Here is a 144,179-nt window from a genome sequence, read left to right as displayed (position 1 = left end):
GCTTAAATGTTTTCATAACCACAGATTTCAGAGCAAGCAGACTGTAATAATTTAAACCCGTAATAGAGGATTTCGTAGGCATCAGAAAGATTGTAGAACACTTAAAACAAACTACACATAATTACAAAGATCTATTAAAGATGAGGGCCAACTGTTCAACACAGATCTTCAGGCTAGATGACAACACACCATCCGGACCAGGTGCTTTCCTGGACCTCAGCCCTCTGAACAGTTCGGCTATCTCCTTCTCCCCTACCTTTAATGCAGGTAAAATTCCCTTAAAACCTGGTGGGGAGGTAACAGGAGGTCCCGTTAATTGAACAGTGTGATTAAAAGTAGTGTTATATGGGCTCTGACTTTTTAAACCTACTATAAAAAACATTCAGCTTGTCAGCCAATTTCTGGCTCAAGCCAGAGTGGGTAGATGTCTTCCTATAGTTGGTAATTACCTGCAGACCTCTCCACACCGACACAAGATTGTTAGCTGAAAACTTATTTATCAGCTTATCAGCAAAGCACCTCTTTGCCACCCTAATCTCATTGGTCAGTGTGTTCATAGTCTGATTATCCAGGATTCTATCCCCACGTCCGTCTCGCCCATGGTTTGCATACTGACAAGGCAGATTTTTTAATGTTTAATATTTTGTTTACTATTCACAGCACAACCACCAGTGACTCATAGATGGCCCAGAAGCCTGCTCCAGGATGAAGATGTGGCAGGTAAAGTCTTTTGAGAAATGTCTTTGGCCTTCATAATATAATCCAAATCTTGATTGTGATTGCTGTAATGTTAATTGTGTAGGTACATCATCTGCTCCACATCCAAAGGTCTATGGGCCTGATTCAGAGCCGCTCGTAAGCGGCCGCTCGTTCGTTCCGAGCGATGTTTGCCCAACTGCGCATGCGTACGGATCATTATATGCATGCGCGAACCAGTCAGTGCGGCCGAAATTCATGTGCTCGCAAAATAGCGAATGCCTGATAATTTGAGTGACAGGAGGAGGCGTATGTGGGTGGTAACGGGGGAAGTTGCTTGAAAACGGGGAGTGGAGATCCGAACGCAGGCGTGCTTAAAGGTCAAAAGGGGCATTTTATGGGTGTGCATAATTAAAACAGCAGCATCATTGACCACGTCACTGGGTTATTTTATAGCCAGAACTGCTCGCAAAATTGTGGAAGCAAAAACCAAGCCCAAGAATAGCGAGCAGTTCATACGCTGTTCAATGTACTCGATTAATCTAATAAATAGCGGACATGACGTAGGATGCGAGCGGCCAGGGGGCGTATTTTTTAAAAAAACGACCGCAAGTTTTGTTCGCTCGTTCAGACCTAGAGGCGTGAACAGACCGCAAAGAGCGAACGTTTGATTTGAATAGCCACCCCTATTTTCAGGACGAGCGAGCGCTAATTGCGTCCGGCTCTGAATCAGGCCCTATCTACCATAGCCAGCTGATGATCCAACAAGGTTGTACCTGTTGGTCTCATCAGGAGAGACTTCTGGACCGAGGGCCTGATTCACTATGGACTGCTATTGCGATCTTGGCTGCAATTACGCATGCAGGTCTGCTGCGAAAATATGCTAATTAATGCAATCGCAATGCCATCACACAGCCAGCATAGAGACGCCCACTACCGCTATCTCACATATGTAATACCTTGCAGTCCTGTGTATACATCGGGAACATTGAGTAATATCGGCCCCTCATGCACAATTACAGCAGATCTGATCTTACTCAGAAATTGCTAACCTCGTCACACGTAGTAAGTACTCAAGCTGTGTATGCTGTCGCAGTGGATAATTTATGCACACCCATGTAACAGCGTTCAAACGGATAGGCACGCCTGAGATTCTCTGTCCACCCCCCCGTTACCACACCCAAACGCTGAATACCTGTCACTCACTTTTCATAGTCTGCGTGATTGCAATGCTGCAGTTGCGCACTGCGGTACATACGCATACACAACAATCGTCCATCTGCGTACGCTGTTGCAGTTGTGATCCGTGCTGAATGAGACCCTGAATTTGACACATGCTGATGGTGAGTCTGTGAGCATAAAAATATACACTACACACTACAATATTAGGTCAAACACTACCACACTTGCAAGTTTTCTGCTGGATAAAGCTGCAGCTTTGTTGGTGTTAAGTTAATTCTGGCCAATGTTTTTATTAAAACAAGCTAACTACCAAGTATGACATTAATGTGCATTGCCACTGTATATACAGGACATTATAGTTAGTAAAATGTAGTGTGTAATGTAGGCTTTGTTGGCCTACTCCAGAACCACAAGTAAGCCCTAGTCCTCCTCCTACTGCATAGCCAGAAACTAGTTTTTGGCAAACTATTATGTCTGAGTTTCAAAGTCAATGGCTGGCTCTCCTCACAACCCATGTGCGTCAACTGTCAAATGACTTCTCCATTGTAGTGAATTGAGGTTACTGCGAATAACCTTTAGTCACTGCCCGCTTTATGTCTGTGGGGTCTTGAACATTTTTTTATTTTAACAAGACCTAGGACTTTTGCTTGGAGAAAAGGACCGATCTCCTTCAGAGAGTAGGTAGTGTGAGTGTGGGTGAGTGAATGTGTAGTAAAGAGTTACAATATTTGGTGTGTGTACTGCGGCTTGTTTAATATTTTATTCACAGTGGTAGATCATAGTGATCTGTACATGCTTCTCCCAAACTTGCCTGTCTCAGGCAGGTGTATTTTTTAGGTGCTTTAAAAGTCAGATTTAAAGTCGATTTCCATTCTGTTAGTTTATGAGGGAATCCTGTAGTGGTCTGTTGTAAAGTATCAATGTTTGGTCAATTTGTGTCAGGATTCGGGTTTATAGTCAATTTTGCCTTCAGTAAATTCCTGATTTGCAAAATCATGTGTTAAAACATGGTTTCACTAAAAAGGTGGTTGTCTGTGTAAATGTTAAATGATTTAAGGGTGAATTATTTTCACATTTGAGTTACTTTATCAATGTGTATCAACAGTGGTTAGCTATAGAACTGAATAAATTGCACGTACCAAACAATTTGCATTTATTTCTAAATAATGTAATATCTATGTTTTCTCCAAGTAGATTGTATGAAATGGGTAAGTTTGCCACTGATCCAATTTTCCACTCTTTGCATTAATGTGAAACTGATTACTGTTTGACTGACCTGCCTCCCACTTTCTGTACTCACAAGATGGTACAAATTCCTTTGCCTGTTCACTGTGTATTGCATAATCTGAGGGTATAGGTTGCCCCAATGCCAGATTATGCAATACACAATTGTTGATCATAATGTCGGAAACTTTAAAAAGCGATTGTCCAGGCACCGGAACCTATATTTAATAGCCCAAGGTGCGTTCTATCATGGAACATAGTAAATTTGTGTGCATCGTTATACTTATGAACTGAAAAAAATGGTGTGTACAGGTAGCGCACCTGGAACGGGGTGCTGCTAAAAACCCAAAGTGGAAAACACCAACCACTACTGTGCAACAAGTTATATAGTGTCGAAGCTGGATAATTGGCTGAGACAAGATAAGTTTAAAATTGGATCGCAGTGACGCCATCTTGCGACTGGCCGCAAGACGCCATCTTGGAAATGAGATCGCAAGATGCCATTTTGCGAATGGCCGCCTAAGCGCCATTTTTAGATAAACTCACACTTTTGTACATGTGGTGATATTACTATTATCATGCAATTGCATCTTTCACCATTTCTCATACACACATTAATACGCACAATTGCGCTGTTATCTAGTCGCATATTAGCGTATGCATAAGATCCTGTATGAAAACGCTGAATATTAGCTTCAGGCACACGCATCTTCCCCAAGTAAACTAGCGTCTTTACATCAAACCCCACATACTCACACATTACATATTCACATACAAGGTTCCATAAGCTTTAAGGTATGAGATTCAAGTATGCACATTTATTATAATTGTTAGGAAATAAAGATTATTTCGTAACTAAGGTTTTATACGTGATAAGTAAGCCATGTTTGGTATTGTACTGATGCGTACTCTGTCAACAGTATTCCGGTAATATCGATGGAGAGATCGCAACATGCATTCTCAACTTATGGACTGCAGAGACTTCAAGCAACAAAATGTACATTATATGAACAACTGTTAGGATTTGCATGAGGCGGGAAACCAGAGACCACCAGTTGTTAGAGGCTGGACTGTGTCTATTTGAACCAACCTGTTAAATGCCTTGTAACATATGCCCTCTCCTTTAGGACCAATGGTATTAGCAACAAACTTCTCTATTGTGTTATTTCTGGGGGGTATAAATATGTGTGCTCTGACCCTCTTCGTGCTGAATGCTGATTGACGAGGGGTTTCTTGCTGATGCCTACATCTGGACCAGAGAGCGCTGCGTATGTATAACTGTACTTGGGTCTGTATAATTTCTTTGCGCTAAGATTATATGAGGATCATAGCGTGTAACTGCTTTACTTTTACTTGAATAATACTTTGTGCTTTGGAACCACAGGTTCTAGGTCTGGAGTCTTTATTTACTGTATAGGCAGGGGTATTTATAAGGTTCAAAGGCAGTATTGTTAGTTGGGGGCTCGTAGTTAAGTCACTTACCCACTCACACGGCACTTACGGTTATCGATATCTCACCAAAGGGTGGAGTGGCCACATGCAGGGTTTACCTGCAACCGCTCGATGCTGAGACATCGCTACCCGTTTTTTGTGTGAGCCAGGGACGCTGACTAGAATCCAGGGACAAGAGAGGAAAAAGTTTGTTTTCCTTTGTTGATAGAACCTAACATTTAAAGGGGTGCCGCAGTCTTGAACATGCGGCTGAGTCGCAGTTTAGCGCACAGTAAAGATGCACTTTTGTGTATGCAGCTAAAGGTTGTCATACGGTTGTGTGGGAGTCGCATTATTGTGTATGCGACTGGTCGCACAATAGCGTATACGTACTTCCGGTTGTGCTGCCACATGTTTAAACAAAACTGTTGAGGTTTACATTCTTTTCAATTGTTGTCAATATCTGGGTTAACGTGTATTTTTCTGCGCAGGAAAAAAGTGTGTAACAGTGAGTATTTGTTGGTAGGGGTAACTTGTTCCCTAAAGTTAGAGGTACCGTATGACCTTTAAGGGCTAAGTTGCCTTCTTAAATCTTATCTGGGTGTGTGGAGTAGCCTTCTTCAAATCTTCACAGGTGTGTGGGCGCTGCCGTTTAAATCGTCCACAGGTAAGTGAAAGTATCTTGACTGTCTTTCACCAGTTTAAATCTTTATTGAAAAACGTAGGAGTTGTCTCAGAATGGGAGCCATGCAAACAATAGAGATGTTAGACAATGATGTGCTGCTAATGGAAGCGCCGTTTGGATCGGCCCGTCGTATTATGCATACTAAGTACGGTACTTACGCAATAAGCTATTGTGATGTATGGTTTAAAATGACGATGAAGAGCGTTAGACCGTTTCCCAGAATTGGTAATTTTGATAAAGATGTATTAGATAATGTCCGGGATCACATCAGTTTGATGCGCTCCCGATAGAAAAAGGTCAAACATTATGAATGTTTAAAGTTGTGGCAGCATGAAGGGGATGCGTGGCTTAAAAATGCGCAAGCGACGCAAACTAGCGTTGCGAGCGCATTGCCAGATAATACATCCGCGACGCAGAATTGCAATGCGGGCGAGCCGCAAAATGGTGTTTGTGCAGCAAGGTAGCGTTGCAGAAGGTATTGCCAGCAGTTCACGCACACCACCCCCACCTTATGTGGATGGAGGTGCAAGTACAGTTATCAAAAATACCCATAAAAATGTAACAAGCAATTTGTACCCTCTCTTAAGCAACTATAAAGAAAATGTTCATGATGTGGATGATGAGCCTATTGTAATGTCTGCCATTTCCCATGATGTACAAATGGTAGATGCTATGCCACGACAATCACGAGTGGTGCCGCCATCTCCATCGGTAACAGCAAGGGAAGTGCTAACACCCTCTACACCCGTAGAGGAAGTTGTTAATACCATACGTAGCAGCAACAGATTAAACCAGGTAACAAGGTCAAAGTTAGCAGCACTACCGGTCTGCATCCCATTCGGACAATAACTGTTCCGAATGGAAATGCAGATGCGAACGGTGTAGTGCCCACGAGAGAAGTGGTAATGCATTGTCCTTGGACAAGAGCAGAACTAAATTCCATCATAAATGATTTCCCCGATCCCAAAAAGGAACTAGCCAAATGTCAGATTTTTGAGGAATTTGGGTAGTTCTCATGAGCCGACTAATAAAAATTGGCGTGTGGTGTTAAGGGCCTGTCTACCACGCAATACCAATGTGACAAAATTTATCATGGATTGTGTATTGGATGGTGACGTTCCCTTAACGGACCAAGTAAACCAAGGTAACATTTCCCGCATTGTAACTCAATTGGGTATATATTTTCCGGTAGTAGTTAACTGGAACAAAATTTTCAACATAAAGCAAAAGGAGAGTGAATCTGCAGAAGAGTATTGCGACGGGGGTCTGCAGGCTATCACCCAGAACACTGGGATAGAAGATATTAAAGATAGCACTCACCACAGGGAAATGATAGTCACGGTACTCATGGACGGTCTTAAAGAAAACTTAAAGACTCGGGTTTAGACCTCACAACCTGGCTGGAGGGGAGTCACAATAGATACACTCATAGAATCTGCCATAGAACATAATAAGAACATCTCAAAGAAGAGAGAGACCAGAACGAAAAACTAATGGCTGTCAGTATTCAAGCTCTGGAAGGAATGACGGTAACATCACAGCCAACAGATACACTTGCATCTACACACACACCTACACCTGAACAGTTATATGTCCTCACTAATCCCACGCAACAGCAAACACAGCTCTATTCTACTAACCCTACTCAACCACAGGTCCCACACTACTCACAAACTTCATATCCCCACAATACCCTTATCCTCCATATCCACCACCTTTTCCCCCTGCTCAAACCTCACAACAACCCGTGTCTTCATCCGATCCACGAATGTTTTAATTGTAACCAGCCAGGACATTTAAGTAGAACCTGCAGAGTAAAAAGGGTAGGACCCCCAAACCAGAGAGTACCTGGATATCCCCATAAGGGATATGCACAGACCAGCAAATATCCAGCAAGCACCAGCTCCAATTATGGCCGTTAATGCTTTATCGGAGAATGGTAACCAACGCTAGGGGTCAGGTCATACCTGTAGTCTACAGATAGTCAGGTTAACGGGAAGTACTAGGGAAGAACCGGTCATGATGGTTGATGTAGCTGGTACTGAATATCCTTTTCTTGTAGACACAGGGGCGACCAGGTCAGTGATAAAATCTCCCGTTAATTTCCAGGTGACTAACGAGACAGTACCAACAATGGGTGTTACAGATAAAGTGCAACATTATCCTTTAACAAAGTCCACAGAGGTTACTATTGGGCCGTTGCATACCAGGCATTCTTTCCTTCTGGCTGCTGCGGCTCCTACTAACCTGCTGGGTAGAGATTTGTCATGTAAGATGGGATGTGTCATATATTGCACCCCTGATGGTGTATTTCTTGATATCCCAGAGAGAGTTGCGCACGAGGTGCGGGATATGTTGGACACTCCCCAAAGGATAATGTATCACTCTACCAGTTTAAATGAAAATCCATCTCAGGTAGATCAAATGTTATCCCAAATTCCAGATTCCCTTTGGACTAAGGATGGACAGGACACTGGATTAATGGCAAACGTAAGCCCCGTAATGGTAAATTTAAAAGGCGGTAGGCAAGCTCTAAAAATTCCCCAGTACCCACTAAAACAGGAGGTAGAATTAGGGGTTTTTCCAATAATTGAGCGATTATTGCAACAGGAAATTTTAGTTCGTACAGCTAGTGTGGCCAACAGTCCCATCTTTCCGGTGAAGAAGAGTGGTGGGAGGGGTTACAGGCTGGTACAAGACCTTAGAGGTGTTAATAAGGTAGTAGAGAGACAATTCCCCGTAGTGCCAAATCCAGCTGTCATTCTTATGCAGATCCTCCAAACGCAACCCATTTCACTGTCATTGACCTCTGTTCTGCTTTCTTATCTGTGCCTCTCCACCCTGTCAGTATCTATTCGCATTTACATACAGAGGTGTGCAATATACATGGACACGGTTGCCCCAAGGTTTCATAGACAGCCCCAGTATCTTTTCCCAGGCATTGCATGACTGTTTACAATCGTTTCAACCTGCAAATGGGTCTGTTCTAATTCAATATGTGGACGATTTATTGCTGTGTTCTGATTCGTTTATGTCATGTTTGAATGATACTAAACTTTTGTTGCTTCATCTCTCGCATACAGGACACAAGGTGGCTAAGGACAAACTACAGCCATGCCAATCCAGAGTAAAATATTTGGGACACTGCCTAACCCAGGGGTTACGACATCTCACAAATGATAGAATCCAGGCCATACAGAACATGACACTGCCGCAGAATCAACAGCAAATTCATACCTTCTTGGGAATGTGTGGATACTGTAGAATGTGGATCCCAGGTTTTCCTATTTTGGCCTTGCCTTTACAGGACTTAATCTCTTCCTCAAGCCCGATCGTGTCATACACACAGAGGAATCAGAGCAGGCTTTCCTTAATCTTAAGGATAGTCTGACCAAAGCACCTGCATTGGGAATACCTGATTATGAGAAACCTTTTGATTTGTATTGTACGGAAGCCAATGGTTGTGCTGCAGGTGTCCTTACACAAAAACATGGTGATGCCAGTAGGCCCGTAGCATACTACAGTGCCTAATTGGACACTGTGGCAAGATCACTCCCCACCTGTTTGAGAAGTGTAGCAACTACCGCTTTATTGGTGAGTAAAAGTGAGGATGTAGTATTGGGTCATGATATGATTGTATACACTCCCCATGCTGTATCTGCTCTGCTGAACTCTGCTCAAACCAGACACGTCTCTTCGGCTAGGTTTACCAAATGGGAACTAGCTCTAATCGCACCTGCAAACATCACTGTTAAACGTTGCAGCACGCTGAACCCAGCAACGTATTTACCATATGTACAACATGATGTACAAAGGGTGGAAGGAGGTGAGTTGCTGGCGGAGGGTGAGTTCAGCGGACATTATGATACACACGATTGTATGGAATATCTGAATCAGACCTTTACTGCTAGACCTGACATACACGACACACCTTTAGAGAATGTAGATGTGACTTTTTACACGGATGGGAGTTGTCATAGACAAACAGACACAGGTGAATTATGTACAGGTTATGCTGTTGTAAATGACACAGACATCATAGAAGCCAAACCTCTTGGTCCTCCTCACTCAGCCCAGGTGGCAGAGTTAGTAGCACTAACTAGAGCGTGTGAACTGGCAGCAGGCAAATCTGCTAACATTTACACTGACTCGACGTACATGTTCGGGGTGGTGCACGATTTCAGGGCTCTATGGTGTCTGAGAAATTTTATGACAGCAGCAGGCACACCAGTTGCACATTCTCGACACATAAAACATCTTTTAGAAGCAATCCAACTGCCTAAAGCGGTGGCAGTAATCAAGTGTAAAGCCCATACATGTGAGGATGACCCGGTGTCACTGGGCAACAACAGAGCTGATGAAGCTGCAAAATGGGCAGCAGGGTTAAAAATATTTTCTCCCACTGAAAAAATTATGTCTTTCCAAACAACTGATGTGCTGAAATTAATTGAGATGCAAAATTTGTGTTCAATTCAGGAAAAGTCCATTTGGAAGTCCAAGGGATGTGGGCAAGAGTCCTCCAGCCTCTGGAGGGATGGACAAGTAATCCAGTAGCCCCCAAGGCATATTACCCCAGCCTGGCTGAGGCAGCACATGGTCTGACTCATCTGGGAAAGCAAGGTATGTGCAAGTTGGTGAGAGCATACTGGTGCGCACCAGGTTTTTCTTCACAAGCAGAAAAGATAGCAATGTCCTGTCTGACCTGCTTGAGCAAGAACATAGGGAAAGCGATCCCTACCGAACCGTCCCACATTCCACCAACTGATGGACCTTTCCAGGTGATACAAATTGATTTCATCCAATTACCACCCTGCAGGAATCTTAAGTATGTATTAGTGTGCACTGATGTCTTTTCTAATTGGGTTGAGGCCTACCCAGCGGCCACTAATACTGTTGCGTTTACTGCCAAGAAAATAGTTCAGGAATTTGTATGCAGATACGGTATCCCTAAAATCATCGAGAGTGACAGGGGTACTCATTTCACAGGTGATGTTTTTCAAAATATGTGTAAGCTGATGGGTATTAATAGTCGACTTCACACCCCCTACCGACCACAAGCCATTGCCAAGGTAGAGAGGATGAACGGGACTATTAAAAATAAGTAAAATCATGGCAGAGACTGGACTAGGTTGGCCAGAAGTATTACCGTTGGTCCTGCATAGTATAAGGACCACTCCCAGACCCCCTCTAAATCTGTCTCCCTTTGAAATACTGTTCGGTAGACAACCTCATTTGATTATAAGTCCACAGGAAGACTTGAAAGGTAACCACGACGTAACTGTAAAGTACAGTCAGGTGCATAAATATTGGGACATTAACAGAATTTTCATATGTTGGCCTCTATACACCACCACAATGGCTTTGAAATGAAACAAACAAGATGTGCTTTAACTACAGACTTTCAGATTTAATTTGAGGGTAATTACATCCAAATCAGGTGAACGGTGTAGGAATTACAACGGTTTCTATATGTGCCTCCCACTTTTTAAGGGGCCAAGAGTAATGGGACAAACTAAACAATCCTAAATCTAACTTTCACTTTTTAATACTTTGTTGCAAATCCTTTGCAGGCAATTACAGCCTGAAGTCTGGAACGCATAGACATCACCAGACGCTGTGCTTCATCCATGGTGATGCTCTGCCAGGCCTCTACTGAAAATGTCTTCAGTTCCTGCTTGTTCTTGGAGCATTTTCCCTTCAGTTTTGTCTTCATCAACTGAAATGCATGCTCAATCGGATTCAGGTCAGGGGATTGACTTGGCCATTGCATAACATTCCACTTTTTATCCTTAAAAAACTCTTTGGTTGCTTTTGCAGTATGCTTCGGGTCATTGTCCATCTGCACTGTGAAGCGCCATCCAATGAGTTCTGAAGCATTTGACTGAATATGAGCATATAATATTGCTCGAAACACATCAGAATTCATTCTGCTGCTTTTGTCAGCAGTCACATCATCAATAAATACAAGGGAACCAGTTCCATTGGCAGCCATACATGCCCACGCCATGACACTACCACCACCATGCTACACTGATGAGGTGGTATGTTTTGGATCATGAGCAATTCCTTTCCTTCTCCATACTCTTCTCTTCCCATCACTCTGGTACAAGTTGATCTTTGTCTCATCTGTCCATAGGATGTTGTTCCAGAACTAGTTTTTGTAGATGTTGTTTGGCAAACTCTAATCTGGTCTTCCTGTTTTTGTGGCTCAACAATGGTTTACATCTTGTGGTGAACCCTCTATATTCACTCTTGTGAAGTCTTATCTTGATTGTTGACTTTGACACATATACACCTACTTCCTGGAGAGTGTTCTTGATTTGGCCAACTGTTTTGAAGGGATATTTCTTCAATAGGGAAATAATTCTTCTGTCATCCACCACAGTTGTTTTCCGTGGTCTTCCGGGTTATTTGGTGTTGCTAAGCTCTCCGGTGCGTTCTTTTTTTTTAAGAATGTTCCAAACAGTTGATTTGGCCACACCTAATGTTTTTGCTATCTCTCTGATGGGTTTGTTTTAATTTTTCAGCCTAATGATGGCTTGCTTCACTGATAGTGACAGCTCTTTGGATCTCATATTGAGAGTCGACAGCAACTGATTCCAAATGTAAATGTCACACCTAGAATCAACTCCAGACCTTTTACCTGCTTAATTGATAATGAAATAACGAGGGAATAGCCCACACCTGTCCATGAAATAGCTTTTGAGTTGATAGTCCCATTACTTTTGGCCCCATAAAAAGTGGGAGGCACATATAGAAACCGTTGTAATTCCTACACCGTTCATCTGATTTGGATGTAATTACCCTCAAATTAAATCTGAAAGTCTGCAGTTAAAGCACATCTTGTTTTTTTCATTTCAAAGCCATTGTGGTGGTGAATAGAGGCCACAATATGAAAATTCTGTCAATGTCCCAATATTTATGCACCTGACTGTATCTTATATCAATGAGTAAGCAGTTAAAACAACAGCAGCAGAAACTGAAATTGTTGTCCAATGATATGCCTGAAACTAACTGTCATGATGTTGAACCAGGAGAATATGTTATGATCAGAAATTTCTTGCGTTCAGGTTGTTTGACTGATCGGTGGGAAGGTCCGTAACAGGTGTTGCTGACAAGTACTACATCTTTAAAGTTGGCTGAGAGAGATACCTGGGTCCATTCCACGAGTCGGAGACAAGGCTGATAGCGTGAACCTGTCGATCAGGGGAGTGTCTGACCAATCTTAGTTCTGTTATTGTTAAGAGAGCTGTTATTCCGGATACTCGGGGACGGTGTGGAGGTTTATCGTCTGAAGATTGCTGTATTTGTGAGCTTTGTGGGTCCCTAGTTGATGAGAATTGTATCCAACGGTGCCAGCCTAAATATAACCCGTACTGGGGTGGGTATCCTTTAGAGGATTATCATAGCATGGTAGGCAAAGTGTTAAATCAAACTGATTGCTGGGTGTGTTCACATGTACCACACGGACAGCATAATGTAGGGTTCGTGCCATTTCCGCTGAATATCACGGAAATTTTAGAATTACAGAAAGGGAAAACATTGGATGGAAAATTCCTCTCATCCAAACCACCTCATTTCAAACTCTTTCAATTCCAAGTAGATAGATCACTTTTGTGTTTAAATATAACCAACCCCAATAAACCCGGGAGTTGGGAAGTGACAGCGAATAATCAGACCATGACCTTCTCACAAAGAGCTGAGTAAACCATGATCTGTTACGCTCAATTAAATCTAGTGGGAGACATTTTAGGTACCGGTATGCATTGAGATCCACCAAAGAAATTATTGGTAAGGTGCCAGATGGTTATTGTGCTAAAATAATACAGCCAGAAACTTGCATGTACCAGATGGAAGACCCAGAAATAGGATTGTTTGCAAGGGAAATGTGCTTAATGATAATGATGCATACCATTCCTTATGTTCTCCCTGATAATGTATATTATATATGTGGAAGAAAAGCGTATAAGTTGCTCTCCCCGAGTTCCGAAGGTTTGTGTTACCTGGGAAGAGTAGTCCCAGAAGTTATGACCCTCACACATGTTGAAATGCTTGGTATACATAAAAACACACCGTCACCATATCTTCACACACAATATGAACACAGAGGCAAACTAAATATGATACCTGGTGACGTGCACAAAGCCACTGAGTTAATTAGTGAGACAACTGGCTTTCAAGTTTTAGTCGCATTGGATCCCACCAGGATCACTCGGGGTACATTAAACTTTCAATATATTCAGGAACTTGCTAAATTGATAGATAATATCACTGAGATGTACGATGACACATTCAGGTATACAGGGAGAGAATTGCAAGCGTACAAGAAAGAACTGGTGCAACACAGGCTAGTGTTAAATTATTTAACTGCTGTTACTGGAGTGTATTGCGTAACGTTGGCCACCCAATTTGGAGTAAAATGTTGCACCTATGTCACCAATGATACCAGCGACCCCAAGGAGGTGATAGACCGAAAGATGGATGAAATTCTGCAGCTAAAATGGGAATTTCGTAAGAACCATAATGCTTCAGTGGCTGAAGTAGGGGAGAAGATAGAAGGATGGGTTTCATGGATGAACCCAGTGAAATGGTTCTCAGGTCTAGCGGTAGGGGTCCAGGAAGTGATCACCAGCATAGGCAAATTCTTAATCCTTATACTGATTGTCATCTTAATAATTGGTATATGTGTCCAGTGTGTTCCTATTGTGTTGAAGTGTGGAAAATTTAAAAATAGAGTAAAACGAAAGAACGAAATTATGATGGTGGTGATCATTTAATGTATTATATTTAGACCTGCATAGAATGTATTATTGAAATGTTATTTTAAAACACCTCAGATAATGTAAAGTCTCAAATTTCCCCTTCAAGACTGCCTTTATAGGACTGGTGTATCCCCACACCTTTCACATTATCTTCCAAGATCCGCAGTGTGCGTATAATAGTAGTTTTATGTCCCCACTCAGAGACACATTATTGATGGATTAAGAACCACCTTGTGCCATCCCATAATAACACTAAATAGTATATAAATGTAAGCCTAAATTATATTTTAAAATCAGATTGTGATAGCATGTTGTTCGCTATCAAAGGGTGGACTGTCGAAGCTGGATAATTAGCTGAGACAAGATCAGTTTAAAATTGGATCGCAGCGACGCCATCTTGCGACTGGCCACAAGACGCCATCTTGGAAATTAGATCGCAAGATGCCATTTTGCGAATGGCCGCCTAAGCGCCATTTATAGATAAACTCACACTTTAGTACATGTGGCGATATTACTATTAGCATCATGCAATTGCATCTTTCACCATTTCTCATATACACATTAATACGCACAATTGCGCTGTTATCTAGTCGCATATTAGCGTATGCATAAGATCCTGTATGAAAACTCTGATTAGCTTCATGCACACGCATCTGCCCCAAGTTAACTAGCATCTTTACATCAAACCCCACATACTCACACATTACATATTCACATACAAGGTTCCATAAGCTTTAAGGTATAAGGTATGCACATTTATTATAATTGTTATGAAATAAAGATTATTTCGTAACTAAGGTTTTATACGTGATAAGTAAGCCATGTTTGGTATTGTACTGATGCGTACTCTGTCAACAGTATTCCGGTAATATCGATGGAGAGATCGCAACATGCATTCTCAACTTATGGACTGCAGAGACTTCAAGCAACAAAATGTACATTATATGAACAACTGTTAGGATTTGCATGAGGCGGGAAACCAGAGACCACCAGTTGTTAGAGGCTGGACTGTGTCTATTTGAACCAACCTGTTAAATGCCTTGTAACATATGCCCTCTCCTTTAGGACCAATGGTATTAGCAACAAACTTCTCTATTGTGTTATTTCTGGGGGGTATAAATATGTGTGCTCTGACCCTCTTCGTGCTGAATGCTGATTGACGAGGGGTTTCTTGCTGATGCCTACATCTGGACCAGAGAGCGCTGCGTATGTATAACTGTACTTGGGTCTGTATAATTTCTTTGCGCTAAGATTATATGAGGATCATAGCGTGTAACTGCTGTACTTTTACTTGAATACTTTGTGCTTTGGAACCACAGGTTCTAGGTCTAGAGTCTTTATTTACAGTATGACTGCGTACGCAAAATAGCGTCATCCTTAGAGGTTTATAGGAAGGATATTAGAAGGTGTAGGCAGGGGTATTTATAAGGTTCAAAGGCAGTATCATTAATAGAGAAGGGCTCCTGAGCTCGTTGGGGTGTGATCTCAAAACTCAGTGGTGAAGACAGTACTTGTATCAGTGGTACCAAGGATTCATATGATGGAACTTCTTAAAAAGGATGCTTTAGCTTATTTCTCCAATGCACACTTCCTTTTCTTTATAACACTTCGAGCACTATCTCATCTTTTTGAGGTACTACATCCAGTATTATGAAGCGTCCAATTGAAGTGGTATACAGAAAAGGAAGTGTGCATTGGAGAAATGAGGTAAAGCAGCCTTTATAAGAAGTTCCATCATGTGAATCCTTGGTACCACTGATACAAGTACTGACTTCACCGCCGAGTTTTGAGATCACACCCCAACTATGGTAGCGCAGGAACCCTTCTCTATATAAATTGTTATACTTATGCCCAGCAGGATAATTAGAAAGCGACAATAGAGTAAAAAGCTAGGAGAAACAGCCATACCCATAATCACTTGTAAGGACAGTCAGGTAAGAATGTGGCTTGCCATTAAAGGGTCAGTGTAATGACCTTACCATCAGACACTGCATTCAGGTTTAAGTGGCCACGGAAAACCTAGGTCTACAGTACATGCGTGGTAACTGAATATGCTGCACATCTTGCTCTGTTTGCTGCTCCTGGGTCCTTTCAATAAGGTGGGTCCAAGGTAATGCACATAACTGCACGACATAGCCACAAACAAAAATGTTGCCATGTTTCAGTCAGCAAGATTCCGCAGCTGATTGAGGCCTCTTTTATTTCCATCATCATTAAGTGCTGACAAATGAGAAACTTCACAAACACACAAACACGCTGCTGAATAGGTCATCTATCTGATTCTTCAATTGTGCTCCAAGCTTGCTCTGTGTAGCTCATTCAGACCTGCTCGCTAGATGTGTTCACTCGCACCCAGTGTATGCAAATCCGGCACACAACCAGCAAGGCAGGCGATCGCACGGCAAAGCATAAGCATGCCCACTATGTCTTGGCGTGCAAATGCATTGTATAGGCAGCGCCCACCAGCCTGTCTTAAGATGCCCACTTGCGCACGTCATCTCCAAGAAGTGTATGCAACCGTTGGTACATCGGGTACCATCGGATGCGATCGCAGCGCTTGAGTTTGACTATACCCTTCCACAAGCATTGCCATCACTTCAGTGTGAAATACAACCAGGTGATGTGTACAATGATACTGCCTGTTAATTATGTACGCCTCTGAAACGGCGTTAAGACGCTCAGGCACGCCTGCGTTCGCACCTCCACTTCCCCATTGTTAATAGCCAGCCCGTTACCACCCACAAACGGCTTCTCCTGTCACTCACTCTGTTGGGCTGCCTATGCGCAGCGAGCGAGCGAACGCTTCCCGATCTCTCATACTGGTTCGTGCACGCGCTTTGCGATGTGTACTCATGCGCAGAATGTGAATATCGGCCAGCTACGTGCGAACGCATCCTAGCGAGCGGGTCTGAATCAGGTCCTGTGTTCTAAAACATGATTTTTAGTAAATCTGTGAGTTGTTGGTTCAGTTGTCTTCTATTTGCCTGTTTTGCCATATATATCAGTGCGGAATCGTGTTTTTGCATCATGTTTGCCTTAGTAGATCTCAAAGTAAAAAAAAAAAACAGTGAAAATTTGCATGGGAATGCAATATCGACAAGGCATGTTTCTTAGTAAGTATACCCTCTTATGTCATACAGCACGAGATGCCCAGGGCAACTGAGCCACTCTGTGGGGTTTAGAGTGCTGTCTTTTTCTTTACATTTTGCATCTTATATGCATTGCAGATGCAGCACAAAATCACTCATGGTGCCTGACTCAGAGGTGGATGCAGTGGCGATGTCACACACAAATGGCTAATGTTGTGCGCCATGATTATCACAGCTTAGAGACCCAGGAGCTGATTCAGACCCACTCGCTAGGATGTGATCGCTCTTAGCTGGCCAATATTTGCAATCTGTGCAAGACATAGTGGACGTGCTAATGCCCTGCCTTGCTGGGCATGCGTTGGATTTGCATACGCAGGGTGCGAGCAAACGCATCTAGCGAGCGGGTCTCAATGAGCTCCCCAGTTCAGATTCAGATGCAGGGTCTGTGGAATTTAGTGGGTGTACCTGGGAGGTAACGGGGGTGGCTAAGCAGATACGGGTGTGTCGCTGAAAGTGGCTGCGTCCAAAAGATGCTGAGCCACTCGCACATGAGGCCACTCAGACTGAGAAACTGCAAATGCCATAAGGCTAGTGCAAGTATCGGTGGTGTGTCCGATGGTGCTACGATGCTCTGAGGTGGAAATGCATCATATGAAGATGCTGCAAGTGGACATCTCAGTTTGTAGAAAACTGGGAATGACATTAGCATAAGTGTCCGACTCAGAATCGCACATCAAATGGGTCAGTGTAATCTAGGAAAGTAGTTTTGTCACTTCTACTCATTTTATTTATGAGGTTTAAATGCACATTTTGAGTGAGAAAGATGCTCTGTACGGCAGAGTTGCACAGGACCTGGCTTGCTGAGAGGGGCTGTTTGGAGAGACTGGAGACACAGTGTATTAGGTCACATCTGTATCTCCTGGTTTAGGAGGATAGTGGTTCTTAAGATGAATTTCCTGCACTGATTACTCTACCATTTTCAAACCTTCCATGTTCATAGATCTACCTTTACTCATATAGATTAAGGGGTATTCCAGATGTCTATTTATTATCTGGCTGCACACTTAAGCTAGACATTAGCTTGGATAGCGAGATTGCAAGCCCTGCGATGGATAGCTCTGGAGGCCAGGGGCGTATCTACACATTGGCCAGGATGGCAGTCTCAAGGGGCGCCGGCCAAGGGGGCAACACCCAGCGGTGCCATCCACGGCCTGGTGGTAGATACGCACCTGCTCATGTACACATCCACCGGCAGTGGCGGATTCGGGGGCCGGAAGGCGCGCACTTCGGAAAGCTGTGCGGCCCGGGGAGGACTGGCAGCAGCAGCCTCATCCTCGTTGCGACCGTGCAGCTAGGCCATGCAGCTTCCCGAAGAGCGCGTCTGCTGGCGCTGTGAGATTAAGTTTTCTTTTTTGTGGAGAGAAGACCCGGCGTCACGCTGCACTGCTGAAGAGAGGACAGAGGAGTCGCGGCCCACGAGAGCACTGCAGCAACAAGGTAAGAAGCGGGGATTGGGGCACAGAAGGGGACCTGCCGGGGCCGCCTGGGGAGTGGGTACTTAGAAGGGGGACTGGCTTGGGCGTGGGTAACATAACAGGCTGGGGCTGGCTGTTGAGTGGGGGGACAGATGGGGGCCTGCTGGGGCTGTCTGGGGAGTGTGGACTTAGAGTGGGGGACATAAAAGACTGGGGACTGAGGGGACATAAAAGACTGGGGCTGGCTGGGGAGTGGGGGACATAAAAGGCTGGGTAGTGGGGGCTTAGAAGACCTTTTATGTCCCCCGCTCCCCAGCAGCCTGCTGGAGAGTGGGGGCCATAAAAGGCTGGCTGGGGATGAGGACATAAAAGGCTAGGGAGTGTGGATGCAGAAGGGGGGCAGCTGGGGAGTGGGGACATAAAAGGCTGGGGCTGGCTAGGGAGTGAGGACATAAAAGGCTGGGGAGTGGGGATGTAGAAGGGAGCTGCTGGTGCTGGCTGGGGAGTGGAAACATAGAAGGGGGGCTTCTGGGGCTGGCTGGGAAGTGGGGACATACTTGGGGTCTGCTAGGGCTGGCTGAGGAGTGGGAACATAAAAGGCTGGGGCTGGCTGGGAAGTGGGGGCACAGAAGTGGACCTACTGGGGCTGGCTGGGGAGTGGGGGACATAAAAGGCTTGGGCTGGCTGGAAAGTGGGGGCACAGAAGGGGACCTGCTAGGGCTGGCTAGTGAGTGGGGTCTTAGAAGAGGGACTGGCTGTTTTTTTTCCCCTGTGGAAGCCAATGTGTGTTTTTTAATATTAAAATAGTAAAAGCTGTGTGAGGGGATGGGGCTGTGAGGGGGGAGGGGGGGCACCAGTCCCTTATTTTGCCAGGGGCGCTCTGACCCTTAGATACACCCCTGCTAGAGGCCACCTACTGAAATGTTTCCTTGATGTGCTCATTGATGTGCCTGCTCCCATCAGGCCCAACACAGTATGGCCACCCTGTCATTACCTTTTCATGCTCCATATGGGACTACTATAAAAGCCATCACTGGACTTCTACCTATCCCTCCCCTATTACTCTAGCATAACCCAGAGTTCCCTCTGGGTCACTGTTTGACCTACTGTCACCTGTGGATTGATAAAGGTGTCCCTCATCCTATTTGCACATATTCAGATGTGACATATTAACATCATATTCTGTTGCACTTTACAATTGGGAATAAACAGAAATAAAACAAGACAGGGTAATAACAGATAGACAGAGGTAAGAGGGCCCTGCTCATTATGTTGGTGGTTCTGTAATTTGATTAGCTGGTCTGAAGAGATGAGTTTTCAGGGAATGCTTGAATGTTTGGAGACTAGAGGAAAGTCTTACTGTGCGTGGGAGAGCATTCCACAAAGTGGGTGCAACCAGAAAAAACTGCAAATTGGAGCACGTAATGCGTGTGGATGAGAGATGCAGATCTTTTGCTGAGCGGAGGTTGGGTTGGGAGATATTTTGAGATAAGTGAAGAGATGTATGTTGGTATAGTTTGGTTAATATATGTAAGTGCAAGTATTTTATATTGAATATGGTAGAAAAGTTAACCAATGGAAGTACTGACAGAGTGGAGCCGCAGATGATGAACGTTTAGAAAGGAAGATCAGCCTCACAGCTGCATCCAAAATGGACTGTAGTGGTGAGAGTCTGTTTTGGGGAAGACCAGTAAGGAGACTATTGTAATAATCAAAGCAGCAAATAATGAGTGCATGAACGAGAGTTTTTGCAGTGTTGTGTAAAATTTGGTCATTTTCTGGATGTTTTTAGAAGTACTAGAGAGGTTGTGGCCATGCCATCTCCTAACTCCATGTGTGGTGGTCTTGACCAAAAACTGTGCCAAGTTGGGAAGAGGTTGCTTACCCTCTTTGCGGTCCTTAATGTGACAATTCTCATATCCCCTTGGTCTTCTCTCCTTAGTTAACCCCAACAAATGGTTGGAAAAACATGCTGATAAGCTCTTTATACAACTCATTAATGCTGCTTGCTACGGTTAGAGACTACTGCTGTGTACCACTGCAACCATTGTGTATATTACCGCTGGTACTAGTAAACCTGCAAGCCTGGTTAAGAACTCTCTGTGTGGACTAACTTCCATTTCACTGGTACCTATTGAAACCTTCCAGGTTCCACATCAATAGGTCATATCAAAGAAAATTGTGGGGGTTAGCTTTAAATAAATGAGTACACTGCTGCAGACATTGCACAAGTTCTGCATGGGCAATTCAAGAAGATAAAGGTAACAAAAGGTTCTGCTGTTCAAATTCTGCAAGGATTATTGACTCGAACAACAAACTCTCCCAGTGACTTAAATATAATTTTGCCATTAAAATTATCTGGGATAGGTGGTCTGGATCTATTAGCCTTGTACTTCTTTGCTGACTGTTTATGAGGCCAGATCATTATGTAAGATCTGGCATGACAAAAAACATGAAACGTTGACAATATTTTCAATACACTTGGATGTTTTTGCCACGAACAGTTGCTAAACTACCTCTGGATTCCAGACAGAGATGTCCGGAGCTCCTGAGGAATCCTGGATGGATCAAAGGCCAGACTCTAGCCAGGGTGGTTTGCGTTTGGCCTGCGGTTTAAGTTTGGCTGCCCCTAAGTTAGGTGCTTCAATGGAGTGAGGGCATTGATTGCCACTAACAAAAAGTTTCTGTCACAAGCCGCTGTTGTGGCATGTTACTTTTGCATGTTCCGGTGATCGCTGGGCATCCAGGACACTGCGTCTTCCAGCCGCAGGGTCCGACAGTCTCCCTGGTCACCAGGCAACATAGACCCCAAACTGGGATGGCGCCTGCGGTTGCTGGGAGGCAAAGATGCCAAGTGGCCGCGAATACTGCTGAGTCTGCCAGATAGATGTGCAGCACTGCAGCTGCTGACCATTTGGTAATTTCCTTGTCTGCAAATTGATTGGTGGAGTTCCTTGTTATAAAACAGACAGACCTGCAACTCCTTGATGGTTATAGTTTATGCCACGCGTGTAGACCTTGGTTCCTGTCTGTGTTCCTGTAAGAATCTCTGCTGCCGGAATTCTGCCAGTCCTGCCTTGTGTTAACGGTGACTCCAGCTAACAGTCTAGCTGTAAATACCAACATAGAACAGCAGCTTCTGCCCGCGGCCTTGCCGCCCCAGCAACAACCTCCGCAGAGTGGCGACTTCTGCTCATGACCTAGCCACACATACCACCATAGAGCAGAGGCTTCTGCCCGAGGCCTTGCCGTTCCAGCGACAACCACCTCAGAGCGGCGACTTCTGATCACAGCTCAGCCATTTCTACCACCACAAAGCGGCAACTCCTGCCAACGGTCGAGCCGCTCATTACCATCCCTGAGCTGTGACTCCTGTCCATGTCTTTGTCGCACCTTTGCCAACTTTGTACTGCAACCTCAGTCGCAGCCTTGCCGCTCAATCCAGTCTCAATACTGTGTCCCGACCTCTTGCCTCAGTCTCAGATCCTCACCCAGTCTAATCCTAGTCTGCTGTCATACACACTCCTGATCTCAGTTGTCATCAGTGCCCGCCATCTGCCACCAGCCGCATAGCATCTAGCAATCACCTGAATTACCGTGTAAGCCTCTACTGTTCTGAGCATAAGTCCAGGCGGCAACCTAAATACCGGTCAGCGTAAAAAGCTCTAAGAGGACAACGGGGGGCTGTTACTGGCTAGAAGACCTCACTAGAGAGACTCTAGAGGTCTTACATGGGATCATCCAGGTAATCATTACAGTTTCCAACATCATTGTTGACCTTGGCAGAAGTAAGCCTCTTTGAAAACAAATTGGAGGGGTGAAGAACGTGTTTGTTGGTCTGGAAGAGCGGAGCTCATGCTCCACTCCCAGATATGGGTGCAAGGGTAAAAACAGTTTGCTGCATGCCAGGTAAACATTATACCTACACTAATGCTGGGTACACACTGACAGATATATTGGCCGTTCAATTGATCGGCCAATATATCTGCTGCACGTCGGCCAGTGAGTACCAGCGATATGTCTGTGAACGGCGTCGTACACAGACATATCGCATTGGCTGCGCTGCATATCTGTCCATCGGCAGATGTCTACGGGCGGTCTACACACACAGCGGCAGCCGCGGGGAGGGGGACGGGACACGCACCCGCCCCTCGGGACCCGCTGCAGCATGCAGATGATGGTTGTTCAGTGTGTATGAACAACCATCGTCTGCAGATATATCTGCAGATCACTCGATCTGCAGATATATCGCTTAGGTGTGTACCCACCATGTCACCTATGCGATTCAATGTACAGTATGATCGCGGATTTCATAGTCACATTAACGCACTTTCACTATTTCTTCAGTCCCAGTTGGGTTTATTTTCTTATCCTACACCTACATTTTTCTCTTACACCTTTTAGTCTACACACAAAGGTTTGCTTATTTACTCAACAAAACACCCCATTTCAATACTAGGTTTACACCACATACCATTAACCTTTTGTCCCTTTCCCTTTATTATGAATTGTGTAACCATCACTTATGTTCCCCTAGATCTAGCAATTAACTTGTGAGCCTATACTGTATATTCTGAATCTGTTTCCTCTTCTTCAATCACTCATCACTTATACCCCTTTCAGATATACAACCCGGGAAATTTCCTGCTCAGACCCGGGAATTTCTCCTGTGCAAATTCCCGGGTATTTGGTCGAGACCCCCCTTTCACACTGCAGTGTCTACCCGGGAAATTCCCAGGTAGACCCCTTTCAGACATAAGCCAGGTTTTTAGTAGTAGTCCCCTCCACCCTATGCAGTGCCCCTAGTAATAGTCTCCCCCCTTGTAGTGCCCCCAGTAGTAGTAGTCCCCCCCTTGTAGTGCCCCCAGTAGTAGTAGTCCCCCCTTGTAGTGCCCCCAGTAGTAATCCCCCCCCTGGTAGTGCACCCATAGTAATCCCCCCCCTGGTAGTGCCCCCATAGTAATCCCCCCCTGGTAGTGCCCCCAGTAGTAATCCCCCCCCTGGTAGTGCCCCCAGTTGTCCCCCCCCCAGTAGAGAGAGACTTAATATAAAAAAAAAAATCACTTACCTGAAACTCCCGCTCCTGGTCCCGCCGCTATCCGCTCCTCCGGCCGCTTTGCATGGGAGAGACGTCGTTATGACGACGTGTCTCCCATTACCCACTGTGGGTGCCGGAAGATGGCTCCCGCAGTGGGAGCAGCAGCAGCCGCTGAGAGTCTGACAGACTCTCAGCGGCTGCTGATTACAGCAAACACACAGCTGCCGGCTCCGGCGGCTGTGTGTTTGTGCTGTGTAGCGCTGACCGAACTCCGTCCGGTCAGCGCTACACACACAGGCAGTCTGTGTCACAGTGACACAGACTGCCAGCGGCAGTCAATGTAAAAGCTGCTTGGTGCTGCCCGGGAGTAGTAAATTCCTTGGTAGCACCATTCAGACAGAAGCAGGGTAATTTCCTGGAAAAACCCTGGTCGATTACAGGGGTGGCTACCCGGGAACATGTTCCCGGGTAGGCACCTTTCAGACAGACTCGGGTACCCAGGAATTTGGCCGAGGCAGGCCAAATTCCCGGGATTCTTGAGATGTCTGAAAGGGGTATGACTGAGAAAGCGTCCAGATGCCATAAATTGCGTCCAGTTTTGTGTGAGAATTTTATGGTTTTATTGTATGCATTGTTTTTATGGTTCTGCATTTATTTTCCAATAATTTATCTTGTGATACTGTCTTTTGATAAAACCAATTTTTACAATTCATTGTACTAGTGATAATGTTTTGAGGCCTTTAAATTTGTTCATTTGTTCAAGTTTTGCATCAGAAATGGAATTTAAAGGCGTTGTCTACTTTTGAGGGTCTGTCTCCATTACCTGAGAACAACTGATGGTACCATGGAGGAGGGGCAGAGTGATTATTTTACAAATCAAGTCTATGGGACTGATTCAGCAGCGGACGCAATGCCGATATTTACGCAGATCGAACAATTATTTGCCATTGCACATGGTTATAAGTCGCACTGTGCACGCATCACAATCGCTTTGCGATTACGTACGCACATAGGCCGTTTGACAGCCGTTGTGTGGGCATGCATAAATTAGCCATTGCGATTGCATTCGCAGCATGAGAGCTCTCTACGTGCGAGGAGAGCTGCAGTGTTCGTGGCTGGTCACTTGCTGCACATCCTGCATGACGTGCATCAATGGTACCGATATTATTTACGCAGCAGTGTGACATTGGACAAATATAAGGCAGCAGCAGTGGGCGTCTTTATGCCGGCTGTGCTTTGGCAGGCATCAGCATATTTTTGCAGCTGTGTTCTGTGCGAAATCGCAGCTGCGATCACATTAGTATCTGCTGCTTAATCAGGCCCTATGTCTGTAATTCAAATCTCCTGTACTTGATGCGTTTAATATATGTGGCATATTTTTGTAATTGGCTGCAATCTGGTAAAATGGGAATAATGGAAAGTGTTTTGATTCCAAAATTTAAATTATGATTCTCGTTCTAAGTAGACAGTTTAGATTGTTTATGAGGTAAGGACAGTTTGACTGAGCCGTATGTAACGTTGCCTCTCAAATCCCATCTCCAATGGACTTCATAGTAAGGTCAAGTAAAGTAGGTAATTACCCCCTCCATAGCAATTATGAGGAGGTTGGCCCCACCGTGTGTGGTATAAGAGATAAGCTGCATATACACACAACGATTTTTTTAATGATTATCATTAAACGATATCGTTTAACGATAATTGATGGCAAAAATCGTTCACTTTCTGAGTCAAACGATGAACGATTATCGTTCATGCACGTTCACGTTTGTAGTTTGTCGTTCAGTCAGACTTGTCAACTCAATGATTTACATTAAGGGAATATGCAAAAATCGTTTGTAGTTCATAAAAGTCGTTCATGACATTTAGTAAATGAACAACTTTAGTAAACGATTTTAGTAAATTTTTTCAAGGGAAAAAATCGTTTACTCAAATCGTTCATTAAAAAAATCGTTGTGTGTGTATGCAGCTATTGACAGTAATTAGTTAGACAATGTCTAGATAGACCAGATTTTAGACAGTCAATAGTTAGACAGGGACAAAAGTTAGACACAAACAAAAGTCAGCCACATTAAAGTTAGACATGTAAAAAGTTCGACAGATACAAAAGGTCGACAGGTTCAAAAGTTCGACATGGAAATGTTCAACAATTTTTATTTTTTACCCTAATCTTCACCCTAACGCTAACCCTCCTTCCTGGTGCCTAACCCTAACCCTCCAGTAAGTGCCTAACCCTAAACCTAAAAAAAAAATGTGTTGACCATTTTTGTGTTGATCTTTTTCATGTCGGACTTTTGACCGTCGATCTTTTGTACCTGTCGAACTTTTTACATGTCTAACTTTAGTGTGTCTGACTTTTGTCTGTGTCGACCGTTTATCCTTGTCTAACTATTAACTGTCTAACATCTGGTGTCTAACTAATTACTGTCTGTCTATAGTCCGGAACCCGGCTCCACCAATACTTTATGCCAAATAGTACAAAATACCATCATGTTAGAAAAGGCAGCTTTCGGGGCAAGAAGACTGGACCATCCTTGCAATACAATCGGGAGATATTCAGTAAATGTAACACCTGATTTGCCATGGTTCCTTTGCTGCAGTCACTTCTTCATTTGTGTTGGATTGATTCTAGTGCATGGGCTGCATTCTCTCAAAACTGCATAACCACCAGAGTGGCAGTACATATAAATCTGACCCCCTAAAATGAATGAAGGGTCGGTGTGTGAAAGCGAGCCCTGGTTAATATTGCACTTGGCAGGATGATTTTTCACCCTACCTCGGAGCGCACCTTTAAACAACATGGCCCTACTGCTGGAATCAGGTGACAAATTATGATCTAATTTGCATATCTGGGAACATCTGATCCTTAACTTTGTGCTGTGTGTTATGCCGGGCGTTCCATTATAAAATCATAGTGTATGTCCACAACCGATAAGCGATGATCGAATGGTTGAGCATGAAAAATCCTCCAACATGCCTGCCAATCGGTCGGCTGCATCTGGCAGTGTATGTACTGCCATGACCAACATTTCCCCTGTTCATTTGCAGGGCAGGAATGGTGAAATGTCTCATCCACAATATCTGCTGGGTTTCAGGCTGTCGGTCTGACACACATTTTATATGAAGACAGTGTATGCCTAGCATTAGACTTGCAAAAGGAAGGAAGGCATTGATGTCATCAAAGTAATTATCTGCCCAAGGTGGGGGCAGAGAGTATCAAGACTAGTACTGAATAATTAAATACCTGTCACAATAAGCCAGTCCCCACACAATAGGTGCTAGAGGGCAAATGTGATACACTAACTATAACTTAAGTCACCAAGCAGACATCACTGCAGTTAGGAAATATAATGATACTTAGAAACATTCGAAACACCGACTATTGTGAATAATGTTACTGCAGAAAAATCTAGGTTTGCTGTGCTTAGGTCAGATGCCTCATTCTTACATACATCAGTATATAAAGCTCCCATCCCATTGCAGGATGACTTGGGACGGCCATATTAAAAACTCAGACAAAAGTTGCATGAGAGGAGGGAAATGAATATGCAACTGGATGCTCTAGTGACAGACTCTGTACCGTCATCATCATCATCGGCAGCTATTCGTGTCCCCGCACACCGAACACATCTGTGTGACTGACAGCTCAGACATCTGCACGCGCCTAGCCACGCCCTCCGGAGACGCGCGCGAACCATAGGGGCAGGCGGCGCTCGTTGCCATCGAAACGGAGGGGAGGGGGGGGAGAGTACGTGCTGACGCTGCCTGTTCTATATGAGCGCGAGCGGCGGGATCACTGCTCCTCTTATTATTTTGCCGCCATCCAAGAGGGGCGCTCCCTCCTCCCTGCTCCCGTCTCCTGACAGCACTGCGCGGCGTCAGCGGCGGATCCTTCTCTCTGTCACCCTGGTAAGAGAATTTTCCCGAGCTGGCGGAGTCTGCCGTCATCCGGTCCCCACGCTATATGATTGGCAGGCCACGGTGTTGTGGATGGGGGCCTCGGCATCCAGGGAGCTTTGTCATGTGTCACCCGGGAGCTGCTGGTAAAACCCCGACCCTAGGCCGGTGCTCACACCATAGTACCTATGGCCTGGGTGCCCGCTAACATGACGGACAGACATGGGAGGGGAGGCTATGCTGGTGGTGGCCACACTGCAGTCACCTGGTGGGAGCTTGGGATACGCCCGGGGCAGCAGCCTGGTACTGCGGGGCCTGTGCTGGGTGGCTGCGTGGTGCCTGGCGGCCGCAGGGCGCTGCACGTGTCGCTGTAGTGATCGTACCCGTGACTAGCGGATGCAGTGCGGGCCCTCAGCCCTGGGCCGCTCTCGCTTCCTGCCCTGACCCCCACGTGCTGTGTGCGGCCCACAGCTTCCCGGATGGGCTGATGCTGAGCCCGCTATGTGCTGCCAGACTCGCAGCCAGTTATGGCAGGGCAGGTCTAGCACATAGCCGACCTCTCTCTTTGCCATTGATGTATCATCACAAGCAAGGTTGCAATAAGTAACTTTGTGCTCCCGTTCTTTAGTATCCATATCAGTCGTAAACCGTTAGTGTTATATTGCTACTTGCAGTAAATTACCCCTCATACTGTAGCATTTGTAACGTCCTTTTTGTTTCACATCGCACCTAATTTTCAGCAGCTATTTTGTTACCACTCAGTGCTGTGAGTGAAGAGCACAGTTGTCTATAAGGGCAGTGACTGATTAGTGGAAAAAAAAGTTGCCTTTTTGGTGTAACTGTACATGCTTATGGGAATGCATGCTCTCTGAAGTGCCACCCTTCTACCCCACAGAATAAATGGGTATTGTGATGAACCTTTTGGTTCCTATGATATATTTGTTTGTGTTCTCCATTTATGCAGGTGAATGCAGAGTACTCTGCTGATTCCTGCCTGATCTGAAAGACAGGCTTTGGTTGACATGTTTGCATTTCACGTTGTGTTTTTCTGCCTGTTGTGATCAGCCTTATATTGGGTTATGAGTTTTTTTTTTTTTTTTTTTTTTCACTTCTGAGTAGGTTGTTACTTAGAGGCATATTAGTTATGACCAGCCCCCAATAATTTCTGATCACTGCAATAAGAGTCCTTCACCAAAATGTATTTACTTTCTATTTTGGTCAGCTGCGCATGCTCTGACATCAGTCAGCGCATGTATGAGTGAGGAGGGGCCCTGGAGTGTAGCTTATAGGCTACAACAGGAGGGGCCTAGCAACTTTGTAAATCTGACAGCTTTGCAGCCTCTATATGGGGGCTGCAGTAGCTGTTGGAAATGGAGGGAGCGTGGCAGATATGGAGTTTTCTGGTGCGGCTCCATGGTGCATTTGGGGGAATTCAATGCAATGTTGAATAGCTGCGTTAAGGAGCTCCCAAAGCTATTCAATGCGGTGTTTGTGCTGGCTAAGGATTTCTCCTTGCACCCTCCCCCCCCCCCCCCCCGGGGATGCGATGAGAAATCCGACGAAAGTGCCGGGCACGCACCTTGCGTCCTTAGCGCGGCGTGAACAGCCCTGTGTCTGGCACTTAAGACGTCAGAACCTGCATTCTCTGACTAAACACCCATGCTAAGTCGCGTGAACCGGCTTTCTCCAACGTAACAGCGCACTGAATTGAATAGCTCCGGGAGCTTGCTCCCTGGTGCTATTCAATTCGCATTGAATTGAATTCTGCCCAATGTGTTACTTAATATTTGCAAGTGCCCCATAATAAGTGTTTTCAGGGGATGTCTCACAACTTGATAGATAAGGCCATTAAAGTCTTTATTCAAAACGAGTTAAGATCTGTTGGCAGGGGGTGGGTTTCAATTCATTTAGGATCATTGGATGTGATTTAATTCAGCAGAAGTTTAATAGCGCTGGGAAGTTGGTCCCAGAGTTATTCAATTTAGTGCGCTGTCTAGTCTGACACAAGTTAAGTCAGAGAATGCCGGTTCTCGTGGTTAAACACCCAGGTTAAGTTATGAGAACCGGCATTCTCCAACTTAAGTTGTCCGACTAAAAGTCGGAGAATGCCGGTTGTCATAACTTAACCTGGGTGTTTAACCTCGAGAACCGGCATTCTCCAACTAAAGTGTGGACTGTGAGGCTGTTAGCATCGCGCTAAGCTGGAAAACAGCCTCGCGGCTGGCACTTTAGTTGGAGATCTCCTTAGAGATCACTCCGTTGACCTAACGGAACACTGTTTTGCACACACCCTCCCAAACACCCCGCCCCCCCCCCTCTCTCTCCTACCCTTTAAAAAATAAATTCCCACCACCCATTGGCATTAGATCCCTCAGTGGTCACAAATCTTAGTAACCTTATCCTCCCCCACACCCCCTTAAGAGTAACCCCCCCGTCTGTTGTATAAATAAACCACTTTGTAAAAATCCCATTTCTTTTTTTTGTTTTTTATTTTCCTTTGCACCACCTTCTCCCACCCTGTGACAAGTTTATTTATTTTTTTAAATTTTGCCCCCCTTCCAGCCTCATAATACTTTTTTATCCTAACCCCACTTATATTAGATCCACCCTGTGGGTTACCCCATCCATGGGCATATACCCCTATCCCACACATGCAGAATGAGACAGTGTTATGGGGACTGATGGTCAGGCACCCCTACTGCAGCTGATCTGTGCACTTGCAGAGATAAGCCAAATAGTGTTTGGAGGGGAGTTAAGTTATTGCAACACTTCTAGCTATTGGGGGGGGAGTCTATATATGTAGAATTTTGTATACTTAACTCAAGTCCTCACAGGTGGATTATACAAAATAATAAAGATCAATATATATTCGTTATAGCTTTCTTATGTTTGGGTCATACATCAATATTTGCATTGAGATTCATAGGGGGGAATTCAATTATATTCAAAGCAATGTTGAATAGCTGCGGGAGGGAGCTACTGAAGCTATTCAATTCAGTGCTGTGTTTGGGTGGGCTAAGAATTTCCTCTTGCACCCCCCTGGAGAAGCGAGGAGAAATCCAACAAAAGTGCTGGGTGCGCAGCAGTTTTACTGCTTAGTGTGGCACTAACAGCTGCACGCCTGGTACTTAAGGCGCGAGTACCAGCATTCTCTGACTAAACACCAAGGTTAAGTCGCAAGAACTGGCATTCTGACACAATAGCACGCTGACTTGAATAGCTCCAGGAGCTCCCGCCCGGCGCTATTCAATTCGCTTTGAATTCTGCCTATAGCTATTGATATAAGCCATAATGAAAGTGTTCAGTGGATATTTTATCAACCAGGCCATTGTTGCTGTTGGAATTTCTTGATTGGCCTGTTTCAAATGCATTAATAGAACCAATTGATCATGGAAGTGATCCTTCTAATCTGGTTGAAAGGGATGCCTGTCTTTAACTCTGCCACCTGCTTGACCAAACTTGATGCTGGTCAGGCTGTAAAGTCTGCTATAGTGCTGAACTCAATCCTATCAATGCACAGGTCTTGTTTAGTGTCGCAGGGCAACAAAGTAGCTCCAGCTGATGGTACACCCTGGGTGATATATCTGCTGTTCAATTGAACGGCTGATATATTGAGTTGGTCGACTGTTGTGTACCCCTGATGTGTCTTTAAACAATGTCGTTCAGACTTTTCACGTCTGCTCTGCAGCACAGCAGGTGGCTGATATATCTGCAGATATATTGGTGCTTTTTGCTATGTGTATGGGCGGTTAGCTATCTGCAGGGACCGCCAGTGATTGACAACTGAGCTGGGTGGGCAAACTCAAATGCCCACCCAGTTGTGATGTCAGCATTGAGTGGCCGATTGGTAAGTCTGTATAGCTTACTTTATTGGCCGCTCTGTTGGCGTGACAGCGGGTCAGCAGTGATCTGCTTGGTGTATACCCACCTAAAGGCTTAAAATTGCAGAAGGAATTTAGTCATGATAGTGGATAGCCCCATTTTATCTTGTGTATACATCATAAATCACTGGCAGGCTATATAAAAAAAAATTGTTTAATTTTGCTATGTTCATACTATTTAACTACTTTATATGGTGTCTCTACAGTGGCAACCAGTCACATGTAAAGAACAGAGAAGCTTTGACATGCTCTCTCGTATGTTGTCATTGACAGTCTTCTACTCTGCAGTCACATGACATGCTGACAGCTTGCTTCCATAGTGATGTTTGACCAGTAGATACGTAATTACATTTAGGTTAAAAATTGGTAATGCGTGCATTAATGGGGTGCTTAACTTGCTAAAGAGGAACATGTTCTGATTTTAATTGGTTCTTTTGTTCCTGCTTGCCCGAGACTGTACATAAGTGCCCTTTCTGACAATAGCTCAACTTGGTTTCTGAGTTTTTCAGATTAAAATGGTTTTCTTCTCTTGGGGCACTTCAACTTGGCGATGTGCTTTGCTGCAATGCTTTGTTGCATACATCTGCCATATACGATACCTGCAAACTTATTGAGGTTGCTGGCTGTGATGTACATACTGTTTTGGAACAGCGCATCACATTTAAAAATAAAGGTCAATAATGGAATCTCCCCCAACATGTTACAGGACTAGGCTGTGATCTGGAAAATGCCAAGAAGAACATTTTTGATTCACCAAATAAGTTCTTATAGAAAACACTGTTTGAAATGCATTTATTTTATGTTCTATTTCAGAGTATGACTATCTTACATCTATAGACTTGACTGCATACTAGCGCAAACAAAATTTATGGGTATTCAGTTTTGTAAAACATGTAGCTGGTGGTAGAAATATAACTTTTAGACCCATTTGAGAAGTGGGTGTGTAAAACTGATATTTGATTTGCATGCAGAGCTTTTTTATTTAGGATAAGGCCATAAACTTCTAATGTGCTTTTTTGTCCACTTAGGTGTTAAAACCCATCAAGAATGGCTAACATAGACAAGTAAGTTATTTATTTAAGTTTGTCATTTTACTAGATTGAGCCTGGATGTATACTTTATTGTGTTTTTTTTTTTTTTTTTTTCTCCTTCAAAAGGTAAGGTTAAAAATTTACATTTCGCATACAACCCCTTGAGTTTAATAATGCCGTAGAAGGAAGCTTGTCATTTCAGTAGAAAATAGTGACTTAATTGAGGTGGTACATAACAGTTCTATTACATACAATACATGCAGTGTACTCATTGATCCAGGAGAACCCAATGCAAATAGTATGCAGATAGTTGGTCCCATGCAGTTGATTGAGCTACACACTTGTCCTCATACACCAAGCAGCCACACGGCTTGAGGCACCCTGTGCGACTGAGTGGCTCCTAGAGGTGTAGTGTATAGTCTTTTTCTAATTATGCATCTTCACTTTGCAGATGCAATAAACGCCGCTCAAAGGGGGGTATTCAATTAGCCAATGTGTATACATTTGCTGACGATATCACTGTGTAAACACCGTATAGTGTGTTATCGATGTTACAGTATTTGTATAAATAAGACACATTTTGAGCAAATAAGATGTTCATCTGAGTCGCCCGGGAACTGATGCACAAAATTGCCCCCCTTTAGTGTAACCAAAACCAGAGTATGAGGCCACATCTGTATGTGCAGTGCTTAGTCATCACTTCACTTGAATCCTAGGTTGGTATAAAATGTAAGCGAATGTGGGTCACAAATTGGCCTGGAATGTTTATTCAGGGTTAAACACCTTTAGGCCTAGGACAAAGGCAAATTCACTTTCTTGTAGTATTAGTGCCTGCAAAACAATGTTTGTACTTCAAGTTGTTACATAATTTTTTAGCTTGCAGAATCTGTGGCAACCTCAAGTGAAACAAAGCGGAATCGTTTTTCTAGTTGTAATTTTTTTTTTTTTTAGTTGGGTATCCAGACTATAAATAGACCATTAAAAGGTTGACCATGTCCATATAGACACCAGATAGATGAATGTTGACAGGTACAAATGGTCAGCATGGTCAAAGGTCTACACACATTGTCTACAGGGGTTTTTTTTTTTAGGGTAATGGTGCGTATACACGGTATGATAAAAATGCAAGATATGAACGATATTTTTCGGTGCCTCCAACCCACCAACAACCTGCAGTACGCGGGCACGTATGGACTAAAGATATCGTCCATCGACTGTGCATGCAGGCCTACCTGGTCGATATCGACCAGGTTACTATAGGGACCCGCAATGGTTGATCGCCGTCGTTTGTGTGCTGGATGATTGATATCGATCATCCAGCACTTTGGGGAGGTGCAGGTTGATCAGTCAGCGATATCACTGACTGATCATACCGTGTGTACGCACCATTATGCACTTACTGGATGGGCACTAGAAGGGACTGTTGGGGTCAGGCTTCTACCCCATCTGCTAGGGTTAGGCAACAGGAGGGAAGGCTATGGTTAGGCTTCAAACGTGGTACCCAGGGCCCCAAACAGTGCATGCTTTTCAGATCTCCTCACAGAATCAAGTGAGATAATGAGCTCCACTTGTGGATCTTTTAAAATGTCAGAGTATTGAGTGCACCTGCTAGATGACCTGGAAAACATGACCTCTGTGGGGTCCTGAGGTTGGGGTTAGAAAACTGTCGACCATTTGTACCTGTCGATTATTGCCTGTCTGACATCTGATGTCTATCTAGACATTGTCTACCTTTAACTGTCTTTTATACCATAACCCTTTAGTTGATGGAACAATTGTTTAACCAGTTTTTTATTTTTTTGATTATTGCAGTTACTCAATACACATGAATTTTTCTTCATGCAAAGTGAGCAAACAATGGGCCCAATTCAGAGATGTACACAAGCCCAATGGTTTATGTACGTCTCCAATGTTTTAAGATCTGCACATGCACAGTAGCCACACTACACATGTGCATATCGGGACTGCGATGATGCAGCGGCTGTTGCGCATCAAACTCTGAATCAGGCCCAATGACCTGTTGCTGGCATGTATGCTGTAACCAACAATTGCTGCATTTGCCTACTTAGGAAACTGTATGAAGTTACACTTCACAAGTTTATCAAGGATCTGCTTAATTGGCAAGCATTATGTAGAATAGCAAAGGAATGCACTTGCCTTTAACAGTTGCTTGGGAGAATAATGTATTTGTCTGCAGCAAACTTTGTAGCCATTGTTGGCTTCCCATATATAAATGCCTTCTATTTCAATGTCTTGTAGTATTTATCTATAACACTGGCACTAGCCATGTGTACACTCTTAATAAAGTTGGGTGTTGGCAAATATCTGAGCAGCTGCAGTATTTGGAGCTGTACACTAGCAGTGCCAGTCACATGAGGCCTCTTTCCAGTGGTAGTGGCTGCCTGAACATTATTTCCATGTCTGCGCATCTCAATTTCAAACTCTGCTAAAGCCAAGCACAATCAGTCAATGGCTTTAGCATAGTTTCTAGTTGCCCAGGAAAACACAAGATATAGCATGCCATTATATTTCCTTGCCTAATTGCATTACATTCTTTTGAGTTCTTTGTGTATGGGAATCTTACACCACTTGGGACATGCTTTGTTACTGTTCACTCAAGTGAACATTACTACACTTGTATTTATGGAGGACTTGAGTTACCTGCCTGATCTAAAGCTGTAGCATTTTTTTTTTTTTTTTTTTCCCCAGTTCTGAAATTAAAGGAAGATGGGTGTTATCAAGTAACTTGGAGGGATTTGCGCTAAAGGGACACATCCACTACCAGACTGAAGACACCGCAAGATTACAACATTGTAATCGTGCAGTCGTTTCAGTCTGTGTCTACACTGACAGATCAGTTGTTCAGTGTAGGCACCCTCCCTCATCCCCGAACATGGCCAGATTGACCAGCATGTTCATGCGATAATAGATGTCAAAAATGACCAGCGGGAGCAGGCATCGCTGGTCGTTTTTGACATTAATACCCCTTTTACACCAAAATCCCGGGTCCGACCCTGGAATTTGAACACTGGTCAATCCCGGGTCGAACTCTGCTTCAGACCCCGTTTACACTGCAACTTGACCTGGGTTATTCCCGGGTTTGCCCCGTTCACACTGAACCCGGTAATACCTGCTTTTCTCTATAGAAGTCATTAAAAATGGTCTGTTTTAAGGTCTGTCAAAGATGGTCACAAAAGGCAACAAAAGAGAGGGATGGGGACTGATTACAGCGTTGCTGTTCTGGCTGTGGCAGGCTGTGTATCAGCCTGCGTTTGTGGCTGCTGGTCAGGCTGTGGTGCAGGCTGCAGTTCTGGCTGTGGCAGGCTGTGTGCCTGCCTGCTTTTGTGGCTGCTGGTCAGGCTGCTGTGGTGCAGGAGGTTAGGCAGGCAAGCGATGGCTTCATGTGCATCTCTGCAGGGCTCAATACACATTACATCTGCCAGTGCCCCAGAAGCTCCAATCAGCATCTTTCAGAGCTAGCCGGTTCAAATAAGCAGGGTAGCACCCGTTCACACTGCCGCATTACACGGGAACAACCCGTGTTCAGCCCTGCTCTCAACCCGAGTAAGATTCCCGGGTAAATCAATCCGGGAAATTTTACTGGGAGCCGTTCACACAGAGCGTCGACCCGGCAATAACCCAGGTTATTCGGTTGGTGTAAAAGGGGCTGCCCGATTTGTGCCGATAGCGATTTCTTTATCGGTCAATCGCTCTGTTTAATCTGGTAGTGGATGCCCGCATTAAAACGCAACTGTTGTATATTGCAGGTGATCTAGGACTGACTTTATTTGAAAAATGTAGTGCTTTTGATAAACTGATCTTTATCTATTAGACTTGTGTAGTTGATGGAGTGTTAACCTTAATATGTAAACATGCCCTTTGTTTTGCAGCCTCTATTTTTTTTTTTTTTTCATTGTTGCCAGCTTTTACATGTCCTGTTTTTAAATGTATATTTGGTGTCTAAATGTCACAAATGTGACAGATGAAAGATTAAACTTGCTAAAGTAGAGTTGGACTTTAATGGCATGATTCTCTCTACAGCAAAGAGACAGAACTTGATCAACAGGATATGGAAGATGTAGAAGAAGTTGAAGAGGAGGAGACTGGGGAGGATGCTAACAGTAAAGGTATCAATATAGAGTGCATAGTAAAAAGCAGAAACCGGTCTGCTTCTTGGCGACTGCATGCTTTAAGTGTTGCGTAAAGTTTCCTATTGAAAAGTTACACGTGCCCTGCTTCCAACACATTGCTGTCACACTGACGAGCAGTCAGTACAAAAAATGCCACCATTTGTATCTATTCAGTTTAAGTAGTTATCTGTCTGGATAATTGGTACTACAGGTTGAGTCTCCAATATCCAAAATGTTTGGGACCAGGGGTATTTTGAATATCGGAATATTCCGTATTTTGGAATATATGCATACCTTAATGAAATATCTTGGGAATGGGACCCACCTATAAACACAGAATGCATGTGTTATATACACACAGCCTGCAGGTAATTTTATACAATATTTTAAAAAAATGTGGTTGATTAAACAGTTTGTGTACATACATGAAATTTGTTTCATATATACCCACACAGCCTGAAGGTAATTTTATACAATATTTTTAATTTTGTGCCTTTTAATGTTTGTACATTGAACTATTAAAAATCAAAGGTTATCGGTCATGCTAAAAATTCTTTATTTCGAAGTATTCTGTATTTCAGAGTATTTGGATATGGGAGACTCAACCTGTATTAGAACTTTGCTACTTAACCTGTAGCTAAAAGTGGTTCCTTAGAACCCAAGGTAAATCAATGTCTGGGAAGCACGAGATCCAAATAAGTTTCTAAGAACAGCACACCTTTTACTTGAGTTCTTCCTTTAAATTGTTTAGGCTATATAAATGTTACCTTCCAAGCTGTTAATCCGTGACTAGAGGTTTTCTGCTTGCGCCCTCCTAAAAGGGCGGCTATTCTGGATTTGTGTTCAGCATGTTACGCTTGCAACACAGTGGCTGGCACTTAAATCTGAGAATGCAGGATACTGCAATTAAACACCAGCTTTAGCTGCTGTAATCTGCATCACCCGGCTTTAGTGCGCATCGATGGAGATTGTTGAATAGCAACGGTAAGTCATTCCCATCTCTAACCAACATCGCACTAAATTGAATCCCCCCCCCCCCCCATTGTATAGAATTGGTGTACTGCATTTTGTTTTACTATACCAAGATCTGGGATTGTGACACTTACCATATAAAAGGTAAAAAATAGCCTATCGAAGTATACCCTATTGGCTGTACTGGCTGATTCATTGTTACCTGCTCCCAACAGCTGACCTAAAAGTCACTGTTCGAGTAGTATTGCTCTGGTATATGGTGCTGACAGACTAGAGCAATCTGATATTGCTCTTAATGAAGTACCCTGGGCTTTCCTTCACTGATAGAATTCTGTAATATTACAGGGTTTCCCTTGATTAGTGCAGAGGCATTTTCACATTGGTCTGTACTTGATACTCTGTTCAAAGTAACCACCAGGTGGCCTAGAACGAACTGCAGGAACCAGGCTGGCATACTTTCACACTTATTTGGGCTGATGCATGTTTATGCCTCAAAGAATGCTGCCTTGTAGTTGCCGAGGAGGGAAGTTAGGAAGTGGTTTGCCACATTCTTGCAGGTGAACTTTTATTGTCCTTGAGCTATTGAGTATTGAGCCTTTTGCAGCAGCCCACCATGATTTACACAACCAGCTGACTTCTTCAGCTGCATACACACAACGATTTAGTAAATGAACGATTTTAGTAAACTATTTTCGTTCGGTTTTTTTCTAAGGGAAAAATGAACTAAAATCGTTCAAAAAAAATTGTTAATTACATTTAGTAAATGAACTACAATTTTTGCATATTCCCTTACTGAAAATTGTTGAGTTGGTCAGTCTGACTGAACTACAAATGCGAATGAACGATAATCGTTCATCGTTTTAACTCTGTGAACAATTTTTTTTCAACGATTGAATGATAAACTATATTTAACGATAATCTTTGTGTATGCACCTTTACTATTAGACTAAGTGGGCCTTAATTGTTTTCCAATTGTACTTAATTGAACCAAATGGTGACTTGATGAACTGTATTAAGACACTGTCCAAAATTTTTTTTTACCCACAATTTATGGCACCTTTTTTTCCACTATGTTCAATTTAATGTTACTTGAGCAGTTAGATTTCATGAAGCATACTCCAGGTTTTGACCCCAAGATGGTAAATGAATGAAAACATTTGCTAAAATATGCTTATCCTATTGCTTTATAATGGAAGTACTTCTATTTCAGCCAGACAATTGACTGCCCAAATGATGCAGAATCCTCAGATTCTTGCTGCTCTTCAAGAAAGATTAGATGACCTTGTGGGTACACCTACAGGATACATTGAAAGGTGAGATTCCCTTTTCCCTCTAATTATGAAATAAAGTAGGGTTAGGCAACCTGTGGTGCTGCAGATGCTGTGTAACTGCACATCCCAGCATGCCCAGCCAGTTTTGCTGTTAGGGCAAGCTAAAACTGTGGCAGAGCATGCTGTGATGTGTAATTCCACAGCAGCTGGAGTGCCTCAGGTTTCTTACCCCTGTTATAAATTTGAATGCTAACCTGTCGCTAGTTCAGGTATGCTTTGTTCAGGTGTATGCCTTTTGGTGTGGTTGACTATGCTACAGATTGGTTTTGATAAAACTAAGAAAAGCAAGCAATGGGAAGCACTGTTGTCAGTTGTGATCACATCTCAATATGCACACTAGTTTTTCATGTGCTGTAACGGTGATTTTTTTTTTTTTTTTTTTTTTTCCCACATTACAATGTGTATGAGTTTACTATAGGGAGTAGTCCTCATTGACTTAACATAGAAACATAGAATTTGACGGCAGATAAGAACCACTTGGCCCATCTAGTCTGCCCCATTTTTAAACATATTAGCTCAACCCTTATTGATCCTAACTTCTATCTTATGGGGGCATGGTTGAGCCATTGGCTGTTACTGCACTTTTAAAGTGAAAGTAAAATGCATGCAGTGAGTGTAAATGTGTTTAATTGTGAAGCTATTCTACAACAAATGTGTTCAGCCACTAGTTTAAGAAGTGCAAAACTGAACAGGTCTTTAATGAACAATCTGCTTGAGACGTAGGAGCCTTATTTTTGGTAGAACTTTTAAATTTAAGATCAAATGTGACAATCCAGTTTACCTGCCCCTTAGCTGTGTAAGATTCCAAGTTACAGGTATTGGTGCTGCATTGCATGTGTGCTATAGTCTACCCAACCTGTACAATAAACCCACAGAAGTGGTGTAAAGGTTCTAGTATGCTGGATGCCATCCCACTTGCCATATCCATACTACAAATCTATCTTTTTGGTTACAACTTGTATAATTCCTTAACATGTATAACATTGGAAACAAAATGAAGATGTAAAGGGATAGTTTTAATTTAGGATAATAAATGGCCAGCTAGCAAGTTGTACAATACTTTAAAACTCTACTTCTATGGAGTTGCGAATGTACCTGGTATAGTCCAGTTTTTTTTTTTTTTTAATTAAATTTCCAAGCAAAAATTAGCTAGTTGAAGAACTAAGTGCCGCACTTATCAATGAGTGATATCATGTTTTCAGCTTGTAGTGTTCACTCTAGGTTTTTTATTTTTTAGGGCAGGGTGTTAACCACAGAGGAGGGCATTTTTCAATTGGGAGGGCACTTTTTAAATTAGAAGGGCATTATTTTGTACATAATGCTCAAGTAGGAACAGTGACTAAATACCTAAAAATGTGTACAAAGACTACTTGTGACGCCTTAGCTTTCATCTCACAGCACATTCATGCTATAGAATTCTAATTAGCTTTCATCTGATAGCACATGATTTATTCAATATAAACCACAATGTGACCCCCCAATTTGGAATTGAATCTGTTTTGGCAGTATAACTGTGTTCCCATTTTATATGTAACGTTAGGTGCATGGGCTAACTAAAGTTCTCTTTACTTGCTGCCAAATGTGCTCTTTGGCTAAACAAATCTTACCTGTTAAATACAAACTTTAGTCCAATGTTTTCAATGGTTTGTTTCCTTAGTTTGCCTAAAGTAGTAAAGAGAAGAGTAAATGCACTTAAAAATCTTCAAGTAAAGTGTGCACAAATTGAAGCTAAATTCTACGAGGAGGTCCATGCATTGGAAAGGAAATACGCAGATTTATATCAGCCACTCTTCGACAAGGTACTTTTTTTTTTTTTTTTTTCTCTTTGGTAATGTTTTGTTGCTTGGTTGACTATAATGCTGCATTCTCTAGGAGAGATCAACTTATGGAGAACTTTAAAAAAAAAAACAACACTCCCAAGAGCACAGCTACTGGAGCTAGCCTGTAATATTAGGCACTGGTTCTGCTAACATAATGGCCAACTCCTAATGAAGTGCTATTGCTCAAATATTAGGGAGCGAATGCTTCCAATCAAATCTTTGCCTATATGTTTCAGGGAAGGCATCTTTATGGCTGTAACTAGAGAAGATGTTCAAATCATGAGGTGATGGGTGGCAGAGGGAAAGTTAGTTCCTTCCCCAAACTAAGACCCAAACAATGTAACTTCTCCTGTAAGAGCTCTAAGGACACAATCTAAAGGTGCCCACACACATGGCGACATTTTAAACGATTTGGTCGATTTCGACGAATCGTGACAACGAATCGGGTAAAAAAAAGTACAAATCGTGAGTTTATACTCACGAGCACGATGCCGATGCGCGTCCCTGCTCGTCGTACATCGCATCTTCTGATCTGCCGTGCTGCAGGGCAGATTAGCCCATCTGGGATACAATGTATTGGCTGCAAGATAGATCTTTAGTCAGATTGGACATTTTTAACTCCAAATCGTGATCACGACGGCAAGGGAGCTCCCGTGAAAGTTCATGAGGAAATTGGCCATAAAATCGTATCGTGAGGACATCGTTATGTGTGTGGGCACTTTAAGCATGCCTTGGTTAGAGGTTGCCTTCTCAGGGGCTACTTATATACAAGAACACGGCAAGGTTGTGACAACTAGTCTGTCTTTGGTTTAGAAACCAGAGGTGCCTGTAGTTGGGCTCATCTCCTTCAGTACACAGAAATAAGCAGCACTAGTATTAGGCATTAACCAATGATAGAATATATATTATATCATCTTTAGCAGACATATAAAGTAACTTTTAATACATATAGTAAAAAAAAAAAATTGGTCTATAAAAAAGCTTGTACTAAAAGGTGACAAGAATTTGTAGCAAACTATTTTATAAAGTTTCACTCTGATATATGAAAACTGCTAACTTTGTAGCAAAACAGTCCACAAATACATGCACATAAGTAAATAGTCTTGCTTAAAGAGAATAACTGTTGGTCGGTTAGTTGTAATATGTCCACGTTAAAAATAAGCTGTACCAAAATAGTTTCCCACGATGGGTATGAATTGGCCACAAACTGTAAAATAAAAGGATTATTCCCAATGGGGTACAGGTATTTCGCAATATAAGGGCAATATCCACAGATGGAACCTTAGGGAGGATCAGGACCTGTTCAATTACATGCGCTATGATCTACTTTCCTGTTTGCCAGACAGCATTGGACAAGCTATGTGAGTTAGTCACACAAGCACAGTAGAAATCGGAAGTTACAGCATCTGCTGTCAGGTCCAACTCTGGGATCCCACCCTGATACAGAGGCACAAAAAGCCAAAAAAAAAATATAAATATAATTAAATATATATATACTCTTTAAAGGTGTGTGTATACACAACGATATTTTGAACAATTTAACTATAATCATTATCGTTTAATCGTTTAAAAAAAATCGTATTTTTTAGCATGAACGATTATCGTTCATGCGTGTTCACGTTTGTAGTTTGTTGTTCATCGTCCATTCTGACTGAACAACTTAACTATTTTCATTAAGAGTTACAAAAATCATTTGTAGTTCTAAAAATCGTTCATTACATTTAGTAAATGAACGATTTTAGTAGACTATTTTAGTTCATTTTCGCCTTGAAAAAATGAACGAAAATAGTTTACTAAAATCGTTCGTTTACAAAATCGTGTATGCACTTTTAGTGATGCATCTTTTTATACAATTGTTACAAATTCTTGTCACTGTTAGGTGTGGTACCAGCACTCTTTCTTGTGTACTATTTACTATGTTTTAAGCAAATATATAAATAAATGTAGTATTTTTAAGTTGGTTATATCATTTTTTTTGCCTAAATACTGGCGCTGCTTATTTCTGTATTGGTTTTTTTCCCTTGCATAGGCTTTTGCTTTAGTGCCCGACGGTGTTTTCTTAATCTCAGTCACTCCAAGCTCCACTTTTTGACTGACCTGTAGTCATTCAGAGTGCATGGCGTCAGATAACAAATGCTTTTTGCCTTACAATTTAACTGCTGAATGCTATGCTATTACCTGAGTCTACAGTATGCACTTTTACTCAGTCTTTCTGTTGCGTAAGTGGCACAGTTTTGGCTCTGAAGCTCTTAAACACTTGTTTAAAACAAAAAAAAAAAAATCAGTTTCATCAGTTGGTGGTTCAGGTCAGGAAGAAAATGGAGTTTGTTCCTTGCCTAAAAGAAACTGCTCTATATACTAGTGAGCACCCTTGCAGTTTAAAATGTAAAGTTCTGATGTAGTTAGTGAGGTGGCTCCCAACCTCCTGCATAACTATCCAGCTTCTGCAGTCACACTGCTGCATGATATGGTGAACCAAATTGCACTCTATGGTGTTTCGGGATGTTGGTTTTGCCACTTTGCTTTAGTATGCTCAACCTATGACTAATTTGTGCTCTACTCACTAATATCCATGCTGTTTCCCAAGCTATGCACAAGAATAGGACCATGGCCTAAACATTTACGTTGTGCAAAACAAAATGACCCATTCAAAATTCTACCTGCCATTCATAGAACAGATTTTGTATAGCGATCTTACATGGTGGTTGCTTTCCTTCAATTGTGTTTAAATCTAATGTTATGTAGAACTAGTTCTCCCAAGGCCTGTAGTGTCTTAATTTGTGCCAGTCTCCTCAAATGGGTTTTCCTTCACATTACAATTTGGTCCACTGTATTAAGGGTACTGCACTTAAAATGTTTTGGACCTGTAGGCTATTTATTGGTTCTTGAAAATTTCAAGGTCTGATTTAATTGTAGTTACGACAGGCAGTGGCATTTCATTGGCTTGCTTGACCCAACACGGGAACACTCGAGCCATTGACTTAAGTAAAGTGTTATTCAGTGGGCTTGACACTTTGTTGCTGTTTCCTACACTGAGACTAGATGACTTGGGGGATCACTGCATAGTGGTCATGGCATGAGTGCAGGCAAAGAGTCTTCATTAGGAACCTCTTACAGATCTGGGAGTTCCCAGAGGTCAGTTAACATTTCATCTAAATGGTAGCTTGCCTTTTTAGATGCTTGGGGTGTTTCATATACACATTGCTTCTTGTCAGTGCCTTGGCAGTTTGGTGGCCTGAATTTATATCATGCATACCAATAAGGTCAGAAAAGGGATACTGACACCCTTTCATTTGGCCTTGAATCTGGTCCACATACTAGGTGCCGTACTCTCTCCACACCTCAAAGCAGCTTTTTATTGATTGGTTCATTTGTCATTGTCCAAAAGCTTTAATTCCTAAGTATAAGGGACTTAATGACTCAGCTGTTGAGACTATTATAGGTACAGAAGTTGCCTTGTACTGTACCTATCTTTAGGTGCAAGGTATTGGTTCCTCACAGGCCAAGACAAGTACCAGTTCACAGTATACAACCAAGCTTACTGGTGTTTGCGCTTGACCCAGAGAAGGTTTTGACTCAAATGAGGTCCTTTTAATTAAATTCTGAAATAGATTGACATTTTTAAAGGATCAATTTCATTTTTATTATGTGCATTTTTATTGTTTTGTATCAGTATGTGTATATAAATTTGGATTAAATTGCTCTTATTTTCATATATTTATTGCACTTCTACTATTAGAGATGCCTGTCGCTGTTATTAATCAATTATTCCCCTAGTCTTATTTGGGATTCACGCCACATTCCTTTTCACTGGTATTCAGCTGACACCCTTAGGTAGAGCATCGTTATATATATATATATATATATATATATATATATATATCTACTTCAGGGTCCATAGGGTATCCACAGGATACCTTGGGTATAGGTGTGACGTCAGTCGCTGGGCACCATAGAGTTAAGCTTTTCAGCCTCCCAGGATGCACTAGGGTCCCCCTCCTATACCCCGCCCCCGAGCCAAGGCACCTCCGTTTAGTTTGGTGCCCGGCCGGCGTCGGGTGCACCTGTCGGAGTGGGGGCTAGAAGAGCCCCTGAAGCTTTCTTCAGTGCAGCTGTGGCTGCACATCTGGATGTACAGCATGGACAGTCAGTCCTGACGTCCATGCTGTCTTCCCTACACCCCCGCCGGTACCAGAACGCCGGTACCGATCCGGGGATGCTGGTGAGCATCTGGGGTCACAGCTAGCGGTGACCCCAGATGTTCCGGACCATGGCCGGATCCAAGGGGGACAAAGGTAAGCAGCGGGGTCCCGCGGTGGGTCCCCGCTGGTCACATGGTCCTAAGTCCCCAGGCAGGAGGCTCCCTGGGGACTGGCTGCAGCGTGGAGCCAGGCGACCAAGCTGCGCTTTCCACTACCCCCTGGGACAGCGGACCGCAGCAGAGCGGTAGCACTGCGGCGTCCCAGGGGTTAAATGCATGCCAGGGGAGCGCGCCTTCCCTGTCTCACAGCCGGCGCCTCCCCCGCTGCACACAGCCCTCTCTGCATGCTGCCGACTGGTCCTGTGGCAGCGCTCATCCCCCAGGCCAGCCTCCTCTCTGCTCCTCGGCGGCCATCTTCTCTGCAACGCATGGTGAACGCTGCTGGAAGTCTGGAAGGAAGCATCGTGGTCTGGGTCCCCCCGCATACCTCTCTTCCGCTGTGGCTCAGGTCTGTGTATGCAGCGCTGTGTCCTACCAGGCCCTGTGTCTGTGTAGTTGAGTGATCAGCGCTGTTAGTGCAGGAATTGTTATTTCTCTGCATTGTATGTGACTGTGCTAGCGCTGCCTGTAACTTTTCTTCTCTAAACTGTCAGCTTTATTACTGTCCCTGTTCTTTCTGCTAAAGCCCTTGCGGTGCGGTGCTGCAGGGTGGTCTCTCGCCTATTTAATACTTAATTGGTTAGAGAGGTCACATACGTGGTGCCATCATGTCTGAAAGTGATTTTCCCCTCCGGCTACAGTGTATCACGTGCAAAGTACCGTTAGCGGAGGGGGAGGGTAGCGCGGAGGGCCTTTGCCGGCAGTGTTTGTCCATGGCGCGGCCTATTATGGTTACAGCACCGGTACAGGAGCCGCCCTGGGCTTGTTTCGCTCAGGCGTTAACAGCTTTAGTGGGTCAGTTAGCTCCGCAGCCCGCGTTTACACCGATGGGTTTGTCCCAGCAGTCTGTGGTGTCGTCACCCATGCAGGGGTTCCCACGACAATTGGTGGTACCCCACAGTCTCCCTATTTCCCAGCTCCCGGGTTCTCAGGAGCCAGCGTGGGTTAACTCCCTGACCAGTTCTGTACAGCACTTGTCGGATGTGTTGCAAGGGGAGTCTGTGATGCGGCCTCATAAAAGGCCGGTGGCGTCTCTGTCCGCTCCTTATGAGGATGACGAAGGGACGTCTGATGATGGGGAGATTCTGGATCCTTACGATCAGGAACCTCTCCATACTAAGGACGCTGATGCTAAGTCCAAAGTATATATTCCTGGACTTATTCGGGCGGTCCGCACAGCCTTGGTGATTGAGGACGCAGTTCCCCCAGCGGCTAAATCTAAGCATGCCTTTTTCAAAGATGTGAAGGGCGATGCCACAGTCTTTCCTCTTTTGGGTCAGTTGGTGGACCATTTAGAGGAGGCGTGGAAACAGCCTGGCAAGCGATACCAGCCGCAGAGACGCCTGGCGGTGGCTTATCCGTTCGCGGATAATTATTTTGCTAAGTGGGAATCCCCTCCACAGGTGGATTCTCACGTGACTCGTCTTGTCCGTAGTGCCACATTGCCGATGCCATCCATGTCCTCCCTTAAGGATGCTACGGACCGCAAGGTAGAAATCTGCCTGAAGTCCGCTTATTCCCTTGCAGTGGGGCAGCACGGCCGGCTATGGCCATTTGCTGGGTTGCCAAAGCGATGGAGCGCTGGGCGGATTCATTAGAGGCTTCTTTTGAATCCGACTGTCCGGCCGAACAGGCGGAGTTGATTGGCAATCTCCGTGATTCGGCCACCTACATCAACGAGGCGGCTCTAGACATTAGTACTCTGGTGTCTAGAATTTCTTCAGCAGCGGTAGCTGCTCGTCGCACCTTGTGGCTGCGATCCTGGAAGGCGGACGCAGATTCCAAGAAAGGTCTGGAAGCGTTGCCGTTTACCGGAGAAGTTCTTTTCGGTCCGGATCTGGATAAGATTGTGGCCACGCTGGCGGCAGCCAAATCTGCTTGTCTCCCGTCGGCCGCTGCTCCTTCTGGTTCTGGACCATCGTCCTTTCGGTCATCTAGGGCCCAGGGCAGGCCCAAACCACAGTCGTTTCCTCGACAGGCTGGCCCTAAGAAATCGGTCAAGCCCCGGAAGCAGGCATGGAGTACCAGACGTCCGGCCCCCGCCAGATGACAAGCCTGCGGCCTGACGGTCCGGGCCTCCCTTTGGGAGATCCCAGGGTGGGAGGCCGCCTGCTACAGTTCGCCCAGTGTTGGTCGACCACTACGACAGACACTTGGGTTCTGGAGGTGGTTTCCCACGGATACGCCCTCTCCTTCCGGCACAGATCCCCGGCTCGCTTCTTCACCACGGGTCTACCATCAGACCGGAACAAGGCTACGGAGCTGCGGAAGGTATTGCACACTATGCTCCAGGCTGGAGTTATAGTGCCTGTTCCATTCTCCCAGAGGGGACAGGGTTTCTATTCAAATCTATTTTTGGTACAGAAACCCAATGGGTCATATCGTCCGATTCTCAACCTCAAAGCACTCAACTCTTTGCGGGTCCCGAAGTTTCGGATGGAGACCCTACGGTCCATCATTCTGGCGCTGGAACCTGGGGACTACATGGTGTCATTGGACATACAGGACGCTTACCTGCATGTCCCTATTCTTTTGCGCCATCAACAGTTCCTCAGGTTTGCAATCCGCAGCGACCACTTCCAGTTTCGGGCGTTACCTTTTGGCCTGGCAACAGCACCACGTGTTTTCACCAAGGTGATGGCGGTCATGGCGGCTTCTCTGCGGCTGCAGGGAGTCCGCATGTTGCCGTATTTGGACGACCTGTTATTGGTGGCAGGATCTCCAGAGCTCCTGTTACGCCACTTGGACCTGACCATTGCACTGCTGCAACGGCACGGCTGGCTAATCAACTGGCAGAAGTCCACTCTAATCCCGTCTCGGAGGATTCTGCATCTTGGAGCCTTATTGGACTCTGGACAGCAAAGGATCTTCGTGACGGAGGACAAGATCTCTGCTTTACAGTCAACGGTGCGCAGTTGCCTGCACAGCCGCCGGGTGTCCTTACACTCGGTGATGAGGTTACTGGGCTCCATGGTGTCGGTGTTCGACATGGTGGAATACGCCCAGTTTCACTCCAGACCTCTGCAGCACCTGATCCTGTCCAAGTGGAACGGGCTGCCTCAGTCTCTGAAGTCCCTGACGATTGTGCTCACCCCGGAGGTTCGCCTGTCCCTTGCGTGGTGGTTACAGACGATCCACCTCAACAAGGGACGTCCGTTCTGGGTTCCAAATTGGGTCCTGTTGACAACGGACGCCAGTCTTCGGGGCTGGGGAGCAGTTTCGGGTCCACACTTGTTCCAGGGCAGGTGGACGCCGACAGAAGCGGAGCTTCCAATAAATATCTTGGAACTCCGTGCGGTCTTCAATGCTCTCCAGCAGGCACAGCGGTTTCTCCAGGGTCGCCCGGTGCAGGTCCAGTCGGACAACGCTACCACCGTGGCCTACATAAACAGGCAAGGAGGAACTCGCAGTCGGGCGGCTCTCGTAGAGGTCTCTCGGATCCTGGTTTGGGCGGAGCGCAATCTTCCGGCCATATCAGCGGTCTTCATCCCGGGAGTGCTCAATTGGGAGGCGGACTTTCTAAGTCGCCAGGACGTTCATCCGGGGGAATGGTCCCTGCACCCGGACGTTTTTCAACTACTGGTGGACAGGTGGGGTCTTCCAGAAATCGACCTCATGGCGTCCCGGCACAACAACAAGTTGCCGGTGTACGGGTCTCGCACAAGAGACGAAGGGGCGTCTCTGGTGGATGCTCTGTCCGTCCGGTGGACGTTCCGGTTCGCATACCTGTTCCCTCCGGTCTCCCTTCTTCCACGGGTAATCCGGAAATTCAAACAGGAAGGAGGGACGCTCCTGTTGATAGCTCCCGCGTGGCCCAGACGGCACTGGTTCTCAGACCTTCAGGGTCTGTCCGTGGACAGTCCTCTGCGGTTGCCGCTACGACCGGACCTTCTGTCTCAGGGTCCTTGCCTTCACCCGGACCTGACTCGGCTGTCTTTGACGGCGTGGCTGTTGAGACGGCCATGCTGAGGTCCCGGGGGTTTTCCAGCTCTGTGGTGCGTACCATGTTACGAGCTCGGAAACCGTCTTCCGCGAGGATATACCATCGCGTGTGGCATACGTTCTTCCAGTGGTGTCGACCGAGAGGTTATGCACCGCGGGAGTTTCGTCTGTCTCGGATTCTCGCCTTCCTGCAAGCGGGACTAGATCATGGGCTTCGCCTTGCTTCTTTGAAGGTACAGGTTTCGGCCCTATCTGTCTGGTTTCACCGTAGGATTGCTACAATCCCGGATGTGCGCACCTTTATGCAGGGTGTTCTCCGCATTCAGCCGCCCTTTGTTCCACCTGTGGCGCCTTGGGATTTGGCTGTGGTCCTGAGGGCTCTCCAAAGACCGCCGTTTGAACCACTGGGCTCAGTGGATCTTAAATGGCTAACAGCTAAGACTGTTTTCCTTCTGGCCATTGCTTCGGCCAGACGTGTTTCTGAGTTAGGGGCTCTTTCTTGTAGACCCCCTTTCTTGGTTTTTCATGGGAACAGGGCAGTGCTCCGCACTCGGCCCGAGTTTCTTCCCAAAATTGTTTCCCAGTTTCATGTTAACGAGGAAATAGTTGTTCCGGCCTTTAACTCACCGGGTCTTTCCGTGGGTGAGGCCTCTTTGGATGTTGTGCGGGCCTTAAGGACTTATGTTGACCGCACTTCTTCGTTTAGGAAGTCGGACGCTTTGTTTGTCCTCTATGGCTTCCGTAAAAAGGGTTGGCCTGCTTCAAAGCAAACTTTGGCAGCCTGGATCCGTATGGCTATTTCTGAAGCTTATCTTCATGAAGGCCTACCGGTCCCACCTTCTCTGAAGGCTCATTCCACTAGGTCTGTGGGTCCTTCGTGGGCAGCTCGACGTGGTGCCTCGGCAGTTCAGATCTGCAAGGCTGCTACGTGGTCCTCTGTCCATACCTTCGTGAGGTATTACAGGTTTGACACCTTCGCCTCTCAGGATGCTTCCTTCGGGCGGCGGATTCTCCTTTCTGCACAGGAGCGTCCCCACCCTTAAAGGATACTGCTTTGGGACATCCCCAAGGTATCCTGTGGATACCCTATGGACCCTGAAGTAGAAAATATTTGATATGGTAAGAACTTACCCTTGTTATCTCTATTTCTACGAAGTCCATAGGGTTCCACAGGACTCCCGCCCTGTCGCACCTGTGCTGCAGATGGGCTTTGCTCTGGTCACCGGTTTTCCGTCTCCCTCTGGTGAGAATGTGATTCTTGTATGTGTCCAGATCTTTTTTCTCTCTTCCTTCTCCTCCTCCGGCCTATGGCTTGATAACTAACTGTGGTGCCTTGGCTCGGGGGCGGGGTATAGGAGGGGGACCCTAGTGCATCCTGGGAGGCTGAAAAGCTTAACTCTATGGTGCCCAGCGACTGACGTCACACCTATACCCAAGGTATCCTGTGGAACCCTATGGACTTCGTAGAAATAGAGATAACAAGGGTAAGTTCTTACCATATCTCATATTATTGAATCACATTTATTTATCCACATCCTGTTATTGGCTGGTGCCATAGATATATCTATCTATCTAATTTTTTTTTTTTTTTTTGTGGGGTGGTAACCTTAAGTCTGCATTATTTTTTTTTTTTTTTCAAAAGCTTTAAAAAGGAACACAGTACAAAAATACACTATTTTCTACATGTGCTTCAATTGTCTTCCAGAGAAGCGAGATCATAAATGCTACATATGAGCCTACAGAAGAGGAGTGTGAGTGGAAAGTAGATGAAGATGAAGAAATTTCAGTGAGTAAACAATTTCTTTTTTTTTTTTTTTTTTTCTTTTGACTAACCCAGTGGTTAAACTCTTTCCTCAAAACCCCACACAGGTCATGTTTTCCAGGTTACCCAGCAGTTGCACAGGTGTACTCATTACTCACTGACACATTTTAAAAGATCCACAGATGGAGCTAATTTCACTTGTGATTCTGTGAGGAGACATGGAAAACATGCACTGTTTGGGGTCCTCAGGACTGAGTTTGAGAACCTGTGGACTAACCCATCTTGGGTAGTTGGTTTTATAGTACCAAAGCTTTTGTGAACTCATGACCGAGCGGTCTTCCAGACTTTTGGTCTCCTTAACCTCCTTCCTTAATTTTTAATCTAGACTGTTAACAGTATGTTTTTCCTGCATTTGAGGTCCAGTCTGAACAAAAGTTCTTGCACCCTATGGAAATCTAGTTGTTCTGTTAATTTGCCTTGTGCAGATGAGAGAGCACACATTGCTCATTAAATATTCTCTCAAAACTTGATAGGAAGGTGCCAATTAACATGGCTGCTCTGTGCACAACGTTCTGAAAGATTGGTCTCCTAGGTAAATAAACTGATAGTTTGCATGTCCTGGGTGAGCAATGGACATGCTGTCTGCAATACTGTATCAACTTAATAATGTGGAGGATTTAGCAGTGTTTTCTTTCTCTCAAGGAGGATCTGAAAGAGAAAGCAAAACTTGAAGAGGAAAAGAAAGATGAAGAAAAAGAAGACCCCAAAGGAATTCCAGAGTTCTGGTTAACCGTATTTAAAAATGTTGATCTGCTAAGTGACATGGTCCAGGTATGAATTCTGCAACCCTCTACATGTGACCAAAGTAGTAATTAAAGAAGCGCTATAGATAAGTCCTTGTACATTTTTGTTGCGGTAAAAAGCCCCCCTCGGCACGTCTGGTCCTGTGAGACTGTGCTGGTGCCTGGGCATTTTTTCTGCCGAAAATGCATCGATGAGTCTTCGATGCAGCACCAGCAGACTGCACTGATTGATTTGATATGTGACACTTATCTGAATCTGTATAAAATGCTACAATGTAGCGGCTGCAGCTTTTTCCTTCCAAGTTCTGTTGTGCTTCATATACAGACTCAAGTGCGTACAGATGTGTTGCATATTAAATTAATAAGCAGTGTCTGCTGGAGCTTCCTAGTCTCACCACGACAGACCCAATTTCGTCAAAGGACACCAGTCTCTAGAATAGCATATCCCAAGTGGCGGCAACACGACTCTGTTTTGGGAAACTGAGACTGTCTCCTCCCCCTAAAAATGAGCAAAAAAAGTATAATGTTAAGGTGCGCAAATCATATAAATGTTGTATATAATTAAAATATCTTATTAATTACATATAAAATTAAATTATTCAAAAAGAATGGTGACAATAAAATCTGTGTCAAAGATTGTGTGCTTTAAATAGATTTAGTGGTTTACTATGCCAATATATGTAGATTCACAATTTTCCTAATCTGTCTGGATCCTTAATATTATATTTGGCAACTATTTCAGACTACTGTTCAACAATTAACAATGTTGCAATATCCTGTGCTAACATTGTATTTTTTGTCGAACTATCCAACCTCTTAACCACTCTGAAATTTATATACACTATATTTCTTATACTAAAAGAAAAAAAAAAAAAAATATATATATAATTTTTTTTTTTTTTTTTTCACATTACTAGTCAAGTTTGGACACCTCATTCAGTGTTTTTTGTTTAAATTTATTTTTAACATATTAGATTCATACTGAAGACATCAAAACTATGAATGAATACATGGAATTATGTTGTAAACCAAAGTGTTTTTATATTTTAGTTTCCTCCAAAGTAGCCCTCTTTTTGCTTGGATGACAGCTTTGCATACTCTTGGCATTCTCTCAAATCAGCTTCATGAGGTAGTCTCCTGGAATGGTTTTGAATTAACAGATGCCTTGTCAAGAGTCAAACTGTGGAATTACTTGCCTTCTTAATGTGTTTGAGACAATCAGTTGTGTTGTGCAGAGGTAGGGTTAGTACACAGTGGACACCACTATTTGACTACTGTTGTAATTAGATTATGGCACCAACCGCTCAACTCGGCAAAGGGAAACAACAGTCCCTTACTGTAAGACATGGTCAGTCGATACGGATAATTTCAAGAACTTTGAATGTGTCCTCGCGCAGTTGCAAGAACCATCAAATGCTATGATGAAACTGGCTCTCGTGAGGACTGCCCCAGGAAAGGAAGACCAAGAGTTACCTCTGCTGCAGAGGATAAGTTCATTAGTTACCAGCCTCAGAAACCACTACTTAACAGCACCTCAGATTAGAGACCACAAAGTCTTCAGAGTTCAAGTAGCAGACAAATCTCAACATAAACTGTCCAAAGGAGACTGCGTGAATCAGGCCTGCATGGTCATATTGCTGCGAAGAAGCCACTACTGAGGATGAAGAAGAAAAAATAGTTTGGGCTAAGAAACACAAGGAATGGACATTAGACCAGTGGAAATCTGTACTTTGGTCTGAGTCCAAATTTTTGATTCCAACCGCCATGTCTTTGTGAGACGCAGAGAAGGTGAGAGGATGGTTTCTGCATGTGTGGTTCCCACTGAAGCATAGAGGAGGTGTGGGGGTGCTTTGCTGGTGACACTGGTTTTTATTCAAAATTCAAGGCACACTTAACCAGCATGGCTACCACAGCATTTTGCAACGCCACGCCATCCCATCTGGTTTGCGCTTACTGGGACCATCATTTGCTTTTCAACAAGACAATGACCAACACCACCAGGCTATGGAAGGACTACTTGACCAAGAAGGAAAGTGGTGGAGTGCTGCGTCAGATGACCTGGTCTCCACAATCCAACCTAAAACCAATTGAGCTGGTTTGGGATGAGCTGGACTGCAGAGTGAAGGAAAAGCAGCCACAAGTGCTCAGCACCTCTGGGAGCTCCTTCAGGACTGTTGGAAAACCATTCCAGGAGACTACCTCATGAAGCTGATTGAGAGAATGCCAAGAGTGTGCAAAGCAGTCATCCAAGCAAAAAGGGGGCTACTTTGAGGAATCTAAAATATATAAAACATTTTAATATTTTTTTACACTTTTTTTTTTTTTTTGTTTAAAACCTAATTCCATGTGTGTCCTTTCATAGTTTTGATGTCTTCAGTATTAATCTACTATGTTGAAAATAGTTATATTTTGGAGATGATAGATATATATGTCTAATTATATCTTTGTATGGAAACAAAATAAACATCCCTGGATTATTCTGATTATATATTCAATTATTTTACTACATGACACACAATATCAGTAACAGTCTGTCTCACTAATTCTTGAATGAGCAGTTCCTGACTTAGAGCAGCACTTAGTATACTTTAATTGTATTAGAGTTCTTAATATAAAAGCTGTTTTGCAACCATAGTGTGTGGTCATACAATAGTGATTCTGACATAGGTTTATCTATGATTACTGATTTAGAACCATGAGTGTGTAACCAATCCAGGTAAATGTCGGTGGTTATAACCTTGAATAAGCCTGTGTATATTATGTGAAGTGTTACCAACATAATAGCCTAAGTGGAAAGTATCAAAGTGCCCTCCTTCCAGTACATGATAGTATGATGGTTAGATGAATAACATCTGTAGCTGAGGCAAGTTCACTTCGTGCTGTTTATCTTGTCATGCAGTGCTCTCTTCTCTACTAGGAGCATATGTAGTGTTATAAATCATATAGATATAGTACACCGTTATTCTGTTTAATCAGACACTTGCAGCTTCTGATTATGAATGTCGTTCTGCTCCAGCATATATTTAGGCAGTTCACATGCAGACATTCCTCATCTGGACTAATTTATTCCCAAAACAATCAATTCACAGCCACTAGGCAAGAGTGCAAGTTATATTGGGTAAGCTCTGCACAAGGTCCAAATCACACTCTGAATATCGGTGTTTATGAAGACCGATAGCATGCAGGCATTTCTAATTTAGGTTACTTGTTCCCTGAGGCACGCTGTCAGTTTGCTACTCCTGGTCTTAGTCAGGTAAACACTGCATTTAATTTAAACAGGCGGTGTGTGGGCACATGGAGTAGTAATGCTAAAACCAAAACTCTTTTGTCTCCCAAGTACTAGTCCATCTATGCTGCAGTATACATTCAGCCTATAAGGTGCAGCACTAGATAGTATTAGTAAAGTAGACACATTAAAAATTTTAGGGGCTTAGTTCTGTGTTAGGTGAAGCACATCCTCTGCACATGCCGACGTATGTTTCACCTTGGCTTCATCATGGAGTGAACCAGATGACTGGGTTCACTAGGATTTCTCCTCCCCTTCCAGACACTGCAGCATACTGTCGATCGCAGACAGTCTGTTGGACTTCGTGTGTGATTGCAGACCTGTACTGACCGATTCTCGATAATTGGAAATCTGCATGGTCATTGCGCCTGTGCTGAATCACTCCTTTGCAGTTAATCAAAGTATTGCTTATTTGCTTTACAATTGTGTTTTTTTGTGTTTTTTTTTTTATTAAACCAGGAAATTGTATGGTTAAACCTTGTGTGAAATTGGAGTGGCTTGGAACAAGTTAATTTGACTTTTGGTTTTGTGTGTGTAGGAGTGGTAATTGCATTGTTTATACTCAGACTTGTGGGGAGGGGATTACAAGTGGCTAGAAGATGCTGGGTAATTGAGGTGGGCATTGGCTAGAACAGGTTTACTTACCCTGTGTAGCTTAATTGCTTTTGGTACCCTGACAATTTTGCTTAAAAAAATTAAACTTAATTTTATTTTGTGCTACTTGTATAGAAAGGTGATGTTCTACAGAGGAATGGCAACATGGCTGATACAAATGCAGGTCTATTTACATAATAGTTTTTTTTATATTTAATTTAGCTTCCTAGGTAAGCTGTTGTGTACATCTGCAGGTTGGATACAAACTTGTGCATTATCCTTTTAACTAGTGTTCAAAAGTATTTCTATTAATCAACATTTCATATTACATTCAATGTTTGGGTTTAAGTTACACTTGCAGCTTTTTGCTTAATAGCTTTCAGTCATTGCGTTCTTGTGAAAAGATTTTCCCTCTGATTACTTTAAAGGAGCACGATGAGCCAATCCTGAAGCACTTAAAGGACATAAAAGTGAAATTCTCAGATATTGGTCAGCCGATGGTAAGATACTTGGACATTGTGAGAACCTACTTGATTGACTGAAGCAGTTGTTTACCATGCGCAATGCTAATTTTAGCTTGGTTTTATACCAAAAGCTTGGCTTGAAATAAACTTTTTTTTTTTTTATTAAATGGTTAAAGTTAACACTTGTGAAATGGCTTAGCTATCGGAAGCTAGTGTAAAACTCCCCTGCCCACCTTACATGTGAATGACCGATTTGTGATATCCTAGAAGAGGGAAAATGGCAGTGAGGCTACATGAAAATAGGCTGCTTTTTGTTCCCTCAGAGCTTCACTTTAGAATTCCATTTTGATACAAATGAGTTCTTCACAAATGAAATTTTAACAAAGACATACAAAATGAGGTCTGAACCGGACGAAACTGATCCCTTCTCTTTTGATGGACCAGAAATTATGGGCTGTACCGGGTAAGTGGTCTTTATATTTACAGATGCTAACTACTAATGTTAGAAGTCTATGCATAAAACATTCTTTAGATTAATAACTTTAAACAATTTTGGGAATGCTAAGTAGAAAGGGTGTGACCAAGGAAAAGAGCATGGTTTTTAAGGCTTGTCCCCTTTTCGTCACTCTTAGGGGCATGCCCAGCACTTACGGAAATGCTGGGCTTCCCCAAGCACTGCTGTCAGAGTGAATGGATACTGGGCACATGCACCCGGCATCCACTCACTGGCGCTGACCGCTACACTGCAGTTTTACCCACCCGTAGGACACTGCAACCCGTGGGGGGATGGCACCTGTAGGCTTTTTCAGCAGGGTGCTTTTTGTCCTTTAGAAATAGGGGAGGGCATGACACCCCTCTAAAACAGCCTAGCAGGAACACTATGCTAATTTGCTTTAGCACAGGAGTGTCGCTCTATTCCTCACAGCATATCTGTAACATGGCACATTGAGATTACAAATTGTTAAAACACATGCACCAATATATTGGCTGTGCTGCAGGGAAAGGTAAACTCCTTTTCCTGTTTATGAATAAATGTAAGATTTTGAGTATATTCCCGTATTCTTGGAGTCTAAAGAGACCGTGATGTGCATGTGAGATGGGATACAAATGTAAGTTTCTTTCCATGGGGTCCTGACACTCATGATTTTAGAACACACCAGAGAGACACCAAAAAGATACCTTTTTAATACACTTGAGTCAGAATTTCAATGTGAGTTTGTATCCAGTTCGGGAGAGTAGGAGAACGCAGGATTGAATAGTCTACGCATAGTGATACTCATATCTAGCAATATCTTATATTTTTATTATTCATTATGGTTAGCACTTAATACCTCCTTATTCTTGCCAGTATTATATATTTTGCAGTTGCAGACTGAGCAGCAAGTCCAGCCTGTGTCACTTCTTTTAAAGTGAGAACATGTCAATCCCATTTGGTTTCTTAATGTTTGCATATTAGATTCATTATCAGACTGAACAATAGTGCGATTTTCTGTGGCTGCGTAGTTGGAATGGACTCTACTTCAAATAATGTAAACTGTAGCCTTTATCTTTAGAAGTTGCATTATACAGTATATTGTCTCTTACAAAGTAGTATAATTTTTTTTTTTTTTGTCAGCAATATTCCCAATTCTTTGAAGTGATATTTTAGAAAGCATGTGATAGCATTCAATTTCCTACATAGGTGCCAGATTGACTGGAAGAAAGGCAAAAATGTTACTTTAAAAACAATCAAGAAGAAGCAGAAACACAAGGGACGTGGTACAGTAAGAACTGTAACAAAAACTGTACCCAATGACTCATTCTTCAACTTCTTCAGTCCTCCTGAAGGTAAGCTAGTTTGATAATCCCCCAACCATATCTGTAACCTTGAGGGTATGTTTGAAGTTAAATTCCATGTATTTGTTTGTGTGGCCCCTGGGTTCAGCAGGGTGAGCAATTTTGAGTACGCTACAGTAATATGTAGACTTCTAACAAATTCTGAGCATGAAAAACATCAGAATGGTTTTTGGCGACTGAATTTTGTTTTAAAAAGTGATGTAGAAATAACTGCTAAGTTTCTATACTGAGCTCCTTTCATAATGCTTTGCACCACTGCATGTACAACTGCCTGTGGGTAAGTACCTGAGGTGTATTACGTTTTCTAAATTGAGAACTCAGAGCAGTGACTTTAATAGCTCTGTTGGGTGACTTTTTTTAACATTTGTAATCAGACCCTATACTAAAATGAAGATATTTGAAATGTTTTGAAATAGAGAAGCCTCTGATATTTGGGGCTGTTGAAACTCTTAAAGAAAAAAAATATTTGAAACACAATGGAGAGAACAAGTGCTTGTGTAAATAAGCCTTTAGTGCCTTAAGTTAACATGTCTAAAAGTCTGACATATGTTCTCTAAACTATTTTGCACTTTACATCTGTCCATAATTGGAATAGAAAGGGCAAGAGAAGCTTTCTCAAAGTACATTATACCATGGTTTTGTTTCCTGCACTTAATGTTGATTTTCATTACTGTTCTCCTAGTTTTACTCCAACTAATCCTGTTTTGCAGCACTTTCTACAGCTTCATGTTGTAGCCCCTTTTGCCCTCTGCTCTTGCTGTACAGCTAAGCTGCTCTTGAGATCCACATGCTAATGACTCTAGTTTCTCTTAAGCTTTTCTCCCATCATATGCCTCAAACCTGTCTAAAACTCCCCTGCCTTATACCACTGTATTATGTGTATCCTCTCTTTACTGTGTGGTCCATTTTTTACCTCAAATTAAAATGGACCAATACATTTAAGACCATTCCCCAGTGAGCAAAGCTGTCAGTCTAAAAATTAAAATCTTAAGATGTAACTGTAGAAAGGTGGTTCACTATGTCCCTCTTGACCAGGGGTGGTCAATAAGCGGCCCTCTAGCTGCTGTGGAACTACACATCCCAGTATGTCCCGACATGTTCGCTATCAGGGCATGCTGAAACTTTGGCAGGGCATGCTGGGGTATGTAGTTCAACAGCATCTGGAGGGCTGCTTATTTGCCGACCCCCCCCCTCCCCCCCCTGCTCTAAACCTTGTAACTTTTAGATAAAAAAAAAAAAGCCTTTAACTCAATGTTGCGTTATTCATTAATTTTAAATACATGGTTAACTCAAGATGTCAAACCAGTTGTGTAATTCTGATTTAAATTTATTACCCCCATATGTTTATGAAATCTACAATACAAAAGTATTACATAGCTATTTACAAATGTCTAGTGCCTGCAAATATTATTCATATGGACTAGGTGTCGGTGCTCAAATTTGTTTGCTTCAAGTTAGTCAAACTGATCCTAATTTATCTTTCTTGTTTTAGTACCTGAAAATGGGGAACTGGTAAGTATGTTGTGCTGAAATGCCTCCCTGAAAGATGTCATTAATTTTACTCCATCCCTTTTTTCTCTATCTGGCTTATTGTGATCACACTAGTGAGTCGGGTCTGGCTGATGTTGATTGACTTGTTCCCTATTTGTAAACTGGCTACTCTGATATGTGGGAATAACATAGAAACTGCTACCCAAGCAATGCAGATGGGCTCCCTTCCTGTTAGTGCCTACACCTAACACCCTTCCCCCTCACCCGCGGCTAGCAGCTAACTCTGGCAGCTATACTTACATTTGGGTGCCAGCTGTCCGATTCCAGAGTCTGCATCTCAACTGATGTCAACATTCCGGCACAGGGATTTGACCGCTGGCATCCTGTGCGGAGATTTATTCAACTACATCCCGTACAGGCTAGTAACAAATCGGTAACTCCCCAGTTCAGATTTGTAATTCTTTACTCTTCTACAGCTAGTGTGCTTCCCACCTATATATCTTAAATCCCCTTCATTACTTTGAAGGGCCTTACCATAACTTTTCGTTTTTAGCACACTGGGCATTCTGTTGTGGGGAAGCAATCTGGAAGCCGACTGCCTAAATACCGGCAGCCGGCTTCCCGACTGTCATATCCCGGCAAGGGTGAAATGCCGGGCGTCTAGATGTAGATGCCTGCATTTCCCTGACGCCGGGAGACCGGCGCCTGGCATCCTGATCGTAGTGGTGCTGGGCGCCGCGAGCGGACAGCTGCAGGGGGGGGGGGTGAGGGTTAGCTTTAGGGCTCTCGGGGGGTGGGGGGGGGGGACTTGGGGCTAGGGGGAGGGAGGGTTAGGGTTAGGGGGGTGCCTAACCCTAACCCTCCCTCCCCCTAGCCTAACCCCGGGAGGGTTAGGCTAGGGGGAGGGAGGGTTAGGGTTGGGCACCCCCCCGGGAGACTTGGGTTTAGGCAGCAGGGAAGGGGATGGTTAGGGTTAGGCACTTAGAGGGGGGATTAAGGTTAGGCACTTGGGGGGAAGTTAGGGTTAGGCACCCCTAAGGAGGGTTAGGTTATGTTTATACTTACCTATCCACGATCGGGATTCCAGCGCTGTCAGGCTTCCGCTGCTTCCAACGCTTCTCTTGTCGGACTGCCGGTGGTATTTCATACCCATTCCCTGTTGTGGAACCTCCTATTAGTCTCCTAATAGTCCCTCTAGCTTGGTCCAAGTAGTAATTATTTTGCACAGACCACGTGATTACTTGTTCTAAAGATCAAGGTTTTGTCCATGGTAACTAAGGGGTCTTTCTGTGACCTATCAAATGCATGCTTCATTGCTATAACTTACTATCTATAGTTATGTCCCTCCGTTCTAATGTGCATTGTGTATCTATAGGATGATGACGCAGAAGCAATTCTTACTGCAGACTTTGAAATTGGACACTTTCTCCGTGAGCGCATAATCCCTCGATCTGTGCTTTACTTCACTGGTGAAGCTATTGAAGATGACGACGATGATGTGAGTTCCTTTGGCAAAATAAACTTCCAAAACACAACCTAATTGTGTTTGCCCCTCTCCCCCATAGCTATAGAAAAGTTCAGACTGATCACGATTATCAGACCGGATTAGTTGTACTTTAAACAAGATTACCAGTCTTCTAACTGTGTTTTTTTTTTTTGTTTTTTTTTTTTCTCCCCCCCCCCCCCCCCCCCCCCAGTATGATGAAGAGGGTGAAGAAGCAGATGACGAGGTAATTTTTTTTTTTTTACACTTTTTTTTTTTTTATGAATTGGGCTGGGCATACATAATACAATTGTATGCAATTTGTGTGCGCGCGAGACCGACTCAACAAACACATATCAACTGTTTGGGGTTGCTGTTTTGTCTCTTTCGATGCAATATTTAGTAGTTACAAGACTACTGCGTTGGGCAGTGTATGCGCTGCTGCAACCGATCAACACCTTTAACCTGTTCTTTCACAGGGTAGGAAGCCAGATATTGTGGCCAATGTACTGTGACATATTTCGGTGTGTGGCCATATCTGCTGGGTGTCAGTATCAGACAGACATTCTATCTGGCAGCCTGTCATTGTATGCCCATTATTAATGTGAGGCTTTTATTTTTGTTGCGTTAATACACTCGGCTATAGATGTACAGGACCATACTCCAGAAGATGTCAAATACAGTAATAAACTGAGCATTACAATTTTATTCTATATCCCATGTAATTATTGACCAGTATTTGTCTTTGTGCTACAATTACTTTTCTGGGCTAAAGCGGTTATCTGGATTGTCAGGATTAGCAATTGGTTATACCAGAAGTTGCCAAATGCAGTCCTCAAGTTCCCCAACAGTTCAGGTTTTAGAGAGAGTCAATTGATTTAGCCACCTGTGCTAAACCATGGATGAGGTACTGAACACGGTGGCTGTATGTATGTTTTTTTTTTTACTGTTCAGGTTTTAGATATATACACAGTAAAATAAGTATTGAACCCTTCCACATTTTTCTCAGTAAATAATATTTGTAATGGGGCTATTGTAATGAAACTTTCACCAAATGTCCAACAATCCACACATGTAATGAAATTCACCAAATGGTTTAATTTCTTTACAATAGCCCCATTACAAATATATTTACAGAGAAAAATGTGTTCAATACTTATTTTACTGTGTGTGTGTGTGGTTCAGTAAAGGTGACTTAATTAGTACCACAGTCAATTTGATTTAGCCATCTGTGCTCACCCATGGATATCTCTAAAACCTGAACTGTTTGGGAGCCTTGAAGACTGCGTTTTGGAACTAGAGTTATACTAAACCAGCCAAAACCAAAGGTAGACTTCTAGGTAACCCATAAGTCAGGGATTTCCAACCTCTGTCAAGGTGCAGCAACAGTCCTGGTTTTAGTGATATCCATGCTTAAGCACAGCTTTTTAAATCCAAATAACTGTGGTACTAATTAAGACACATGTGCTCAAGTATGGCTATCCTTAAAACATGGATTGTTAGTGTGCTCTGCCTACACGTAAATGGTGAAGAGACCATATTTAGCCACAGTGGCTTTGATGTATAGGGAAAACAGATTTGGTCCCTTGTATTAACCCCCTTCATTGTAATCCCTGTATTCTGATTGCAGAAGCATAATAGTTGTAAATCTCATAGGTTCTAAATCCTATCTAATTGTTTGCTGTTCACACTGTAGGAAGGGGAAGAGGAAGCAGATGAAGAAAATGATCCAGACTATGAACCGAAGGTGAGAACCATTCTATGTATTTAGTCTATGCTGATTTCAAGATACAGAATGTTGTTCACAAATTATAAACTGACCAAACTCCAATATCCAAGGATATTAAGCTTAATCTTTTTAGAATGCACCTCTAACTAGATTAGTAATCCTAGAACTCTGCCTCCTTTATGTATAACTTGTGAAAATTAACAGAGTTCTATTTTTGTACGTGTCCTCATAAATTTTTCCCCACTAGGTTTAAATGGTGTCTAGAATTCTTATCCTGGGTATGTAAATCTTGCCATTTGAGTCCATTAATACACTAATGATCTTTGTGTCACACCTCACCAGCACTAATCCATATGGTTAAATGCACATTTCTGTAGGTTTAAGTTAAAATGTTTTTTGTTTACACTAAAAGCTGAATATTTTATTTTAAATGTCGGCAGTAATTGGATTACTATAGTATTTCAATGTATGAAAACAGAGCCGATAATGAGCTCCATAGCCTAGCATGCCGAAACTTCACCATATATGCACTTCTAGGCCGTATGCATTGTTACCCAGTAAAATAGAGGAACTAAGGTCAGACATGGTATATTGAAACTTGTCTAAAGTTTTTCTACAGTAACGTTTAAGTAACTTAATGGGATTTCTGTCTTGTTCTAAGAATAGTGATAGATGATAAAAATATTTCCCTACAGCTGAGGACTGAGCACATTTTATGGTGAATTGACACAAGCTTGGTGACATATGGTGCGAGACTTGTATTGTTGGTATAACTCTTTTCCCCCTTCCCCCTTTTTTTTTTTTTTTCCCTTTACAGAAAGATCAAAACCCAGCTGAGTGCAAGCAGCAATGAAGCGGTGTGTACGTGGCCTTGAGGATTACATGCACTGTAATAAGTTAAATAACTATTAGTTACTTACCGCCTTATGTTTTGTATCTTCTTGGTAGAATAAAGTAAACAATTTTTGTTAAAAAATAAATAAAATTTAAACCTTTAAAAACCAGTTTAAATGGTAAGATCATTGGACTTAGTATTAAGTGTACTTTTCTGCCAGGTATCTAATAAAGAGCAGAGATCACCTAAAGCATGTTCTTCACCGCTTCATAGTCTTGGTTGTTGTGAAGTCTTTTGCCATGTAGAGCTCAGCAGTTATGAACCTTCACAGCTGCAGTCTGAGACCAGTCCTTGTTTAGTGCTCTCCTAAGGAACCAAAGTATCTTTCATTCCAGTAGTTCAAACAGGTGTCAGTCGCTTGCAATAGCTGTGCCTTCAGGACTTTGTTCTAGAAATAGTTATTGCCTTTGAAATGGTACATTTATGAACTTACCCTTGCAATGAATTTGCAATCAGACTATGTCCATTGATCATGTCTGCTTGTTTATCCTATGGGTTTTTGTATTGTATGTAACTGTGATCTACAAAGCAATCTGCTGGTCAACATAACAAGGTTATTGTTTACCACTGGGGTGTGAATAAAACCTAGTATTTTCAGAAAGTGGTGTCTTATTTTTTTTTTTTTTTTTTATATTTTCATAGGTGATTAAACTTGCCATGTAAGTCAAATATTCTGTAAAGATGTGTTTTGCTCAGGTTTGGGCAAATGTCCTTGGCTGGCAGTTTTAGGTGTATATCACAAGTTATGGCTGCTTACATGGATAATTTTATAGCTAGAACATAGCACAAGGGAAGCTTAACTGGCTGAAATTGTAAAGGCATAATGACCAGCATATTCTAGCCTCAGCACCTACACAACTAGTCTTCTCTTCAGGAGTGTGGCAACTGTTCTAGGTATGTAGAGCTCCTAAACAATATTGTGACACGCCTGAGAGAAGTGCATGTTTCTCAGTATCTGCAGTGTCGTTCTGCGATTGATTATGAATGTGGCTGTAATAGCTGCGTTAATGACTGACTGTATGTGAACAGATATACCAGGAATTGACTAATTATGCTGCACTTCTAAAGGACTTGAAGGAATTTGTTCATCTAGAGTAGACTAACAATGATATTAGTTCAAGGTGCTGTGCAAACAAATGTATGTATTAAAAATTGATATACTATTTAGATGTCAAATCAGATACAGATCATACAAGCCAAGATGTCCTGTATAGGAGTTTGATTTGCAGCTACCAGTCTTGGTGTAGAGATTGTTAAAGCATCAGACTAAGCTGCAGGCACTCACACAGATTATGACAGAGGCTACTTCTCCCTTAACTTCATGTATAGGGGTCAATCCTATTAGGTGCGAATTGTGAGTAGCAAGTTTTTTTTGCAACTGGCACCCTTCGCAGCAAAGCGTGCTCCCAAGAATTGTCCAATCCAATAAAAAAAAAAAAACCCTATTGCACCACTCGCAGCAGAGGGGTGCAAAATGAGATTTGTGAGAAATGCATGAAAATGTGGGGAGACCATCCTTGACCCCCCCCCCCCCCCCCCCCCAAAATGGATAATTTTGTTAGCAGAACTGTACAGAATTGTGGGCATTAGGAAGGAAATGCAGGTATTGGTGTCAAATGGTTGATTTTGTGTGTTTATTTTTATTTTATTTTTGTTTAAACTCAAACTAAAAACGCCAAAAAGTAGGAAAGGGTGATTTGGTCCCCACATTTTAATCTTAAAATAAAGATTTTCCTTGCCATCTTCTACCCTCAGGGAGGTGCGAGTGGAAAGTTGCAAATTCAGTGTGAGTTGCTAATTGATTTGGAAAATCAATTTGCTATTTGAAGTGAAAATAGCAACTCATTTCACACCGAATAGGAGTGACCCCATAGACTGCTAAGCAAAACGCTAGGAACTGTCTTGGCAAGCATAATATAGAAAGGACACATTCAAACCTAGTAAGATCCTTTAAGTTTTTTACATTAGCAAATTATGACCTGTAAAGTGTCACAGTATGGCATGGCAAAAATCAGTCTGTGGGAAGAGAGGAAAACAAATCTAGATTCTTTGTCCATATCTCAACTATAAAGTTCCCTTCTCTAGGTTCACACAACTTCTACATACACATGCAATGATGTAACTGCCAAATTCCCTTGTGCATAAAGGAGTGCACTTTCTTTTTCCCTCTAGGTCTTCTACAGACCCCATGGTGTAGTGTACTTGTACAGCTACATTGTGTAACTTTATAAAGTCCAATAAGGAACACTCAGTGTGTATGTGTGTAATTTTATTTATTTTTATAGCTATAGCACAAGAGTAGCTTTTTGTTAATTTAAACCACCTAATCCCAGTAGAGCAGCTCTTGTATTGAAATTGTAAATGTCCCCTAGAAGTGGTTTGTTCTGGTATCCAAAATTAGAGCAAATTCTTCTAAATAGTAAATTGCACCAAATACATGATGGATCTTTGTCAAAAGTGGCCTTGCACATTTAGTATTAAGCAATTCAGCTTGAGAAACAATGATTTCCTAACACTAAAACTGGGTACATGTAAAGATTTTGTCCAACTAGTTGATTGGTTGGAATGAAAATCTGGTAAGGTATGAAAGCAAATGACAAATCAGCAATTTGCTCCAAAACTAAACGTCCATTTTCATCTGTTTTCTGGCATTTAGGAGCAACTTGCTGACAATCAGTTACTCCCATACGTTACCGGATTTTCATTTCAACCAATCAACTAGTTGGATGGTTGGACAGAATCTTTTAAGTGTACCCAGTTTAAGAGCTACTGTAATCTGGTTGTAGCCAAGGGTGAAAAGGTAAATCTGAAACATTGAATTAGAGTACTAAAGAAGCTCCTTGGAAGTAGTTGGTGTGGTATGTTAGGTCAGTTCTTGGATCAACATGGTTGAAATGTTGACAGTCGACCCAACATTCCTAGTGGCCCAGCAGTTACTCCAATGCTTTGTGGTTCACAGCTGCCGTGTCAACAGAACTTTGGTTGAGATGTCTGGAGTGGCATGCCGATGAGTATTTTGCCTCCTAACACTCCACCCTAGTGTCTGACTCTAACCTCACCCTCCACCTCCACAGCTGTTACCCTCCTGTCAGCACTTAACAATCAGCATTCTGTCAGCATTTCACCATTATGAACATGAGTTCATTCTGAGTGTCTACAGGTTTACTGTTGGCTATGTGACTTGTTCCTGGAAGAGGTTGTAAAACTGTATAGAACAGGGGTGGGCAATAAGCAACCCTCCAGGATGTTGAACTACAAATCCCAGCATGCATTGCAACACTTTTAGCATGATCAAAGAATAAAACTGGCAGGGCATGCTGGGATGTGTAGTTTTACAACCTCTGGGGGTCCACTTATTGCACCCCCATGTTCCATGTGATAGCAGTGCTAGTATTGGTTAACCATGGCAGTAATAGATGAGGTGACTTCAGCTGGCTATTAGCTGATAGGTGTTGGCTAAAGTAATGCGGTGAATAAGCTTGGATTGGTGGTTAGTTGTGCCATGGGGGTCAAAGGCAACAAATTGTTAGGAGATGATGGAAGGTTTGTGTGAAATGGAATATAGCAGACCTCTCAAAGCTGATAGATATTTGGACAGGATAGCCAGATATGTAAGAGTGGCCGCCTGACTTTCAGCACCTTCTTAACATGTCTCAAGAGCCAGGAACGCACACCACACAGGAGGCTTCTTCAGCCACAGCATCTAATCATGAGCCAGCTTGGGCTTCCACATTGTCACAGGTAATGTCTCAGTTGATTAACCAGCTTGCAGCTACTTTCTGCTTGTCTAGTTAGCTACAGGTGTGCTTCCGGTTACTAGCATTCTGCATGATCACAGCTGTCTGTCTTGGAGCGAACATGGATGCAGTCAGTGCACGGGTTGGCGCATCTTTCCAGCAGTTGCAAGACCGGGATCGCATATCGAAGCGCAGGCCTTCCAAAAGAAAGCTCTACTCACTTGTGGTGCTTTTGGATTCTGATCTTTTCTCTGAACACAAAGCTAGTGTCAGTCGCCTCTGATGTGACTACTTCTGTGTCTGAGGAGTCTGTCACAGGCAGATGTAGAGGCACTGATAATGGAAGTTACTGTACTCCTGATTGAGGACTTCGAGCAGACTCTAGTCCATGGCACTGGCATTTAAGCATCAGGTGACTGAGTTCCCTTCTGCACAGCTGGAGGACTTCCTTAAGGAGGCACTTCAGGTATCTTTTGCCTGCTTTCTTTCCTTTTGCCCACAGTGAAACTGCGTTCTGTGGACTCTTGAGTGGTGGTTGGCCAGAGTCTTCAACACAAGGGCTTTCTTCCTCTCCGGAGTAATTTCTTTTCTGCAATCGGGTCTGTATTTGGCCCTCTGGCTCTCTCCCATGAAGGATCGGGTTTCGTCCCTGTCTGTTCTCTTCCAGAGGCAGAATGCACTCTTAACTGATGTTCCAACTCCCTTTCAGGGATTTCTCCACGTCCAGCAACCGGTTGTTCCTCAAGTGGCTCAGCAGATGCAGTAAAGGCTTTGGCCTTTCAGGAAGCCATTCACTCCCTGTTGCAGGCAGGGGGGTGGTAATAGTCCCGGTTCCTGTGTCGCAACAGGGAAGGGGTGGTTATTCCAATCTATTTCTAGTTCAGAAACCAAATGGGCCTTATCACCCTATACTAAATGTAAAAACTCAACAGGTTTATCCATGTAGCCAAGTTTCCTATGGAAACTCTCCGATCAATTATTTTGGCAATGGAGCTGGGGGATTATATGGTTTCCCTGGACATTCAGAATGCATATCTGCATGTTCCTATTATACCATCCCACCAGCAGTTATTACTGTTTGCTGTCCTTCAGCAACATTACCAATTTCAGGCTCTACCCTTTTGGTCTAGCTACAGCTCCCTGGGTATTTACCAAAATAATGGCAGTCCTGATGGCCTATTTCAGGTGTCGGGGAGTCAGAATTCTGCCATATCTGGACGACCTACTGATAATGGCACAGTCTCCAGTTGTTTTACAAAACTATCTTTAACTGATCATAGCCTGCTTACAAAAGCATGGCTTTATCAATTGGAAGAAATAATCACTTTCTCCAACACAGCAAATGGTACATATGTGAGCTCATCTGGATTCTCGGGTACAGACTGTTTCTGCCAGAGGACAAGATTGTGGCCCTATTGTTGCGAATATGCAAGTGAAGGGTATCCATTCTGCTAGCAGTGCAGATCCTGGGATCAATGGTATCCACGTTCGACATGGTGGGGTATGCTCAGTTCTATTCCAAGCCTCTGCAAAGATATTTATACTGTCCGTTCCACTTGGAGAGAATCATCAAAGTCCCAGAGGATTCTTCTTACTCCAGAGGTTCGTCACTCCCTCCTCCTGTGGTGGCTGAGAAAGGATCATCTGAACAAAGGGTGCCCATTCTGGATTCCAAATTAGGTGCTGCTCACCACAGACGCCAGTCTTTGTGGATGGGGAGCAGTGACTGGTCATCACACCTTTCAGGGAAGATGGATAAATCAGGAAAGTCATCTGCCAATATACATTCTGGAACTGCGAGCAGTATACAAAGCACTTGTCATGGCACAGGATCTGCTCCAGGCCAAGCCGGTCCAGATACAGTCCAACAATGCGACAACAGCAGCCTACCTCAATCATTGAATCATCCTACAATGGCTGCATTCTTCCCCAAAGATTCCCAGAGGGTTGAAATCAAGCACTTAGTAGCACTGAGGACATGTCTGGTGAGCCTGTTTTGGAGCATAGTGAGCTCTATGATTGGCAAAGAGTAAAATATGTTTAGGGAAGAACGGAACTTCATAACCCAAAAGGGAGGACAGCAGGGACCACATTTCCACTCAGAAACCCTGCAGAACAGGACTGGACCACCAAAATGAAGAAAGTACCCATAATCTGGGTAACCTCTTCAACAAATGGGAAAGGTGGTTGGGAAGATTCTATGAAGCCTAGTACAGTAGATTGTGAATACCAGTGGAATAACAATTTAGTAAGCTTTCTCCTTGATGCCAGCAGATTCAGAAACACCAGACCAAATGTCTGATCAATCCTACACCTCCAGGGGTTTACCAAGAGTGAGACACCGAAAAGGCACTTAGACTTGAAAAGTAAATGAAATACATAACAAGTATATTGAGAGGTACCTCCAACTCCTTATATGTGGTTTGGGGCTTTTGGTCTCAAGAAATTGGTGTCCCTGCTCCTTCTTTTCTAATTATGGTCCTTCCCTCTGGTTTTGCTCTTCTTACTATGACTGTTTTTTTGTCTTAAACTTTCTTTCCAACGACAAAAAACACTGTTGAAATATAAGAGATGACCTATAACTAGGATGGCATAGCAAGTTTCATGTGGGCCATAAACCACATTATTGTAAAAGGCTCCCCTTTGGTAGGTGTTGACTTTTTTTTTTTTTTTTTTTAAAAGGCCCCTGTCTACTCTATTTCACTCACCCTTACTGTGGTCGCCTCAGTATATGATCATTATACACATCCACCGGGTTCTAGTTTTCGAAGCAGCATTAATCATGGGATTCATATCTTCTCCAAGCCCATTGTACTCTCTCAATACCTTTTTTAATTTCTTATCCCTGAACATAGTTGTGGAATCTCACAGAAAAAATAAAATTATTTATATAATAATATTACACACACATGAAGTGGTCCGGTACTCTATTAAAGAATATACAATTTGCTCAGGTGCCCTCTTCTTACAGCGTACTTTTTTCTTGCCATTTGTATGTAAACCTTGAAAACAAAAATAGCTGGTGGCCTCTGTAACGTCTTATGAGCGCAATATATTTTTTTTTACCAGATGTAGTGCTGCTACCGCCTTATTTCCTTAGATGGCTAAATATATCAATCTCTCATTACCATACATAGTATTTATAATGATTCCAAAGTAGGTTCAGAGACCTGAAAAAGATCAGGTGTATTGCTCACTTGTGGAGAGAATGTATAAGATCTCGTTGTCGTGGAATCTGAGTCTGGTACACTGATGGTCAGTTGAGAGTGGGCAGGGTGAAAGCAAGACCAATTCAATTAGAATTCTGGTACAGTCTGGTTTGAATTTCAGTGTAATATAATACACTATGTAGACAAAAGTGATTGGACACTGACCACAAATAGATCAACGATATTTTATTGACGTCAACACTTTGCAGTAATCGCTGCCCGTGGAGGACCTACAGCCACCCTTCTTGGTAAACAAGTTCCTGGACAACAGCAGGTGGTATGTTTTGACATTCCGCATTAAGTACAGTGACCAACTGTGACACTGAAGAAGTTCTCGTTGGTCTAGAATGCACCCGTTGTATAATTTGTCCCAGAGGTTCTCAATGGGGTTAAGATCTGGACTCTGAGCTGGGCAGTCCATCCGGGTTACCGAATCCTCTGGAAACATGACAGGTTGCGTTATCGCCCTGATAAATAAAAAAAATGTTCCCGTAAAACTGCAAGGGCATTCCTATGAAGTGTTCTTGTCAAAATTGCCAAGTTAGTGGCCATTTGGAACTCTTGTGCAATGGTATGCATTTTGCTTGTGGAGGAGGGGGGGGGGGGGTGTCTAATCACTTTTGGCTACATAGTGTAGATGAGTCCAGGTAACAGCTGAATCGGCACACAGCTAATCAACATGTTAGTACAGCAAAAGTCCCTGGGTTGGTAAACTGAGAATCCCCAGGTTTAGCACAGCAGACAGTCAAATGGAAGGCCACGAGTCGGTAGCAGGTGTCAGACATACAAATGAGGTTCTTGTAGTCCAAGGGACAAAAGTTGATCACCTAGCACTGAGTGCCAGATGAGTGCCAAATTTTTTGCAATAGGGGTGTGGCTCCAAATTTGTACACTGTTCACATTGGAAACTACAATGGAACTGCCTGTCCAGCTGCAGCCTTGAGCAATGGCATTGAATGCCCAAGACCCATAGCATTTGGCCAACTTCATAAAATACATACCCCAAACCATAAAGGAGCATTGAGGCACTGCTGAACATATTGAAAAATGTTACAATAAAATGAAGGCTCAGCATACCCATAAGTTTAGTTGTTATTCTATATGCTCTTTATATTAAATTGTTTTTTTGTCCTATTGTATCTGTGACATTCTCTGTTGTCTATGCCTTGTTAGTACAATTGTGTTAAATGGTTTATACAATGTCATTTGATGATAATTCAAAAGATGTGTTCTAAGATTTACATCTCCATGCCAACTGACTAGAAGACTATATCACAATTTTAATGGCTGCCAGGGCATGCTGGCACTGACAGTGAAGAAACAGCTATTACATCTGGTGATTTGGGGGCTAAGGTCACTGGAAAATTGCCATGATTTTTTGTGAATTAAAAGTGGCCAAAAATACGCAACCGATTACTTTCCGGCCATAAGGTTGAAGGCTGTGGTGAGGCTTAAGGTGTGTTTCCCTCACGCACTTCCCAACTGTCACAGAAGGTCGTAAATGACAGACCATATACGTCCTATATTATGAATGCAAAAATTAAGAATGCATTTCACTCCTGGTACCAGAGATACCATGTAAAAATGTTTGCTAGATTATGGGAATGTATCTTGTTTTCTCTCAATAAGGTTTTAAACCTCGTCATCTCATTTTCCAGGGTCATAATCTTCTGGCCAAATGAAATGGAGATGTAAATCTTAGAACACATTGTGTCTTTTGCCACAGCACATCTACATGCCACATATGATTTTAAACTGAGCCGCCCACTTGCTGGGAAAATGGGCAATAGATGCACAGTAGAATCTGCCGTTAGCGGCACAAGAGGGTAGACTCAACTAGAGAGGAGGGGGCCTGAATGGAGACTGCACATGGGCACCCTCCTCACTTAATATGCCTCTGGTTTTATCTATGTTATTTACATTGACCCCTATACTGTAGTAGGGATTTCTGCAAATATCTTATTACTCTTGAGACCAGAGGGTTCAAGGTTTGTAAAAAAAAACAACAAACAAACAGTACATGGTAACACCTTCAATTTAAATTTAGTGTCAGGAGCAGCAGGCTGTCACTCTAGCCCATTCTGGGAACCTGTCTATTTATTACACTTATGACAGTAATTTTACATGACATAGTATAATTTACAATAACACTCCTGCCATGTTGTATTAGGATTGTCTGAATTAATCTATTTTAATTGTTATGCATTACATAAATAGGGAGCCTGTCTTTTACTATGATTAATCAACCCCAGAAAAAAAAATTATAATATTTGCCCAGATTTACTAAAGTTTGTCATGCATAACTATTGTCAAATGAAAAAGAACTGGATCAACTATTAAATATTTTAATTCACAATTCTTTGTTCAAGATGTATTTGATTTGCCAACCAGTAAAATTATAAAGAGCCTGTATTTACATAGAAATTTTTCTATGAACATTATTTAAGACAGTGATTTAAGCTGCCTAGGATTTCAGAACATTGTTAGTCCTGCAACTACACAGACATATTATATATATATATATATATATAATTATATAATGAGTCAAAGAAGCAGAAGGGATGCGCACCACAATGAGTAAAAAGCAACATATATTTAATTGTAGCACACATTAAAAACGTACAGATAAAATACCACAGTCCGGCATACAGGATCATTAGCGAGCATAGTAGAACACCGCCAGTACCGTATGCTGAAAAACAGCCCCACACCATGATGTTTTCAAATCCAAACTTCACTGTTGGTATGTTGTTTTTCATGTGATTTGCACTGCCATTTCTCCTCCAAATGTGTGTATTATGGCATCCAAAGAGTTACATTTTGGTCTCATCTGACCAGACTATATTCTACCATTATTTCACAGGCTTGTCCAAATGTTTACTTTAAACGAGCTTCAACATGCTTTTTCTTCAGCAATGGAGTATTGCTGGGTGAGCATGTATACAGGCCATGAGTGCATTACTTATTGTTTTCTTTGAAACAATTGTACCTGCTAATTCCAGGTCTTTCTGAAGCTCTCCACAAGTGTTCCTTGGCTCTTGGACAACTCTTCTGATAATTCTTTTCACTTTATCAGAAATCTTGCGAGGAGCACCTGGTCGTGGCCAGTTTATGGTGAAATTATGTTCTTTCCACTTCCAGATTATGGCCCCAACAGTGCTCACTGGAACATTCAGAAGTTTAAAATCCTGTAATCAATGCCATAATTATGTTTTGCAACAATAAGGTTGAACATCATGAGATGTTTCTTGTGTGACACCTTGGTAATGAGACACCTTTCTATAGGCCATCAGTTGGGACTGAACCAGCTTATATTAATTTGCACTGACAAGGGACAGGTTTGCTTTCTATTTACTGATAGATTTCTACTGGTGTCTTGGCTTTCCATGCCTTTTTGCATCTCCCTTTCTTCATGTGTTCAATACTTTGTCCCTGTGTCATTTCACATTATTACACATAACTTAATTTATGGACATCTATGGTTTGATTTCTTTGCATGTGTGGATTGCATGGGTTGTTGCTGACATTTGGTGAAAATGTTATTACAATAGCCCCATTACAAATATATTTATTGAGAAAAATGTTGATGTGTTCAATACTTATTTTACCCGCTGTATATAAATGACTCACTGACTCATCGCCCAAACCAGTGGACCTAGAAACCTGTAAATTGGGGAATATATGCCTTCCATGGTGTAGGCAACCACTAAGCAGGGAGTTTGGAAATTCGACTCATAAGGGGGTGAAAAGGGCTAAAATTATTCCTCCCCCTGTGCAATGTCCTGACCTACTGTTTCATCGTAGCTGTAGCACAGTTCAATATTCAAACACCAACTGTCACCCCAAATGCTGCAAAACATCACTGGCGGTTGGGGTGTCTCCCCTATTTGAATAGTGGGGGAAGGGAATTTGTTACTACAGAGGTATGGGAAGGGCATGTTTAATGTGGTGTTGCGGGGTGAGAGGCGAATGTGTTACTACAGCTGTGAGCAAGGTTAATGTGTAACTACAGATGTGAGGGAGGGGAATGTCAAATGTGCTACAACATGGGCAAGGGAGGGAAATGTGTTACTGCAGAGGTGAGGTAGTGGAATGCATTAGTATACAGGCGAGGGAGGAGATTAATTTACTATAGAAGTGAAGGATTAATGTGTTACTGGAGAGGTGAGATGGAAATGGAAACAGTAAATATCTAAAGTCGGGTACACACTAGATATGTCGTCCGTGATATCGTCAGTGGGGCCATGCTGCCCCCGCTGTCGCGCCACTGCTCCCGGCATCGGCACGTGTGTATGCACTTGCTGATGCCAGCACCCCGCCAGGACCAGCTACACAACACATTGCGCTGGGTACACATCGTTTAGTGTGTACCCAGCATAAGGTTTACCCATGTGAAACCGGGTACTTTAGCTAGTCTCTATATAATAATTCTACGAATCATGTTCCAGGTCAGACATGCTCAGTGGGTGTCGGAATTCTCAGGTACTGACATCAGTGACCATTGATGGGAGAGGTCAGAGGTTAGACCAACCATCAGTAACTGTAATGTAGCTGTTACTTAGTAAAGGTTTTTTTTTTTTGGGGGGGGGGGGCACATAACGTATGAAGCAACAAGGGAAGATAGTCTCTCAACAGAGTGCACAGTTGTCTTACATATTTGTAATACTAAAATGTATGTGGTTATTAATATGAATTAATAAAAGCTATTAGGTGTACTTTATTACTTTCGTGTTATTTTGCTGCAATTTTACAGTAGGAACATTTTAAAATATGGCTGTGTTTAGTGACACAATCGCTATTCAGTGTGGACCTGTATTATTTGACTCCAAATGTTAGTTTTGTTTAATAATACCTTAATGTGTTTAGTATTCCAGGAGTCACTGGGCTGTACAATAGGTTCGGGCTCAATATGATGTATCTGCTGTTATAAATTAGTTATGTAATGCCTCTTTTATACCAAAGTTCCAGGGGTTTGGGTCAGGGTTCCAATCCGGATCAGACGCGGAACTTTCCCGTTTTAGACTGCGGCGCTGACCGAAGATATTCCCGAGATGGTGCCGTTCACACTGGAGGCTGGTCTGCAGTGACCCGGCTCTTCGATGTTGCAGTGGACACTTGGAGATGATGTCATCTCCAAGCACCACTGAAGCCGGCCAAAAGGACGGCATGTGGCATAATCCGGGTCATCGTGACCCGGATCAGGCAGTTTACACTGCAGGGTGGCACGGGAACAACCAGTGGCCAACCCTGCAAAGTACCCGAGTTGGATCTCTGGATTCCTGGACCCAGGTGGATCCATTTACACTGACAAAAATCCCAGGTTGATGCGCATCAACCTGGGATTTTTTGGTCGGTGTAAAAGGGGTATGTCTTTTGAAGTTATCTAATCTAGGATAATCTGGGTTAACAGCAGTGGGCCAGATTCAGAGCTGAACGCTCTGACCAGAGCGCTCGCTCTGAATCAGGGCCGTCCTACCTTTTTTTGGAGCGTCCTCAAGGATGCTCGCATAGCAGGGGGTTACCACGCACAGCTATAGCGAGCGTCCATGATGATGGTCGCGATGGTCTTGACCATCGGGCTTGCGACGGAGACCCTGCGGTAGGGTCTCGCTGCCGCAAGCCCTGGAGTGATTTTGGCTCTATCAGAGCCAAAATCACTCCCACTGACATCACTAGTGATGTCAGTGGGGCCGGCTTGAGACGGTAGGTGTTCCCATGGGAACGCCTCCGTCTGGCAGGCACGCCCACCAAAGGGGGCGTGCTGTCAATCAACATCGACAGCACGCCCCCTTTGGTGCGAGACCCGGAGCGATGGAGAGCCCGTCGCTCGCCGGGTCTCGCGCATGCGCACGACGGAGCTCCCTTCGTCGTGCGCATGTGCAGTGGGGGAACATCGACCCGCTTGCGAGCATACTGCCGCTCACGAGCGGGTCTGAATGACCCCCAGTATTCACTAGCCACCTTACCAAAATACGTGGGATAACTTTTTTTTTTTTTTTATATTATTGTGGTTGTAGACAATCTATTATACCAGTGTTATTTCTTCAGGTTCCATAGGGCTCCACAGGGAGACAATGGGGTGTAGATGGTATTTGGTGGACCGGACACCAACAGCAAAGCTTTTTTCTATCCCAGGATGCTCCAGTCCTTTCCCCTATGCTCCGCTCACAGCCAGTAGGCAACTCAGTTTCGTTGGTGTCCACCAGGAGCTGGATCACCGTTAGAACAGTGGGGCTGCTGTTAAGCAGCACAAGCTTTATTTTATGATTTATTTTAATTTTTTATTATTATCCTTTTATTTATATGGCACCACAAGTGTTCCGCAGTGCCTTACAAAGTACATAAACAAATAATTTGACAAGTGACTTACAGTACAATATAGGACAAGGACATGGATAATGTACATGCTACATTAGTAACCATAACACCTAGATATGCAACAGTGTAAGCAAACAAGTGTTAGGTGCCCTGGTGGGGGGTAAGAAGTAGATGAAAGTAAAGAGAAGCACAAGAGAGTAGAGGCCCTGCTCATTAGAGCTTACATTCTGAAGGGGAGGGGCAGACAAACAGGTGTGACACAGATGGGGTAAACGGGAGGAAGGAGCATGTTGCAGCAAGTTAGGATGGGAGCTGGAAGGCTTTGATGAAGTAGTGTGTCTTGAGAGCCCGTTTGAAGGATTGTAAAGAGGTGGAGAGTCTGATAGAGAGGGAGAGAGTTCCAAAGGTCGGGAGCAGCATGGGCAAAATCTTGGAGGCGGGAGTGGGAGGAAGTAATCAGTTGGCATGAGAGGCAGCGTGCATTAGTTGAGCGAAGGGGGCAGACAGGAGAGTGGAGGGGGATGAGGTCAGAGATGTAAATTGGCGAGAGCATTGTAAGCGATTGTTAGAACCTTGAATTGGTTCCTAAAAGGGAAGGGGAGCCAGTGGCAGGCTTGTAGGAGAGGGGAGGCAGATGTAGAGTGTTTGGAGAGGAAGATGAGTCGAGCAGCAGCATTGAGGACAGACTGGAGAGGAGAGAGATGGGAGTTGGGGAGGCCAGATAGGAGGTTACAGTAGTCCAATCTGGATATGACCAGTGAGTGTATGAGGGTTTTGGTGGCATCCTGGGTGAAAAAGGGCCTAATCTCGGAAATATTTTTGAGATGGAAACGACAGGACTGTGAGAGGTTCTGGATATGTGGTTTGTAGGAGAGGGAGGAGTCCAGGATAACTCCAAGACAGTGCACTTTGGGGCTGGAAGAGATAGTTGTGCCATCAATTGTTAAAGAAATAGTGGGAAGTGAGGTTATGTTGGAGGGTGGGAAATGATCAGCTCAGTCTTAGACATATTAAGTTTAAGAATTGCTGGGACATCCAGGAAGAAATAGCAGAGAGACAGTTGGAGATGCTGGTGAGGAAAGAAGGGGAGAGGTCAGGGGAGGGAAAGGTAGATCTGAGTATCATCAGCATAGAGATGATAAGTTCACCTAGTGATGACGTATAGAGGGAGAATAGTAGAGGTCCAAGAACGGAACCTTGGGGAATACCTACTGTAAGAGGCTGTGGTGGGGAAGATTGGTCATGAGAAGAGACGGAGAAGGACCGGTCTGAGAGGTAGGACAGCCAGGAGAGAGCAGTGTCACGTAGACCAAGGAAGTGAAGGGTTTGCAGCAGGAGAGGGTGGTCAACAGTGTTGAAGGCAGCAGAGAGGTCAAGGAGAATAAGCAGAGAGTAGTGGCCCTTGGATTTGGCAGCAAGGAGGTCATTGCTGACTTTTGTGAGGGCAGTTTCAGTGGAGTAGAGAGAACGGAAGCCAGACTGAAAAGGATCAAGGAGGGAGTGGGAGGAAAGAAAGGTAAGGTGGTTGTAGACAATACAAGCAGCGCTAGACAGTCCTCTGGGTATCTGCACTGCTGCTCCATCACCCCTGCATGGCGCCGCGACTCCAACCATCGACTAAGTACTCTCGGCGGGACCTAGCTAGCAGGGCTCCTCGGATCCCAGACTGCAGCCGGGACTCAAGGGCACAAGTAAGGTGGGTCGCCGCTTGTGTCTATGCGCAGTCTTACCTCCGGTCTCGAGACAGACCGGAGGCGCTGATGTGGACACCAGTTCGTCTGGGACTCCACTAGACCACCAGGACATAACCTATACTGGTACAGGAGACAGCTAGGGCCAGGGACCCGGGGGTTGATGTCGGCATAGGGGAGAAAGTCCTCTCCCTGTGGCCCCTCCCCCAACTCAAGACACCATTCCACTGCTGTCTTGCTGCCCCAGAGCTGGTCCTCCCTCACCCTCTGCCCCCTTAGATACTCATGGCAGCCATTTTTTGCAACAGCCTGAGGTCTCAGGGAACGCTGGGTCCGGTCTCCTTGTATACCTCTTCCAAGGAGCCAGGTTATACAGCGCTATTTCCTACCAGCCACTGCAGTTTGTGTAGTTGAATTTAGTGCCCACTGCAGTTAACTTGTATGTGACTTGTGCTAGCGCTGCTGTCTATTTTTCTCAACTGACAGTTTTTTCCTTTTTCTTTCTTTCATTATAACCCTGGAATACTGAAGTATAGGGGGTTCATTGTACCTCACATCTACCTCTATTTTTGAGGGCTATCACATACTGTATCTGTGTTGCGCACTACATTGTGCCATATTGTACATATATCTGGGTTGCTCACTGCACTGTGCCAGATTGTGTGTTATAGGCTTAGCTTCAGAGGATCTCATTCAAGATGGTCTATGTGCATCTTCTTATACGGCACCTGGCCCATCAGCCCCTGCATCCTCTCCTCAGGACCCCACCTGGGCTTCTTTTTCACAGGTGTTGGCAAAAATTACGGACCACCTAGTGGTCTCTGTGGTAGATCCCCCTATGGGATGGCCACAGCAGGTACTCCCTGCAAATCCTTTGCATCCCCCATGGGTAGATGTACTTTCTACCTCAGTGCAGAGTCTGGCAGCTACCAAATGTTTCAAAAGGAAAGACCCTTACCTAGTAAACCTACTTAGTGTGCTGTGTTATCTTCCCAGTCCACCCAGCTATCAAATTCTGAGTTATCATCTGGGGAGGCAGAAGATGCAGACCTCTCTCACTGTGACTCCCCCTCGGTAGAGGAGGATCCTCCCTCTAAATTAAATATACCTGCACCTGAGAGCTGTAAAATCTATTCTTCAAATAGAAGAGCCCACTCCTAAGACAAAATAGATACTCGTTAAGCGACAGAAGGTAGTTTTGCCAGAGTTTCCTCACTCTGATCTGCTATCTGATCTAATGAGTGAAGCATGGAATATGCCAAATAATAGGTTTGAGATGCCTAAATGCTGGATTTCTTTTTATTCTCTTCCAGCTACTGATTGCACTAAATGGGAAGCTACCCCTGCAATGGATTCCCATGTGACATGCCTGGTTAAGAACGCTAATTTACCTATCATACAGCAACCTCCTTAAAGGAGACTACGGATAAAATGATTGACGCTTGCCTGGTCTATATACTCTCTTACAGGAGTTATTACTCGTCTTGCCAGGGCTACGGCCTGGGTGGCAAAGCCATTGAGCCATTGAGGAGAGGCCCTAGAAGATACATTTCCCTCTGATGCTTCGAGGGAACAGCTGTCCTACATCTCTCACATTAGGGATGCAGCCTCCTATTTAGGAGAATCTGCTTTGGATACTGGTCCCCTAGCTTTCAAGGCATCTGCTACTTCCGTGGTAGCCCGCCGTATCGTTTGGCTTTGCTCATGGAAGGCAGGCTCGGACTCTAAGGTAGAGACTCCAGAGCCTTTTTACTCTGGGGAGATCCTGTTTGGCCCAGAATTGGACAAGATTGTGACTACCTTGGCAGCTTCTAAGATGGCGTTCTTGCCCTTTGCATCTACTACGAAGCCTCAGATGTCATCCTTTCGTCCCCAGGGAAAAGCTAAAGGTCAGTCCTTTCCACGGCAGACGTCATCCACAAAGGCCTCCAAGCCTAGGACCAAACAGGCCTGGGTTACTAGACGTCCACCTACCAAATCTAAAGACAAGCCTTCAGCCTGTAGGGGCGGGCCTCTCCATGGGGGCTCCTAGGGTGGGATGCTGACTTCTTCAGTTCACCCTGTTCTGGTGTCAGACCACCTCAGAGGCCTGGGTACAAGAAGTGGTCTCCCACGGATTCGTCCTCTCATTCTTGAGGCACCCCCCCAGCAGTTCTTTTGCACAGGGCCTCCATAGGACCCAAGCAAAGCCCTGCTCCTCCAGAAGGCTATTCAGTCCTTGCTGCTCTTGGGAGTAATAATTCCGGTCCCTTAATCACAGCAAGGGACGGTTATTATTCTACCCTTTTCTTGCTTCAGAAGCCCAACACGTCTCATCGGCCCATCCTAACCTCAAGTCTCTGAACAAGTTTATCAGGGTGCCCAGGTTTCGTATGGAAACCCTACACTCTATTGTCCTGGCTATGGAGCCTGGGGACTTTATGGTGTCTCTGGACATTCAGGACGCTTACCTACATGTTTTTATAGCACCCTCTCACCAGCAGTATCTCCGGTTTGCTGTCCTAAAGCAACATTACAAATTTCAAGCACCGCCTTTTGAGCTTTCTACAGCTCCTCAGGTCTTTACCAAGATCATGGCAGTTATGGCAGCCTATCTTCATCATCGGGGGATCAGACTGCTCCCATACTTGGACAATCTCTGGCTCTTAGCAAGCTCCCCAGAGCTTCTTCACCAACATCTATAAGTAACCATTGCCTTTCTACAAATGCACAGTTGGCTGATCAACTGGAATAAGTCTTCCCTGACCCCCTCTCAAAGAATAGTACATCTGGGAGCCTTCCTGGATTTGTGTTTGGATTTGAGTTTTTGCACAGGACTCAATTCAGGATGGGAGGGCAATTTTCTTGTGGAAATATCAGATTGCCACTGCCCTTAAAGCATTTTAACTGGCTTATTCAGAAGATTTAGTTTGTGAACCAACTTAATAGATTTAAGTACCGTAATTCGGAAAATAGATATTTACCGTTGGCGGTGCTCCCCAGAGTCAAGATAACAGAATATGTAGAAAACGGAGAGAAAGAAGACTCTTTCTTGGGGGCACTCAAAAAAATATAATTGAAATTAGAGATTAATAAAATTTAACTTTTATTGATTATATTTCTAAAATGTAGAATAGACGTACAATATATAGTATATAAAAATGTCATGTGAAATATGTGTTTTTATCTGTACCTGTTGACAGATATAAACCTAAAAGGAAACTTTTGAGAGATTTATTCTCATAAAGTAAAATATACTAAATAGTGGCGAATATTGAATAATAAAGGTCAATCTGTTCATAGAGGATATTTCAAATCTATATGATAAATGGATGTAACCATGTATAATTATAGATCCTTTTAAATCGGAGAATTGCCAGAACAGTGATTGACGCTTATAATGTAGATAAGTACACACATAGAGTGCCCACCTGCATGGAGGATCCCTCATGCACCAACTTGCAGTATAATATGTACAGATAAGTATGTTATATTCTAATACCTGTGGGATAAAAATAAGGTAGCGTGCATAGGTATTCCAAATATATTGAAAATAAACACAATGTAAGGATATTGCAGTATATCAATCCCACTTGTTAGTATAGGATGTTGTGGAGAATCCCTCATGCACCAACTTGCAGTATAATATATACAAGTAAATGTGTCATATCCTAATACCTGTGGGGGACAGTTGAAAATAAAATAGCATGCATAAATATTCCAAATAATTTGTAAATGACCACAGTGTAAGGAAGTTACAGTGTATCAATCCCACATGTCAGCATTGGATGTTATGGAGAATCCCGCATGTGCCAACTTGCAATATAACCTAAACAGGTAAATATGTCGTATTCTAATACCTGTGGGAGAAGGGTTGAGAATAATGTAGCATGCATAGATATTTCAGGTAATTTGTGAATAATCAAAATATGAGAATAAAACAATATACCAATATATCAATCTCACTTGTTGAAATAGTATATTAAGCAGCAAAAATTGTCACCTATGGAGCAAAAATTAGATTAGGTATAATGTATCAGGTTAATTATCTGAGGATTCAATAGGTATACTTTATCAAAATTTTCTCAGAGTAAAGGAGAGGTGCCCAGATCCTGACTACCCCACTTCTGCTGTCACCTAGTCTTGTATCGGACAGAGGACAAGGGATGAGAGAGTGGGGTTGGCAGCTGGTGGGAAGGAAGGAAATGAGCACTTCTGCTGTCAGTGTGCACAAACCCCGGCTATCCTGATATCAGGGACATTGCAGGACAGGCAGGGCCGGTCGGCTGATGAGAGAGTGCGACAACAAATATTGTTGAATCCAACAGAAGTATTTAAAAATCTTTATATGGATATGATCAACAGAGCCTTAAATAATGGTACTATATCAAAATCTGAACATACCTACCTACAAGTGGAACATCCCAGAGTGGCAACATGTTACCTTCTACCAAAAGTCTACAAGAACCACAGAGCACCACCAGGTAGACCGATAGTCTCTGGAATAGGGAGTCTGTCTGAAAAGGCCAGTACTTTTGTTGATCTACATCTTCGACATTTTTATATACTATATATTGTACGTCTATTCTACATTTTAGAAATATAATCAATAAAAGTTAAATTTTATTAATCTCTAATTTCAATTATATTTTTTTGAGTGCCCCCAAGAAAGAGTCTTCTTTCTCTCCGTTTTCTACATATTCTGTTATCTTGACTCTGGGGAGCACCGCCAACGGTAAATATCTATTTTCCGAATTACGGTACTTAAATCTATTAAGTTGGTTCACAAACTAAATCTTCTGAATAAGCCAGTTAAAATGCTTTAAGGGCAGTGGCAATCTGATATTTCCACAAGAAAATTGCCCTCCCATCCTGAATTGAGTCCTGTGCAAAAACTCAAATCCAAACACACATACTATTTTCGTACTGAGTCCCATCTCAGTCTCTAGAGTTTTTCGCACGGACCGCTCTTTTGGGAATAAATCTTGTTTCTATTTTTTCTAAAAGTACGGACTATTGTGATATAATTTCTTGTGGCTACAAGAGCATGTCGAATTTTAGTCTTAAGAATGAATTGACCACTAGGAGGAAACTCTTGGGAGATCTCAATGATATTTTCCCAAGTGAAGTGTCAAATGAGGAATCTACTTACAACTGGGATAATGATTTCCAGAGACTAAACACCCTACTGCAGAAACAATTGAGAACTGGGTGGGATTTAACCACTCTAGAAAACGATCAAAAACACAAAATTTGCCCTAGAGGTTTAAGACCCAATGTGTTTCCAGCTTTCCCACTCTTTTCCGAATCCCTCAAGAATGAATGGGACTCTACCCTTCTTAAATGCTCATTTGAGTTGATAAATATACTCCTAAAACATGATAATTTGGTCTTGGAGGAATGTCAAAAAGAGATAGAATCAATAGGAAAATGCCTGGAACAGTGGGAAACAGACACCTCTTTTCAAAAAGTATTTGAGCAGAACAAAAAGGATCTAGAAAACTATGAAAAGATCATAACCGAGAGAAAAAAGAACAAATTCCTCAGGGACAAAAAGGACTTTGCGACCGGACGTATATTCCGTTGGAAAATTTCAAATAAAAGGACCACCTACAGGGAACAAGGAGGAGATTATACCTCCTCAGAAATAGAATCGTCGGGGGAAGAAGGAGATAATAACAGTACATCTAATATCTTTCCCTCACAAGCACCCCTTTTTTTAGGGAACCCACGAGGTATCAGAGGAGGATACCGGGGCAACAGAGGAGGACCAGGAGATCGATCAAAAAGAGGACAACTCAAATGGGACAATTTCTCACCTAACAAGTACAGCACCCGGAATCAACCAAAAAAGTAGCTGCTAACCTTCAGATAATGAACCTGTCGGATCATATCCTAACTCATATAGAAGAAGATGTTCTCAGTAGGGGCCTATCCTTTTCACCTACCTCTAATTTCAACCGATTTGGATGGGAGAAAGATCTTAAACTCTTTGGTCGCAAACTACTCTTAAAAAAATTCTTTTCATCTAAGGAACAAATTGTCACGCCTACCTCTGACGAATCTTTGGTGGAAACGGAGATATTAGCCTTACGTGCACTTGAGGAACTACAAGAGGAAGCGCAATATAGCTGCCCCACACCCAGACAGAGACCACAATGTAAGAATAAATCGACGTTCTTCCCATCTGAAACAATATGCCCAGAAGTTAGTGTCTTCATGAATCTTGTATCCAATGATCTAGATAAACTACATCAGAATAGACATCTATATAAAAAAAACGACAACCTCAATAGGGAGGAAAGAGAGGCTCTCAAGAATATCAGGGGATGGCAGGATGTTGTGATTAAGCCCTCTGATAAAAGGGGCAACATCGTGATATGGCCTAAAAAAGATTACACTAAAGAGGCCTATAGACAACTGCTGGATGAGAACTGTTATCAACAAATATTGTTGAATCCAACAGAAGTATTTAAAAATCTTTATATGGATATGATCAACAGAGCCTTAAATAATGGTACTATATCAAAATCTGAACATACCTACCTACAAGTGGAACATCCCAGAGTGGCAACATTTTACCTTCTACCAAAAGTCCACAAGAACCACAGAGCACCACCAGGTAGACCGATAGTCTCTGGAATAGGGAGTCTGTCTGAAAAGGCCAGTACTTTTGTTGATCTACATCTTCGACATTTTGTCCTAGAACTCCCATCATATACGAGGGACACCTCGGATATTTTGAGGAAAGTACATGATATACAATTAGGGGAAGGACAATATTTGGCTAGCTTGGACGTTGAAGCTCTCTATACTAGTATTGACCACTCTTTGGGTATGGAATCGATAAGATATTTTCTGAGTATGGAAGACCATAATGACTTCCACAACTTTATACTAGAACTACTATATTTTGTGTTACACTACAATTTTTTCACGTTTGAAGACAAATTCTTTTTGCAGACAAGAGGAACTGCGATGGGCGCGGCTTGCGCACCAACCTATGTGAATCTTTATCTAGGCTGGTGGGAACGTGAACATGTATTTAATGATAACAACGAACACTATACTAACCACGTTATCTCATGGTATCGATACATCGATGACATTTTTGTCATCTGGGATGGTGAAGAAAAACTCCTCTGTGATTTCATTCAACATCTCAATAATAACACCTTCAATCTTAAACTAACACATGAGATCAGTAATACCGCAATAACCTTCCTGGATCTAAAGATTTACAAGAATTCAAAGGGGACCCTGGAAACTGAACTCTTCAGAAAAAGCACTGCTACTAATAGTGTATTACATCAGACCAGCTCTCATTTCCCACCAACTGTGGAAAACATCCCCAAAGGTGAATTTCTTCGCCTACATAGGAATTGCTCTGATCCTCAAATTTTCAAACAACAAAGTGCAGTTCTATCATCTAGACTGAAAGAAAGAGGTTATAGCAATAGGTCAATTAAAAAGGCACTTAGATCCACTTTGAGAACTAACAGAGAAGATCTTATCTTCACTGACAAGTATAAATCTGAGACAGATACAAAGGATACTATTCGATTTGTGGGAGATTTTTGCCACGAATGGAAGACGATCAAGAATGTTATTCAAAAACATTGGCATATCCTACACCTAGATAAGGATCTATCATCCAACCTAGGTGAAAATGTCTCAATGAGTTGGCGACGATCCCAAAATCTACGGGATAACCTGACCCAGAGCCATTATAGACGTACCAATCCCCGTCCACCTCCAATGGAAGGTTCATATCCTTGTGGATCATGTAAGGCTTGTCCCCACATGATTAAAAAGAAACAAGTAAGTGATAAATATGACCAAGTCATATCAATTAAAAATTATATCAACTGCAGAACCAAAGGAGTGGTGTACTGCATCACTTGTGACTGCGGTATGAGATACGTGGGTATGACAACAAGGATGCTCAAAGAAAGAATACTGGAACACATTGGCACCATCAGAAATGCCCAGCAGGACTCCTTGAAAATGAAGAAACTCACGTCAGTAGCCAGGCACTTTTACCACATCCACAAAGGAAACTTAAAATATTTTAAAGCCTTTGGGTTAGAAGAAGTCAAACTTGGAATAAGGGGTGGCGACCTTACTAAGGAACTACTTAAACGGGAAAGCCGATGGACTTTCAAACTGGGCACCCTTGTACCAGGAGGACTGAACGAATATATTAACTATAGTTCATTTTTGTAACATCCCATAGTTTCCATTTTTTTTCCATTTCTTTCCGTTTTTCATACGTCTTAATAGACATATAATCTAGCTCTGGGACATCTGTGATCCCATATACATCTGTTCAAACGAACATATTAATATACTAATATTCAGCTCTCACAGGGTTATCACGAACCAGTGGATATATGTGTACATATGTGCGTATGTGCATATCCGAAAGTGTTCAAATGTGTATGTGTGCAAATTTGTACACAAGCGCATTGGTCCTTGGGATAATAATCCTTTTACCACTTCTTTGACTTGTTCACATTTTTTTCATTTCTTTCATTTTCCTTATATATAATATAAAAAATTTTTTGTTCTTGCTTTGGAATAAGAAAAATATCTACTTATGGAGAATTGTGTATGTTTGTTTCCTGCTTATGTACATGTGTATACTTATTGTGAATGCATGTGCAGATGTACTAATGCATATAGATGAATCCCCTGACAAATCAGGGAATGATCGATTTCTCAATTGGGTATCATATAATTGAGTATATTCACTCGGTCTCCATCAACCTCATTACTGATGATTTAATTATTACCAAGAGCATCTTTAATAGTTTACTCCAAAAAACATTGCTCTCTAGATATATGCTTTTTATGTTTTATTTATGCCACCCATATATGTGGATGACTTAATTGATTGGTTATTATCTCTCCGGGCATGTATATCATGTAATATTTGCCAATTGGCTCTCTAACCACTTCAACTAGGTAGGGTATAAATATCACCTGAACACATCACACTTTGCTGGATGTGAACAAGCCTCTGAATAGGCGAAACGTACGTCATCATCAAGAGTGGTCATGTGATCTGGGAGGCAGGGCACCCTCCCGACTGACGCACACAGGGATTTCCCTGGAGCTCACCGCCGCCTGATCACAGCACGGCAGCCGCTACTTCCTGCTCTACACAAGGGTTACATATCCGGAAGGCAGGGCATCCTCCCGACTGACGCGCATGTGGGATTTCCCCAGCACTTCACCGCCGCCTGGATACAGGATGGCAGCCGCGACCACATGTCCTCTATGGACACATCTCATTAGAAACCACCCCGATCTGCACGCTGTGCAGCAGCACGAGGTATTTCAATCCCCGCACCTATAGACATTAAACGGAGCTGTACGGTGATTACAGCATACCTGTCCTGGACTCAGTCACTATCTATGGACTGTAACTATATGGACACACTGTATCAGAAGCTGCCCTGATCGAGCATCAGCAAGGGGTTACTAAATCCCTACACCCACAAGCAATATATGGAGCTATGTGGTACATGCCCTTTATATCCAACGCATGCTAAAGCAGATATTCACTCTACTTTCATTAACTCATTTTTTCTGAAATTACCTGACTAAAATATCAGCTAAAATATATATGCAAATCTCTTTATATTGTGTGGAATTAAACTGCAATCTTTATGCTGCATTCTCATTATTTTTCGCACTCTCTCATCAGCCGACCGGCCCTGCCTGTCCTGCAATGTCCCTGATATCAGGATAGCCGGTGTTTGTGCACACTGACAGCAGAAGTGCTCATTTCCTTCCTTCCTACCAGCTGCCAACCCCACTCTCTCATCCCTTGTCCTCTGTCCGATACAAGACTAGGGGACAGCAGCAGTGGGGTAGTCAGGATCTGGGCACCTCTCCTTTACTCTGAGAAAATTTTGATAAAGTATACCTATTGAATCCTCAGATAATTAACCTGATACATTATACCTAATCTAATTTTTGCTCCATAGGTGACAATTTTTGCAGCTTAATATACTATTTCAACAAGTGAGATTGATATATTGGTATATTGTTTTATTCTCATATTTTGATTATTCACAAATTACTTGAAATATCTATGCATGCTACGTTATTCTCAACCCTTCTCCCACAGGTATTAGAATACGACATATTTACCTGTTTAGGTTATATTGCAAGTTGGCACATGCGGGATTCTCCATAACATCCAATGCTGACATGTGGGATTGATACACTGTAACTTCCTTACACTGTGGTCATTTACAAATTATTTGGAATATTTATGCATGCTATTTTATTTTCAACTGTCCCCCACAGGTATTAGGATATGACACATTTACTTGTATATATTATATTGCAAGTTGGTGCATGAGGGATTCTCCACAACATCCTATACTAACAAGTGGGATTGATATACTGCAATATCCTTACATTGTGTTTATTTTCAATATATTTGGAATACCTATGCACGCTACCTTATTTTTATCCCACAGGTATTAGAATATAACATACTTATCTGTACATATTATACTGCAAGTTGGTGCATGAGGGATCCTCCGTGCAGGTGGGCACTCTATGTGTGTACTTATCTACATTATAAGCGTCAATCACTGTTCTGGCAATTCTCCGATTTAAAAGGATCTATAATTATACATGGTTACATCCATTTATCATATAGATTTGAAATATCCTCTATGAACAGATTGACCTTTATTATTCAATATTCGCCACTATTTAGTATATTTTACTTTATGAGAATAAATCTCTCAAAAGTTTCCTTTTAGGTTTATATCTGTCAACAGGTACAGATAAAAACACATATGTCACATGACATTTTTATATACTATATATTGTACGTCTATTCTACATTTTAGAAATATAATCAATAAAAGTTAAATTTTATTAATCTCTAATTTCAATTATATTTTTTTGAGTGCCCCCAAGAAAGAGTCTTCTTTCTCTCCATTTTCTAGCCTTCCTGGATTATCAGGCTCAGAGAATCTTCCTGAGCACAGTCAAAATCTCTGCACTACAGCACCGAGGGCGCAGGTTACTCCACAGTCGCCGAGTGTCAATTCACTCTGCAAACTTTGGGATCCAAGGTGTCCACCTTCGACATGGTGGAGTTCACTCAGTTCCACTCCAAGCCCTTGCAACACCTGATCCTTTCCAGGTGGAATGGGCTGCCCCATCTGCACAGATCCCAGATGATGGGCCTCTCTCCGGAGGTTTGCCTGTCCCTATGCTGGAGGCTACAGATATCTCACTTAAACAAGGGTTGCCCCTTTTGGATCCTGGACTGGGCACTCCTCACCACGGATGCAAGCCTCCACGGGTGGGCTGCACTCATTGGCCAGCACTCCTTCCAAAGCTGCTGGACTCCAGCCAAGGCGATCTTACCAATAACCGTCCTGGAACTCCGAACCATCTACAAAGCCCTCTCACAGGCTCAGGATATTCTTCAGGGTAGGCCAGTACAAGTAAAGTCCAACAACGCCATGGCAGTGGCCTACCTCAATCACCAAGAAGGCACTCAAAGTCGGTCAGCAATGGCAGAAGTGTCCCGCATTCTCACGTGTGTCAAATTTCATCTCTGCAGTGTTCATCCCAAGGATTCTCAATTGGGAAGCAGAGTTCCTCAGCCGTCACGACGTGCATGCAGGGGAGTGGTCTCTACATCCAGAAGTCTTTCAGCTCCTGGACAAATGGGGTCTATGGGACGTGGACCTCATGGCCTCTTGACACAACCACATGCTTCCAGTGTATGGGGGCAGGACCGGAGACCTCAATGCAGCCTTCATGGATGCATTTATCTGAGGTGGACCTTCCATTAGGCGTACCTCTTTCCTCCAGTCTCCCTTCTTCCTCGGGTTCTTTGGAAGTTCAAGCAAGGAGGCATGATCCTGTTGGTAGCTCCGGCATGGTCCAGATGCCACTGGTACTCCAATCTTCAAAGTCTCTCCATAGACGTTCCTCTATGACCAGACCTGTTGTCTCAGGGTCCCTGTCTACATCCGGACCTGGCCCATCTGTCTTTAATGGCTTGGCTCTTGAGACATCCCTCCTAAGGTCTAAAGGGTTTTCTAGCTCTGTGGTCCAGACCATGCTCAGAGTGTGTAAATCGGCCTCTGCCAGGATTTATCACCGAGTTGGCATACATATTTCCAGTGGTGTGCTACTAGAAACTATGACCCTTATGTGTTTAGGGTTTCTAGAATCCTTGCCTTTTTTCAAGCTGGATTGGATCTCGGACTCCGCCTAGCCTCTCTGAAAGTGCACGTCTCTGCTCTGTCCATCTGGTTCCAGCGCAGAATTGCTCCTCTACCGGATGTTCACACCTTCCTGCAAGGTGTTCTCTGTATACAACCTCCCTTTGTCCCTCCTGTGGATCCATGGGATTTGTCAGTGGTTCTCCACGCACGTCAGGAACCTCCACTTGAACCCCTGGATTCAGTAGACTCAAATGGCGAAGACTTTTTCTTCTGGTTATGGCATCTGCTCATAGGGTATCTGATTTAGGGGCGCTCTCCTGTCGCTCCCCATTTCTGATCTTTCATCCGGATAGGGCTGTTCTTCGAAAGCACCCTGGCTTCCTTCCCAAGGTGGTCTCTCGTTTCCACCTTAATGAGGAAATTGTGGTTCCAGCCTTTTACTCACCAGACCTCTCAGCAGGTGAGGCCTCTTTGGATGAGGTCCATGCTCTGAAGATCTACGTGGACCTACTAGTTCCATCAGGAAATCGGATTCCCTCTTCAATCTATATGGATTCCACAAGAAGGGTTGGCTAGCTAACAGACAGACTCTGGCCAAATGGCTTTGCATGACTATCTCACAGGCTTACATGCAGACTGGCCTTCCTGTGCCAGCTACAGTATCTGCTCATTCTACTCGCTCTGTGTGTCCCTCATGGGCAGCCCGCAGTGGCAGGTCTGCTGAACAACTATGCAAGGCCGTCCTCACCTTTCTTAGGTTATATGCCTTGGATACATTTGCCCCTCAGGATGCTCCACCCCCAGTAGCACCACCCACACTTCCTGAACTTTTTTTTTTTTTCCCAGAAAAATAGCCCTGATTGTGACAGATACAATACAGGAAGTGCTGCATACAATGTACGTACCTTGTAAACCAAATATTGTATTTCAAATTCAAGGGGACAATATTAATCAACCTCCAGGAAATAACAGGAAACAGGAGCTGATTCAGACCCAGACGCTAAGAAGCGTTCGCTTGTAGCTGGCCGATGTTCGCATTCCGCGCATGTGTATGCATCGCAGTGTGCGTGCGCGAACGATCAAGATGTGTTCCCTCGCCGGGCATAGACAGTCCAGCAGAGTGATTAACAGGAGAAGCCGTTTGTGGGTGGTAACAGAGGCTGGCCACTAGAAACGGGGGAGTGGAGGTGCGAACGCAGGCGTGCCTGAGCGTCCCAACGCCATTTCAAAGGCGTGCATAATTAAAAGGAAGCGTCATTGTACATGTCACCTGGCTGTTTTTTACACTCAAATGATTGCAGTGCTTGAGGTAGGGTATAGTCAACCTCAAGCTCTGCGTTCGCTTCCAATGGTACCCGATGTACCGATGCTTGCATACACTGGAGATTACGTGCATTAGTGGGCGTCTTAAGACAGGCTGGTGGGCATCTGTAGACACAATGTGAATGCACGCCAGGACATAGTGGGCGTGCTTATGCCTTGTCGTGCTATCGCCTGCTGTGCCGTCACTTAGCCGAATTTGCATAGGCTGGGAGCGAAAGAACGCATCTAGCGAGCGGGTCTGAATGAGCTCCACAATGCAGTAACATGATACCTGGATTTGCTCAGATTACATTTAAAATTGTTCTTTAAAGAAAATACCAAATTATTAAATTTTTCTTTCATATATTAAAAGTTCTCAAATGACTCAATGATAAATTTTGGAAATTCAATGAGTGCAGATAAATAAGAATAAGAACTAAATTTAAATTATGTTTAAATCTCCCATAATATAATATTTGCAATTGAACTGTCATTAGTAAAGTCAGATTACATCAGTGCAGAGATGCTAAAGCTTGTGAGATAATAATAATAAATATAATTATCGCTGATGATTACAAAGTTTAACTTCATATTATATTATACACTAAACTTGAAAGTAGTGAGCAACATATAGAGAAATAGTGTAGATTAAAGAGAACTATTTATTAAGAAGACATTGGGTTCCTTTTTTGAAGTATTCCCGCATCGTTTAGTATCAGGACCATTTAACATAATAGTTCTGCTCCATAGATATCTGCAGTGACGTCTCTATTTTCATTTGCACAAGCAGTCTCTATAGCTTTCTATGGGGATAGCAAAAATGTAGAAATTTACCAAGCTCCCAAAATGCTTAGCTTTAGATGTTAGCCTTTGTAACCTACAGTATAGACTACTTGCCGACATTCCTGGGCAGCTTTCCAGGAGCAGCAGGAGGGGACCTGTTGCTCTCCTCTTTGGGGGGCGGGACCAGATGTTAGATGGCATTAGGTCGCGCCCCTTTACAGAAACCCCCCGCGATTTTCGGGTTCGTAAGGAGGGGGCGGGGCTAAAAGGCACAATTTTCACCATTTAGCCCCGCCCCTTTCCTACAGACCCGAAAATTCCAAGTAAAATCTTCCCATCCTGCTCACTTCATTAAGAAGTGGGCGTGATGCGGGAGAAATGCCTACTCTTCCGGGGGTGCAGGCATGTATGCTAGTTGTTTGCACAAGCACAGTAGGTAAACTGGGCCTGAACCCAGCAGTAAAGCAATAGTGTAAACTATCACTTTACTTTTCACTCATCACCTAGTTGGGTTCTTATGGAGTCCCTGTCCCAGTGAGAGATTTTTAATAAATTGCACTGTAAAGACATTGTTTATCGCTGCAATTACACTTATCGGGGCTACATTGTGAAAGGTCAGAAATAGGCTTCAGAGCTGTACACACTTCTTATGTTTTCTTATATTGTTCAATTATATTTTACTGATGTCTAATATATTTTCTTGCAGAAGGATGAAATTGACTCCTAATCTCAAGTGACCAATGTACCAACTAGTTTGGAGAAAATTAAGGCTCTAAAGCTAAAATGTAGGAGCTACAATCATGTTGGTGTCCTTACACTATGATATGCACAATGTTGTGTGACCCATATGGCAAATGAGAGGGGTTAAGGGTTCAGTGCCTAATAATAGACGTTGTCCTGCTCAGTCATCCAGCTGGAGCCAGCTCAAAGAAATAACTACAGCAACTTCCTGGATTTAAATGCCAAAAGCTTTGAAGTGAGATGCTTGGCATGTCATAACATATAGAAGCATGGGAGGCCAATAAACAATTTTTCACTTGAAATAAAATCCCAGTAACAAACAGTATGCTGGTAAACGTGTGCTGGGTTTATGGTTTTGGCATTGTAAAAATATACTCTCAGATATAGTGCGTTTTTTTTTATTATTTTAAATGAACTCCATGGTAAAAATAATATTTTGCAGGTATAAATGGCATGTTGAAAGTAGACCATAAAGCTGCATACACACACGATTTTTTGAATGATTATCGTTAAACGATATCGTTTAACTATAATCGTTTGAAAAAAACGTTCACTATCTGAGTCAAACGATGAACGATCATCGTTAATGTGCGTTCACGTTTGTAGTTCAGTCAGACTTGTCAACTCAACGATTTTCATTAAGTTAAAATGCAAAAAATCGTTTGTAGTTCAAAAAAATCGTTCATGACACTTTAAAAAATCTGACAGATAATCTGACAGAAAATCGTTCAGAAAATCATTGGTAACAAAATCGTTGTGTGTGTATGCAGCTTTAAAAGTAAGCATGTTACATGGTCATTTTGTCATCACATTTATCCTCATCAGGACATTTTTAGGTAATTCTCATGAAAACCATCTGCTGTAATACAATGCTGCTAGCAAGGGAGATTATTTATTCAGAGCTGGAAAAATACCATATGTAAAACTAGTCTGTTTGTTTCTTTTTAGCAGCTTCCCCCCTCCATATTGGTCAGTGCTCAAATGCATGATTACCACATTACTTTTTTCTTTCATTATTCCATTGAGGACCGTATTACACAGACACAATTGTGGAGACCATTCATTTTATACAGCATACCTATCTACTGTGGTTTCCACAGTAGCCTACCACTGTGTCATGGAGTCATGGCCACTTTGACAGATGTAGAACGTTGAATAATCAAATTTTCCTTTTTTTGTGTTTAAAAGAAAAGTACAAATTAATTTATAACAGCAAAGTTGCAGAATTGCATGCCATTTTTCTTACCTGAGTCTGCAATACCAGGTTACGCCTTTACATAGAAATATTGATGTGTCAGTTATTTTTGTAAGCAAAGTGCAAATGTATTGGATAGCTAATAGACATCGCAGTGCGCGAACTAGCCATTTGGGACTGCGATCACAGCGGCTACGCAAACTCATCGCAGAGTGATTGACAGAAATTGCTGTTTGTGGGTGGTAACAGAGGGTCGGTCGGGCAAACGTAGGCGTGCCAGTGCGTTTAAACGCTATTGCAGGGGTGTGCATAAATTATCCACGGCGAAGCCCTATGCAGCCTGAGGCCTGATAGCGTGCGTGGAAGTTAGCAATTCCTGAGTAAGGTCGGGGCTTGTGCAAGTGTGCGTGAGGCTGCAATGGTACTCGATTGTCCCGTTGGTTTTGCGGTCTTGCTAAATATTACAGATGTGTGTAAGGTATAGTGGGCGATCTTATGTAGTGCTGCAGTGGCATTGTGATCACAATGGATTAGCATACTATCGCAGGTGAATTGCTGCGTAATCACTATGGCAATTGCGTTCCATAGTGAATTAGGCCCACAGTGACAAACAGCTGTAATATTAGTTTACCGCTGTTTATTAAATGTGCATGCTAAAGGGGTTATATCTAGTTGATAAATGGTGCCCTATATTTCATGTATATTCATTTTATAGATATATGGACAATTCCTAGATGAAGTTGTAGAGCAGGGATGGGGAACCTCTAGCCCGGGGGCCGTATAAGGCCCACGGAATAATTTGGTCTGGCCCTCAGAGCCTTTTTCGGGATGCAGTCAAGAAGCCGACGGTCTGAATGCCGACCACCAGCTTCCCGACTGTCTATTCCCGGCATGGTACTATTGACAGGCGTCGAAATCCAGACGCCTGTCATTATACCTACGACGAGAGCCCGACGCCCGGTATACCAAACGAAGGTAAGCCAGGCACGGGCAGTGCCATCTGGAGGGTCCTTAGGACGCTTCAGACGGTCACACCTCTGCCCTTACAGCTTCCCGAAACATCCTCAGGATGCTCCGGGCACTGCTGTAATCACCGGCGATTATGTCCCCGCCCCCGGGTGACATCACCGGGCCCGCGAATAATGTTATATATATCAAAATGGCCCTCGGCAGAAAAAAGGTTCCCCACCCCTGTTGTATAGCCAAAATTCAGGAGAGTAATACAGCAGTTTATACAGTGCCTACATGCATTTGCATTTACAGTAAGACAAATAAATAGCTTCAAAATTCATTGCAAGGTCTTACTATATCTTCTGTATATTCACATACTTGTTTAACCAAGCATTAACCTTATTACAAATATTTCTATAACATTTTTTCTTGAATTGAAATAATAAAAAAAAAAAGTTAGTCAAACACAAATTCATAGATGGAGCTCTTATATTAGTTGCAGTTTATAATGCCATTATTGTTTTGTATACAATTCCTGACTATGTAATATGGAATTCTCCCATGCATCGGCAACACCTATTTCATATATCTGCAAATTACTGCCTCTGTGAATGCAATAAAATTTCAGAGCCTGGGAATACTTTGACATTTTGCTGTGATGACTAGACATTACATTTATAATAATATGTAAATATAATTGTCAGACACATGACTCATACCACTGTGAACAATTAAACTGCAGGACTATTGCATATAAGTGATACCATTTCATGACTGATTTCATAGATTTTCAACTCTCAGTGACACAAAGGCACTTAGAGGTAGGTTTTATATAGTGGAACAAATGTATGTTGTGGTCTGTTGCTGCTGTTCTGCTCTCTCCATAATCATTATACCTGTATGCCATTGCCATAAACATCTGTCACAATGTGATGTAATATTAACAAAGGTGAGCAATACCCACTGTACAACCATGGTGATTAATATGTGACTCTCGTGATTGTATATTAATTTTCCTTGGTCAGTCTTAAGGCGCGTATCCACTTGCCGAGAAAAATGAACGGTTACGACATCGTTATAGTTCAATCGCTCATTAGTCGTGCAGTAATCGTGCAGAAAAATGTCGGCAATGACCAGCGATGCGCGTTCCCGCTGGTCGTTGTCGGTATCGCTCATCGCCCGAACATGACGGTCAACCTGACGATATCGTCAGGTTGAGCATGTTCGGGGATGAGGAAGGGTGTCTGCACTGAGCGACATATTGTTCAGTGTGGGCACTGCACAGTATAATGAACGACTGAATGATAACAATATCGTTATTGTTCAGTCCTTAATTTTTGGCAAATGGATACGCGCCTTTAGTTATAATTTAAAAGACTATAGTCATGATGCAGAGTGACCAATAAGAACATAACTATGTTGCAAAGGATAATACTTATTTTGAGACTGGAAAAATAGCCATTTTGCTATCATGTGGCCAGCGCAGGCAGATCACAAATAGATATCAAAATAATTGAGCAAGTATTGAAGACGCTCTAAAACAGGCCTGGCCAACCTGTGGTTCTCCAGTATTTGTGAAACTACAAGGCCCAGCAAAACTTTGGCAGAGCATTCTGGGACTTGTTCACAACAGCCGGAGAGCCACAGGTTGACCAGGCCTGCTCTAAGCTAACAGTTGTCACAGGCACCAGCATCTGATACATACATTCTTGGGCATTTCATGTGCAAATAATGTATTGCATACAAGTAGGCTTTTAGATAATTAGAAGCTTTCATATGAAGAAAGCAGAGCTCCCCGCTCTTAGCTTATGTGAAAATATCCCTAGTAAGCACATACAAAATACATACACCTCACTTCACAAAAAAGACCTTGCTCCATCCAACTCTTGCCATCAGCCAATGAAACCATATGCTCCTCCAGAGACACTAATAATGAGCTCTGAAGACCCATGCGCTCTAGACAGACCTGTGAAAATTAAGAACTACAGCTCAACCAGAAGGGATTTTGTACTGTGCCTTTGTTTGCTTTGCATATCATGATGAGTTTTTGCTTACAGTGCACACGCAGAAGCAAATTAATGCATGTTTGCATACTGGTATCTCAGTCTATTGAGTCAGATGGAACTTTGCTGGATCTATCTTTCCATGAAGTAGGGTGCTGTTAATACGATCTTACATAACCAGCCTGACGTCTGGAAGTATCATGGGCATGTATATAAAGCTCTGTGTGTGTGTCTGAGTCATTCATACAGATAAGGGAAGTCTGTTTCAGGAGGAACCATTGCACCTAGCATGGGGCTGCCTAGCCTAGCATGGTTCGGCACTGGTTCCCACTTGCACAATCTCCCGCATTACTTGAACAGATACTTACATTATCATTAGGTAGTAGATCAGGCTTCCGCAGCTTCCTACAACTGCAGGCACCTGGCGTGCGACTCAGCATCAGCCCCCATAAGAACATAGCCTACCTGACTGCTTGCTTCAGAAAAGTATGAAAAGAAGTGCATGATTTGATGACTTCCTTCACATTATCAATTGGCATAGAGCCGTCATCATGCCCCTGCCCATTAAGTGTTCACTGAGATTGGCAGACTATGAAGACACAGTTTGCATCATCAAGCACATCCTTGCCCTACTTGAGTGCAGGTATGGGCCCTTCAAAATGAGTTACCTCCTCTCTGGGGAATATAGGAAATGTCACCCTATTCTGAGTATTCCTGGACATCATGGCGCCGTAGACAATGTAAATAATAAACAAGTGATGCCAAATACTGCAATTCACTGTACACAGTGGGAAATAGATCAGGCTTGAGAAATACAGTCAAAATAATGCACAGCCATGTGATCTAGTGTATCCAATCATGTTGGTGGGATCTGTCTCAATATACAGGGCTGTAGCTAGGGTAGTGCGGCCGGTGCCATCGCACAGGGTACCACAGGTCAGGGGGCGCTGTTTGGGCCTGTCAAATTTCTGTTTATTATAAGTCTTGCTTGTAGCTTCCTCTTATTTCATCCCCAGCATCTCCTGGCCTCCCCTGTCTCTTCCCTGGCCCTTCCCCATGAAGCCATGGCCCTTTTTTGGGTGCATTATGTTCCTTTGAAAAATGATGGGGGCGCCAATGCTCTTTCTGGCACAGGGCACCAAAAAGTCTAGTTACGGCTCTGTCAATATACCACACCTTTTTATAATAAAATGGTGTGGTATATTGAGACAGATCCAACCAACATGATTGGACACACTAGATAACATGACCCTGCATTATTTCCCAAAGACCGCACACCTCAAGCCTGATCTATTTCCCATTGTTATCAAAACCTCATCAGAAAGCCACAACTGTATCACTCTACAAGTCTAAATAATAACATCTCTCACAGAGATACTGCTCACAGAAAAGCAGCACTAAAGGTGCGTATCCACTTGACGATTAAAATGAGCGACTGAACGATAACAACATCGTTATCGTTCAATCACTCATTAATTGTTCAGTAAAATGTCGAAAACAGCCAGCGATGTGCAGTCCCCTTGGTCGTTTTTTTTACATCAATCATCGCCTGAACATGCTGGTCAGTCTGCCGATAACGACAGATTGTGCATGTTCAGGGATGAGGGAGGGTGCCTGCACTGAATGACATATCGTTCAGTGTAAGCACACACAGGATGAGGAACGACTGTACGATTATAATGTTGTAATTGTACTGTCGTTCCTCTATCGGCAAGTGGATACGCACCATTACTCTTTGATTTAAATAATTCAACCCTCAAATGGGGCACTACATGCCCTCTTAAGCACTGTATACATAATGTTGCTTTCACAATCTCCCTGAATGTATGTTTAATTTTTCAAAAGAAGTAGTAATTAAATCCCAATATAAAAAAATATCAGCAATGCATAGGATGAAGTAACTAATATAAACAAGACACATATCCAGTTCTAAGAGCTAATAATAAAACATGTTTACATAAAACAGAGATCTATTCCCATGTGCCATCCGTCTGTAATAGAGAGGCTTGCAGACAGCTCCTTCTCTGAGAGTAATGGGACACAATGTACACACACATACCATATCTATGCAATGTACAGTATATGTCATCTAACACACTGTGGAAGTTTAATAAAGCCATGTGCAGAAATGATGAATGGTGTGAGGATTAGGATAGTGCTCTGACCCCTCCCTCTCTTCCTTCCTCTCCACTTCCAGTCTTGCGGCTGAGCCCATCTTGCAACATCCCAGGGTCTGGTTTCCCTGTACTACACTGGCAGTGGGCGGGAGCTGGTTAAGAAGCCAGAGGAGGAGAGTTTCCACCAGGCAAGAGGCGAACCCAGGCTAGGCTGCAGCTGCCGCAGTCACACAGTGGATGGAGAGTTCTGCAGCAGTTACTCACACCCTTATTCTATAAAGCTATAGATCCGACTTGTGGGAATTCACTAAGCAAGTTGCCAAGTAAGTATCACGTCTCAGTATTTAGCTGTGTGACTGCCTCAGCCAACACAGATAAGAGTAGTATACTAGACCATTATATTATGTTCGCACAATACGCTGTTATAGTTAATGTATCAATGTACACGAGCATCGTATCAGAGTTAACATTGTCTTGAACTGATTTTCCATGAAATAAGTTAAATGCAGCATGAAATGCCTATAACTTATTTATTGGTATTCTGGTTATTGTTACAGTTATAAGTTATGTGTTTATAAGTCTGCTCATTGTTACAGTTACTGTAGATATGACCCATGATGGTCTTTATATAACAAGCAGTCCCCGGGCACCGCCATCTATTCTCACGTGTGACACCTCTACCTGCTATAAGCACATATCTTATCTCCTATCTGGTGGCATAGAATATGATTGCCTGGCCATGTGCCGTATTAGCTGTAATATATAGATAGAAATGACACCAATACATTGTACATCGTCTCACTTATGTGCACAGAGTGTAGGAGAGATTACATGTACTGTACAAACATAGCCCTAAGGGCTGCTGCTATTTCCAAGTTGGAGAAAGGACCTCTGTGATAGCTAAGGTGTGAGGCTGTGAGCCTGGGCTATCCTGGCAAACATGGTACGTCTGTGATAATTAGCCATGCAGTGTGCTGCCTGCCTTATATTATGTAGCCACGTACTGCCTTATGTTATCTAGCCACGTACTGCTAAGTTAATATATTAGCTGCTCCGACAAAACGAGAAACAAGCGTATAGATAGCACTGTTTCTGTACTGGCACGTAGCACCAGCTTAGTGTATAAAAACTCATGTTACTTAAAGTTTCTTAAAACAATAATGATTAAAAACATGTTTGTTCAGCAACACATCATTTGATCTATGTCCCAGCTTTTAAACCAGGACTGTCCTTTTAGATTTAGCTGACTGGAGTAATAATCTCCGTGAATTGAAGTAAAGGCTAAACATGCCCAGCAGGTGGCGCCCTTCCCTAGCCCTGGGAAACGCCATCTCTGACTCGCCAACCACAGAAGAAGCACTGCCTGAGTCAGAGCAGACTGCAGCTGCTGCCGTCACACTCAGCCCACAGTGTACAGTGATTGCATTCTAGCACATTGCATTGTCACTGTAGCCTTACTGTTAATGATTCCCTTTCAGAGTCTGCTGTCGCATTGGGTCCCCTGGCTGAAATCGTCTTGTACCTTCCTCGGCACAGCAGGGTTTAATCGCTTGCATTTGGGTCCAGCAATAAGTAGCATGTTGGAGAGCAGCTGTAAGGTAATAAAAGAAGGACTTCTGGAGAAGAGGAGTGATGGCTTGCTGCAGCTGTGGAAGAAGAAGAGGTGCATCCTAACCGAGGAAGGTCTTCTTCTCATCCCACCCAAACAGCTGGAGCAGCCTCAGCAACAAAGCTCCCCGGCTGAACCTGCAAGGATCAAGGAGCTGCACTTCTCCAATATGAAAACAGTGGATTGTGTGGAGAGGAAAGGCAAATATGTATATTTTACGGTAGTCATGGCAGAGGGGAGGGAGATTGATTTTCGGTGTCCACAAGAAGAGGGCTGGAATGCAGAGATCACTTTGCAGATGGTGCAATATAAAAACAGACAAGCCATCCTAGCTGTCAAATCTACAAGGCAAAAACAGCAGCACCTGGTTCAGCAACATGGACATCGCATCAGGAGCACTTCTAACTCTGCATAGTCATATCCTCATCAGTAGCAGCAGCATTCCCATCTGATTCCAGGTAAGGCGCTTCAGGATTGCTACTGGCAATCATTATGAGACCCTCTTTCCTGCTGATAGGTATTAGAGCAAGTGAAAATAAAATATATCCCATATGCATGTTTGCTTTTGCCCTCTTATTGAAGTAATGATTTACCCCTACGGTCCAAACTCCATCACAAGCTGCTGATTGTAATAAAACCCCATGTGTCTACATCATTTCAATGGTCAAACTTACTGCTTTTATGCTAACATGTAATAAGGACAACTGTGATGTGTAACAACAACACAAAAGTAGTTTGGTTTTTGATGGAAGTTGAACATATTAATACTGGCGTTTTCCATCATAGCCCCAGGAAATCTGCTTATGTTGGTAAAATGTTATTAGAGTAGATTCAGTTACTATGGCTAAACCAATAAACCAATGATGTAACATGATGTAATGTTCATGATTTGTTAACTTGCATACTTAAAGCTGGAAAAGCCCGCATTCAGCAGAAGGGTATTATGTTCTGTTTCCTTAATTCATAGCAGATGAGGGAAAATAGTGGTGGAAAATAACAAGATGTTTGTGGTATATTCCATTTGTAAAGTGGACACTGATAGCATTTGAGCTAATCTAGGATTACTTTGCACTGCTCTTCTGGAATGCTTGGCAGTATACGCTACCTCTGGTTGCTTGATGGAGTAAGGACTGCACCTGGGCTAAGTGTTTCTGTTCTTTGTTCTTTCTAAAGACACTCTAGCTCTGCTAGTCATGCCACAGCATACTCTACAATCATCTGCTTCTGACTGGAGGGGAGGCTCACTCCTGCAGACTACTCAGAATAATGTTACTACAACATGCCAGCAGCTAAGATGCTCCATTTCTTCCAGTGCTATTTTAAATATAGCTTAAATGGGGTTTATCTTGCACACAGGCTAGAAAACACTTTTCGATTTCAAATATTGCGTTGAACATGCTCGATCAGTAAATATAGGTCCAAGTCATAATAAAGAAACCACTGAGAAACTTACTCACACTTCTGTTTCTAGTAGGAGCAATTTTATTTGATGCATTGCTTTCCATAAAATCGTCAGTTGACACTTCTAAAGTTATAACACATGACAACTGTAAATGTCACTGAATGTCCTTTATTGGCTGGTTGCGTATCTTGGAACATGTATTTCTGTAGCTGTTCGAGTGTTAAAGGTTAAGCACAATGCTTCTCCACATTTTACATGTACATCCTAGTGCTGTTAACTTATTTTATTAGGTTAGATTGTTGCTTCCCCATGTAAAACTTACTCATTACTGCTATATACATTCTTTGAAATCCTAAACAGGGGAGTTGTCAAACGGCTCATTTGATACTTTCCTTATTTATCTTCCTCTGAGATAGAGGAAGTCGTAAACAGATGCTGGATTGCTGCTATATATAACTCTGATTCATGGTATTTGTTAAATATTAGCTATGTTTTAGCTCTATATTCGCCTTCTTGCTATACAAACCTGCAACCAATCTGAATGCAGGTCAAACTACAATGTACTGACATCACAGACTGTTACTGCACAATAAAATATCTGCATTTTATGGTCTTTTATCTAAGGCAAAATAATTCTCTGTGCTGTAGTTAGCCTCTTTGAAGTGTTATGCTGACCACACCCTATAATAGGACACAATATTTTGGCAATCTCCATGGATGGGACCATTGTTTGGCACATTGGTAAAAGGTGGTCTGAAGATGGCCAAAGATGATTGCTATTAGACTGCTTGTGTGGTCATTTTTCAACTGCTCTAACAGGCCCTGGTCATACTGGATGTGATCTGGCACTAGGCCTAAGGGGTTGTGGGAAAGGAAACAGCTGCTGTCCAATTGTCACCTACATGTGGCCAAATTGGACACGTATCCTGTAACTTAGTACAAGTGCCAGTTGGCTGTGCATGGCTACCTTTTATGCAACAGTAATATGATATTGTGTTGAGGTTGTTACGAATCTACATATGTTTATTGTTTATTAAAATTAGAATAACACACCTCAAACAAATTATACATACATAGTCATAATCACACATACATAGTCATAATCATATACAGGTGGCTGTTATTTATGCTGTATTTAAGAGCAACGTTTATTGAAGTCATCACATTTTAGCTCTGTATTGTAATGTGGGAAAAATCTCACTTTAACATTATGAGATATCTCTACATATTGTTAAAGGTCATTAAGAGCCTTGTAAAAGAATAACTACTTTGATAATGATTTAATGAATTGATGTTTCACACACATTTTTTTACATGAATTTGAGAGAATTTCATTAGGATTATTAACTGCTTAGATGGTATTAGTGAAGAATTTAGGTTACCACTTCAGACAAATACATATTTGTAGTCGGGAAAGTAACCTTAATTATATGTCAAATCACGGAGCTGATTTATTAACGCTTGTGCCTTTCTCACATTCTTCTCCATTCTCTCCAATTAGATTAGGTGAAATAAACTGCACATCCTGTATATGTATTTCTCATATTACTTTTCAATTGCTCCCTGCCTAAATTTGCTGTAGAAAAGTTATGTGCTTTTTAGTAAATTAACTTCGTAATGTGAACTACAACATACAAAAAAAATACAATATAGCATCTGATAATTATAATGTGCTTAGTAAAAATTACTTGCTAAGTAATGGCTACATTGTAAAGTTGAATGAAAATATATACTAAAAAACAGGTTAGAATGTCTATACATACAGTTTATGTTTTTGTCCTCAAATATAACAGTACTAGTTTTGCAAAGTACCAAACAAAAATGATATACAGAAACAAGTCACTGCGCACACCAGAAGCTGCAGGTGGACTCTGTTGGGTGTGGGTCACCAGCCCCACCTATATCAAATGAACAAATAAAAGAAAGGTCTTCACCTGAGGCTGTGGACCTTGCTGGAATCATTCACCATTGGGACCTTGAGGCTAATAGTACCTGGGGGTGCAGATCCGGACTACACCCCGTTCCAGGTCATGTACTATTTTTAAACCAACTTCCTCTTTGTCCCATTATTTGATTCCATTTGCTATTTTTTATTCTATTTATTGTAGTTGAACTTCTCCTTCTTGCATCCTTATTTTCTTGTTGAGATGGGGTGTACCTGGTCTGCAGCAATGCTTTGGTAGCTGGTGCGTATCAAAGTAACATCCACATGAATGCCAGTACCCAAGGTTTCCTAGCAGAACATTGCCCAGAGCATCTTACTGCCTCCCTCAGCTTGCCCTCTTCTCATAATGCTTCCTAGTGCCATCTCTTCCCCAGGTAAACAACGCACACGTACCCAGCCGTCCACATGATGTAAAATAAAATGTAATTCATCTGAACAGGCCACCTCCTTGGTCCATGGTCCAGTTCTGAAAGTCACGTGCCAAATGTAGATACTTTCGGCAGTGGACATGGGTCAGCATGGGCACTCTGACCGGTCTGGAACTATTACACAGCAAGTTGCGATGTACTGTGTTCTCACATAGCCAGCATTAACATTTTCAGCAATTTGTGCTACATTAGCTCTTCTGTGGGAGAGGCCTAAACAGTTTAGCCTTCACTCCCCACGTGCATCAATGAGCCTTGGGTGCTCATTTCCCTGTCGCTGGTCCACGTGTTATTTGTCCTTGGATCACTTTTGGTAGGTATAATTAACCACTGCATACCAGGAACACCCCACAAACCTGCCATTTTGGAGATGCTCTGACCCAGTCATCTAGCCATCACAGTATAGCACTTGTCACACCCTACCCGTTTTGTAACTGTTGAGATACGCCCTTCCTGTTTTTTTGAGTGCTAAATTGTGCCCTGTACTTCTACAGAGCACGACACACTGGGAGCCACCACAGAGCTTCAAGAGATGGGCAGAGCATAAGGTCAGATGCCCGGCCACAACCCAGACCCCAGTAGATGCACACCAATCACAGAAGAGGAGGGAGGATCCAGGGTTTCCAATGTTGCTGCGTGCTGGGGTCTCACTGTGCCTTCGAATCCTTCCCCTTAGTATCGCATAACTGTGTGGCGCATCTTGGCCCCTTGTAAGACAGATCATGTAACCCTCATCACAAAGTGTTCGCGACCCACAGTTTGAGAACCGCTTCTCTGTTCAATAAATCTAACCAGTGTTGGACTAGCCACCAGGTGTAAAGGGGAAATAACTTGTGGGCCCACTGCCTGAGGGCCCCATCCCCTCCTCTAGGGGTCAGAATCTGGGGTGGAGCAGGATCATGGATGAACTTGAGTGCTTGTTTTTTTTTTTTCCTGTAAACTACACCAAGATTGTCCCTTTTGACAATCAGAGTGTGTGGTCCTGACACACTCCTGTTCCCTCCTTTATAAAATGGCCCTGTTCTTTGGATGTACTTTTTAATGGTTGGCCACACCTCTTAAGCTTGGGCCCCTACCACAGAATTCCCTGGTGGACCCTAAATGCCCCAGTCTGACACTGGATCTAACTATTACACTTTCATATATACTGTAACATCCCCTCTTTCACCTTAATTGAAATGTTGATTGGTTAGTCCATTCTTGATCTGTGACAGAGCCAGCTAAGGCCTGTATGTTTTTCCATCCTGCTGTAACATCTAGAGTATTCCATCAAAGTTTGGAATATTTAGTGGATTTGGGCTAAACTTCTACATCTGAGGACATTACAAACTCTGGGAGAGCTGCTGTATCATTTCACTGCTCTTTACTACCTGGCTTAACTGCTTACCCAACTCATCAGCTCAATATACAGTACCAACATAAACTATGAGTCATTCATAGTTTATGTTGGTACTGTATTCTTCCTCTCATCTTCTCTCCAAGCTATTCTTCTGCCTCCAAGATTAATTTCCTCCCTGTTTTATGATTAACTCCTCCTTACTATTTCCTTCCTCTCCTGTCTGCACTTAAGTCCTGGACCCACCATACTCGCCAACTCACGCAAGCAAATTCCTTCTCATGCCTGCTGGCAACATCACAACAAATCCATGGCACTTCTCAATCTCTTTAATCACAATTGTGTACTTGCAACCACTCCAACCTTATTTAAAAAAGCATAGGTGTGCTTTGCTCTCCATATTGTACTTTCAGAGTCCTCTTTGTTCTCTCCCTTTAAAGCACACAGCCTATGTCTCTCCTGTTCCTCCCCATTGCCTTAAAGCTCACTCCTTTCTTATGAAAGTAATTGCCTCTTCTTTATATCCACATCAATGTCCTAATACTACCTAAAACTCACCATGTCCAAAATAGAACTCATTATGTTCCTGTCTTCCAAAGGTAATTTTCCCACACCGTAAATAATAATATCACAGTTTCATCAGAGATGGGTACGAGATGCAGGCGCTCGGGATCCCGGCGGTCAGAATCCTGACGCCGGCATTCCGACCAGGTTACAATCCCGACACCTCCAGGTAAGTAACCCTAACCTAACCCCTAACCCTCCATCCCCACACCTAAACCTAACCCCCCCCTAATGCCAAAACCTAACTCTCCCCCACAGCCTAAACCTAACCCTCCCCCCCTCGAATCCTAAACCTAACTGTCCCCCGAGGGCCTAAACCCAGTACTTAACCTTCAGGATCCCTGCGCTGGTATTCTGATAATTGTAGGGATTCCGGCGTTGGCATTCTGAACACCGGTATCCCCGCGGTCGGGATTATGACCGCATTCGGTTTCATCACTCTGCCAGCGTGTTACTTAGGTGCAATCTTTGGGGGCGATTAAATTCAGCGGTGCTATGCAATTCAGCTCTTAATCCGACACTTACAAGTTAAAAGTCTGAGAATGCCGGGTTTTCACGACTCAACCTGGGTGTTAAGTCGCTAGAACTGACATTCTCCGACTATAGTGCCGGCTGCAAGGCTGTTAGCGCCAACACTTTAGTCAGATTTTCCCTTGGGAGGGTGCGAGAATAAATAATTTAGTAGACCAAACAGAGCGCTGAATTGATAACTCTGTTGCCTAGCCTTATATCCGCTATCTCATAACACAGTCTACTGTAATTTTCAAGTTCTGAACGCATTAAATCTCCACTTTTTATTCCCGCTCAATAAAATACTTTTCCAACACTGTTCTTTCACTTGCATTGCTGCAAATCTCTTGCACTTACTCTTACATCCATACTACATTCCTACTCCCAGTTTTCTTCCCCTCAGTTACCTTATTTACACCATGACTATGCTTTCTTCAACTCCCCCCTTCACTCAGTCTCTACCTAATCCTCTGTTCTGTCTCCTGCTTCCACCTTTATCCTTTCCCCCTTGTCTCCTCCACCACCTCCTCCCCTGTTCCCCCTCCTCTGTCTGTCTTCATTCCCCTCCTCTACTGTTACTCCACTTTCATCCTTTTCTACCCCACCTTGGTCCTACAACCCCACACTAACCCCTCCTCTAACATGCCTCTCACTGTCACTTCACACCACCGCCATCCACATCTTATTAAACTCCCTCCCTGTCCATCTGCTACAGGCTCCCTTCCTTGCTCAGGTGCCTGATCCATCACTACACTCTATTCATATCAGTCTCCCAAATTAACTCACCTACATGCTACAGCTACCCTGATAATGTCATCCACATCTCTCCCACAAATGCTATCCCTCTATCCTGTGCCCTCTGGAATGCCAGATCGGTCTTTAATAAACTGGTTTCCACCCATGACCTTTTCATTTCCAACTCCCTACATCTCCAAGCCATTACTGAAACCCTAGATTTAACCCTCTGACACCACTTCTCCTGCTGCTCTTTACTCTGTAAGCCTCCTAAGGCTACCATTACTAAGTGTAACATTGAGGCTATTGACACTGTTTCTTTTTCCTCCCCGCTGGACTCTCTTCTTTCCCCTATCCTCCTATCTCCAGCCTTGAAAAAGCCACTTTCCGGTACAATGCCTCCCTTACTTCTGCTCTTGACTCTGTTGATCCAGTGATCACTATTCACCCTCGCAAATCCACACCTCAACCCTGGCATTTCAAATGCACCAGATACCTGCAAAAGTGTTCACGAATCGCCGAGCGACAGTGGAGGAACTCACACTCTAAGGCAGACTTCCTCCATTTCAAATTCATGCTCTCATCCTACAGTGCTGCCCTGTCCCTCTCCAAACAATCTTATTTCAAGAACTTCATCTCCTCCCAGTCCTCAAACTTCCAGCATCTCTTTGCTACTTGCAACTCCCTCCTCTGCCCTTCCCCTTCTTGCCTCCCTTCCTCGCTTTCTGCACTTGACTTTGCAAACTACTTTACATCTAAAATTGACTCCATACATCATGACATCATATCCCACCAGACCCTCAGCATTCCACTCCCTCCTTTCCCAGACCATCCCTCCCACTCATATTACCAACTCTAATGATCCTTCTCCCCTGTATCTGGTGAGGAAGTCATGGCCCTAATCTGTTCCTCTCCCCTTCTACCTCTCCCCTTGACTCTGTCCCTTCCCGCATCCTCCCCTACCACTCTCCTTCTGCCTGTTCCCATCTTTCCCACCTCCTCAATCTCTCCCTCTCCTCTGGCACTGTCCCTTCTGCATTTAAGCATGCACTTGTCACCCCCATTCTTAAAAACCTACCCTTGATCCTAACACACTCTCCAATTATCGACCCATCTCTTCATTCCCTTGGTCTTCATGACACTGCCTTCTCCTGATTCTCCTCCTACTTATCTGACCGTTCCTTCTCTGTCTCCTCTCATGGCTCCTCTTCCCCTCCACTTCCACTAACAGTAGGCGTTTCCCCATGGTTCTGTTCTTGGACCTCTCCTATTCTCCATCTACATGTCCTCTTTAGGCAAAATCATCAACTCGTTTGACCTCCAATATCATCTCTATGGTGATAATACTCAGATCTACCTTTCTTCCCCTGACCTCTCCCCCTCTCTCCTCACCCGCATCTCCAACTGTCTCTCGGCTATTTCTTTCTGGATGTCCCAGTGTTTCTTAAACTTAACATGTCTAAGACTGAGCTGATCATCTTCCCACCCTCCCGCATAACCTCACTATTTCATTATTAATTGATGGCACAACTATCTCCTCTAGCCCCAAAGTGCGCTGTCTGGGAGTTGTCCCGAACTCCTCCCTCTCTTTCAAACCACACATTCAGCATCTATCGCAGTCCTGCCGTTTCCATCTCAAATATATTTCCAGGATTAGACCCTTTCTCACCTTAGATGCTACTAAAACCCTCATCTACTCACTGGTTAACTACAGATTGGACTACGTTAACCTCCTCCGATCTGGCCTCCCAGACTCCAACCTCTCTCCACTCCAACCTGTCCTCAGTGCTGCTGCTCGGCTCATCTTCCTCTCCAAACGTTCTACATCTTCCTCTCCTCTCCTTCAATTCCTACACTGGCTCCCCTTCCACTTCAGAACCCAATTCAAGGTTCTTACACTCACCTACAAAACCCTCACCCATTCCTCTGACATTTACATCTCTGACCTCATCTGCCTTCACACTCCCGCCCATCCAATTCACTCTACAAATGCATGCCGTCTCTCCTGCCAACTGATTACTTTCTCCCACTCCCGCCTCCAAGATTTTGCCCATGCTGCTCCCTACCTTTGGAACTCTCTCCCTATCAGACTCTCCACCTCTCTACAAATCTTCACTCGGGCTCTCAAGACACACTACTTCATGAAGGCCTTTCAGCTCTCATCCTAACCCACTACTATATGCTCTGTCCTCCCTGTCTACCCCATCTGTCAAGCCTGCCCCTCCCCTTTAGAATGTAAGCTGTCATGAGCAGGGCCCTCTTCCCTCATGTGCTTCTCCTTATACTTTCCTCTAATTTTTACTCCCCACAAGAGCATCTAACACTTGATTGCTGACTCCCTGCTGCTTATTTTGAGTGTTACGATCACTAATGCAGCAATAGGTATAAACCATGTCCTTGTCCTGTATTGTATTGTCCTGTATTGTATTGTACTGTAAGCCACTTGTTTCTTGTTCACTTATTTGTTAATGTACTTTGTAAGGCACTGCGGAACACTTGTGGTGCCATATAAATAAAGGATAATAATAATAGGTCCGGGAGCTCCCACCCAGCATTATCAACAGCGCACTGAATTGAATCGGTCCCTTTGCTTCTGCCCTCTCCTTCACTTGTCACATCAAATTGCCTCCACCTAGAGTATTTTTTTATTTATTTATTTTTATAATGCACACATATTCCGCAGCACTCTACAGAGAATATTTGGCCATTCACATCCTTCCCTACAACAGTGGAGCTTACAATCTATATTTCCTACCACATGTGCACACACATACACACTAGGGGTAATTTTGTTAGGAGCCTATTAATCTACCAATATATATTTTTGGAGTGTGGGAGGAAACCAGAGTACCCGGGGGAAACCCACGGATGCACATGTAGAATATACAAACTCCACACAGTTAGGGCCGTAGTGATTTGTTAGAATCCTGACAGTCAGAAAGTTAACACCAGAATGTCAGGTTCTGAATGTCGACAGACAGAATATCAACATGGACTTTAGGTCAACAACGAATACAAAAATGTTCACATGTTCACAATGTCTACATTTAACATGTCAACACCAAGATGTCAACATACATTCCGAATGACAACTTTTCATACCACAAATCCTATGAAGCACACACAGTATATGTATCTTTCTTGCACAAAATGCAAACAAAACTTGAATCTACAGTACTGCCTTGTTTTCTCCTGTCATGACAATGACAGCCTCCTTCTAGGTGACATTGCTCTCATCCATATGTCCCATGTCAATCCTTTTTATGTGCTATTGCAAGACTCATCAAGACACTGTACTAACGTCTAATGCCTTCCATAATCCAATTCAAATTCCCAAACTTTCATCTACAGAGTCCTCAACAATACAAGCCTTCCTGCATTTCACACCCCCTTCTTCTAATACATAACCCCCATCTTTTCTCCTCATAATCACCTCTCTCTCCCATCTGTAGGACTTCTCACTTTCTGCTACCTATTCAAGGAATACCCTTTTATGTGTTATCTGATTCTTTTCCAGCCTCCAATGCTGTAAATGCTCACTGAACTCAACCACCGCACCCACTACATCCCTACCCTACCACTGGGTACAGATATCCTGTTGTCCCAAACTCCAAACTGATGCACACTTTTTCCCCAATTACCTCTTGATTAGTGCAGGACATAATCCACCCTTGTTTTACATTCAGACTTTATGGGGGTGATTCAATTCAGTGCGATGTTGAATTGCATCGGGAATGAGTTCCCAGAGCTATTCAATTGCTCGTGCTGTTAACCCTGACTAGAGGATTTCTGCTCACACCCTTCGACTAAACTAGGGCCGCGATGCTGGTTTCCGGTGTAGTGCCTGTGCTAACAGCATCATGGCTGGTCCTTAAGTCGAAGAATGCAGGTTACTTCAACTAAACACTCATATGCAGGGCGCAATGGGGATGATTGAATAGCTCCGGGAACTCATTCCCGGCGCTATTCAACATCGCACTGAATTGAATCGCCCCTTATGTATGTTGGTCCCCCACTGAGCAGTACTATTTATCACTGTGGCGCTTTACAAATATACAGTAATAATAATGATATAATTGTTTTATAATCTCATGCAGGGTGTGGTCATGTTCAGACTATGGGCCTGATTCAGAGGTATGCAGTTGGGATGCCGACGGTCTAAATGCCGACCGTCGGCATCCCGACTGTCTAATTCCGGCAAAGGTCTAATGACATGCGTCGAAATCCCGACATCTGTCATTTTACCTACGCCGGGAGCCTGGCGCCCGGCATACCAATTTAAGGGAAGCCAGGCGCAGACAGCCGCGGGTTTAGGTTGGGGGCTCCTGGGGGGGACTTAGGGTTAGGCACCCCCCGGGAGGGTTAGGGTTAGGCTAGGGGAAGGGGGGTTACGGTTAGGCACCCCCAGGGGAAGGTTAGGGTTAGCCACCCCCCGGGAGACTTAGGTTTAGGCTGCGGGGAAAGGGGGTTAGGTTTAGGCACTTACAGAGGGGGGCAGGGTTAGGCACTTGGGGAGGTTAGGGTTAGGCACTCCTAAGAGAGGGTTAGGGTGTGGGGTTAGGTTAGTGAATAGTAAAAATACGTACCTGTCGGGATCTTTACTGCCGGTCTTCCAGCGTCGGAATTCGAACCGTCCGGCGGTATTTCATACCGATCCCGATTCAGAGGTGCATGCAGTTCATGTGCGGCTGCGATTTCTTACAGGTTTGCAAGTGCGAAAGTATGCAAATGCCAGTTTAAGCATTCCTCCTGTGTACTTCCATGCGAGGGACTGAGCAAACTTTGCAATGCCCACTTTGCATATCTTAGCAAAGCTCAAGTGTACTGGTGGGTCCAATTTCTCAAAACATCGAAGCCCATCGGTCGCAACATCGACTCCTCAAGCAGCCCCTGGCTAGTGCAGAGTCTCCCTTGTAACTGTCTTTAAACATGGCCACTTTGGCTGTGGTGCTGCAATAGAAAATACAGCTGCTTTCCTAATCACGCTCATGTCACATCTCCTCTTTTTGCGATGACATTAGGTCACCTCCCAGTCCCCACTCTAACCTTCCATGGATTGCAGATGCCGTTTCCAGTAATATCATATGCCATTGCACATTTTGGTTTGCGCATGCGCAGTAGCAATAATCCCCCAACTGTGCACCTTGGTAATACGGGCACCTCTGGATCAGGCCCTATATCTCTCCGGCTGATGACCTTTCTAACTGCTTGATATACTTCAAGTATTCACCTGGATGATCTACATATAAATTGTATATACATTTATATATACATTCAGTAAAGAAAATACACTAAATACATTTTAAAAGTTTAAAAGGTAAGTCTAAATAGATACAATAATGTGGGAAAAAAATAATTATTGCACCTAAAAATGAAAGCACTGATCCGGCTTTTCCCTTGTTTGTATACTTAATATTAAACTTTATTTTAATAACTTGGCATAAATAGCCTAGGTCAGTGGTTCCCAAACTTACTTGAATCACAGCACCCTAGAGTATCAACATTGTTTTCATGGCACCCCTAGGTCAAAAATGTTTTATTGATAAATTCTGAAAATGTATTAAATTAAGTAAATTCTGCTTGTCTGTTAAGGGGTGATGGACAGGGCTGTGCTTCTATTTTTACACATATTTTTTGATTGGCAGCCACAAGCACTGGTTTTGCCTATCTATCGCTTTGATAATAAATAATTTGATTTGGTCCTGGTCCACCAACCCATGGCACCCCTGCAAGTGCCCTGAGGCACCCCAGGGTGCCAAGGCACCCAGTTTGGGAACCACTGGCCTAGGTGTATATTTGTTCCCTTAATTGTTATTTGATTACTGTTATTTTATTACTGTTACTATTTGATACTGTCATGATTATCTTATCCCTTAATGAGAATAAAATAATCAGCCATTTAGTATAATGTCTAATTTTAAATTTTACCTGAATTAAATTATTTGTAATTCTATTCACTATGATGCACAATTGTTGTTTATTATTTCAATAGATGATATGCTAATGATACTGTGCATGGAGAAGTGTATGCCCACATTATTACTCAGCTGCACATTGCTCTATTACAGGTTGAATTTAAGACGCACTTTACTGGGAACAAGAAAACTTTATTTTTGTTCAACTCACCTACAACATTCAAAAAGTTGGAATTGGCTCTGCTGGACTACGGATGTGTACTGCAGCTGGATGCACACAGGACAGGCTGCAGATATTCATGGACCATGGGATACGCATTCAGGATGAAAAAGATTTGAGAACTAGATGTCATCTATTTATTTCCTCCTTTCCAGCTACAGTATGTGTCAAACATGACGGCATAAAGGCCGATCGGGTCAATGTAATAATGTCTAATCCGTTCCATGTCTTGCTTAATTTCTGAGTGCTGAAAGTGTTAATGTATTATAACACTTCACCTAGGAGAGTCACAAGTTATAATTGTTTAGCTTTGGAGGAAGACACAGTTATTTTCTGCTGAGATCCACACATCATGTTAAACCATATGAAATATTTTTTTTTCACTGTTGAATAAACCCGAAAGACAGAAAATGAAGCATAATACAAGTTGAACAGAAGATGAAAATCAAACAATAGGATCTCATGATTTTGCTTGGGCTGTTTGATATTTTCCATCTGATGTTTTCTGTCTTTGTGTTGTCAGAAAGATTTGCAACTTTTAGCCACTGTCTTGTTTGCATCCACAATGCAGCATCTATTAGCTCCATAAAGGCTGAGAGAACATCACGGATGAATGCCCCTGAGTCACACACAGATGTCTGTTCCTCCCCAGCTGGGGTAAATTTCATGTTTGGAAGCAAACAGCTTTTTCTTTGAAGTGGAAGGGGGAGGATAGAGAAATGAATGTGGGTTCAGAGAAGGAGGCGGGAGTTACTAATTATAAACTGGTTGTAATACCGTTCCCTTATATGTGACTTAACCAAGGCAAGCTCATAAGTCTGAAAAATGTCTGCTCCTTAATTGTATGGAGTCTTTTTAAGTTTTTGTAGATAATAAATGCTATGCTAAAATAGGATAATGATATACATTATAGGCATTGTGCAGACTAAAGGTGGTAAAATGTGTAAAATATAGTGCATTATGTAATATACTTTCCACTATTGTCTGTAATTGCAACATATTTGTTGCTGAGTGGCATGAAGGTGATGAAATCCGACTCACTCAATGCTATTGCCACACATGACTATTTAAGTGTTGGGTAACAGGAGGCCTGTTTGCCACATAGGACCATAAGAAGTGAGTTCATACCCTAAGCATTTTACTAATGTTTTTATACTACAAAATTAAAATAGTCCATTGGTTGGTTATGATTTTAGGCAATCACTGATGAATTAGCTACATATGCTATGCGGACATTTTGCACCAGTTCGCTGATGTCATGGTATGTAGAATTGCTACATAGCGAGGGATCATGAGTAGTGAACATTTTGAAGAACAGTTAGGTACAAAGGGCCATGCAAAAGGGGAAGCAACCTAGGATTCAAATCTGAAGAGGGTATATATATATATATATATATATATATATAAAATCACCATTGGGCGTCTCAAGTATACTCCACTCTACAGTTGTAGATAAAGGGCACTCTCCAGATTCATTCCAGTATGTTAGCAGTCCTACCAACACATGGTTGCCTTGTGCAGTTTACTATGCTGATGCTAGTGATGCAGCCTTGTTAAAGATTCATACTGAATTGAAACATTGGCAAGACGGCATGATGTTGTGACACTATAAGATTTTAAAAGAATCTGGAGAGTGCCTTTTTTTTGTAGCGTGGAGAGTATATATATATATATATATATATATATATATATTTATAAAATCATAATAATAAAAAATATATATATATACACCAGGATGGCGGCACTCTGTAATAAACACTCGAAAGCAGGGTCTGTAATGATTACAGACCCTGCCGTCGAGTGTTTATTACTGAGTTCCGCCATCCTGGTGTATATGTTGAAGCCCTGCATGGGCACTTCTATGGAGGGCACCTGGACTAATTATTTTATACAAGGGAGTGCCACCTACTGTGTTCTATTATATACATATATATATATATATATATATATATATATATAAAATAAAATATATGGGCTGGTTTAATTACTGTTGAGGACATGGGATGTCTGTTGGGGTAACTATTTTCCTTTTTGCCAAAGGTGCTAATATTTCTAGCTATGGTTCTGTTTATTGCACTCTATAGGTTTAGGGGGGATTGTTAATTTGGTGCAAATTTATAGCTAAGTCTATATATATATATATATATATATATATATATATATTACTCAAATCAGAAGGTAAAATAAAATACACATCTTCAGTATTCAGCATATTTGCATCTATTAATTGGAGATGTGGCGAAAGCGTAAATACTTTTTACTTTAAGATTCATTACATGGCTCTTTGCAAATTGGCAAAGTTACACATCTTCTTGGCAAATTGTACCAGTTTGATGACCAAGAACAGATGCAGGCACAGCTGGTTGTTCCGTCTTTGGATACATAATCACACACACACATTCAAATCTTTATGTAGTTTATCAAATACTTCCAATGTAAATAGTTTGAAATGTTATCACATTAAAATGAGCTAATGAGTTAATGCAGTGTTGTCCAAGTTTGAGCCACATATAGTGTAAAAACATGTATTCAGACAGGAGCTTCTTGAAAAAAAGTGTACCAATAAATAGAACAAATCCAAATTTGCATTATCACTATAATCTAAGTAGTGTATAATTTAAATATTCGATTAATCATTGCTTCAGTTGTTTACTACTCTTTTTTATCATTCAGTCTTGATTATAGTATATATTTTTATCATCATCAATATTATAGATAATATATGTAGCTTATATAGAATGAGGAACATTGTTCCTCTCTCACAATGTAGCGAGTCTGCTGTCAAAATGCTGCATGCAGCACTTACACAGTGTTGATACATAACAATGTAAACCTGGCTGTTATGTGTGAGGTTTACATAGACATAAAATAAAAAAGTGGATTATTTTTATATTACTGAGGCTGACCCTTGATTACAGGACACTATCTGATTTTTACATGTGCTGAACACAAAACAGATATTTTCATGATCGTGTCTCTTTAAGCATTTTGATACTGTCAGTGTTCTGATATTTATACCCATTTTACACTGATCTTGTAATATTTATGTCAGCTGTAAATATTAGCTCTAATTCAGTTCATTAGTCATAGCTACATATTCCCAAAATCCTCCAACCGCTACTTCAACTTCAAAAACATTGCAAGCTAAAGTACTCAGCTTCAAATTTATCACCAAATAATGCTTCCTATAAGTTACATAGATTAATAAAAACCGCAAGGCATTCTCCAGATTTACCTGGAAAAAAGAGACATACTGTATATCACAGGTTCTCAAACTCGATCCTCAGGACCTCAAACAGTGCATGTTTTCCAGGTCTCCTCACAAAATCACAAGTTAATTAATTAACTCCACCTGGGGATCTATTAAAATATGTCAGTGAGTAATGAATACACCTGTGCAGCTGCTGGGTGACCTGGAAAACGTGACCTGTGTGGGGTCCTGAGGACCGAGTTTGAGAACCTCTGCTGTATATTTTAGCTTTGAAGATACAAATGAATAATGCAATTTGATTCATTGTTTGGACTAAGGTGCTTCCTAAATCCATATCTTATAGATTTGATAAATAGCAAAAGTCTATATTCATTTTATCAATTGTATTGCATATAAATTGGTATTTTTAACTATCTTTGTTGGAGAGATCTAGCCAGCAAGGTAAGGGTGTGTTTGTTTATTGAGCCCAGTGTACACGTCTTTGGCATAATATGCACACTTGGTCAGGTTTAAACTCAATATAGTGTATCCCTGAACATCGTCTTTCAGTTTCTGTTGCTAGCTAATGAGTTATTTTCTTCCCACACAGAAAAGATCAAGGAACAGAGTGAAATGCTATTGGGAGACATGTTTAGTTAAATCTCTGTTTAAAACACAAGATGGGCTTGATCCAATTAGGTGCAAATTACTCACACCCGAGAGTAAGTGCAGCTATATGCTGTACTTACGGAACCGCTGAACTTCCACATTTTGGTTCACAGCCCCATAAGGGAGAGACTGAGCCGCGAGGGGGCGAATAGCTGTGCCCTTGTCGGCGCTTCTACGCCACTGCAGCTGCAATTTGCCCCCTTCACACTAATTGGATCGAGCCCTATAAATGTCTCTATTTTAAGTCTTCAAAATGTCTGTAATGATTTTGTAGTGAACTCTTAAGGGGCCTATCCATTACCCGACTTTGTGAACAATCCGATCAAAACCAGGAGGTTTTGGCCGCATTGTTCACAAAGTCGGGTAATGGATAGCCTGCAAGGACCAGCGATTTGCGTGCACGCTGGGTCCTTGTCGACCCCAACTGTCTACTGAACATGCCTGTCAACCTGACGTCGCTCGTCAGGTTCGGCATGTTCAGAGATAGGAGGTCGGGGTCCTTCACTGAATGACGTTCAGTTAACGCCGTTCAGCGCGGACACCGCACCTCGGAGACCTGAAGGTCTGAACACTAGACGTTCAGACTTTCAGGTCGCCTAATGGATAGGCCCCTTTAGACATATCATTTTGCCTTATACTACAACAATACAACATTTTACTGCATGTCCCTGAGTTTCTTTTGGAGACTGTTTGCATGGATATTTGAGTACCAAGGTATGTTGCCTTTGAATATAACTGAAAATACTACTAATAAAATACAAACAGCCAAGAAACCAGTCAAACAGATGAATCAATGATTAATAAAATAAGAATGGCTACCAAAATTGTAGAGCAGGCTCAGGCTGTGGTTCTCCTGCTATTGTGGAGTTAAGGTGCATATCCACTACACGAGAGTGGAACGGCTGCACGATTACAACATTGTAATTGTGCAGTCATTCTCCATCCTGTCACTGGATAATGGGGGTCTTTCAGACCCGCTCGCAAGCGGGTCGATGTTCCCCACTGCGCATGCGCAAGACCCGGGGAGCGACGGGCTTTCCATCGCTCCGGGTCTCACACCAAAGAGGGCGTGCTGTCGATGTTGATTGACAGCACGCCCCCTTTGGTGGGCGTGCCGGGGGCGTGCCTGCCAGACGGAGGCGTTCCCATGGGAACGCCTACCGTCTGAAGCCGGCCCCACTGACATCACTAGTGATGTCAGTGGGAGTGATTTTGGCTCTGACCGAGCCAAAATCACTCCAGGACTTGTGGCAGGGAGACCCTACCGCAGGGTCTCCGTCGCAAGTCCGATGGTCGCGATGGTCAAGACCATCGCGACCATCTTTTTGGCCGCTCGCATATGCTGTGGGTGGTCACCCACAGCTATACGAGCGGCCAGGAGGCCGCTTCAATTTCATGGAGGAGGGCCCTGATTCAGAGCGAGCGCTCTGGTCAGAGCGTTCAGCTCTGAATCAGGCCCAATGTCCCTACACTGAACGATATGTCATTCAGTGTAGGCACCCTCCCTCATCCCTGAACATGCCCAGCCTGTCGTTATCGTCAGGTTGGCCTCTATGTTCAGACGATGATTGATGTCAAAAACGACCAGCGGGAGTGCCCAATGCTGGTCGTTTTCGACAACTTAAAGCACGATTTGTGAACGATTAATGAGCGATTGAACGATAACTATGTCGTTATTGTTCAATCGCTAATTTAAACGCCAAGTGGATATGCACCTTTAAGTCTTGTCATGCCTTGCCAACATCTAGTTGCCAGAGTCTGCTGAGTCTTGTAGTACCAGATCATGTAGCAAGCTATAGGCCGATTAGCTGTTATGTAGAGTACCCAGAATTCCTAATGTTACTATATATCGTTGTGAAATATCAAAACCATAAAGAGTACATGAGACCTACAAAAAATACAGAGTGACAAGTGAACACTGAGCCATTCAGAAGGTCTGAATCGGAAAAGGGCAGAATTTCTGGGCAGCACATATTTTCCAGTGACGTGTTCTGTGCTGGCTTGCTGCAGTGTTATGAGGAATGTGTTCATAACCGTCTTTTAGGACTGATGTCACCACATATGTACATGAACAGTATCGGAGTAAAAACACAGCTTTATTTCCATGTCTAGATAACTTCTGTCACTTGTCTCTGATGACATAAATCATTTCCAGGTTTACTAAAAATAGTGGCAAACAACATTTTGAAACAAATCTTAAAATTGGTCAAGGTATGAATGCAATGCAGCTACAGACAATCAATCTGAGAACATATTAAGATCTCATTAATAACAATATGATTTTCAAGCTTATCTTCTAGCATTGAAACAGGCCAGTGCACATTGCTGAGGGAGGGAAACTGTTACTCAAGTAATTTGACATAAATAGTATTTGCGCCTTTAACAGGCCTGTACAATACACGCTCATTGTCTCAGCCTTATCACCTGATTACAGAATGGAAATAAACTGTAAGAAGCATAAATGAAAGTGCAATGAATCATGAAAATAACCTGATGAAAACTATTTTCTGAAGCTAATAATATATATTCACTTCTCTGGATGCAGACTTTAGACACACAATACAATCCAGGTTCTAGGTTGAACAGTCATGTATAAAATGAGATTTTCATGTGCATTTTTTTATTCTGATGCCTGTATACAATCAGATATCTCGCCTGTGTGATATCCCCATGCTGTTCTGTTTCTATTCATTCACATTATGCAAATTATGGTGACATGCAAATGAGGGTTTCTTAAAGCAGCAATCATCTACCAAATGTTTCATAATGTCACCTACTGTGAAGAAGAAACAATGCTGTGTTGCCGCTTCCTGTGTGTAAATAGTACCCATTATTTCTGGGAGATGTGATTTATTTTTTAAAAGACATTCCATTTCAAATAAAGTACTGGTGGAAATGACCCTTCTTATTGTCTGAGGGCTGATTATTTCGTGATGTTACCATAAAGAATCTGCTATTGAAATAGGCAAGCTTATGAGGGTAGACAATGTATGATACATATATCAGTACTCATCTAGGTTACAGGCTGATACAAGATTTATTGTAGCTTCCAAACTCTGGTCATGTCTTAGGATGCTTATTTTATACATTTCAGAAATCATTTCACTGATTTCTTCTTGTTTAAAGAAGAGGATATAAATATTAAAAATGACCCCTAAAAAAGTTGTCTGTACCTAATACCATTGAATAACATCAGAAAAAAGCACTGCCTGTCTATCATTTGCATTGGACTGAGAACTCCTTTGTATACTTTATTTTGGCCATGCTAGAAATACTGTATACACAGGAGTATGGTTATATGTAACTCAACTCTAAGGAATTGATCCAATTAGGTGAGAAGGGGAAGAATTGCCGTTGCAACAGCATAGAAACCCTGGCAACGGCACAGCAATTTGCCGACCTCGCGGCTCAATCTCACCCGGGTCCCGTACATTTTTGTACGCAGCCCTATGGGGCTGCAAACAAAGATGTGTGAGTTCGGAGGTACTATGCAACCGCACTTACTCGTGGGTGCGAGTAATTCGCACCTTATTGGATCGAGCCCTAAGAAACACACATATTTACTTTTCTTAATAACATATTAGTAATATTCATATATGTATACAAACCTGCAAACACTGTGTTCTGATGTATTTGCGTATATTTGGTGAGTTCTGATGTCATCGCTTCAGAGTTCATCAAGAATCTTTCATAGTACAGGTTGAGTCTCCCATATCCAAAATTCTGGGACCAGGGGTATTTTGGAATATTTGCATACCATAATGAAATATCTTGGGAATGGGACCCAAATCTAAAAACAGAATGCATTTATGTTTTATATACACCCTATACACACAGCCTGCAGGTAATTTTATACAATATTTTCAATAATTTTGTGGCTCAAACAAAGTTTTTGTACATACATAAAATTAATTTATGTTTCATATACACCTTATACACAACCTGAAGGTAATTTTATACCATATCTTTAATAATTTTAAACATAGTTTGTGTACATTGAACCACCAAAAAACAAAGGTTTTACTATAAGTCATGCTAAAAGAATTCTGTATTTCGGAACATTCCGTATTTCGGAATATTTGCTATCAACTTTAGATGCAATTGCTGCACCAGGACCTGTATGCCAGGTATTTTCATTCACACAACAGAAAAACCTTCCATGGAATCCTCCCTATGGGGCTCTGAGCCCCTCTGATTCAGACCCGCTCGCGAGCACATGCATGAGACCCGAATAACGACGGCCAAGCCGTCGTTATGGGTCTCGCACCAAAGGGGGCGTGCTGCCGGCGGCCCCACTGACATCACTAGTGATGTCAGTCGGAGTTCTTTTGGCTCTGATAGAGCCAAAAGCACTCCAGGGCTTGCGGCAGATGAGACCCTACCACAAGGGTCTCGTCGCAAGCCCGATGGTCTTGACCATCACGACCATCATTTTGGCCGCTCGCTATAGCTGTGGGTGGTCACCCACAGCTATGCGAGCGGCCAGGAGGCCGCTCCAAAAAGTAAGAGGGACGGCCCTGATTCAGAGCGAGCACTCTGTCAGAGCGTCCGGCTCTGAATCAGGGCCTCTGTTCAACATCAAAATCAGCCCTTTTTACAATCTTTTCAGTTTGTAGTGTTTTTGCTTTTCAGCAATGCTGTAACAAAGGAGATATTACTTATATCTCCTTGTTACACAACTGGCCCGATAATTTCCATGATGTAGATATTGTATAATTCATCAAATTCCGAAAAAGCTTTATTTATGGAATTTGATAATGAAACTGCGCCATCCTGAGATGGCATTCAGTTTCCCGAATGTGCTAACAAGCTGCTGGCAGCTTGTGTAGCAGTGTGATCTATTTAGATCCCTCACCGCTGTGTCCTGTAATGCTGTGTAGCCTGCATGCACACCTTTTTGGCAGGGAGCTCCACAAAACACCGCTCCAGGCAGTCCCTTCAGTCTGCGGCTCAGGCTACATGCTCTTTCGTTTTCAGGTGCTGTGTATGCTCAACTTAAATCCTGATGCGGACAGTTTTGTGTGACAGCGGGCTGCATGCTCTCTTCCTTCTTTCCTTGTATAGGTAATGCACAGGCGCAGCATAAAGAATCCGCTGGAGCCTAACAAAAGACACGCCGCTTGCAGGGGGGATTATATCACTTTCTGGAAAGCTGTCTCCGCAAAAAGAGCAACTTTTCGGAAGTGATAAGTTTATGACTGATGAATGATTAATTGCTGGCAAATTGTTAAAATGATCGGTGAGAATTTAAAACTAAAGTTTCACTATACACAATTTTTTCATAATGAATAGACCCCTAATTTACTCAACTCTCTATCACTGGGAGCTACACCAAGGGAGATGTCACTCACTAATCCCTTTGAAAATGACACTGCTATAAATAGTGAGACATATAATCCAATGCTGGACAAGCAGGTGAATCAGAATTTAAATAGATTCTGACAACACTTTAGATAATAATAAGCAAAAAGAAAATACCATCAGTCATTATTATATTAATATGAATCATTAGTAAGAAAAATACAATTGATAGGGACCATGAGTCTGATACCAACCAGGGAACTATCTTTGTGGAGTTTGTATGTGTCGTCTTATAGTCCAAAAAACATACTAATAGGTTGATGGACTGGGGTGTGTGGTAGGGATTTTACATTGTAAGCTCCATTGATGCAGTGCCGTAACTAGCGCAGTGTTACCAAGGGCCGCTGCCCAAGGTCCCGGGGTACCACCACAAGTTCCCACCATTGCCCCGATCAGGACCGTAGGGAGGGTGGTGCGGCTGGTGCCTCCGCACGGGGCGCAATCCTGCAAGGTCACCGCCTGCTACCTGGCCGCCTCCGGAGGTCTGCAGGAAGAGACCTCCAAGAGAGTGCAACGAGGCTCTCACAGAGCAGCGCTAAAGGAATCCCCATCCTCCACGCGTCGGGCGGGTGTTAAGGTAAGCGCTTACGGAGAGGGGGGGAGCGAGAGGGGCGGCAGTGCAGCACAGGGCGCACTGTCGTCCTGCTACGGCACTGGCCTCGATTGTACCTGTGCCAGTACTTGTGTGGGTGGGGGAAGCACTGTATTGCGCATTCCCCCACCTACTGTCTATATGTTATGTAATGTACTCAGGGCCGGATTATAGGCGGGGTGACAGGGGCGATCGTCCCGGGGCCCCCACACATAAGGGCCCCCCACACACTGTCCCCGACTACATCAACTTTTTTTATCTTAACGGAGCCGCCAAGACCCCGGGCCAGTTCCCGCTGGGCATGTGCCTTTGGTGGCCGGTGTCCACACAGCCCGCCTTTCATTTACTGACCCCCCCTCCCCCGGCTTCCGCTGCCGCGATCGGAGATTAAGCTCCGATTGGGCAGCTAGTTAAAAAAAAACATGGCCATCGTGGGAGCTGCTGCGCATGCCCAGCCGCAACAGCTTCTCCCATAAGCCTTTGCGGAGCACGGAGCAGTCAGTCACATTGATGGCTCCGCCTCCAGATCCTCCTCGGTCCGCCTCCAGCCTGATGGCTCCGTCTTCACCTGGCCATAGAAGCCTCACAAAAGGAAGGGGTTCTATCTCATTCCCTCACAGTACACCAGGGATCCCTGCACCCACTGCCCAGCTGCTTCAATGCCAGGCTGCTAGCATCCACCGATGAGATGAGATTATATATATAATTATTTTTTTTTTTTTCTATACACACACATTCTGATATACTTGGATATCTCATACATATGATATATATATATATATATATATATATATATATACACACACACACATATGTGTATATATATATATTATAGAAAAAAAAACACTTTTATTGACAATGGCCCCCACAAGTTTGTTGCCCAGGGTCCCCCACAGACCTTAATCCGGCCCTGAATGTACTCCTCCCTGTACACGTACCTTAAGCTTCCCCCTCTTCTCAGCTACTCTCCGTCTCCACTAACAGGCAACATTGTAATGCCATTACTATGCTGAGAGGTCAGAGCAGGTACTGCGAGGTGCCAGAATCCAGGCACCTCTATAGGCAGCCAGGCACCAAATACTGGTACAAGTACAATGTGGTTGTAACTAAAGCTGGGTACACACTGCACAATTGTCTGTGCATTCAGCAGGGATTGTATTTTCTGACAGAATTGTATAATGTGTACGCACGTACAATCTGCATGATTGGATCTTCATGTGTGCATGATAAATTTTAGTTAAACATTGTACACTGTGAATGTACTGTCAACTGATATCTGTGCAGCTTGCACAGAAACATGATTTGGCCATCCAATCATTAGGACAGATAAATAGTAGGATTGGAAGAATCAATTGTACAGTGTGTACGTGTGAATATCGGAGGTATTCCTCACAAGGAGATATCAGGAATTCATTGCATCTTGCATAAAAATTGTACATTGTGTTCCCAGCTTTAGTGTCAGCACTTCTGCAAACCATAGTAACAGCACTACTGCTGCACAGATACTACTGTCATCCCCCATGCTTGTTAGGGATTCATTGTGCTTTTGGGACATAATTCTGCAGGCTGACGCATTAACCCTTTCAGTATTACGATTTGCTTAGTATCCTGTTACCTACAATATAACTGTGTCAGCATGGGTATCCTGTAACATCAGTACAATACAGTTGTATTGTATACAATACAGCCTACTTTTCCTTCATAGGGAGATTTGCTGGTAAACCTCTGCTGGGTAGGATATAGTTTATAGTTTACTTTGTAAGAGTTACAGTATATGCTTTATGTGTAATTGGTGTTGAATGATTTTGTTACTTGATGTTTTTTATGTCATTTGTATTACTCGGTTGTCATAATTGAGGTGAAACAGGTTGTGCTATTGTCTATTACAGTTATGATACTACTTATGTATTCCTGAGTCTGTCTCATTATTCTACTAAAAACCGCAACAACAATGCTTGTATTTACCTTACTCTCTATATCAACAAAAACAAGCTGACTGAACAAGCATTTGAAAAAAAATTATTTTATTAAAATGCTTGGTTAATGATGTCCTATTTACTTATCCCCAGTAATTCCTGGGTGAGCTCATATATATTTACAAGCTAACACTAATGCTATTTTTAAGAGTCTGTTAGTTCTACAGTATGATATCTATCTATCTATCTATCTATCTATCTATCTATCTATCTATCTATCTATCTATCTATCTATCTATCTATCTATCTATCTATCTATCGCCAGTCTGGAGGATAAATCACTACAGGTACAAACCATTATTTTCCTTGGTTCTTGAACCTGGATTGGATACAGGATGCTGGCGCTCGGGTTCCCGGCGATCAGAATCTCGACGCCGGCATCCCGACCAGGATAGAATGCCGACACCCCCAGGGAAGTATTCGTCCTTTTATCTTCACCCTGATAACATTTCATATCCTACATACTGTATGTGATCCTAGTATTGTAGACATAACTTTCCAAATTTTAAGTTTTTTACTTCTAATACTGTCTAGTCCTATAGTTTTTCTTTATACTGTATTGTTTGGCCTGTTGTTTCCTTTAAGTTTCCCAGATTTCGGAAAGGGTATTTCTTTATTGGGGTGATGTATCAAACCTTCTAAAGAGGGCAAGTGAAGAAGTTACTCATAGCAGCCAACCAGCTTTTAGGTACCATTTTAAAGAATGTGCTAATGATAGCTAGAAGCTGATTGATTGCTGCGGTTTCATTTGTTCTCCCGTATATGAAGTATTGTGCCAGGGAGAGGTGTTGTGTCAGGGGTATTTTTGTGGGCGAGATATGGTGCCAGGGCTTGATGGTTTGTGAGGGATAATTTAGTGGGCGAGGTATGGTGACAGGGAGTGATGGTGTCAAGCACATATGGCCTTTAGAATGTAAGCTCTTACGAGCATGGCCTCTACCCTCTTGTGCTTCTCCTTACTTTACTTTCACCTACTTCTTACCCCCCACCAGGGCACCTAACACTTGGTTGCTTACGCTCTGTTGCATATCTAGGTATTATGGTCACTTATGTATCAATGTATATTATCCATGTCCTTGTAGTATTTTGTACTGTAAGTCAGTTGTCAAATTATTTGTTTATGTTCTTTGTAAGGTGCTGCGGAACACTTGTGGCGCCATATCAATAAAGGACAATAATAATAATAATATGGTCGGTAAGGGTTATTTCAATGTGTGAGGTATGGAATTATGTAGTAGTTGTGAGTGAGGTATGCATATGGGTGACACATGGTGTCAGCACTGGCAGATTTACCTAGGGGCTGCAACTCCTCCCAGTAAAAATCTGCCACTAAGTCAACCATACCAGCTCCGGTGCCAGTTGTGCCCCCAACTGCTCTGGCCCCTCCCCCCCTTCCTCGTTCAGGACCCGCACTGTTCTGTGTATGTGCAATCACTGAGTCCACTCTCAGTGCAGGGCACAGCAGGGAGCAGGAGACAGTCTCCCTGTGTAGACCTGTCCTGTGAGGAGGAGTTTACCGGGTAGTGGCTTCTTATTGGAAGCTGTTACTGCTAATCTTACACAGGGGTGGCAGTTTTAGGGGGGAAACTCCTCCCTCCTGGAACTCTCAGTCCAGAGGAGTGATTTAGGGATGGCCATCAGTGGGATAACCATTGATAGTACCATCAGTGGTTAGCCTCAATGGTGTGTATTGGCAGGAAGGCATTGATGGTTTCACCCACCGATGGTCAACCTTGTCACTGGGCCGTGGGACTCTCTGGGGGCTATGCTCCATGTCCCTGCACCAGAGAGAGAAAAAAAAAACATTGTGGGGCTCATTGCCATCGATGGCAGAGAACCATCGACAATTGGTGGCTAACTATCAATGGTTGGTAATCAAAGATGGTCGACGGCCATCCCTAGTGTGATTAGCAGCAACAGCTTCCAGCAGGAAGCCATTCTGTGCTGAATCTCCGGCCATAGTGTGCTTCTAAGGGCTGCAGAGTATGCAGCCCTAGAAGTCATTTTACTGCAGGTGCGTATGCTGAAAATTTCAGTGACTCAGCTGACACGTATAAACCAATAGAATCTCAATGCCTGTTTAGCACCTTAGCTGAAGTAAACCTTTTATACACCTGCTGCAGAATAAAAAGATATTGCCCACCTCTCATAAAAAGTACCATCAAATAACACAATTCTGCGCTGGAGTTTAAATAATTCAAAAAAGCATTTATTTAACTATACATATCCCATACACAAAAAATAAAGATATAAATATAAATAAAAGCCAACGTGAGTACTGTAAATAGTTACTCATCATATACAACTAAATTAACATGTACTGTAGCAGTTATAGTAAATTGCGACATATTAAATTGCAATATCAGAATTGTCCACAATCCCACATCCATATATTGCTACTGTAGCAACTTAATTTCAACTAATGTTTTTTCCTGTTTTAGTGCTTACTCAATTGCAAATGTTGTTATAAGCAAGTCACTTGTTGTACTTGAAAATATAAAGCCCACACTTTCAGCCTTGGAGCTATTTTGTTAGCATTAGCTGGGGTATTAGAAATAGTGATTACCTTTGGTGTATAAGCTGATGATTAGCCCATACACAGATGCTGAGAGTATCCGGCGTTCAATGGAAAGTGTCCTAACTCACAGACTATTTGCTGGTGGTCTGTATCCACAACGGTTGCGGTGTGTCCTCTGGACCGACGCTTCCATTAGGCAGCTGTCTAGGGCGCCGGCCACTAGAGGGCACAGCTGAGTCTGCCTACCATGCATGTCTTTGATGAAGACATACAGTTCATCTTCATGATGCTGGTGGCAGCAGTGGGTGCTAGCAGGTGCAGTCACTGCTTTCCCCTGCTCTGCTCCCTGGCCTAGCCGCACACATGTGCTTGCTGTCTCTGTGTTTGTACAGCCCCTGCTGTTTCCTCCCCCCCTCACTCCCAGCCAGGCACAGAGAAGTTCCGCCCCCTATATGAGACACATCTGTGTCACTTCCTCCCCCCTCCCTGCTGCTGGTGGCTGAGAGGTGAGTGAGGGCAAAGGGCTCCCAAACACAATAAGTGTGTATCACATGTGGGGCAGTTAGGGATCTGGACAATGGAGGATATGGTACATATAGTATGTACTGCAGGTTCCTGCATCTATACTACTCTGCATCTCTCCTGAGAGTAAATTTACTAAGATTTGATTTGGTCCCGATTTGTCCCGTTTTTCACCTCGTATAGGATCGATCAAAAACGGGCCGTTTTCTTTTCACTTAAAAATCGGGAATTTACCAAGGTCCCAGTTTTGACTGGATCGTTTTGATTGATGGTGTATTTGGTCGATCCTGTCCGTTTTGAAGTCCCGATTTCACCAGCTGAATTTCTCTCCCGAACAAGCAGCCTGCACATATCAGTGAAATATGTGCAGACTGCTCGTTTATTTTTTTTTTATTTTTAGGGTTCATTTTATAGAAAAAAACCAGCCTAACCAGCCCCGGACGTGTCAGCCTATCCTGGTACCAAAAATGATGGTGAACGAAACGAGTAGGGTTCCACTGTAATTTAGGTACCAGCACCAGGCTGCAGGACCAGTCCTGGTTTTAATTATTGGGGGGAAAAAATTTCATAGGGGTCTCCCTATAATTAAAACCAGCACCGAACCCTTCTTAGCGAGGGGCTGATACCCGTAGTTCACCTGTAAAGAAATGTTTAAAAAAAACACAAAACACACACACCGTGAAAGTAGAGTTTTATTACATACATACACACACACATACTCACCTACATTACCAGGAGTGGTCCCCTTGTCCAAAGTAGGCATCCAAGGTCTTCTTAAAACAAAAATCCTGATTCACACAACAGATACCAACCAGGTTCGTTGATATCTCCCGAATGAAATGCTCCGATGCAGCGTCTGCCTTTATAGAGCCGTATCTGAGCATTCATTGGCTGAGAGAGTTGAGCCCCTGCCTCTCTCAGCCAATGAACGGCTCCTCCATTGAAGTCAATGGAGAGCCGCAGGTTACTAAAGTTTATTCTGTGTTTCCCACCATTGACTTGAAAAGTACTTCTTGATTGAGCCGGTGGTGATATCATTCTATTGTTCAAAATGGCCAAATTTGCGGCATTAAACCACCCGATTTCAACCTGAAAAAAATTAACAAATCACCCGACTTTAATGATAGTAAATTCCCGAATAGCAAAAAAGTGATATTATCACCCGAGAATGCAAATTGGGACCATAACTTGGTAAAAGGACACACAGACAACCTGAAATGTCAGCCTCCTTGTAGGTGAGAAGTTGTTTAGCTATACTATTACAGTATGCTGTATTACTTAAAAGAGGTATTGTAAAGTTTTAAAAATTCACTTATTTTATTTTTGCAAATCGTCTGCTGCGTTTGTTATTCATAACATGGTCTTTTATCCTAATAAATATATATATATATATTTTTTTGCTAAGCTTATGAAAGTATGTTTTATTGTTAAACAGATATATATATATATATATATATATATATATATGTTATTACATAACATGGACATGTCTGTTATATAGTTTTTTTAAACTTTAAAGTCCTTAGAATCAGATGTAAATTGAATATGCGTCTTTTTTGTATGTAATTTGCATTTGTTTCAGTGCATGTGTGCATCTTTTTGAAACTGCAGTCTGACAAGCGTCTGTGTACAACTATAGGGAGCTGTTGTGGATGAGGAAGTGTATGTGAGGGGCTGGTCGGAGGGTTTGGGTGAAGCAGGGGCGGCAATCTGAACTTTTGCCTAGGGTGTCTTGAAACCTTGCACCGGCCCTGTGTGTCCTCCTGCATAAGCTGGCTCTTATGCAGGAGGACACACTCTGACATGGTTTATACAATATTGCTGCATTAGTTTTTATAACACTCAAAAAAGCAGCAGGGAGTCAGCAATCACGTTAGGTGCCCTTTGTTGGGAGTAAGGAATAGATGAAAGTACAGTAAGGAGAAGCACATGAGTGAAGAGGGCCCTGCTCGGGAGAGAGTTCCAGAGGTAGGGAGCAGCACGTAAAATCTTATATACATGTATACATACATAGTAACAAACATACATACAGTCACACACTTAAACCATATTTGCCTAATCTTAGTTTAAACAGTTGAACATTAATGACTACTGTCACTTTGAGTGGTTCATTTTGGAAAGAAAACATGTTGTACAGTGAATGTTACTGGCAGGAAGTAATTAATGCTTCTTCAGGGTTAAGGCTGGCATGTCTGCTCTATGTTTGCTGTGCTGTGTTCTGAAGTGGCTGCTAAGGTAAGTCCTATTCAAGTACATGTCCATCTTTGGTGATGACTGTAGTCATTTTGACATTTCTTGTAATGTTTCTGTCACAAATGTGTATGTTAGTGATTTGCTGCTTTTCTGTGACCAGTGTCTCTATGAGAGATGCTATTGTAATGATGTTTTGATAACAGTGGGAAGTATAACAGGCCCGAGGTGTGCAGCTATTGGGAAGTAATGCACGGTCATGTGATCTAGTGTGTCCAATCATGTTGGTGGGATCTGTCTCAATATACCACACCATTTTGTAAATATTTGTGTGTGTGTGTGCGCGCTACTATATATATATATATAATATATATATATATATATATATATATATATGTGTATAGGTGTAACATAGGGCCATATTCATCATCACTAAAAGTCCTGTTTTTACAAGTTATTCATCCCCTTTTCTCATTTTTAAGTGTAAGGCCTATTCATTATTGCTGTAACGAAGGATATATCACTAATATCTCCTTGATACAAACTTCCACGATAATTTCTACAGTCCCCATACTTCAGATGTAGAAATTGTGTGATTCATCAAGTTCGAAAATGCTTTATTTTCAGAACTTGACTGTGAAACTGTACGCCATTCTGAGATGGCGTGTAGTCAGCAGAATATGTTTAACAGCAGCCGGCAGCTTGTCTAGCGTGTGTAGCGGCAGGCTTTTTCCAGACCCCTCACCACTTTGCTGTATTTTGTTGTGGAGCTCCTTCTCCGTGCTGTCAGACCCCTGCACTTACTTGTGCTCGTCACTGCTCTCCTTTGCCTATCTCCTCCCACTGTTCACTCCTGTGACTGCTCCCCAGCTCTCCCTGCTGTGGCCACTGGTGTCTGGTCCCCTTTGCCCATCTCCTCCCGCTGTTCGGTGACTGATCCCCGGCGCTCCCCACTGTGCCTGCTGGTGTTTGGTCCCCTTTGCCCATCTCCTCCCGCTGTTCACTCCAATGATTGCTCCCCATCGCGCCCCGCTGTGGCCATTTGTGTCTGGACCACTTTGCCCGGTCTACTCCTACTTCATGTCTGTGATAGGACCCCGTGTCCCCCCCTTTGTGCCTGCTGGTGTCTGCTCCCCAGGTCTCCCCGCTGGTGTCTGCTCCCCGTGTTCTCGTCTCCTACCACCATTATGTAAGCCCTGCTTATTATAGTTTAAATAAAACCCTTTAAATAAAATGTCTGTATTTTTTTCATCTATATAATTAATTACAGCAGGCTATTGCACTGATGGACATTCGGTCAGGGTACGGCACATGCACAGAACGAAGACTAATTTGAAATATAATAAAAGATAATCATTACATGGCCCTGCAGGGAAAATGATCACTCTTCCAAAAAGCTCTCCTCAAAAGGAGCAATTTTTCAGAAGTGATCATTTTGATGATGAATTACAGTACTTTTAAGTAGAAAAAAGCTGTGAATGTAAAACTAAAGTATTACTAAGAAGAATTGTATAATAATGAATATGGCCCTATGTATGTATGTATGTATGTATGTATGTATGTGTGTGTGACAATATGTGTATATTTGTATGACTGTGTGTGACAGTATGTATGTATATAATGGGGAAATGTACTAAGCCTTGTAGACAGATTAAGAAGAGCGAGATAAAGTACCAACCAGTCAGCACCTAAGTTTTCAAACACAGGGGTCTATACATGTACATAGAGGGTACAGATAGATTAGTTAACACTGCAATTCGCCTGGTTGTAGTTCGTTCACTTTGACAGCAGGAACACATTCTGTACGTCATGATCATTGCATCGGCACTTGGCCATCCACAAATAATACAGCTTTCCCAATTGTCCCTGTCTGTACCTGTTCCCACCTTTACTTTACTTGCCATAGGTTAGAATGACCCTTCCCTTCCCCTATTCCTTTGTGGAATATGTAATGTGCATACATTTACACTTTTAAAAACAATGGGGTAGATGTATGAAGCAGTGAAAAGAGTGGAGAAGTGTGCCATGCCAGTGGAGAAGTTACCCATGGCAACCAGTCAGCTCCCACCTATTATTTTATAGAATGTACTTGATAAATGCAACCTCAAGCCTGATTGGTTGCCATGAGCAACTTCTCCACTAGCACACTTCTCCACTCTTTCCACTACTTTCTCAAAACATGGAGGCAAATCTGGGGATTTTATTGTTATGTTTAAGAAATCTTCTCAAAATGAAGTTTATGGCCCAATAAGCTGTGTACCGAGAACATCCTGCCCAGGGATACTATGATTTAAAGAAGTTTGTAAACACCAGACCACTCTGAGATGCATTGTCAAACTAATTTGCCCCTACAATAAAAATAGGTTTTCAACTGGGACACATAGATTGTTATAAGATAATTTTGGACTATTGGCATGTTTACTACTATCTTTTAGTTTTAGAAAATGTTTAATTGCTTTCATTCTTAAAAACATGTACTTACTATAAATATTTTTGTAATATGTTTTGATCAGGACCGTAGCGAGCAGTGATGTGCGGTCAGGTGAGGCAGAGCCTTTCCTGTCATACTTGGGTATACTCCAGAGTTTTGACTAAAACTAATAAGAAAGAAGTAAAGGAAATATTATAAATATCTTCTTTGTATTTTTGTAATCATTTTTATAGTCAAACCTCTGGAGTAAAAAGTGTATGGCAGGTGAGGCACTGCCTCCACGGTCTACCTTTTCCACACATCCCTGATCAAAACTCACCAAATTTCCAGCACTTTATACTGCTGCACCTTTCTATAATACTCACATGCACCCTCGGGTGCATATATATATACTGTATCTGTAAGTCTGGCTCTGATACTAGCCAGTGCCTCCTCAGCCATTTACCTCACCACACGTCACTGGTAGCGAGGGTGGTACAGCTAGTTCCATCTCCCAGGGAGCTATACTCTGGCGGCAGCATGACTACTGCCTGTAATGTTGTTGCACTCTCTAGCCCAGGGCACTAAAATTAAAATGTATAGCTATGGCTCTAGTATTGATTAGCACCTCTGGTATCAGAGCAGGAGTCCGGTCACCAAAGTGGAAGGAACAAGCTAAGGTCAGTGTAGACAGAGTAGAGAGTAGTTAAATAAAGTTGAATTTAGGTAATGGGTTGCAAGTGTGAGCCTGTGAGATGCACAGGTGTCAAGCAAAGCCATTTACAGACCTTTTGGAAAGCAAAGGAAACCGGAAGCTGCTTGGTTTTTAATAGCTGGTCAGTGATTCCTCTTATTTGAGACTGCTTAGTTATGGGTTGAGGAACATGTTACGGCTTTTTGACATGCCTCCAAACATTAAACCCATTGCAAATTGGGTAGGGGGCATGATGGGGCAGTGTCTGTATCATACTAGACATGACCATCCACTAGGTGGACATAGCCCATGCTACATAAAACGGAGGTAGTAGAATACCTCCCAATCCCCCCATATCTAAATGATTAGACAAAGGGCACGGATTTCCTTTGTCAGACAAATGGCAGTACATAGGTCAGACATCTATTGTCAGGCACATGGCATAGCACCGACCCAATAGCTCGACATCCAGCACAGAACTGTTTTCAGGGCACATGGAGTAGACTATTGTACAGATTGTATACTGTGACTCCTATATTTTATATCTGAAAGTATTTAGACATTTATTCTGAATATGTCCCCAAGTGTTGACATTATGTGTAAGTGTTATTATTTATTTCACCTCTCTTTCTTTTATACAAAGTAAGAACTTAATTGCCTTCTCTACAATCACTACCTGCCCATTTAATTCCCAAAGCTTTTCAGTTTCATTTTCCAATATACTTGTCACACTTTCAGTAACCAGCACCGGGTTCTCAATCCAAAACACTAATCATAAGGTCTGGTGAATTTAATGTACAAGCCATTTCTAATCTAAAATTATTCATTACACAATCATCAAGTTCTATCTATCTGTATATTAAGATAAGGAAAATAATGCAATGGTGCATATCTAGCTATACTTCTAAATATTGATTTGCTTAATTTAGTGGTGCTGCAAATATAGAAGTAGTGGCCTTGTCTGTGAGATTTACATTAGCATTTATTGACACCTGTAATCAAGACATAAATCTAACGCTGATCTTTTTTTTTTTTGACGGTTTTGGGAACAATGGCAGTTTTTCCATATGTATTTACAATGAACCATAATTCCCTGTTGGATAATGACCCTTTCTCTGACAAATAACTGCAGTATTTAAATACTGGATATTAAATTTAGATGAAGCTCTGTTCACTTAAATTTCTCTTCATAGTTTTTGTACTTGATTATCTGGGATGTAGTTCAAATCCCAGTTGTCAGGGTGTCGGTGCTCAGAATGGCGGTGCCGGAATCGTGGCACCAGTCAGAATCCCGGCGCCAGCATCCGATCGCCGGCATCCCGACGGTAAGTAGTAGGGTTACGTGGAGGGTTAGGGCTAGGCACTAGGGGGGAGGGTTAGGCTGCTGGAGGGGGGAGAGTTAGGTTTAGGATGCGGTGGGGTGGATTAGGTTTAGGTTGCGGGCATGGAAGGTTAGGGGTAGAGTTAGGATACATACCGGGATGCTGGCATCGGGATTCTGACCGCCGGGATCTTGAGCATCGGCATCCCGTACCCAACTCAATTATACCAAGTAAACATATTACTTTGTTTTTTGGCATATGCATGAAAGGTTTGTGCTAGCAGAGAATCATCATATCCAGTCCTCACATTCATTTGTAGGCAATTTGTGTATTTTGAAGTTTTAAGTATCAATATTGTGAATGTGAAATTCTTTTAACTGGTTACAGATTAAATTACACAGTGGCCTAATGATAGATGCTTTTTATTGCTGAAATATCTGTACACTTCTTGCTGTGACTACAGTATTTAATATTTTTAGAAACATTTCCAAGTAGTGCAAAACCTACATTATGTCCTTGCCCACAAGAGTAATATCAGATTTTTAAACTGTGAAGGAAAATCTATCCAAGTCATTAGGTGAAAACCACTCAGCCTCTCTGCTAGGAAATAGACCTTTTGTTTCCCACTTCACACAGTACTATTTGCTGGGAAGCTTCTGTGCTAGGTGTTAAGTAGAACAAGGCAGAAACAGTGACATTTCATGTGTATGAACGTTATTATTCTTATGGGATTTAAATGTAATATAAGTCTAATTTCCTTTTACAATGGCATTGTTATAAAATCTCTCTGGGTGTGTGACAGACAAAATATTATTCACAAATTCCTTCCCAGAGCATCTTAATCAATTTTCTAACTATATGAACATTAACTATTGTGCCAGTTCATTATAATACAATGTTACAACTGAGCAAGCTACATTTTCTGTAACGACCTCTTTATAATATACAGAGGTGCCACGACAGAAAGTGTTGTAGGGTGGGTACAAGGATGGCCTTAGCATACAGCTTCTACAGAGGTCTCCTAGTGAGGTGTTACTATGTCCCCCATGTGTAGCCACACCATCACTAGTATCGGAGCTTGTCGGATCTCCTGGTGCCCCTGGTGATATATTATTTGTTGACAATACTTCAGTATTGCTCCTAATATTATTTGCTGACATGCTTTCATATATCTGGATATAGTTGTACAGTAGCTGTGTGTTCAAAAAAGTCTCTGTTACATTTTTTCTAAGGGCTACATTTAATAAGTGTCAATTTAGAGTTTTGCAGTGGTTTTCTGGCTATGTTGCAATCCATTGATTTATTAAAGGCAAAACCAACGGGACTTTAACGTCAATACAGACATTACAACACAATCGAACATCGGGTCACCATTAATGTTATTTACATTAGAAGTATAGACACATAGGATTTGCTAAGAGGCAGGTTTACCAAGTAGTAGCTTTGCTGCAAAACTGACTGCAAACTCGCCCAAATAATAGACATGCCTCTGGTGAGCGTTTATCAAGCACAGATCTGTGTTAATAAATTTGAAAAAATGGGAAAAAATAAATAAGCTCTAGACTGGTCAAAACAGGGCTGAAATATCTAAGGACGTGCACCCCCCAGGGACTTATTCAGTCCACGTAGCATTCACAAAACAAATGATGCAACTACACCTCCAGCAGCCCCGTCCCGAATGAGAGCTCACTCGCAAAAACCCTCAATAGATATGAATAGGGCCACTTTGATTTTCAGAGCATGGGAGCTGCCTCGACCCAATGTGCACTAGAGGCAAGGTCTCCTAAATTGTATGTGAGGTTTACCTTCAACTGAGACAAGAAGTTTACTTGTTTTTTCCATAGAATTATCTTCTATTGTTGCTTCTGTTAGGACTATATTTTTGCCGTTTTTTTTCTTAATGACGTTTTAATCTTATCTGGGTTATGGGTGCAGCTGTAACAGATCCAGAACTAGTAGGTGTTTTCTGGGTCTCTGTCAAAAACATTGTACAAATGAAATCCTAACATGTATCTCATACTAAATTTGAAGCTAACACTAGGAGTAGCAATCAACATGGCTCTTATTAACCTGCCATTGTTGATGAACTATCTCAAATTGTTTCAGCCAAATTTGAACGTTTCCTGCTAATAAAGCCTAAAGCTTGCCAGTGAGTTGTCTAAATTATTGGTATTGATCTGATACAATCCATGCCAGACATGCAATCAGAAAAATGAACACTGGCCAAGTTAATTGGAGCTGGGCACCTACATACAATAACAAGTTCTGCTAGCCAACAAAATGATTACTTGCAGCATCCTAATAGCATCTCAGTGATTTACTGCTACATGAAGACAAACCTATAGCTAGAAAATTGCTGCATTCTATTACGGACAATAAGCCTGACTCAGACCCAGACGCAAAGCCAATTAGGTCGCTGCAGCTCCGGTCGCAATGTTGTGTTAGCTGCAACCGAATTGACAGGATAAATCTCCAGTTCTGCATGAGTGTTTACACCCAGAATGTACATAGATATATTTTAAATATCAAAATCGAGGGGTTTATACATATCATTAGTGGCAGTGGTGACCCAAAAATTCTAACTGAAAATCACTGCAATAATAATATTGCTTATTCTGGGCTATTTTACTAAAGTCTTTAGACATGCCAGTGACCCCAGTAGGAGTTAGTCCCAGTGAAGAGGTTTGCAGTAAGTGGTAGCTATCGTCATCACTTTACTACCCTTTCTGAGACTCCGAATGAAGATGCACGCATGCGCAGTATAATTTAGTGATTACCAGAATGGGGAAACACAAAGTCTCCTGAGTAGGGATCAGAAGGGCCCTCCCCTATGCCCCTCCTCTCATGGGGTTAGACTAGCTAACGCTATCATTGCACTCAATGGAAATAAAATTTTTATGTGAATTCAAATATTTCTGTCACACATTTAAAAGGTTAATCAGAATCAGATTAAAAAACAACTTCTAGTAATGTTAGAGATTCTTTATTTGATGTACTTCATGGAAAAGAAAAGGCCAAATCAGCCAGCCTGGCAACTTTGGCAGCATTGGATAATGTGGTTTTGAGAAACGGTGTGTTATGTATTGTTTTGTATATTACCCTGAATCAAGAGAGTAACTAGGTATTTGAAGGCCCCATAGCAAAAGTTTGTAAGGGCCCCTATATACCACCCCTATAGACTACTACCGTATAACACATGTAACTTTGACAAGGAAGATGGGCCCCCCTCAGCCCTAGGCCCCATAGCAGCGGCACCCCTTGCATCTATGGTAGTTACGCCCATGCCCTGAATCTATTTTATATTGCAATTTGAATTTAAAAAGGAATAAGGTTTATGACTTGTTACATAATGTACAAATCTATAGGTTATTTATCTAGAATGATTAATGAGATGAATATGTGTATATATATATATATATATATATATATATATATATAAAAATAGGGAGAGAAATACAGCCCGGCACTCCTCAAATCCTATAGACTTCAAGCTTAATGGAATGGATGAAAGTCAAGGAACATTGGGCTCTCAGCGCTCTACCTAACATCTTCCCTGGTTTGTTACCCCACTGATAATATCTATTTTGATATTCTTAATTACTTAATTTAATAGTTTGTTAAGGTCAGATCTAGTCTTGGGTAATTCCGCATAGAGTTGGGGGTGAGAGTTTCTTCTTGTGAAGTTTCAAGTGCTTTTATTTTAAGCAAAAGAGCCTCTATTCTAGCTGTCTTTGGTTTTTTAATGAAAGAGCCAATCTAAATAAATTTTCCCCTCACAATGCATTAATGGGCCTCCCATATTGTGGATTTAGAGGTGGCATCATTGTCATTGAGGGAGATGTACTCATCTAAAAGTTGCAGCTAGCTGTGCCGCACAGTATGTGTCCTGCAGGAGACTATCATTAAGCCGTCAAGATAATTGCTTGGGTGGTGGTATCACGCAAATGTGGATGAGAAATATAGGAACAGGATCCGACAATGTAATTTGTCCTGTTTGTGTGTGGTGCAATATGTGAAGATGTCTGTGGCTTATGAAAGAGTAGTCAATACGAATGTAAGTGCGAGAGTAATATGTGTAGACTCTATCGTCAGCATGTTGGATCCTCTAGGTAGCAATCAGCTGCTAGTCATGTAGAGTACACCTCACATTTCGGGTGTCTCTGCAAGAAGATTTGGAAGCGTTGTTGGAGTACCAAGAATCAGAACACCAATTTACATACATGCAAACTGTTCTAATATCTTTGCTGGATAAGATGGCTGACCCTGCTAATGCACATAAAGGTTTACAAAAATAAACATTTGACCAACAATTTTACATTTTACCACCCAGCAGGTGCAAGGAGATATCAGCGATAGGGTTATTACTAGAAATTAGTGAGTTTCTTGTAAAAAATCAAAATCAGTTCTCTCGGTCCATAGAAGGCAAAGCAATTTTAGTCTCTTTTCTGAGATATTGAGCCCTTTGGTGCTCAAAGAAATGAGCTTCAAATGGCCATTATGGGGGGTCATTCGAGTTGGAGGGTAGGAGGCAGTCAAATGATAGCCAAGAGTGGCCACCCAGTCAGGGCCAATAGAACTGATAAGAAAGGATGGGAAACATGTCAAGGGGAAGGCCAGGAGGGGAATGGATGAGATAAAGAAAAACAGGAGTAGAAATAACATAACATGAAAAAAATAACGATAGCATAAACATAACAGCAAAAATTCCACACAAAAGTACCATTGGCACATTCCATAGGCCCATGTTCAAGATTAAATTGTCTGAAAGAAGTCCTCCAATGGGGTGAGTGGCGAGCTGCCACCAGTAAGTGGTGCACCATAAATAAACAGTGCTAGGAACACTCTCCTGAATGCCAGTAGTCATCAACCGGTAGTTCTCAAAAATGGTCTCCCTTTTCCTCAGTTTCTTTGAGTAATACCCATAATTGAGGGTGATATCAAAAACAGATATACCTTTACTTGAATTATTTAGGCTTGAATTACCACTTGAAAGATCTTTTGAAGGCCATGAATATGGCTGTTGTGATACCCCGTGTAGTGTCCCTTCAACCCCGGACAAGACATAAAGAAGTTCAAAATATGGTATTCATTAACAATTATTTGCCAGGTAATTATATCATTAATGAAGCAGCCAAACATCTTTGGCCTACCATTAATTCTGATACCAACATTAAGGCCATGATTTATACCTATGAGAGATAGAGAGTGACTCTTTTGCACCTTTTGGTTTAAGTTATAATTTATCTTGTGTGTAAATCATATTCATGTTGGTCCTTAGGGTGCTCTATTTAGATGTGCAGATGGGTATGTTGTCTCAGTGGCTGTCCCACATTATCCCATTTATGAATTATTATTATTATTATTATTATTATTATTATTAATAATAATAATGATAATCATCATCATTATTATGATAAAATAGTTATTATTATCTCTAACAAGAAGTTCACCCCTTAATAATGTTTCTTGTTTTAACGTATTTGCCTCCGTGTTTTCCTTTTGCCATGATACTTTAGACTATACCATTAGGTGTGGCACTGGTATCACTTGGTTGCATGATGCACATTATATTTAAATAATTATAAAGTATTTAACTAATTTAGGTATAAGCTGTTTGTAGGTAGCTTGTGTTTACCAATTTACTTATATCATCTTTCTGTTAACTTTAGCTTTTTCTTTTCATTTCAGTTAGGATATGTTATTCATATACAGTTTATTCTATGATATTGTAGTATATTTAGTATGTGGTTTATGAAATGTTTTTTTTTTAATTTGGTATGTTATATGACCCATGATTTTTTTATTAGCCTAAAATATGATGTTACCTATATTATTTGTTTCTGTGTTTATGTATATTTTTTGCCTTAGCGATTCTACTGATGTGGCGCCAAGTGCAACGCCTAGTTGACACCAACTTTCCAGCTTGTGGTTGTTTGGTTACAAGGTGAAGCAACATGCTATGCATCACACTGCAATGTCGTCACTACCCGGAAATTGAAGGTTTGGGAATTGTTTGACATATGGATGGTTTGGGCTATTTCAGGTATATTTTTGTGTGTTTTATGTCCCTGAGGAAAGTCTTATTAAAAGGACTAAAACTTCAGATCACTTATCAATCAGACCTATGTATGATTTATTTACCTGAGAAAAGTCCTGTGAGTGCCACCTCTTCTACTATCTGTGCATGGGATCTTTATCTACAGGAGGGCATCTAGGCAGGTCATTTTATATAATGGTGGAGTACGATTTACATGGGTGGTTAAATAAATAAGGTAACAAGACCTCTCATAAATTTATTCAACTCGTACATAAATGTATAATTAATAGTATGGCATTGGTACAGATTATTTTTTCACATAGCCCGCATACTTGTCTAAGCCTTTGTTCCAATGGTATGCCAAGGCATATATCCTGACAGAAGAAATCACTTAGAAAGTATGGTGGTCGCTCAAATCAGCTTAATGATATTGCCCAGGTGCTTGTAAAGGGCGGGGTTTACACTGAACCAGAAAAAAAGGGGATATTCCCTCCAGCACACTGCTGCAATATTGGCAAAAATAATTGAATCCTACATGATAATATAAATTCAGAGGTATTAGTTGCATACATTTGCAAATATATGATTAAGCGCCGGGCCAACATCAAGGCTCCTCTATACCGGTGTCCCTAACATTACGGGGTTCACGTCCGAGACGCAAGGCACCCCAAAAGAATCCAGCCAAGGACCATCCCCAGGGCATCACATGAAAAATGGAAGAAAGGTGATAGTGAAGTGTAAAGTATAGATGTGTAAAAGATAATCAATAAGTGTTTATATAATAAGAAAATTAAAATTACATAAATAATAAACAAACAAATAGAAAAGTGATGAAAAAGTATTTATGTGAATTAAGTGGTGATACCCTGAAAAAGGCCCAGCCAGAGTAACCCCGGGGGTCCCTCTCAGCTTATAGTGATGGTCATTTGCGCCAATGCCCTTGTTAGAAGAAACTCCTGAATCCAGTGTACTACAATAGGTGGCACTCAGACGTCTTCTCAATAGAAAATACTCTTTAAATACATCCAACGTTTCGAGCTACAAACACACTTTTAGCTATTCTGACATAAAAGCTGAAGCTATTTTATTTAAAGACAAATTAAGAGATGACCAATGTCCAAAGAGGAATTGTATGCAGATTGGGTTAGATTAAAGAAAAGGGAATTGGACTACCTTTATCATGGAATAACTTTGTCGAATTATTATAAAGTGAAGCAGATCCTCAGAGGGTTCAGGATATGCAACATGCCAACAATAGGAAGGTTCAGTATTCCCTTTTGCCGCAGATGGGTGACTATTCTGAACAAGTGTTCAATGATCTCATGCTCCTGGTTATTGAAGAGTCTTCCAGGGAGCTCAATGAGACCAGCGAGAAAATAGCCACTTTTGAGAAAACTAATAAAGCATATTTGCAACAAGACACAAACACCAACTGGCAGGATACATTGAAGACTCAGATAAACAATATAAAATCGACTTGATCAAATTCAAAAAGGAAAAATTAGTGAAGGTACAACAAGCTTATGTGCAACATCGTGCTTATTCCTGGTTAAACAATACATCAAGGGGAAGCGCTACAACCTGAAACCGCAAGGGTATCGACTAGCCTAAAAATTATTGGAGGCTCAAGTACATTGAGTGAAGCAGAGAGCCAGCCTTCTACCCCCTCTCAGGGTCAACCTCGCCCTTTAGGGGTAGCGACCAGGGCCGCAGTGGACAGTCCAAGAGGAAATATACCAGGAGGGGGCAACCATGCGGCAAAAAACGCAGGCAAAAAACCACCCCACAAGAAATAGACCTTGTCTTCAACTTATCCTTTTGTCTCCGGGTGAATATAATTGCCTCTCTAAAGGGTTGACATATATGTACCTACGGCTAAACCTGATTCCTTCCAATTGAATGTGGACACTTTCAGATTAAACCATACCTTGAGAATAAAACATCTTTTTGGCAAGGAGAACCAAGTAGAAACATATGAGCCCACAGAGCATGAACTACTGATGCCCTTGAAAAAAATGTAAACAAAGGTCTAAGTTTGACCCAACGATAACAACAAATGCATCCATTGAGACTTTTGGATCAACAAACTAATTAATTACCAAAGGATTTGATGTACTCTAATAACCTGTCCAAGGAAGAATACAAATTGTTAATAAAGCTTGAAAGAAGAATTGATATCATCATAAGAAAGTCTGATAAATGCGGAGCTGTGGTGGTTCAGGATTTGGTAGCATATGATAGCGACAATTATCCGATGTGAATACCTATGAACTCTACCGAGGGATCCTACCACCCAGTTCAAAAAAGAATTGTACCTTATTCTGTTACAAGCAAGTAATGAGGTTATATTACTACTGAAATGAGAGGGATACTTACAGTAGATTATCCAATTGAAATCCAGCTCGAAAACATTGGATGTATTAAAAAGTATTTTCTATTGAGAGGACGTCTGAGTGCCACCTATTCTTGTACTATTGTTTTAGCAAACTGTGCATGTGCAGAAGCAAGTT

At 42.6% G+C, this 144,179-nt stretch overlaps 2 protein-coding genes across 5 annotated transcripts; both read left to right on the top strand.

Annotated features, from left to right (window-relative positions):
* Positions 1 to 27,356: 27,356 nt before the first annotated feature.
* NAP1L1 (nucleosome assembly protein 1 like 1) lies at positions 27,357 to 63,887 on the top strand. Of its 3 annotated transcripts, XM_088452551.1 has the most exons (16): positions 27,357 to 27,488; positions 32,386 to 32,421; positions 36,430 to 36,515; positions 38,701 to 38,803; positions 40,479 to 40,620; positions 50,649 to 50,729; positions 51,408 to 51,536; positions 55,817 to 55,888; positions 56,176 to 56,315; positions 57,534 to 57,679; positions 59,181 to 59,200; positions 60,555 to 60,677; positions 60,877 to 60,909; positions 62,359 to 62,409; positions 62,639 to 62,669; positions 63,209 to 63,887. In XM_088452551.1, the coding sequence occupies exons 2-15, from the start codon at positions 32,405 to 32,407 to the stop codon at positions 62,642 to 62,644; spliced, it is 1,149 nt and encodes a 382-aa protein (XP_088308677.1). In that variant the 5' UTR covers positions 27,357 to 27,488; positions 32,386 to 32,404; the 3' UTR covers positions 62,645 to 62,669; positions 63,209 to 63,887. The 3 variants fall into 3 exon arrangements, with proteins under 3 accessions (XP_088308677.1, XP_088308676.1, XP_088308675.1); XM_088452550.1 differs by lacking the exon at positions 62,639 to 62,669 and having other exon boundaries at positions 27,358 to 27,488; positions 51,411 to 51,536; XM_088452549.1 differs by lacking the exon at positions 62,639 to 62,669 and having other exon boundaries at positions 27,358 to 27,488.
* Positions 63,888 to 99,727: 35,840 nt separating this feature from the next.
* On the top strand, positions 99,728 to 115,953 carry PHLDA1 (pleckstrin homology like domain family A member 1). 2 transcript variants are annotated; one of them, XM_088452548.1, is made up of 3 exons: positions 99,728 to 99,850; positions 101,006 to 101,594; positions 114,122 to 115,953. In XM_088452548.1, exon 2 carries the CDS (start codon positions 101,105 to 101,107, stop codon positions 101,549 to 101,551), a length of 447 nt encoding a protein of 148 aa, XP_088308674.1. In that variant the 5' UTR covers positions 99,728 to 99,850; positions 101,006 to 101,104; the 3' UTR covers positions 101,552 to 101,594; positions 114,122 to 115,953. The 2 variants fall into 2 exon arrangements, with proteins under 2 accessions (XP_088308674.1, XP_088308673.1); XM_088452547.1 differs by lacking the exon at positions 99,728 to 99,850 and having other exon boundaries at positions 100,968 to 101,594.
* Positions 115,954 to 144,179: the final 28,226 nt, after the last annotated feature.

The sequence above is a fragment of the Taudactylus pleione genome, unplaced genomic scaffold (genome assembly GCF_031769625.1).
Source record: "Taudactylus pleione unplaced genomic scaffold, aTauple2 ptg000038l, whole genome shotgun sequence".
In the NCBI taxonomy this organism is placed as follows: domain Eukaryota; kingdom Metazoa; phylum Chordata; class Amphibia; order Anura; family Myobatrachidae; genus Taudactylus; species Taudactylus pleione.
The sequence above is the reverse complement of the archived record's forward strand: the minus strand, read 5'-3'. Positions and strand labels throughout refer to the sequence as shown.

Coding starts and splice junctions, on each gene's coding strand:
- PHLDA1 (XM_088452547.1), top strand. CDS start 100,991: ATGATTCCCTTTCAGAGTCTGCTGTCGCATTGGGTCCCCTGGCTGAAA.
- NAP1L1 (XM_088452549.1), top strand. Junction 60,910..62,358: donor GTGAAGAAGCAGATGACGAG/GTAATTTTTTTT, acceptor TTCACACTGTAG/GAAGGGGAAGAGGAAGCAGA. Junction 62,410..63,208: donor ATCCAGACTATGAACCGAAG/GTGAGAACCATT, acceptor TTCCCTTTACAG/AAAGATCAAAACCCAGCTGA.